This window comes from Macrotis lagotis, chromosome 1, assembly GCF_037893015.1.
Source record: "Macrotis lagotis isolate mMagLag1 chromosome 1, bilby.v1.9.chrom.fasta, whole genome shotgun sequence".
Lineage (NCBI taxonomy): Eukaryota > Metazoa > Chordata > Mammalia > Peramelemorphia > Peramelidae > Macrotis > Macrotis lagotis.
Genome location: NC_133658.1, coordinates 304,036,292 through 304,180,470, shown reverse-complemented (window position 1 = coordinate 304,180,470; position 144,179 = coordinate 304,036,292).

Genomic DNA, 144,179 nt, shown 5'->3' with positions numbered 1-144,179 from the left:
AAGAGAAAGGGAGAGAAGAAAAAAAAGAACGTAGAGAAGTAGATGGCAGAGGATCAGAAGAGGAAAAAAACAACAAATGCTAACACTCAAAAAGTTAGGAAGAAAAAGCAAAAGTTTGCAGAAGATCTAGAAAAATGGCACCTAACAGAACAGAACCTTCCCTGTTGGTTTTTTAACTTGGATTTTCCTATTTTTATTCCATTTGCTTCTCCAGAGATTCAATCTGCAGTTGAAACTGGTAGTAACAAGATGGATCATTACCCCCAGCCCAGAGGAAGGAAGGCTCAGCATGTTGCATATGAACCACTTGATTTCAAGTGGTGTTAAGAGGGTTTTTAATTACTCAGCTTTGGACTCAGGTAGCACCTTCCTTAGTTCTCTGACAAAACTCCCAGCACGGTAGAAACGGTCTTCTAATTGGATTAGATGACTTTCACCACCAAAAATCACATGACTAGGAGCCATTTTGCCCAAAAAGAGTTGCTTTAAATGAGCTCATTTGAGGTATCTGGGGAGAAGGGAAACTTAGAGTTTTACCAGACCTCAGGAAAGGAAAGTCTATAAATATCACAAGAAGTCAGGAGCTAAAATGAATACCTACTAAAATTCCTCCTCCTCCAAGAAGCCTTCTCCACCTAACTAGAAGGGAAATATGATACTCCCAATTCCCCTTCTGCTCAACTCTAGAGATAAGTGTATTCAGGGCAAGCCTAAGAAGTCTCAGACATGAAAATTTAAATATAAGTGGGTTCTCTTCTTTCTGTTCTCTACCTTAAGTATTGAATGTTTACATATTTTCAGTTATATCCCACCCTATCAGTGTTATTCATTTTAATATGAAAAACTATAGGAATAATAAAATCATAAGAATCAGAATTTCAGGGCTAGAAGAGAATCTAAGGAAGGAAAGGGTGACTGATCCCAAAGGTCCAAAGTGAGTCCAAACAAACCCCACTGAAATTATTAGACTTGTCTCTATTATCTTCTAAAAGTAGTCCTTTATCCTCTGCTTGAAAATGTCCAGAGAATGGGTGATCACTCACTGTCCTTCTGTTGGTCCTTTCTATTTTTGGACATTTCAAATGCTAGGGAGTTTTTTATTATAATGTGCTGGAATCTATTTCATTTCTGCCCGTGGAGCCCAGTTCTACCTTTGAAGGTCAAGTAAAACCAGCATATTCCTTCTTCCATAGGATGACCCTTCCAATTTCACAAGATTATTTTGAAGAAAATAAATCTATATAACTTTAAATGTTATGTAAGTATAAACAATTTGTACATATAAACCCTTTATAAATATAAACCCCTATACATATGTCATTATCATTGTTTCTAGAGAGCCCCCCAATAACATTGTTTTATCTAAAACTGTACTTTCCTAGAACAAAGATTTTAATCTGGGATACTCAGACCCTCCCAAGGAGTCTGTAGATAGATGTTGGGGGATTCATGAAGTTGGAACTTTTGACATTTTGAGAACTTTATTTCCACAAAATTTGTTTCTTTTGCAATCCTATGTATTACAGGAAGTCATATGGAATAATAGATGGAGAGTAGGACCTGGAATCAGAAGAACCTAAGTTCCAGTCTTATCTCAGACACTAGCTTTGGGACCCTGGGCAAGACACTTAACTTCTATTTGCCTTATCTGTAAAATCAGAATAAAAATAGCATCTACCTCTGAGAGTTGTTGTGAGGATCAAATGAAACAATATTTATAATCTGTTTTGGAAACCTTTAAGTATTATTTAAATGCAAGTCATTATTGTGTTTTATTTTATACATTTAAAAATATACTGAGGTGGAGTCATAGGCATCACCAGACTCCCAAAAGGGTCCACGATTTTTATTTTGATCAGGTTAAGAATTCCTGTACTAAAATCATTTACTAATTACCACACATGGTTATATAAAACACTGTATGGTTTATAAAATACTTTTCTCACAACACTTGGCAAATAGGTAGCAAAAATATTATTCTCAAATATAGATAAGAAAACTCCATGTGTCTGGTGACTTTTTCAAAGTCACAGAGCTAAGTGTTTGAGATACAGTCATAATTTCTCCTTCCCTAAGATGCCTCCCTCCATCCTCTTATATTTCACCATTACAGAAGCAACAGAGTATAACAGAAAGAATAATGGATTGGATTTTGGAGTCAGAGGAAGTATGTTCAAAACCGGCTCTGCTACGCGACCTTAGGCAAATCACCTAACTTCTCATGGACTGAGTCTGCTCATCCATAAAATGACCTGTGAGGTTCCTTCTAACTTCTAAATCTAGAATCCTGTGGTTTCCAATTCTAAATTCCAAACCTTTCACAATCTTCCACACTAACTGTATTAGTTTGGAGCATCCTATTATATTAGCTAAGTGTTATAGGAATTTATATATTCAGTACATTTATAGGAATTTAGGAAGAAGGGATTCTTTCTGTGGGTCAGAGAAATTGGGAAGATTTCATGAAGGAATCAGGACTGAAAAGAAGCCTTAAAATCAAACCCTCTGATCTTTCTGACCCATAGACTACTCCCTCCACTGTATCATGATACCTTCTGGGTTTTCTGCCACTTTCAATATTATTTTTATGTCACCTTCCTGGTTTTTCCACTCAAATTAAGAAACATTTATTGAGCATTTACTCATACTGTGTTTTAAGCATAGGGATAAAAATAAAGGTAAAACCAGTCCTTATTCTGATTTTCATGGGTAGATAGAAGGTAGTCTAAGAGGAAAAGACACTGGCTAGGTGGAGACTGAGAAAGACCTCTTGCAGGAGGTGATACTTGAACTGAGAATTGAAAGAAGCCAGGGATTCTAGGAGTTAGTGGTGAGAAGGTAGAGTATTCCAGACTTGAATGGTCTAGAGATGAGAGGTAGATCCTATTTTATGTGGAATGACAAATAACCTGGATTGTGGAGTTAGTGAAGAGAACTAATGCATAAGGAGAAAAGGAAAGGTAAGAAAGGACCAGAGTATGAAGAATTCAAAATGCCAAAGGAGTTTATTGTGATTTCTAAAGATAATAATAATAAACCACTGGGATATGGTAGAGGGAAATGGAGAAGTGATATAGGCAAGACTTATATCTTAGGAAAACAGCCTTTGTAGATCTATGAAAGATTGAGAAGGAAGAGCTTGAAGAAGGGAGACCAATTAGGAGGTTATTGCTCTAGTCTGGCACAGAAAGGTTGAAGATCCACATCTCTCTCTCTCTCTCTCTCTCTCTCTCTCTCTCTCTCTCTCTCTCTCTCTCTCTCTCTCTCTCTCTCTCCCGCCCTCCCTCCCTCCCTCCTCAGGAATCAGGAAATGTGATGCTTTCCATGGTTCTAAGAACATTCAATACAGTTTGGTAACACCTTCCTGAAAGGCAGATATTGGCTTTGGGGATAGAGGGCAATGACTTCATTTAGTGGGTCCATTAATCATAATTATGAAATAATGAAATGGCTGTCAATTAGCCTATACCCAAGAACACCTAGCTAATGAAAGGGTCTTTTTATTTTTCACAGTGGAAACGGACAGCAGGGGATTGTGTTTCTGGGGGATCATTACACGTTTTGGATGGCTGAAATGACTTGGCCAGTAGAAGTCACTCAGCCCTTGGCTTGGTGCCTCGGCAGCACTCTATGAGCCATGTCATAAACTCTCTGAAATGCACTGCTGGTCTTGTCTTATTGCTTAATTAATCTGCTTCTAATTGATGTGGCTATGTGTTACCATAGCTGCTCCCCTGCAGAGATCAACCATAAAATGATATTTGGTTTCCTTCACTGAACTTTTGCAACAATGTCAAGTCCATGAACTTTTAAATGATGTCAGTGACTTTGTCAAGAAATGCAAGCTTAATAATTTTGAACAAAGATTATTCCTACATCAAATAAAAATTATGTGTTTTCCTCCCTTTATCTTTGAAAATATTATCATATTTCAAAGGTTCTTTTTTCCATTTAAAAAATATGAAGGTGAAATGGGGATCAGCAATTACTTTGCATGCTACTACTTGGAGAAATAGTCCTATCACACATATTTTTTTAATTTCATCCTGCCAGATTTTTCTTAGTGTTCACCCAATTGGGTTTTATAAATATGAAATACCTAGTTGTTAGTGAGTATAAGTACAATGTGAAGCATGTAAAGATCAACTCCATGCTTTAGTAGCTTGTAAACCTGACCCTACAGCAAGTGTTCAATACTCAAATACAATAACAAATTCATTTATATAGATATTCCCTCTAATGATGCATGTGTTACTATTGGAGATCTACCTATCACACTGGAAGACTTCTTCAAGTTGGCATGCAAATATCAAAGTAAAATAATATTCATAATCATAATCATAATAATCTGAGACCAGCAATAGGTCATGTATGAATCAGAACCAGCCTGGATTAGGTGTAAAAGGCTTGTGTCTTGCGCTCACAGACCATCTAATAAAATCAAACAGGAATTACAATCTGAGAAGTGGAACAAATACATCAGAAAAATCAAGGATTCATGGAATCAGCTTACAATAATAGAGAAAATGCACCCCCCACCCCTAGAAAAAAGGAGGCAAAACAATGAAAAGAGAAAAATTTGGTCATAGTCTAGCAGATCAGAGTCCCATACTTCTGGATAGTACAACTATGAACCAAGAATCACTTTATCAATTTAAAAATCAGGTCTTAATTCTCCATCTTACATAAAAATGAAGAAGGTTGCCCCCTACTTCTATATAAGCTCTCCAATCTAAGTGTGCAGCACTGGAGAGCATCTCTAAACACAACTGTAGTACTTCATAGGAAAGCTGGCAGAGGGAAGGTCTCTAGACAGAAGGAAGATGGGTCAGCATTCCCCTCAAAGTGAAAGCCAATGATTGGCACCAAACTATTTCCTGAGCTATCAAGTCTCTGGTTTCACAGGCTTCTTAAGAGGCTCACAAAAGCCTGTGTTGACAGAGTCTTATATTTCACTTATATTTCAGTTCAGCCTTCTCACACTCTTCTTGTCTGTCTCCTTCACTAAACACCTACTCAAAACCCAAGTCAAGTTCATGTCCTTACTTTCCCCCTTTTGTGTTCCAAGATACTTCCTGAGAGATATTAATCATGCTGATTAAGCATGACCCCCCCCCTTTGTAAATTCATGTTGATATTACAAGACTATTATGTTTAAGGAACTTAAAATGAGGGCAGAAAGAGGCATGTGCAGATTTCAGTTAAAAAAAAGAATTAATATCCCATTTTGAATTGTTTGCCTATGGAAATCTGGACTTTGGGGGAGGTAAATAGCTATCAGCTATCATAAATTTTGATCCATTCTTGTGGATTCTGTGGACTCAATCTGAAACATGCACAAAGTTGTCCCTGAGCAAAATAATAAAGTAGTCTGTCTTCCTTTCCTTGTCCCCTAAACCTAGACCCTTGAATCATTCTTTGATTGTTCAAAATCCTCCACATTGACACCCACAAGTTCTCCCTGGATAGCATCTCAAGAACCTGAGCTTCCAATGCTCCCCAATCCTATCCTATCTCAGAAGGTATCTCAACTAATTATCAAGTAGGAAAGTTCTTTAATAAACGAATTCATGCTTGGAGACACAACTTCATTCAAAGAAGAAATACAGGAACTGGGACTACCAAAGTTAGTGAGAGAGTTAGCTTAGAAGGTTCCCTCAAATCACAGGACTTGTGCAATTTATTTTCCAAGTGTGTCCCATTAGAGTTTCAGCAAGACTTTGGAGTGTGGTGGAAATTTCTTGGAGGTGGATGCTATTATTATTTCCATTTTACAGATAAAGAAACGGATATGACCAAGGTGAAGTGAATTGTCCAAGGTCACACAATTAGAATGGAAATAAAGGTTGATTGGAACTCAGGCCTTCTTAGCTACCTAGTACTCTGTGTACTGTGGCACCACCTAGCAGCCGCTAATCCGATCTACTCTGAACATCATCTCAAAAACTTTGACATGATATTCAAGAAATACCCTTCTTAGAAATGTCAGTTCTCCAATACTAGTCTGATCTCTCCTCCTCCTTACCCCAAAGATCAAATGACTCCAGAGAAAACCCCCAAGAACAAAGTGTCAAACCTCTCACATTAGCTGCATAAAATGTAAGTGCAGTGCCACCTCAGTATTTGTTGTTAATTGGTTCCAGAATTCATGATGACTGTCGAAATTCATGAGTTCTGAGCAAATTTTTCCCATAAGAAGTAATAGCAATTTTTCAACTTCTTCCAAGGTCTGTGAATGTTGCTTACTCACAGAATTTACACTTTTAGCAATACTTGCTGCTTTAATCACTTCCTCATTTCTTACTATCATTGAGATTGTCTTTCTCAGCATCTGGAACATAAGAACACTCAGTCACACCTCCACCTTTCTCATACTTAGCTATGATAACTTTTTTCTTTTCAATTGTGGTTCTTATTAACTGCCTTTTAGATTTAATGGAATTACTCTTAACCTCTTTTGCAACCCATGATTAGCACTTAAAATGCACAAAAGTACAAGACAGTAATGACTAATATGTGGGGGTCCTGCACTGCTCCCAAGCAAGTGAGACTGTGAGACTGACATTTTGACCTCTGCTTCATTGTGAGAGAGGGCTCTTAAGTGGCAAGCAAACAGTGAGTGATGAAGCATTTTCCCTTGCAGGGTGGCTTTGTGACTTATACAAGTTCCTTTTTTTTTAGGTTTTTGCAAGGCAAACGGGGTTAAGTGGCTTGCCCAAGGCCACACAACTAGGTAATTAGTTAAGTGTCTGAGACCAGACTTGAACCCAGGTACTCCTGACTCCGAGGCCGGTGCTTTATCCACTGCACCACCTAGCCGCCCCAACTTATACAAGTTCTAACTTTAAATATCTTAGCTTTTAAAATTAAAACTTCCAAGCATGATTTTCACAGAAAGGGCTTGGAAAATATTTGAGGAACTATGATGTGAAGAGAGTTCTGCTTGATCCCAAGGGACAGAATCAGGAGCAATAAGGGGACATTAAAAAGTCAGATTGGTTTCAGTTCAAAGAAAATCTTTCTAATCATTAGAGCCACCCTGAAAGTGGAAGGATAGCCCCTAGAGGTGGTAGGTTCCCCTTCATTTGAGGCTCCAAGAAAACACAGAATGACAGTTGGTGAGTTATTATTATAGAAGGAATTCTTGTTGAAGTATAGGTCAGACCATATGGCCTCTGCCAACTCCAAAATTCTGTGAAAAATCTGTAGAGCCTACAGAGAAATTGCATATTTGACAGGGTCATCAGGCTATACTTCTGAGAGGTCGACATTCCTGGCATTAACATGTACCAAAAACTGCAATTGGTTGACAAATTGTACCAGGATTCCTTGACATAATGTACTAGCACACACCATCTGCCACTTTCAGCAGTCATAGGCAAACATGCTTGAAATACTTTTTAATCACTTTTGCTTAATGAGGAAGTTGATTCTGAGCTCCACATTGATTTGGGGGCATTTGTCACTGAAGGGGAACCATTGGAAGCCACATCTAGGTTGTCTTCCAAGGAATCTAGAGATGAGCAGACGTCACCCTACGTGGGTTGATCATATCAAAACCTGTTAAGAGTGTACACACTAGAATTCTCTAGAATAGTCAGAGGTCCTTTTATACATGTGAGACTGTTTTTTTTTTCTTTGAAGCCAAAACTACTCACAACTTTTGATTGAAATGATGATACTGACCTAGTTTGGGTTTTTTTTTGGGGGGGGTGGTAATATCTACTCTCCAAACTGACTCATTTCTCTAACATTTCATTTTCAGATGTCATTGATCTAAACATCAGTTTCCTAGGAAAGTTCATGGCAACATCAGCTTTCATCAAATCTATCCTATCACACATCATCATCATTATCAGAATAATTAACATTTAGTGCCTATTCTGTGCCAGACACTGTGCTAACCACTTTTACAAATATTACCACATCTTATACTTCCAAAAATCATGAGAGATAGATGCTATTATCATCTTTAATTTATATATGAGGAAACTGAGACAAAAATAATTTAAATTACTTGCCTAATCACAGAGCTAGATAAATATCTGAGGTTGAATTTGAACTCAGGTCTTTCCCACACCAATCCCATCTCTCAAGCCACTATGCCATCTGGCTGCTGGGAAATATATAACCAAATAGCTATTTTTAAATCTAATTTTTCTCCCTCCAGATACAAGCACTCAGTTCAACTATGTCTATTTTGTTGCATTGGTTATTATCATAACTGACACATTGGATGAGAAATTTTTCAAGTTGATAAGTGGGCTTTCATTGTATTAAAGAGATCCTGTATGGTTCATCTGGGACATGGTGAAATTCTGTTTTAGATCTCTCACTGATTTTGTGTTTTGTTGGGGTTTTTAAAAATTATTTTTGTTACTTACATGATTCACTATGCTTATAACTTTCCTTATGTTAAATAAATTTAATTTCTAAAATAAATCTAAATCAGTCATGATTAATCAACTTTGTAGTATGTCACTGTACTCTCTATACTAACATTTTCTTCAATATTTTTATATAATTCATTAGGGATTTTGGTTATCACTTCTTTCTCTGGTTTTGACTTTACCTGGTCAAGGTAACAAGACCATATTAGTATCATGAAAGGAACTTGGTAGAATAAATACTTTTCCTGCTTTGCAAACAATTATGTAATATTTAGATTAACGATTCTTAGAATTTATGACATAGTAGATGATTAACAGATGCTTGTTGATTAACAAATTGGATAGAAATCACTTGTGAATGAATCTATTTGGTCCCAAATCTTTTTTCTTCCCTCATTGAAGGGGAGATGTTCATTTATGTAAATTAACTTTTTAAAAAATTCTCTGTCTTTATATGTTAGCTTGGGTATTTCATATTTTGGTAAATATTCATCCATATAGTCATTTATTTTTGCCATGATATAATTGAGCAAAATAGTTACTATAGAATATTTGGGGGGGGGTAATATCCATTCTCCAAACTGACTCATTTCTCTAACATTTCATTTGCAGATGTCATTGATTAAACATCTGTTTCCTAGGAAAGTTCATGGCAAAATCAGCTTTCATCAAATCTATCCTGTCATCTGTTTTTTTTATTTTTACTTCATTACCTATGAATTTTAATTTTTCTACACTAATATTTTTCCTCTCTTTTCTAAGTCAGACTAACTAAATACTTATCTATTTTATTAGTTTTTCAAAGTCTCTAGCTTTATTTGTCAATTCATTGAATTATTTCTTTTAATTCATTAATCTCTTTATTTTTCAAATTTTCAAATTTACTTTTTGTTATGCATTTTAATGCCTCTCTAGTTGCTTTAGTAGCAGTAGTAGCAGTAATAATATTAGTTGTACCAGTAGTACTAGTAGCAGTAGCAGTAGTAGTAGTAGTAGTAGTAGTAGTAATAGCTGCCATGCTGCTGCTGCTGCTGCTGCTGCTGCCGCCTACCCATTTCATTGATCTTTCTCTTGTCTTTTCCATAAAAGAACTGCTTTAGCAGTTATTATCATTTTATCTGACAAAATTTTCTATTACTTTTATATTTATTTTTTAAAACCCAGACAGATTTATACATAAATCATTTATACTCCAGTTACTTTAATCCTTCATTCAAGACTTTTATTGAAAACATTTTTTGTAATTTTTTGGTAGCTTGGCATAAGAGAATAAAAGAGCTGCTTTCAGAGAAATGTGTAGGTTGAACATACAGTGATGTGTGACTCTGGGCACATCACAGCTCTGGTTTTAATCTCTACAACTATGAGTTCCAGAGAACACATAGTCATAGTCTTACATGCATTATTTGTTGGAGTTTCCTCATCTGGAGTTCTCTTTAACAATGAAATCACAGGTACAATAACTTTCACTATTGTGTGTGAGGTGCTAAGGATGAAAATTCAGTAGAAAAATTGTCCTGTCCTCAAGGAATTTTCAGTCTACTAACCTAAAAAGCTAACTGCTTGTTTAGTGACCAAGGACAATTCTAAAAAGATTTGTGATGGAAAATGCCATCCTCACCCAGAGAAAAAACTGTGGAGTCTAAATGTAGATCAAAGCCTATCATTTTCACTTTATAAAACTTGTTTTATGCTTTTTCCCATTTTTCTTATTCTTTTTTCCCCTTTGGATCTGATTCTTCTTTCACAACATGACTAATATGGAAATATGCTGAACATCATCAATTGTTCATGTATAACATATATCAAATTGGTCACTGTGATGAGGTGGGGGAAGGGAAGGGAAGGAGGGAAGTAGAAAATACGGAATTTAAAAGTTTACATGAAATTAAAAAAATAAAATAACACATCATTTGAAAAAGAAAAAAGTTCTTGATCAATAAAATGAAAAAAACTAGTGGAAAGAAAGAAGCTTGCTCAAAGCTTGACATAAAACCTAGTGTAGAACAGGAAATACCTGTTTTTGAGCTGCATATTTGTTTTACTGCCTTAATCACGCCCTTATTTTTCTGTCAGATAATATTTAAATAGTGCTTTGCTTTCATGGATGCAATTGACATTCTTTGACATTTGGCAGTCCTCTAGATTCAAAATGAGTTATCTACCATGTCTCACCTTGACCCAGGTTATAGTGCCATGACTAATGATATGAGACTAGTGACTTGGGAATAAAGTTAATGTGAACTTCAGGTCTTAATTTGAAAGCTGGATCTATAAGTTATCTCTATAATTAAGCTCATCTGCTGTATTCTCTTGGTACCCTGATTACACATACATGTGTTGTGGCTTTTGATTGAAGCAACCAATTGTTTCAGACAGGGACAAAGGTGTTCTTGTCAATTATAGATGCTATTACTACTAATTGTGCTTTAGAATTTCTACTACCAACAGCATTGGAGACCATAATTAATATATCACAGTTCATAAATGTATGATAGAACCAGAGGTGCCACTTATATCCATATATTAGGATACAATATGAATGGATTCAGGGTTAGAATTTCAATTATAATACAGAAAGTAAATTAAGATTTTTTAATCTCTTATTTTAATCGGACTATGGAAAAGTAGGCTTTGAAAGCACAGTTGTATTGGATTTGCATGAAACACCAAAAGATGGGACTATTGGCTTTTCAAGCCTTTTATAAATGGAGGGATCTCTAAGTGGTACCTGTTTTAGCAAAAGAATGCATCTAATTTCTTTTTTCTTTTTTAAAAATATTGACCTCATTATTGATTAGAGAAATGCACATTAAAACAACTCTGAGGTACCACAGATTGGCTAACATGACAGAAAAGGAAAATGATATATATGTTAGAGGGGATATGGGAAAACTAGGACACTAATTCATTGTTGGTGGAGTTGTGAACTGATTCAACAGTTTTAGAAAGCAATTTGGAATTATGCTGGGTATAGCAAAGAAATCACTAAAAGGAGGAAAGGACTCACATACACAAAATATTTATAGCAGTTATTTTTGTAGTTGCAAAAAAATCAGGAAATTGAGAGTATATCCTTTACTTGGAGAATGACTAAACAAGTTGTGGTATATGAATGTGATGAAATATTATTGTTCTGTAAGAAATCATGAGCAGGTAGAATTCAGAAAATCCTGGAAAGACCTACATAAACTGATGATGAGTAAAGTCAGCAAAACCGGATCATTGTACACCTTCACAACAACATTTTACAAAGATCAACATATTTCTTCTCAGCAAAACAAAGAACAAAGACAATTCTGAAAGACTTGTGATGGAAAATGTGTTCCATATCCAGAGAAAGAACTACGGAGCCTGAATAAAGATCAAAGCATACTATTTTCACCTTTTAAATTTGTTTTATTTTTTTCTTTCTTTTTTTTTGTTTGTTTTGTTTTGCAAAAGTGGCTTGCCCAAGGCCACACAGCTAGGTAATTATTAAGCGTCTGAGACCAGATTTGAACCCAGGTACTCCTGACTCCAGGGCCGGTGCTTTATCCACTACGCCACCTAGCCACCCCCCCCCAAAAAAAAAAAGAATTGTAACTATCAAAGAGAATATATTTAGCCAGAAGGGATGGACACTCTTGAGTTTTCTGTGACTCAGAATGATTTAAAAACAATAACTCCTTAAAAGTGAGGACAGTATGGAGATATGAGGATGGAGGAGACTGAATGGGGTAAATATCATTACATTAAGAGGTACAAAAGACGTATTGTAATAGAGGGGAACAAGGGAGAAGGTGAGAACCACTTGAATCTTCATCTCATCAAAACTGACTTAAAGTTAACTTACACACACTCAGTAAAGTTGAGAAACTTACCTTACCTTTCAAGTTGTAAAAGGGGAAAAGGAGAGGTGGAGAAAAGGGAGAACTAACAGAACGAAGGAAAGGAAGAAGGGGAAAGGGGAAAGAAAGAGGAGGGGGTTGATATAGGAAGGCAAACATGCTGAAGGTGGAGGTATTCGGAAACAAAATACTGGGGAATATGGATAAAGGGGAAAAAAGGGAAAAATACAAACAGAGGGAAGATAGCATGGAGGACAATAAAAAATTAGTAATGATAACTTTGAATGTGAATGGTATGAACTCTCCCTTAAAAACATAAGCAAATAGCAAATTAAAAAGCAGAATCCTACAACATGCTGTTTACAAGAAACTCATCTGAAGTAGAGATACATACAGAGTAAAGGTAAAAGGTTGGAGCAACATATATTTTGCTTCAGCTGAAGTGAAAAAAGCAGGGGTATCAATCCTTATCTCAGTCAAAGCAGCTGCAAAAATAGAGATCATTAAAAGAGATAAGGAAAGAAACTATATCCTCCTCAAAGGTACCATAGACAATAAAGTAATTTCAATACTAAATATGTATGCACCCAATGGTATAGCATCCAAATTCTTAGAGGAAAAACTTGAAAGAGTTACAGGAAGACAGATAACAAAACTGTACTAGTGGGAGACCTCAACCTCCCACTCTCAGATTTAGATAAATCTAATCATAAAATAAACAAGAAAGAGGTTAAATAGATTGTTAGAAAATCTAGATATGATAGACCCATGGAGGAAATTGAATGGGGATAGAATGGAATATACTTTTTTTCCTGCAGTATATGGCACTTTCACAAAAATTGACCATGTACCAGGGCATCAAAACCTACTGATCAATTGCAGAAAGGCAGAAATAGTGAATACATCTTTCTCAGATCATAATGCAATAAAAATCATGTGCAATATTGGATCAGAGAGATATAGACCCAGAACTAATTGGAGACTAAATAACCTCATTTTAAGGAATGAGTGGATCAAAAAACAAATTATAGAAAGAATTAACTATTTCATCCTAGATAATGACAATAATGAAACAACATACCAAAACCTATGGGTTACACTCAAGGCTGCTGTCAAGGGATATATTATATCTTTAAAAGCTTACGTGAATAAATTAGAAAAAGAGGAAATCAATGAACTAAATATGCAACTAAAAAATTAGAGAAAGAACAAATTAAAACCCCCCAATTAAATATCAAATTAGAAATTCTAAAAATTGAAGGAAAAATTAATAAAATCAAAAGCAAGAAAACTATTTAACTAATAAAACCAAGTGCTGGTTTTATGAAAAAAAAACACAAAAATCAATAAACCTCTGGTCAATTTGATTTAAAAAAACACCAAACTGCTAGTATCATGAATGAAAAATGGAAACTCACCACCAATGAGAAGGAAATTAAAGTAATAATTCAGAATTATTTTACCCACTCTATGCCAAGAAATATGACAATCAAAGTGAAATGGATGAATATTTACAAAAATATAAGTTGCCCAGATTAAATGAAGAGGAAATTAAATACCTAAATAACCCTATCTCAGAAAAAGAAATTTAACAAGCCATTATTGAACTCCCTAGGGAAAAAATCTCTAAGGCCAGATGGATTCACAAGTAAATGATATCAAACATTTAAGGAACAATTGTTTCCAATCCTATATAAACTCTTGGGAAAAAATAGGTGAAGACAGAACTCTGCCTAACCCTTCTATGACACCAATATGGTGCTGATACCTAAACCAGGAAGAATTAAAACAGAGAACAAAAATTATAAACCTATCTCCCTGATGAATATAGATGCAAACATCTTAAATAAAATCTTAGCAAAACATTACAAGTTATCTCTAGGATAATACATTGTGATCAAGTAGGATTTATCCCAGGAATGCAGGATTGGTTAAATATTAGGAAAACTGTTAGTGTAATTAATTATATCAATAACAAACCTATCAGAAATCATATGATCATATCAATAGATGCTGAAAAAGCTTTTGACAAAATACAGCACCCATGCCTACCCAAAACACTAGAGAATGTAGGAATAAACGGACTATTCCTTAGAATAATAAGCAGTATCTATCTGAAACCATCAACAAGCATTATATGCAATGGGCTTAGGCTAGAGGCATTCCCAATAAGATCAGGGGTGAAAGAAGGATGCCCATTATCACTACTACTATTCCATATTGTATTAGAATTGTTAGCTTCAGCAATAAGCGAAGATAAAGATATTGAAAGAATTAGAATAGGGAAGGAGGAGACAAAACTCTCACTCTTTTCAGATGACATGATAGCATACCTAGAGAATCCCAAAAAGTCATCTAAAAAACTACTAGAAATAATTAGCAACTTTAGCAAAGTTGCAGGATGTAAAATAAACCCTCATAAATCCTCAACATTTCTATATATGACTAGCAAGATACAGCAGAAATAACTAGAAAGAGAAATCCCATTCACAGTAACCTCAGATAATATAAAATACCTGAAAGTCTACCTGCCAAGGCAGACACAAAAACTTTTTTTTGCAAGGGAAATGGGGCTAAGTGGCTGTCCAAGGCCACACAGCTAGGTAATTATTAAGTGTCTGTGGCCAAATTTGAACTCAGGTACTCCTGACTCTAGGGCCAGTGTTCTATCCACTGCACTAGCTGCCCCTTAAAAACTTTTTGAAAACAATTGCAAAACACTTCTCACACAAATAAAATCAGATTTAAATAAATGGGCAAACATCAACCAACTACTATTCATGGATAAGTTGAGTTAATATAATAAAAATGACAATTCTACCAAAACTAAAACTGTTTAGTGCCATACCAACCAAGATTTCTAAAAATTACTTTAATGAGTTAGAAAGAATTGTAAGTAAATTCATATGGAGAAATAAAAGTCAAGAATTTCCAGGGATTCAATGAAAAAAAGTACAAAAGAAAGGGGCTTAGCCCTACCAAATCTAAAATTATATTATAAAGCATCAGTCATCAAAACTGTCTGGCACTGGCTAAGAAATAGAGTGGTGGATCAGTGGAATAGCCTAGGTGCAAAAGAGATAGCAGGAAATGATTATAGTAATATGCTGTTTGATATACCCCAAAAGTCCAGCTATTGGAATAAAAACTCCCTCTTTAATTAAAAACCATTTGGAAAATTGGAAGTTAGTATGGAAGAAACTTGGATTAGACCAACATCTCATACCCTATACCAAGATAAGATCAAAATAGATACAGGATTTAGACATAAAAAAAATATTATAAGCAAATTAGAAAATCCAGGAGTGGTTTACCTGTCAGATCTATGGAAAGGGAAGCAGTTCATGATCTAGGAAAAGATGGAGAACATCACTAAAAACAAACTAGATAATTTTGATTACACTGAATTAAAAAGGTTTTGCACAAATCAATAACAAACAAAAACAATTTTTCAAAACCACTCTAACCAAGATCAAAAGAAATATAGTAAATTGGGAAACAATTTTTTTCAACTTTTATTTCTGATAAAGGACTCATTTCTAAAATATATTGAGAACTGGGTCATATTTATAAAAAAAAAAAAACAAGCCATTCCTGAATTCACAGTCAAAGGGTATGCAGAGGAAATTTACATATGAGTAAAGCAAAGCAATCCACAGTCATATTAAAACTTGCTCTCAATCGTTGCTGGTTAAAGAAATACAAATTAAAGCATCTCTGAGGTACCACCTCACACCTCTCAGATTGGTTGATATGATCAGAAAGGACAATGATAAATGTTGAAAGGGATTTGGGAAATCTGGGCCACTAATACATTGTTGGTGAAGCTGTGAACTGATCCAGCCTTTCTGGAGAGTAATTTGGAATTATTCCCAAAGGGCAATAAAAATGCATATATACCCTTTGATCCAGCAATACCGTTACTAGTTCTATTTCCTGAAGAGCTCATGAGAAAGAGTAAAAGCATCGCTTGTACAAAAATATTCATAGCAGTTATTTATGATAGCAAACAATTTGAAATTGAGTGAATGTCCATCAATTGAGGAATGGCTGAACAAATTGTGATATATGTACATTATGTAACTCTATTGTTCTATTAGAAACCAGGAGGGATGGGAATTCAGAGAAGCCTGGAAAGATTTGCATGAATTGATGCTGAACGAGATGAGCAAAACCAGAAGAACAAAAACAATTTTTCAAAACCACTCTAACCAAGATCAAAAGAAATATAGTAAATTGGGAAACAATTTTTTTCAACTTTTATTTCTGATAAAGGACTCATTTCTAAAATATATTGAGAACTGGGTCATATTTATAAAAAAAAACAACAAGCCATTGCACACCGTAACAGCAATATAGGGATGATGATCAACCTTAATGGATTTGCTCATTTCCTCAGTGCAATAATCAGGGACAATTATAGGATTTCTGTGATAGAAAATACCATCTGTATCCAGAGAAAGAACTGTGGAGTTTAAACAAAGACCAAAAGACTATTACCTTCAATTTTTTTTTAAAGTTTTTTAAAGTTTTAAAGTTTTTTAAAGTTTTAAAAAGTTTTTTAAAAGTTTTTTTAAAAGTTTTAAAAGTTATCTTATGTATTGCTACCTCTTATATTTTATTTTTTCCTTAAGTATATGATTTTTCTCTCAATACATTCAGTTTTGATAAATTTATAGCATGGAAACAATGTAAAAACTGTCAGGCTGCTTTTTGTGGGGGGATGGGGAAGGGAAGTGAGGTTGGGGGAAAACTGTAAATTTCAAAACATTACAAAAACTGATAGGAAGAACTACTATTGCATATAATTGAAAAACAAAATATTTATATTTTTTAAAAAAGAAATAAGACAAAGAAATTAGAAAGCAAGATGTGGGAAAAGACAAAAAAAAGTTCCTATCTGGAGAAGGATAAAGTGATATGAATAATTTGCCAAAGGTTTCTGAGATTAGATATTATTAGAATATTCTGCTTTAGATGCAAGAGCCCAACAAATATTCTTAAAGTATCAAGGGAATGGTTTCAATCCAAATTTTCTTAGTCAATCAACTCACTTCACCTTTGGTTATTGATTAATTCAAAACATATTTATGAAGATCCAAGACAATCCTAAAAGACTCATAATAATGAAAAACTCTATCAACCTCAAGAGAAAGAATTAATGACATCTAAATACAGGCTAAGCATATTATTTTTCTCTCCTTTTCCTGTTTCTTACTTTCTTTGTTTCATTCTTCCTTTCTTTTCTTCTTTATTCCTTCCTTTCATTCTTGCTTCCTTCCATTCTTTCTTTCCTTTTCTTTCTTTCAAGGTTGAATTTTCTGCCACAAAATGACTAATATAGAAACGTTTTACTTGATTGAACATGTATAACCCATATCAGATAGCTTGACATTTCAGGAAGATGGGGGGAAAGAGAGAAGGAGAGAATTTAGAACTAAAAACTTTAAAACAAATGTAAGATTTTTTTTACATATAATTCGGGAAAACAAAATATTCTTTTTAAAAAAAACATGATTGTGGTTTTAGCAATATCAATTGTCAGCTAATAAATGGAATAGTTTTAAGTCCAGGAGGTTTATCCTATGATATTATTTATAAGCAAACACAGGCCATGTAACTAATACTACTAAAAGAGAGACCTGGGACTTGTCGGTGGTTATGTGTTTACTTATCATGTGTCCAGAGCAGTGAAAGAATTTTAAGAGGTAAAATGTCTCAATAAACATAGGTCTGTTTCTTCAACAATACCAGGGGCTTTGCTAGCAAGATTATTACATTTTGCCAATTCTTAATCATCCATTACTCCTATACCTTCAAACCACACACACACACACACACACACACACACACACACACACACACACACACAAACCCCTCAGAGGGGGAGCAATGGCAGAATTGGAATCCAGGTCTTGTCACTCTAATAATAGCACAGATGCTTGGACCACTAGTTTAGGGGATGCTGCCAAGTGAAACAGGCATCTCATTTGATCTCAGCTTGTGATCAGAATTAAGTAATTCATGAGTCATTAACCATCTGCTCTCCCACCCCCAAAAAGCACTTGAAGAGCTAAGCAGGGACTTGTGTGAGGTGTTTGTCATTGAACGACCCCTTGGCATGTGGCCGCCATCTTGGTGGTGACATCCCTATTAGCAAGAGCTGGTCCTTGCATAATCGACCATTTATGTTTTAGAGATTGTTCCACACGTGCCCAGAGCTGCTGGCCACCTCTGTGCACAACAAATAACAGGGCAGCCGCAGCTCTGCCCACAACTCCTTTCTGTCTCATTAAATATCAGCCAGAAATTCAGAGTTATAGCTTATGATACAGCTCTTCTGTAGGCTCTGCATATCAATGTTAACAACACATGCTGGAGATTCACTGTTGCTGCTTCTGAGGCGGGGGAGAAGGAATTGAAAAAAGAAAAGAAATTTAATTTGGAGCTTTAATAACCTCCCAATTAAGTAGTTTGTGTTTATATTAATATTTAATAGTGGCATTACTGTGACTATTTTAGAACCAAACTGAAATTAAGTAAAAAAAAAAGTTTGGCTATAAATAATTTCATTATTAAAGATAATTTTTGTTATATATGTTCATGTGCTTATCTTTTATTAAGTTTACTTTTCATGTTGACATTTTTAGGGACTTAATTGTATGCTTTTATTCTTGCTAATATTGTTATCATATATTAATTATAGCATCGTGCCAAGAACATTAGCTATAAAATCTTCATGCTTTCCAGTGAAAAATCTATCTTTTCCCATTTTATCTTTTCCCCCCTTATCAAAGAGATGATAAGTTTGTGACTCCATATTTATTTTCTGAAATATATTCTCTCTAGTCAGACCTTCCATTTGTCTTATTTCCTCAGTTTCCTGTTTAGTTGCCTTTACTTTACAACTTGACCTTAGAAGCAGTAATAAATCAAATCAGAACCTTTAAGACATGGATATGGTATTGAGCATTAGAATCATCTTCATCAGCTCTGGGAAATCACGTATCTCACAAATAGAGTGATAGATAAGTTTAAGAGAAAATATGGGAGTCTGACTACATCCTACAGGATGACTAAAGGCAGATTTTCCCATCACCCTAGTGCTTGTCAATTGGTGAATGTCCAACCTGATCATCTAAATGGCAGGTTTTCTGTTAGCAAAATAATGGTAGGAACATTTCACTATATTTTGACATGGAAAATATTTATTAAGTGCTCATTGAGGATGTAGAGGAGTGATGTGAAGCAATGGGTATAGTGCTGGGTGTGAAATCAGGAATACTGGAACCTTCCTGAGTTCAAATCCCCACTCAGACACCTCCTAAATGTGTGACTTTGGGCAGGTGACAATCCTGTTTGCCTCAGTTTCCTCATCTCTAAAATTAACTGGAGATGGAAATGGGAAATCACTCCAGTATCTCTGCCAAGAATACTCCAAATGGATCAGAAAGAGTCAGAAACAATTGAAAATAACATGTGCCAAGCATCTCCATGGAGAAGATGGCATTGGAGCTAAGCCTAAAAAAGAGAAGGACTTAAGCAATCGAATAAGAACAGTGCTTACTATGTGCCTGGACTATGTTAATCACTTTACAATTTTTTCATTCGATCTTCACAATAACCTGGGAGGCAGGTGTTATTAAACCCATTTGGAAACTGAGGCATATAGAAATTGACTAACCCAGAGTCACATAGTTAATAAGCACCAGAATTTTAGATTTGAACTCAGTTCTTCCTCTGTCAAGACCCAGCACTCTTTCTACTGAGTGACCAAGCTACCTCCCTAAGAGAATCTGAAGTTAATTTCTAAGAAAGTAATCAGTGACCTAACCTGTTAACAGACCCAGGCCAGAGACAGCATTGAAACAACTGAGACAAAAAGGAATAGTAACAAATAATATCAGCACATATGGGTACAGGGCCTTGTGGTTTAAATAAAGGCTCTGTATAACTGGCATGGGAATTGGGGAGAGAGTACATAGTCTGCCCCTGCCATTGTTTGCTACTGACCCGGCCACACTCAGACCCAATACAACAACTGACTTTGCTTCCCTCCTAGAGACAGAGATGCTGCAGAATGGAAGAGAACTGGACCTGGAGTTAAGATAGACCTGAATTCAAATCCAGTCTCAGACACCTGCTAGATGTGCAATCTTGACTAAATCACTTCACCTCTGCCTGCCTCAGGTTCCTCATCTGTAAAATGAGGATCACCTACCTTTCAGGGTGGATGTAGGGATTAAATGAGATAATAATTATAAAACCCGCAGTGCTTAATAGATGTTTGTTTCCAGGCTTCAGATACTGCTTGTCAATCCAATTCATCCTTCTAAGACATGTCTCCCTCCTCATGACCCAGTAGCCTCAGGAACTACTGGTCACAAAATGAAAAAGAAATTTCAATTAGGTATAGGTCTACAAAGACAACTGGTCAATTAGATCAATCACTCAAATAACTTGTTTCAGTAGGGAAATAGAATCTGTCGAACTAGATTTTTTTTTCAGAATTGACAGGTTGGTATTGTTAAGAGATCTTTTAAATATGACATTGCCAATCATAGAAGAGTCGAAGAAAATGTTATAAGAACATTTTTTAATGTGTAAAAAACAAAATTTAAAGATAAATATTTTAGAAAACTCTTTCATAAGAAAAAAGACTGGAAAGTACACTGAAAAATATATTTCTAATTTCATTAAAAAAATCATTCAGAGAATCCCAGAATTGACCTGGACCTCAGAGAACATCTTATCCACCAGAAAATGAACAGGAAAGGAATCCTTTGTTACTAAATGGCACAAGTGTACAAGATACTTCCTCTAGATGTATGACACTAGGCAAGTCATTTAAACCTCAGCCTCAGTTTCTCTACTTTGAAATGGAGATGATAATAGCACCTAATTTTCAAAGTTGTTGTGAGGATCCATTGAGATGATATTTGTTTACAAAGCGTTTTGCACAGTGCCTAATACATAATTGGTGATAAGTTTCTATCTTTTCAGGAGGACGATAAACTTAAAGGAGCCCTTAAAGTCACAACAGTTTCTATTTCCAACAAAGCTATTTCATATATTCCTTCATTCATTCTGTCACTCATTCAGCAAATATCAAGATGAACAAGTCACATAGTTTCCCTATCTTTTACAACATACCTGTCAAATGATCATTTAATTTTAACTAAAAGGAGGAGTGGAACAATAGACAGCACTGGGCTTAGAACCAAGAAGTCCTGGGTTAACATTCTAACTCAAATGTGTGAACCTGAGTAAATCATTTAACTTCTCTGGTCTTCAGTTTCCTCTTCTATAAAACGAAGAGTTGAACTCAATGACCTCTAAAGTCCCTTCTAGTTCAAAATCTATGATCCTAAAATCTCCTGTTATAAGGGCCCTTCTACCTCTCCAGACAACGCATTCTATCCCGTAGCAAAGCTAATTTAAGTTTCTATCCATGGAGTCAAAATCTGTCTCCTTATAACTTCCACCTGTTATTTACTTCTACCCTAGGACAGCCTTCTCTTCCACATGTCAAATCCTGAATAAACATAGACAATTCATTATTGTACCACAGTCTAACACAAACCTCCCCATCTAAAATGTTAGGAGCAGTGCATGGTAGAGAATACCTTAGGCAGAAATTGGAGAAAATGGGTATTATTAGATTATAAACTCTTGGAAGCAAGTATTTATGCTTATTTCCTCTCTCTGTACAATACTCAATGAAGTGTTCTTCTCAACTCTGCATTTTTATCAAACTGACGATTCCAATGATCAGGAAGAGGAAAAGGGAATCAGACTATTGCCCTCCCTATTCCATCCTCACACACTCCAAAATCCTCTCTTATACATTGGGGAGAGGGGAAGAAATGAGGAAGCAAAAGAACTAGGAAAAAAATCAGAAGAAAGTATGACTCACTCATGTCATTAAGAAAAACTGTAAATTCCTATCTTTTCAGGAGCATGATAAATTTTAGAGGAACTCTTAAATTTTAGAGGAATTCACAACAGTTTCCATTTCCAACAAAGCTATTTCATTTATTCCTTCATTCATTCTCTCATTCACTCAGCAAAGATCATGATGAACAAGTCACAAGGTTTCCATTTCCACCAAAGCTATTTCATTTATTGCTTCATTCATTATTGCACTCATTCAGTAAGGATCATAATGAACAAGTCACATAGTTTCCATTTCCAATAAAGCTATTTCATTTAATCCTTCATTCATTCTTTCACCCATTCAACAAAAATCATAGTGCACAGTGCTGAAGGAGATATCAGATTTTGTTAACACTATCCCTGCCCTTATGGAACTTAGTCTGTAACCAGGAATTTCGTATTTTTTTTGATATTTTTTGGTCCAGACTTCTGATTTCAACAGAGGTGAAAAACTCAGTGAAATTTTCTGCAAAAATGCAACAAGATGATGTGTCCATTAGTTACAGCTTTAGAAAATTGATTGGGGGCCCTTGAAAGGTTAAACAACAAAAAGCTCATAGTCACTCTTCCAGTACATTTCAAAAGGCAAGTCTTATCCCCACCAAGAGACTCAAGCCTGGCCCTCTATCCTAAGCAACATGCTGCCTTTCTTTTTTTGCAAGCAATAGGGCTAAGTGACTTGCCCTAAGTCACACAGCTAAGTAATTATTAAGTGTCTAAACCCAGATTTGAACTCAGGTCCTACTGACTCCAGGGCTGGTGCTCTATCCAACCTAGCTGCCCCAACATGTTGCCTTTCAAGACACAAAATATGATATACAATAGTACATGATAAAAGCATTAAATACACAGGATGCATACATGGCATTCCATTATATGAATGAAGCTAGATGGCACAGCAAATAGTGTACAGAGCCTGGAGTCAGGAAGAGCTGAGTTCAAACCTACCTCAGATAAATAATCTAATTGCTATCTGCCTCAGTTTCCTCATCTGCAAAATGGAAATAATATTAGCAACTACCTCCCAGGATTTTTGTGAAAATAAAATAGATAATATTTTCAAATTGCTTTAGAAACCTTAGTTCTATTCAAGTGATAGCTATCCCTATTGTTATGACTATGAATAATAATATTAACAACAACATATAAAGGCATATAAAAATGCTACATGAGGTGAGAGAGAGAGGAAGTGACTGCCAACAGAAGAGATCATAAAAGGCTTCATGGAGGAAGAGGAATATGATTTGGATTTTAGATGATGGGTAAAAATACTATAGAGGAAGAGGGAAAAGGAAGCTACTGTAGATAGCAGAAATGCCTGAAGCAGTTTTCCCATTTTAGGATAAAATGATCCCCTGAGATCCTTTAGTTGTTATGAGGGGTAAAAAAAATGATCTTTCACAAAAGTCTATAACTTCCCTGGAGAGACTGGGCCTTCTCTTCACTCTTCAGTGCCATAGCATACTGTCCAATAAGCTTGACCGCATAATACCCAATAGACTATTTTTCTACTTAGGTGCAGTTTCCCTTTTAACCAACATTAAAGTTGGTCAGAAAGGGGAATCTTCTTCAGTCGTGCTCAGACCAAGATGACTACCACTGACTCCCATCTTTTATTTTGTCTGAGCTCTGATATACTTCTTTACAAGCACAATAGTAAGCTTTTCATTGTATTTTCATTGACTTTTGTCTTATATTTATGATCACACTTTCCATTTCTCCTCTAATTTCAAGAGCAAGTGAGGCTGGAGAGACACAATGGGCAGCTGCTCAGTGGACTGTCTCCTGTCACTTCTTGATTGGTTCTTGCCTTTCATTCATCACAACTTCAATTTCTTCTTTGTGTAGTATGACCAAAGCCCAAAGGTGAACAAAGAGAACACGGGAAAAACTATTTCTGCTTAACCTCTTTCTTTGGGCTTGGGGACTCACGGGTAGATAATGCCACATGGATATATATTTTTTTAATTGTACCACAAGGAAAAAAAATGAGTTCTTTCTTTGCCTTAAGGGGAGTGATCGACAGACTCAAAAACTAAAGAGAAGGGGAAAGGGAATAAGTTGTCCCAAATCTCATTTGGCTTAAAAAAAAAAACAGAATTATTGTGAGCTGTTGCTTCAATGACCTGGATCAATTCCTTTAAAAATTTTGCTCTACATTTTCTAACATTGATCTGGCTGGATATAAAGGCACAGATTCCTTATAATTGGGTTTACCTCCATGATTATCTAAGAGGGGAGGGGGAAAGAGTCACAAATCGAATTGGAAATTGGGAGGAAGACTACTTTTAATTTAAATGGGGCAATAAGAAGAATGCTGTAAGCCCAAATTTCCTTACCATTCAACTCTGCTTACTTCCATTCCTACTACTTCAAAGGATATTTTGCATGGCCTACAACCAGAATTATAAAAAGCAACACTGATTCTTGAAGGAGAGAGGAGGAAGTACCATGACTGGATGGAAAAGAAGGATTTAAGATAGGACCACTTTTGCATTTTGGTTGTGGTTGAATGAGGACTTGGATCAGTTGACAATCTAGATGACCAGAGTGTTGAGAGGGAGCAGTGATGGAGACAGAATAGAAGACTATGAACCAGTCATTGAATTTACCTAATGAGAATGTGAAAAAAAACATAAAAACACAAAAGAAGAGGTGATTGTGAAATGGTGGTGGCAGAGGGAGCATGTAGAAGTGATGGTAGGGATCAAGGAGGATGGCATATCCTTTTTCTGACCTCCCATGTCATTGGAAATGAGATAATCCAGTCTTAGAAAGTCTTCTAAGAGATGTGGTATATTCAAGAGAAAGATGAGTCTCAAGAAACCCCAGAATATGAAAACAAGATAAGAACAAGATATGTAGGATTATAGGATCATATAGCTAAGAGGGACAGTAGAGGTCATCTAATCCATCCTCCTCAATTTATAGATGAGAAAATTGAGACACAGAGAAGATAAATATGTCCATGTATCATGCAAATAGTGAGATAGAATTTGAATTCAGGGGTGAATCTTATCCTGATATGTTAAAATCTGAGACATTCCTCCACTTGCCCTGGGTCAGAGCCACTTCTGCCTACAACTCTTCAAACTAATAAAAGACAAATTCTGACATAATTTATCTTATCTGGGAGGCAATATTAGGGATGATTCAAAAAAATAACTGGTTCAAAATAAAAAAAACAAGAAATGTTAATGCCAGAGAGAACTTCAGAATCATCAAGTCTATTCAACCCTAAATTGTCTTTTACGAATGAAATTATTCTTCCCTAGGGGATTTTGAAACTCATGGCCCTTCAAACTCACTCAAGACTTTCAAGGAAGAACTAGAAACATATAGGTTTAGATGAAGCTCATAAAAAGTAGCAGTAGAAATAACAGCAATTACTACTACTCCCTTCTATCTTGGGTTCTAGAATGGTCAAATAGTTTGAAACATCTGTGCGCGCACACACACACACACACACACACACACACACACACACACACACACACACAATCTACAGCAGCTTTGATACTGAAAGCATTGCCTTAAGTTCTCTCTATAATATTGGAGGGTCTTTTTGGATGGCTCTAAGGCTGATGACATCAGTGAAAACTGCAATTAGGATTGCCTACAACCCTATTACATCACTGCAGACCAAGTCTGTACATCTCTTCCCACATTTCTCCAAATTATGGCATCATTTGGTTTATCTTTCTGATCCTCATGTTATTATATTTTTATGTCAACTATGTCATCCCTCTACAATAATCTTCAATGTTCTCTTCTACTTCCAGTTTAATTCAATGAATATTTTTGTGTCTACTATATATATGAGAAATCACTCTCAAAAGAAGGAAGGAGGGAAGGAAGGAGGGAAGGAAGGAGGGAAGGAAGGAGGGAAGGAAGGAAGGAAGGAAGGAAGGAAGGAAGGAAGGAAGGAAGGAAGGAAGGAAGGAAGGAAGGAAGGAAGGAAGGAAAAAAGAAAAAAACAAGATTGAATATGTCCTATCTTTCCAATTAGACTGTTGGAACAACAGGAACAAAAGATTGTGTCTAAGGCTTCTTTAGATCCTTGTGCTTACCAATAAAACCACCTATGTTAGGTACCCAATAAATGTTTGATGTAGCTGTGAGTGACCTGAGAGGTGGTCTTGTTGGTGATGATTCACAGTGAAGCATAAATTAATTATAATTCAGGTGGAAGGCTCCTGGCTACTTTAGCTTATAATTGTATTTAGGGAACCTTTCAAAGGACCTATAACTCCTCTGGTTCTTAGATACATTGCACCTATCATGCAATTAGAGAAAATATAATTTTGCCAAGACCCATTTTCTTCACCAAAAAGCACATTCCACAGGAGTACTATTTGCTACATTAAGAAACTCCTGTACTTGAATCCATGTGCCAGACCTTTTACTAAGAGAAAATATGGACATTTTTCTCTTAATAATGCCACAGAGAAATAATGAAATGGTAACATTACGAAAATATAATTAGGTCTTCAAAAAAATCCCCGCTGGAGCCCTATAAAAAGACCACAGGTGTTCGTCATTATTTTTTATTTAGCAGACAGTTTTAGCCATTGTTTGGTTTTTTCCACATTTATTAAGTCCTGGTATTTTAAGATGATTTGTGTATAATAATGACAATAATTTCCTGTTTGCTTGTCAGTCGAGAGCCTCTTTAATTACAGATATTCATTTTCACAAGTTAACTTGGTAAACATGTCCATTCATTATGTTCCCTGTTCATTAAATCAGTTAGCACAGCTAGTAACCATGTTAAGTATTTTCCTGTCGGGTTTCAGCAATGTATCTTCATCGTTTTCCAATTCAATTTCTAGTAGAGACATAGAGGAGGCTGCCTGGAGTGTTACTTGTTTGTACTTCCTAGGAGGGGGGGAGCAGTGCCAATAATGGTGGTACAATGCAGGAGCCTTCAAGAACCAGGAAATATGAGGAGGATGGTTCTTGGGATCACATGTTATAGACTTAAATTCATAGAAGACCGTGGAGGTCAGCTAGTGCAACCCCTCTTTCTTACAGGTCAGGAAAATGAAGTACAGAGAGGGAAAAGACTTATTTTTGGCTACACAGACTTTAAGTGGCAGGACTGGGATTTCAACCCACATCCTCAAGTTCTAAATCCAGTGCTCTTTTTACTATAACACATTGGTTGCTATTGACCTTGTCTCTGATCAATTCAGTTCCACAGGACCACAGGTTCTCCCAGTGGATATGTTTAAATGGCAGGTATACTGTAATACCTCACTGACACAGCCTAACTGGAGACTTGAGTATGTTGGATCCTTTTAATTAGTCCTACAACATACATACACCACAGTTTTACCCACCTTCCCAATTCAATTCAATTCAATTCAACAAACTAAAAACATCTATTGTAAACAAAATGGGCAGGTAAGTAGTACAATGGATTAAGTTCCTGGCTCTTCATAAATTCAGATTTGGTCTCAAACTCTTCCTAGTTATGTGACCCTAGGCAAATCACTTAACTCTCTTTTTCTCATTTCCTCATCTGGAAGAATTGGAGAAGGAAATGGAAAACCATTCTAGTATCTTTGCCAAGAAAATCCCAAATGGGATCATGGAGAGTCAGACATGACTGAAATGACCAAAGAGCAACAATAACAATATACAAAACACTGGAAATAAAAAGACAAAAACAAACAGTTCTAATCCTAAGGAGTTCATATTTTACTGGGATGAAGTGGGTCCTCACATAGGGAGAGAAAATAATAAAAGTAAATTCAAAAAGAAAGAAAACTAACTAGGGAATATCAGGAAATATTTTGTCTAGAAAGGAGATGGTACCTGAGCTGTCAGTCTGATTGGATGTTAAAGACTAACCCCCCCCCAAAAAAAAGAATGAATGCAAAAGCCAGTCATCACTGACTATTAACTGCTTTAATTCATCCAGTGCTCAAGAAGACATTGTCCCTGCATTACAGAAGACAAGACACTATTCAAAAGTCAATGGCTATCCAGCATGCACTCATCTAAAATTAATCAAGAATGATTATTTGAGAAGACCCACAGGGCCATACCCTATAACTTTTTGCAAGTGCTCACTGTGTTTCTAATTTAGACCATATTTAGTACTACAAGTTCCTACATGATTAGACAGTCAATGCACAATCAGCATAATAGAACTCAGAACAAAAAAAAAAGAAACAGGCAAAATGTCACTCAATGAATAAATGAATGAGAATTTGATTGCTCATTATATTCTATATTCTAGACATTGTTCTAAGCACTGGTCATACAAAGACAATCAAGTAAAGTAGTCCCTGTCCCTAAGAAGCTTACATTCTACTAGAGAAGAGTAACACATAGAGCTAGAGTTGGAAAGTGTTGGAGTAAGAAATGACACAAAAAGCCCATAAAAATGGTTAGAAATGGAACAGTGAGCTTGACATAAGTAATAGATACAATAAGTTTATCTTTCAGAGTTCAGAGTGGTAGTCCAAGTTACCCCTGGAGGCAGAACCACAACTACAGGTAGTATGATGTGAAAATGACCCAAAAAAACCAAAAAATTTCACAACAAAAATACATTCCAAGTCAACAAGCTGTATATACTTTATCCTGATGTCATTCTTTTTTAATTATTATTTCATGATTAAGATTTTCTATCAAGTTCTAAGGGGATTAAAAAGTCAAGAGTGGATCCTATCTCCAATTTGGAAAAAACTTATAGTCTGAAGACACAGTAGACTTAACCACCATGAAACAAAAGGATAATTCTCAAGCAATGTGCAAGTGATTGTGAGTTTATAGGCTATACCTTTAGGTTCTAAGAGAATTCATTGAAAGGAATGGTAAAATAGTCAGGGGGAAAACTCCAAGGAGATTAGCCTTTAACCTTATTTGTGAAAAATCTGATCCCACATATAGGACATTTAAAGTGTGATTATGAACATCAGAGAAAAGATTCATTAGAGATGTTTCTTGAAAAGCAAGTTCTCTTAAATGCATTTAAAAATAGGACTCCATTTATAGGAGACATAGCAAAGGGTGCAGGGTAGAGAACTGACCATGGAGTCAGGAAAACCTAGGATCAAGTAATACCTCTGGCTGTAAATGGACTGATCTCAGATCTGAACTTCAGTGATCTAAGCAACTCTCTAACATAAGTGGCAAAGCAAGAACCCCAATCTGCACTGGTAAAGGAAGTTTCATAACTGGACATTCCTACTCATATGTAATATATAATATATAATTATTATAAACAAAAAGAATAGTGTAATTATATGTCAAGTGCATTTGCTCACAACTTTTATAGATAATGTGATGTAGTTAAAGGATCCCTGGGTCATAGGATCTGGGTTTAAATTTAGACTCTACTGCTTATTAATAACTTTTTTTTAGGTTTTTGGGAGGCAACTGGGGTTAAGTGGCTTGCCCAAGGCCACACAGCTAGGTAATTATTAAGTGTCTAAGGTCAGATTTGGACTCAGGTACTCCTGACTCCAGGGCCTGTGCTCTATCCACTGCGCCACCTAGCCGCCCCCATTATTAATAACTTTTGATCCTACCTGTGGGATATTGGACACTTAACCTCTCTATGCCTTCAGTTTCTTCAACTGTAAGTTCCCTTCTAAGGTCCCTTTCAGATCTAAAGCTTAAAATCTTCTTTCTATTACCTAAATCAGAATGTACCTGCAGTCTGCCAGCCCAAAGTCCAGTCTTTGGGAAATCCCTCAGTCTGTTGTAATGGAACTGGGCCTGCAACTGTGTTAAGCAAATAAAGCTGTTAAGTCCTCGGGCTTCCTGCCAGGTCCATCAACACTCTGAGGTCTGAATAACACAAGGGATTCTTGTTTCAGGAGGCAGAGGTCACTCTGACAGGCTGCAATCCATTAGGCAGTAATGGCTGCCTCTTGGCACAGCCAAGTGGACAAGGCCCAGGAAATGTGGACAGTGAACTCAATAAAATTAAAATGCTATGAGGGAAGTGGTGTGATGGCAACAAGGATAACCTTCTTGGTGTCTTTTCCTGCGCTAATGGATATGTCCATGGCACAGATGGTGGTTTTCAAAAGTCATTTTTTTTTTCCTCTAACAAATTCATGACTAAACTAAAAAGGCCACTATCAACTTCAATATGCTTTCCAATTGACTTGGTTTAAGGATTATTCTTTTATTATAGCTCTTAAACTTCTATTTCTTTCTTAAAGTGTTTCCTTTAAAATCACTTTTTTGCAAGAGTCATTTACAAATAACATTATTCAGTGCTTATATTAATGGCAAATTAACTGTCATAGGCTGACAGACATAGCCACTGGAGCGGTCATTTCTTAGGCAATGTGCCGTAGTGAACAGAGGGTTGTATTCAGATATAGGAACAATGGAGTTCAAGTCTCACCTTTGATTCTAACTCCTTTTGTGACTTCGTACTTTTCTCTTAATCTTTCTGAATCCCATTAGTGGCAACCCCAAAGTCAGAGATTTGGCTATTGTTATCTAGTAGAATGTAAGTATCTTGAGGGTGCATTCATTATATGCTTTATATGCTCAGTTTTATATATGGATAGAGAACTGACCTTGGAGTCAGGAAAACCTAGGGTCGGGTACTACTTTTGATTGTTACTAGACTTGTCTCATATCTGAATTTCAGTGTCCCAGGAAACTCTCTAAAATAAGTGGCAAAGTAAATACCAATCTGCACTGGTAAAGAAAACTTCATATTATAATTCACGTAATAATATATAATTATTCTAGGCAAAAAGGACAGTGTAATGACAGGTCAAGTTCATTTACACTGCTCCTCAGTGCACACAGTTCTTTGCAGAGAATAGACATCCAACAAATGCATTTGGATTAGTCAGAAAACAATGTATATAAAGAACTTTGCAAACCTTAAAGTGCTATATAAACATTGTTATAGATGCTGTTGTCATTATTATTAGTTGTGCAAGCCATAGAAAACAGATCCAGTTTCCAAATAAAAAGGAAAATATACTTTCCTTAGAGTCTCTATGTTAATGCTTGATACACACGGATCCCTCTCCCTGGCACTGGAGACCTTAAACAATCTGACTTTAATCTTGCCCAGCTTGATTTGATTTTATTTTTAGACTACTTCCCCTCATGTAGTCTATGTGCCATACAACCTAGTCTATTCTCTATTACACACTGTGGTCCTGCCCTCTCCTCTCCTGTTTTGGTGCCTTGGTTCATGTCTCCCAGGTTAGATTTAATCTCTCCCTCTTTTTGGATTTGTCATGACTTTGGTTTGGCCTTGCTTTTTTCACTTACCTTAGCCACCCTTGTTTCAGAATTATTTTTGTGTTTTCCTGAGAAAATGAAGCTATTTTCATATGTACGAGGCCATCCATAGTACCTACTCACAGTGGGTGCTTGATTAATATTTATCAAACCTAGTAACATTGTTCATTTAAGGGAACATGGAGATTATAAGTAAATATGCCATAGAAGGGACTTTAGTAAAGAATATGCTTGTTATTACTGATAGCACTGAACACATCATATAATGCTATTCCTGCATCCTTGAATCCTCCCCTCATTTCATTATTCCATTTTCCCCACAGTATCTGTTCTCATTTTTGACACATGTACTTTTCTACCAAGTTTAAATGTCCTTTCCCACTTCTGCATTCCTCGATGTGATATCTCTCCAAGTCTCTGGCTATGAACTGGTCCTGCCGCCAACCGCAACTACTCTGCTCACATCTCTCACTTCTGTTTACACTCACCTCCTCTACAATTCAAAAGGGCTCCTATCTTCCCATCTACAGCCATAATCCTTTCTTAGTCAATAATAAGGCAATACAGACAACATTCACCTAGTACCACATTATTGTTTCATAAAGATTCTCCAGGGACCTGTCTATTCTTTCTAGTGTATCCAATGAGTTTTTCATTTGGCCAGCAGATGACGCCTAATAATAGCTCCTGTTTACAGAACATTTCATGGTTTACAAAAGACTTTTGCTCAAAACCACCTTCAGAAGAATATTATTAACCCAGATTTATAGATTCACAAAATGAAGTTGAGAAAATTCCAGTGACTTACCCAAAGTCACATAATAAATTTTAAAACTGGGAATTGTGGGTGATAACAGATAACTCTAAGAGGAAAATATTGCCTTCCAGCACTTGTTCATAATCAATAATTATCTCTTTGGAGTACAATTTAGAGTACATCCAGGTGTCTTCCTTATCTGGTAATTGACTTTGAATTAGTTTGGCATGCGCTGACCCCTGGTTGCAATTGTGAAGGAGAGTGGTATGATTAATAAATAGTGAAGTAAAACTAAGTAAAGGAGAAGTAAGAACAGAAAGTAAAGATGAGTTATTGTATGTGTCCACATATGGAGTGGTGATAAATATTGGAAAGAAGTATAAGAAAGGAAAATTCTCCAAGTCCCAGCCCTTAGAGACAATTTTGTGTCCAAAGCAATCTGAAACAAACACCACTACCTGTGGAGCTGACTAGAGAAGTTATAGATAAAACTAACAAATTGTGCTGTTATCAGGACTTTGACCCAAAAAACTGCCATCTTAAAAGATATGGTTTCTCCCTATGCTAACCATCTCTTCATTTTACCTCATGGCCTTCCAACATGCCTATACCTCCGTGTCATAAATGATCCCAGGCCACCATTCTCAGTATCTCAGCACCATACTACTTCTCTTCCAGATCTTCTTTTCCAACCAACCCCATGAGGATAGAAACTGGTTGGACTTTCTGGGAGGTGGTCCACTCTACCTCCTAGTGCAATTGTGCCCATGGTTATTCTGTCCTCTATGGCACCACCATTTTTCCCAAGGTGCAATAATTCCTAGTTGTGGCCAAGTTGGAGGCCTTGGGCCCTATACCAACCTCACAGAGAGATATCTTTTTGCAATAGGATTGCAATGATAAAATTCCAGTAGATATATACATCTCATTAGTGTTGTTTTGAGCCCCAGTAGTTTCCATATGAAAAAAAGAGAGAGGTACTGGGGCAGCTAAGTGGCGCAGTGGATAAAGCACCGGTCCTGGAGTCAGGAGTACCTGGGTTCAAATCTGGTCTCAGACACTTAATAATTACCTAGCTGTGTGGCCTTGGGCAAGCCATTTAACCCCATTTGCCTTGCAAAAACCTTAAAAAAAGAGAGGTACTGAGGAGAAAGCAAGGACCCAAAGCATGAAGATGAACATAATTAATGGCAGGTGTACAGTGCTTATGAATTTGGAGTGGGAGAGGGTGGTACAGTTCTCAAACAGAAGAGATATATAACAGCAAAAATTGCCCATTATATTCAAATACAGGTTCTATGACTCCAGGCCTACAGCTCTTTCTCCTATAACAGGATTTGTAGTCAGTTCCACAAAATAGTTTGCAAATCCCAACTTTGGTAGGCACAGGCATCAAAGTCAAACTCAGACTTCTAGTACTTTGTATGATAAGACAAGAGGGTATCATTAGTGAACTAATGAGAATTATTTTAAAAATACAATTTAAATTACCTTAGAGGACTCCTTAGAGTTGTTCCTGATATGTTTGCAAAATTTCTATACTGTTACTTAGTACATTCAGAAAAAAAAATCTAGTTTAATTAAAACAACTATAGCAAACTGTATTTTTCATTAGAAAAGAGCACCAGACTTGGGCCTAAACAACTTAGGTTCAAAACAAGACTCTGTTGCTTGCTACTTGGAGTCAACTAAGTACATGTAATTTTAGGGGGACTCAGGTTCCTCATCTATAGAATGAAGGAATTGACCTGAAGGGTTTCCAAAATACCTTCTAGCTTTAAATCCTATGCTTCTATGGATTGTTTCATTATCATGTACCACAAGGCCCTAAACTAGTCTGACTTGATGCTGAATAAATATAAAAGGTCACCTCCCCATCCCTGATGAACCAGCCAAAAAAAAGGTTAGGGTACATGTAGTAGACCAACATGGATTCCAAAGCTTTCCTTGCCATGTTCTTGCCATGTCCTCCATCAACAGGGAGCTTGGTGGGGTTTGTGTAAGTGAAAGCAGTTGTGAATAACTTGCATCCTTGACTATATGAGAGAACCAGCCCATCATCCTCAGCAGTATTTCATTGTGACATGGAGTGTGCCCATTGCAGCTGTTCATGCCATATGGCGACATGACACAGCAGCCTGCAATCTCTGGCAACAAGACCTCGGGCAAAATTTTCTTTTGTTTGTTTGCTTAAACGGATCCCACTCTGCAAAATGTGCCACAGTGAAGCATTTGTGAGCAATTAGAATGGCTTTTCAAAGACAGGTTGAGTTGTTTGAGAGAATCATTTTGAAAAGACATTTTTCCCTTTTTGGAAATGGATAGCAATTATTTTTGATTCAACCTGTCTTTAATTTCTTAGCTCTTGTGGGAAAAAAGGATAGTGATCACTGGGCACAGAGATTTTAATGACAGTAAAAATGGCTTCATGATTGATCATTACAGATCATGCATTCCAGTGTGGGATCACACAAAATGCCAGCATGGGAGACCCTGTCATAGCAACATGAGGGCATCACTCAATGTCTTTGTGTAGAGAGGGCAAACCTTGAACAAAAGAAAAACAGGGACAAAGGGCCACAATTAGAGGTGCCTTTTGAAATAAGGGAATAAAGACTCAGAAAGTGGTATATTTAAACACTTTTGAATGTGTTTGAAACTTTCATATCATTTTTCAAAACCTAGCTTTTAATGAGGGACACTGAAGATAAAGAGATACCAAAAAGAAGAAAAAATCTGAATGAACAATCAGGAGAGTTCTTGAAATTCAGGAACTTTAGAGAGGGGCTTTAGTATTTTTAAAAAGGTATTTAATTCAATTTTTTGGTAGTAACAATTACAAACAAAGCTTTTACACACAACACTGAGCAGTCAGAAGGAAAGGGTCATCTGTCTCAGTTCATTGGATACTCAATGCATTGTTAAAGAAAAGGAAACGAACATGGGTCTCACCTGAATCCCTCCATATTAGCCTTGCTATCACTGTCTCATCTTCTCTAAAATAGTAATTGAGGTAGGCTGGAATATTCTAGGTCTTTTGCTTTTATCCCTTTCTTGTGAGTGGGTGAAAAGTCTCTCCAAGACTCTTCATTCTCTTCCTCCTATTTTGATACTTCCCCCTTTCTCACCATCTCTTCCTTTCCTTTTTTGCCTATTCTCCTCTAAGGAAATAGCGATATAATGAATAAGAAAAGACAAACTATGTTAATAACTCATACTCTATTGTACTTATAATGGACAAAATACTACAGCCCTATTATCTTCATTGTACTAATATGAGGTTCAAAGGAAGTGAAACTGACTTGTCTGCCCAGTCACATGGTTAGTAAGTGGGAGAGTAGAACTTGAATCCAGATCTTCTAACTCCATGTTGAAGACCCAGTGATGAAGATCAGAACCAGCCTTGAAAAACTAATGGAATAGGAAAAAGATTTAATTCTCCTCTTTCCCCTTAAAGGCTTATCTCTAAGATCCTGGGCTCTCTCAAAAAGTCATTTGATGATCTTCCCACCTACCCAGAAAGAAAAGCTTTTAAATTCTTGTTAAATGAAGAATCTGGTTTCTCAATCCGCATTTAACCATATGACTTCTTATAGATACACAGATGAGGAGACTACAGGGTGAAAATAAAGCTCATCCTCTCTCTTAATGGACCAACATGGTATCTATCTTCACTTTAAGTGAAAACAAACAATATTTTAATAAAAAATTGAAATTAAGTCCCTTTCTCTATATTCCTATTTTCTAGTCATATGTAGGATATTTTTTTTATTTCTATGAATTTGAAAATATAAGGAAGACAACAATTGATACATATGTAGAAATGAATGCAAAGGTCATCAGTTCCACCCCACCCCTCCAGTTTGCTAGCTGAAATAATCACCAGAGTGATAGGAGTCAAGAATAAAATAGAATTTTTTTATTTTTAAGGGTTTTTTTTTTTTTTGCAAGGCAATGGGGTTGGTTAAGTGGCTTGCCCAAGGCCACAAAACTAGGTAATTATTAAGTGTCTGAGACTAGATTTGAACTCAGGTACTCCTGACTCAAGGGCTGGTGTTATATCCACTGCACCACCTAGCCACCCTTAGAATAAAAATAGAACTTCAAGGAATTTATTAAATATCAAGCAGACACAAGGAAACTCCTCCCTGAGAGGGTTTGGAGAAAAAGGTTGCGGGGTGGGAGAGCAGAGATAGCGATAAGGATAAGAAATCTCTCAAAAGAATAATAACATTTCTTTTTAGAAAGATGCAGCTCAGCAACAGAGGGCAGCAGCAAAAGCAGCCTAACCAAAGAGGACATTAGTAGTCCAATGGAGGAACATGAAATTGCAACTTCCAAGTAGGAACAGAGCAACAGGAAAGAACTATAGCATTGGTCATCCATACTAAAACAGGAGTTCTACCTACTATAATTCAACCCTAGCAGGTTGAGCTCTCTGGGATTCTACTTGTAAAGATCATTAAATACCTAATCAAGCAGTTGATATTTGATCCTAGAAGTAATAGGGAGCCAATGAAGTTTATTAAGCATATGAGTGACATGGTCAGACTTGTACATTTTACTTCGACCTCTGTGTGGTGGATGTATTAGAGAGAGAGAGAAAGGTTTTGAGATAGGAGAAACTATTACAATAGGATGGATATGTGAGTGGAGAGAAGGAAACTAAAGTGAGATTGTAGAGACAGAACTAACAAGATTTGGCAACTAATTATGTGGGATGAGGGAAAGGAAGGAGTCACAGATGACATCAAGATTTTGAATCTGGATAACTAGAAGGGTGAAAGGGATGCTCTCTATTTGGAAATTAGGTGAACTTTTATATCTCATAGTCTATGGAAGAAACTTTGAGCTTTCCTTTATAAAAATATAAATTCATATTTTATTATCTAAAAACAAACTTTTACTAAGGAAGAAATAAGAAGAAAGGCTCTTAAGGAATGTGAGAAGTTACTGATCGACCTTATCAATCATGATACAGATTAGGTCTTGGAGCAAATGATAGCAAGAATTACAATTTGCCAGATGGGAGGATATGGTGATTCCCATTTTTTTAGCTTGGAAAAGAGGCTTGGAAAATATCCTGGGAAGAAAGGATTCCTCAAAGTTATCAGATCTATATAGGAGCAATTGTTAAAAAGTACAGCAGTCCTAGGGGTCTCTCATAGCTGGAAATGACCAATTTCCCCCTGAGTTCAGCAGGAATTGTCCAAGACATTCATTTCCTAGGAGAGCACTTTGTTTTGGGCCAGTCAGCATGAATTGTGACTGCAGAGGAGACATTTCATCATTCTGCTTAGATTGCTTAAAAAAAGGTTAATGTAGATTTTAAATGGTATACACACAATTCCATAGAGAGTTTGTCCAAAGATCTGTGTGGAGAGTTGGTCTAGATCATTATCTTCAGTCCTGGCTAGGAGGACAAAAGCAAGCAGAGGATGGAAATCCTATAATTGAGTCAACACCACCTATCTACAATGTCCTCAGCAACAGCACATTCTTATGTGGATACATTTTTACATTATCCTTATTTTAATCAGAAAATATAGAACCTAATTTAACCTTTCCTTGACTCAAGCTTACACTTAAGAACATTAATTACCATCTCCAAGTGTAATACAGCAATGCTTTATGTAATTATAAAGATATTTAATAACAATAACAATCTGTTTACTCTACTAATAAGTGGTCCCAAATGTCTATAATTTTAGAATTTGTATTTCTCCTTCTACTGTCAGAGTTGTCACTCTCTGTGCAGGACTCAGAGAATGATGCAAGCTCATGTCACAGGTCTGCTACTTCCTGACTATATGATCTTGGGCAAAATCACTCCCCCTCTCAAGAAGACAGTTTCTTCAATGTTAAATTAACAAGGACATTGGGAGAAGAACAGGGAAGAATAGCAGAACTAGATGATCTCCCAGGTCATTTAAAGATCTGAAATTCAATACTTCTACGCCTCAGGGATATGAGTATGTCCAGTTTCCTTATTTTACACACATTTGTAGGTTATGGACCTGAGAATGGCATAAAATGATAAATATGCTAAGCAATATCTATTTTCCCAAAAGCAAAGAAGTCCATTTTCCCTTCTAGGTTTCCAGGTCTGTTTTGGACATTTAAAGTTGTCAGAAATCTGATCTCCTTATAAATGGGAATTTCTTCACCAAATTTTAGATACCATAAACTCTCAGCCTTAAAATAATGCCATTTATAAGAAAAGGACATTTTTGAGAGCCTTTGGTTTGGACTATAGACTATCTTATTTTGATAATATTTTGTGCAAAGTAGTATACCCTTGCCATTCCCTTGTTTAGGGTTAAAAAGTAAGTTGCTTAAATCTCTGGTCTATGACTGAGAATCTAATTTCAAATACTTGTTCTTTCTGAACTCAATGGGTATGGGCCCATAGATCCACAACCAAGAACAGGCACATCTGGGAACAAACTTTCAATTCAATAATACACACAGGCCCAAAGAGTAATACATTAAATATTCTATTAAGAGCTATTGTTCTTCTGACACTACCAGATATAGTAAGAAAAGAGTTAAATATTTACTTCTATAACAGTGAGAGCATTGTTATGATCAGCAATTTTTAAAATAAATATTAGATTTAACTCAGTGACTCACTACAAGATTTATCCTAAAGAGATAATTTATAATATAATGATAATTGATATTCTTATATTCCACTTGAGTACTCTGGCTCCAAAATTCCTTACTACTTTTCTCAGGTTCAGTTTTGTTTTTATTGGGTGTTTAATTATGCAAATAAGGACCTAAGCCCCCACCATAAAAAAACATCTACTGAGAGATCATGCAAGGGCCTTAAATTTAATAGCAAAGTATTTGACACCAAAACAAGGTAGAAATAGATAATGAATCATTCTTAGCTCCTTCTATGACTTTTACTTCCAAAGAATTAGATGTAATAAAACAAACTCCAAGCAAAAAAAGAGTGTAGGGAAACTATCTTTCCTGTACATGGGCATGAGGGTGAAGAAAAAGGTCTTTTGAAATTCCATCATCCCTCAGAATATGCTACATGAATAGCATGGATACTTACTTGAGAATCGGTTCATCTTGGTTCCAGGACTAGGTTGTCAGGTAAGTTGATCTCCTGGATTCTGATTCCAGAATGCAGAAGTTATTACTGCCAAAAATAATCTGCATTTTTTCTTCTGTGGATTGGACTCCCCATAATCTGATTATTCCAGTCTAGCTCTCTGTTCACAGTAGTTTCAGAAAGTCCTAGAACTCGCCATTTCATCAAGATCCCTGAGTGCTATTTACATCTTATTTTTGAAGATTCTGCCTCCTGATAGCATTTAATCACGTCTCATGGATTCTAATGTACTGAGCTATACTCCAATGAGCACTTGATGATATACTAGAGAACTTTATTATACACAGAAGCACTCCTTATCCTTACTACAAAGTCTCTCCAGTTTAATTATATGTGTGTATTGTCCATGCCATCACACCATATATTATATTATATAATGTATCACAAAAAACATATCATAAACTTGCACTAGTTTGAGTATTAACAGTCAGACAACAGTCCTAAACATATAAGTTAATGAAGATATATATTAATAATTATGATATCAGCAATATTTAGGTTAATAATTGTAACCCCACTCAAAGTCCTACCCATCATGCATTTGTAGAGCAAAAGGAGAAATATATAGTAAAGAAAGGAAATGTAAGTGAGGACACTGTGTGGCCTGAGATGATTACAATAGTCATGAAGGCTTGGAAGGAACCCTGAGATATTGACCAGTTGGGCTCTGGTGATATCATTTATTGGGTCAACATTTCAGTCTAATGATTAAACTATTTGTGTGTGTGTGTGTGTGTGTGTGTGTGTGTGTGTGTATACACATATATATGTGTGTGTGTGTGTGTGTGTGTATGATGAGTGAGATAACATAGCACTGCACATTGGCGCTCTTGAATAATATCATGATAATCACTTGACATGGAGTGTCAAGAGACTAATAATGTCATTCTTTCATGAAGCAGTACACATGAAGCTAAGATACATTAGAACAAGTTGGAAATAATGATATCTCATCTTTTAGAAATGCTTTAGTATGGGGCGGCTAGGTGGCACAGTGGATAGAGCACCAGCCCTGGAGTCAGGAGTACCTGAGTTCAAATGCGGCCTCAGACACTTAATAATTATTTAGCTGTGTGGCCTTGGGCAAGTCACTTAACCCCATTTGTCTTGCAAAAAACCCTAAAAAATATACTTTAGTACCGATCAAACTACTACAACAATCAGACAATTATTACTCACAAAATGGACTAAAGGCATAAATACTTTCATTATGTCCTAATACCATAGCATAAAAAAATTGAAAACATATTATTAGTAACAGACAGTATTCTTTGACAATGGTACACTCAGTTCTAAATTGTTCACCAAGACAATACAATCACAAAAAAATGACTATATCCTTAAGTCTACATTAGATGAAAAAAGAGATGAAATTGAAGAGTTACTAAAATCTGAGGAGAACTTGATGACTCATTCTCCTTTCTGCACTTTCAGTGTCTTCAGACCCTCTTCAATAGTCTTAATCTTAGACCTATAGATGAATTCTAGATTCTTAATTAGAGATGGCTTCCATTCACATGGTCCCTCTTCAACCAGAGTATTTAACACTGATTCATTCATCAGTTCTTTGGTCAGAGGAGTCATGTCAGGCTTTTTGATCCTAAAAAGAGTTTCAATATATAACACTGAATCATCATTCAGACTCTGAACGTAGTTCATTATCTGACATCTAATGACCATTTGCAACTAATGTACAGACCCTTTCTGGAACCCACTTTCTCAACTTTCCATCAAACTTGCCCTTTTTATCCTCCAGAACTACAATTAATCCTTTATAGTCAGCATATAGTTGCAGTCTTTTTTTTTTTTTGGCAGGATTTGAACCAATTCCAATAACATTTTGTAGCCTGAAATTCTTAACTACTTTGTAGAATATGACTCTTGCCTGGGCCACCATCTTCTGATTCTCTGGACTTCATGCTTTCATAGCAGAACTCTAACTTTTGACTGGAATTACTCCTTCAATAGAGGTCCCAATGCCACTGATTGCAAGCCTCCACATTTTCTCCATCTTCTGACACTCCAAAGCACAAATCTAAAGGCTCTTTCTCTAATGTCAACAAGTACGAAATGAAGCTATCAGGGTTATTCTTAGTGACATGATATTTATGAAGTAAGAAGTCTATATGCTGACTAGCCTATATGAAAGGGAAACACTGGTTTTAGACTTCCTTGAGGATGGTGATGTATAGTTCCAGACTTTCTTGACTAATTGTAAGGACTAGAACTTTATTAACTAGCTTGTTTTCAAAAATCTCAACTTTGTTTAAAATGGAGCCTAGAAAGAAAACCAAGGAATACTTTACCCTCAAATTGGCTTTTATAGGAGTATTCTTGTTGAAGAAATCTAAATATATACAAAATAAAATAATGCATCTGTTTTTGACATTTGTTATCTTCTCTTCTTATCACCTTACAGAGATTAAAAAAACTAAATGGGGGGGCGGAGCCAAGATGGCAACAGGACAGGACCATCTCTTAGTTACTCTGGAGCAAAACTTATAAACCAAGGACTCTAACTACATTTTCGAGAGACTGAACCCAAAGAGGGATACAGTGAGGTAATTCTCCAACCCAAGGTAACCTGGAAAATAGCAGAAAGGCTTGGCTCCATGGGTCTGAGGGGTGGCCCACCAGAGGGGTGGTCCGCCAGAGCAAAGGAACTTCAGCCTCCCAGAGGCAGCCCCAGGGCACTGGGAGCCACAGCTCACAGCAGTGGTGGCAGTTTCCTGATTTACACCCCAGGGAGCACCAGGCACAACTTGGGGGAACAGCGGGGGGACCTCTGCCAGAGTGAGCTTAAGAAGCCCAGCCCTCAGGGTAGACAGCAAGCAGCTTGGCCAGGGAAACCCAGATCCAGGAACCACAGGCAGGTGGAGCCAGTAAGCAGGAGCCACCAGGGCATGAGCCCATTGAACCTAGGGAAGAGAGTGAAGAGAGAGACTACCAAGCTTTGTCCTCTGCCCCTGGAACAGGACTCTGACCACATTCAGATCCTGATCACAGTCTAGGCCCCCCATAGAACAGCAGCCCCCCCAGCTCCATGGCAGAGGGGTACACTTGTGGTCATTCACAGACCAGGAGGGAAGACAGAGACTCACACATGGGGATCCTTGTGGGGGTATCCCACTAATACTCAGAAGCTCAGGAAGCACCCCACTACCAGGCACAGGCTGGGGAAATAAGTAAGTAGAGAAAAAAGAGGAACACCATCGAGAAATACTTTGCCTGTGATCCCAAGAAGGATCAAAACACTCAATCTAAAGCTGGGGAAATACAAGCTCCTGCATCTAAAGACTCCAAGAAAAACAGAAATTGGGCTCAGGCCATGACAGAGCTCAAAAAAGACTTTGAAAATCAAGTGAGGGAGATAGAGGAAAAATTGGGAAAAGAAATGAGAGGGATGCAGGAAAAACATGAAAATGAAGTCAGCAGCTTAGTCAAGGATATCCAAAAAAATGCTAAAGAAAATAACATGTTAAAAACCAGCATAGGTCACATGGATAAAACAGTTCAAAAAGTTATTGAGGAGAAGAATGCTTTAAAAAGCAGAATTGGCCAGATGGAAAAGGAGATAAGAAAGCTCTCTGAGGAAAACAAATCCTTCAGACAAAGAATAGAACTCAGGGAGATTGCTGATTTTACAAGAAATCAGTACTCAATACTTCAAAACCAAAAGAATGAAAAATTAGAAGAAAATGTGAAACATCTCATTGAAAAAACAACAAATATGGAAAACAGATTTTAGGAAAGATAATTTAAAAATTTTTGTAATACCTGAAAGTCATGACCAGGAAAAGAGCCTTGACATCATTTTTAAAGAATTACTACAGGAAAATTGCCCTGATATCCTAGAAGCAGAGGGCAAAATAGAAATGGAGAGAATCCACCAATCTCCCCGAGAAAGAGATCCAAAAAAAAAAACCCAGGAATATTATAGCCAAGCTCCAGAACTCCCAAGTCAAAGAGAAAATATTACAAGCAGCCATAAGAATACAATTCAAATATCATGGAGCTGCAGTCAGGCTCACACAGGACTTAGCAGCAACTACATTAAAAGCTCATAGGGTTTGGAATATAATATTCCAGAAGGCAAAAGAGCTTAGAATGCAACCAAGAATCGACTACCCAGCAAAACTGAACATCCTCTTCCAGGGAAAAAGATGGACTTTCAATGAACCAGGGGAATTTCAAATGTTCCTGTTGGAATGGCCAGAGCTGAACAAAAGGTTTGATCTTCAAATACGGGACTCAGGTGAAGCATAGAGAGTGGAGGAGAAGAGGAAAATATGAGCGACTTAATGATGATGAACTACATGCATTCCTGTATAGAAAAATGATACTGATAATACTCATATGAACCTTCTCACTTAATAGAGCAGGTAGAAGGAGCTTTTATAGATGAAGCACAGGAGAAAACTGAATTTGAAGATATATTGTGGTGTAAAAATGGAGTCAATAGATAAAAGGGAAATGTAATGGGAGAAAGAAAAAGGAGAGGAGGAATAGGCTAAGATATTTCCTATAATAAGATTTTTCTTTATTACAATGAGCTATTGCAACAAGATGGAAGAGGAGAAGGTGGGGGGGTGGAATGAGGGAATCTTTGCTCTCATCAGAGGTGGCTAGGAGAGGAAACAGCATATATACTCAATGGGGTATAGACATCTGGATTAAGAAGGAGAAAGGGGGGACAGGGGAAAGGGGGGGGAATGTGAGTGATGGAGGAGAGGGTGGACCATGGTGGGGAGAGTGATTAGATATAACGCATTTTCTTTTTTACTTCTTGCAAGGGGCTGGGATTAGATGGCCTGCCTGGGACCATAGGGCCAGGTGCATGGGTAAGGGGTGGTATGGGGCCAGGGATCTGTCTTCTGTGACACTCAGTTGCCCTACAGGAGAGACAGGGTGAAAGGAGAAAGAAAATATACTACATGTTAGTGGAGAAGTACGAATGGAGGGAGTTGCGATTAGCAATGGAAATGGTGGAAAAATATGGAAGTAACTTTTGTGATGGACTTATCCTAAAGAATGTGATCCACCCATGACAGAGCTGATGGTGTTGGAACACAGACTGAAGCACATTTTTTATCATTATTATTTTCTTAGGGGTGTTGCAGGGCAAGTGGGACTGGGTGGCCTGCCTGGGGCTGCATAGCTGGATGATTGTTGGGTGTCTGAGGCCGGATTTGGACCTTGGTGCTCCTGGATCAAGGGCCAGTGATCTGTCTGCCACCCAGCCACCCCTACTATTATTATTATTGCTATTTTATTTTATTTTTGGTCTTTTTTTTTGGTTTTTGTAGGGCAATGGGGTTGGGGTGGCTTGCATGGGGTCACACAGGTGGGTGACTGTTGGGAGTGTGGGCCCAAATTTGGGCTCAGGTGCTCCTGGTTCCAGGGCTTGTGCTTCATCCACTGCACCACCTGGCCATACTTACAATTATTATTGTTGTTATTATTACTATTATTATTTTTAATTTTAATTTTTTCTCTCCCCTTTACTTTATCATTTATGTGGGTCTATATTTTCTTGGGGGGAGGGGGTATTATATTTACTCTTAAACAAGAATATTTTAGTAATGTGTATAAAAAACATTATTTGTACAAAATAAGAATAAATAAATAAATAAGTGGGGGAAAAAACTAAATAGCCTAGCTTTAATGATTTACTTTCCAGGTAAGTATTGAAGGTTAAGCATCAAAAATTCCTTTGAGTATACCAAACACTGGTCTCTCACCAGATCTCAGCAGACATAGGCAAACATTCCTTGACCTCAAGAAGCTTAAATTCTAATGGAAGGTTCAATGTGCACTTGTATAGATATATAGAGAATACAAAACACAATAAGGTAACTTTAGGAGTTGATGAGTATGCACTAGTAGTGATGGGATCAAGAAAACTCTTTTATATAAAGTGACATGAAATTAGTCCTGAATGAAACCAAATATTCCAAGAGACAGAGGTGAAGAGGGAGTGTGGGCATAAAAGGCAATCAATATAAAAGCACAGAAAAAAAGATGGAACATCTTATGGGAGGAACAACAAGATGGCAAGTATAACTTTTGGATACATATATTGATTCCATGCCAGATCCAAAATTCTCTTGTAACTAAACTGTTCAAAATCATCATGGGTATTTTCATGGCATTAGTATGACTCTGGGAACCAATAATTGCCTTAATATACTACTATGGTCAATCAGTTATGGTCTAATATATGACTTAATTACATAGATTCAACTTATACCACTGTCTTAATGTCAAAGTGCCTGCTGCAAAGTGAATATTGAGACTCTATGAGTCATCCTCCCCCATTTATTGGCCTGTATCATTCATTTCTCATTGACCTTTGTCCTTCTCTTTCTTTCACTGTCAATCATCCAAAAATAATCAAATCATAGAAAAGTCCTTTTGCATTATAATATTTATTTCAAATGATGCACAATCTTGGCAGGGAACTCTCACCCTAAATTTTAGCTCTGCCTTCTCAGGTTAGCTGCCAGGTTCCCTCCCCATCCCAAATCACCTTCAACTTTTCTATAGGGATCATCAAGGTTTCCTGATAATGAGGTCTATGAGATAAGATATATGCTTCCATATTGGTCTTATCCAATAATGTACTGAATCATAGCTGACCAGGGCTGCTGTCAGTTTTCAGTTCAGCACTTGACAGAATATATAAGCAGATTGTTGTCCATAGTTCCATACATATGGTCTAGGAATTTATGAGTAATATCCTACTTCAAAGCTAAGACTTCAGATTTGTGGGTTGGATAACACTACAGAGAGTCCTACATGGGCATGTGTAGCAGACTTCTGGTAGGTATCAGTCTCCTAGTATACAACTCTTCTGAAACTCAATATACTGATATATCCAAAGGTTTGCTTGAATCTGCAAAAGCTAATAGTAGTATTCATGCAAGGCAGTTAACAAAATCCTCAAAGGATTGTTTATTTCTTTGAATGGTGAACCATTCATTCTCTGAATGGTGCCAGAAGGTTTGAGTCAGTCTGCCCCTTTTTTTTTGCTCTTCTGTTTTTGGTCCTCCTCAGGCATGTACTCTCACTAGTGAGATTATTTTTTTTATTTTTAATGACTTTAATTTCTCCTATTTATGTGCAAAGATTTTTTTTAAGCATTCATCCTTTTTTCAAGTTTTTTTTCAAGGCAAAATGGGGTTAAGTGATTTGCCCAAGACCACACAACTAGGTAATTATTAAGTGTCTGAGGCAGGATTTGAACTCAGGTACTCCTGACTCCAGGGCCAGTGCTCTATCCACTGTGTCACCTAGTCTCCCCAGCATTCATCCTTTTGTAAGTTTTTGAGTTCTGTATTTTTCTGCTACCCTCCCTTCCCACCCTCCTCCCCATGGTAATGAACAATCCCATATAAGTTGTACATATACAATAGTATTTAACATATTTCCATATTAATGTTGTTAAACAAGAATTAGAACTAAGGAGAAAAACATGAGAAAGAAAGACAAAACACAAAAGAATTTTTAAAAATTGAACATAGTATGCTTTGCTCAACATGCAAACTCTAGATGTGGATGGCATTTTCCATAATAGGTCTCAGGGGCGGCTAGGTGACGTAGTGGATAAAGCACCGGCCCTGGAGTCAGGAGCACCTGGGTTCAAATCTGGTCTCAGACACTTAATAATTACCTAGCTGTGTGGCCTTGGGCAAGCCACTTAAGCCTGTTTGCCTTGCAAAAAACTAAAAAAAAAAAACATATTAGGTCTCTCAGGACTGTCCTTCATCACTGAACTGCTGAGAGGAGCTGCATCCATCATAGTTGATCATCTCATAACATTGTTGTTAGTGTTTATAATATTCTCCCGGTTCTGCCCACTACTCAACATCAGTTCCAGGTTTTTCTGAAGTCTGGAAGCTCATGATTTCTTACAGAACAATAGTACCCTATCACATTCCCTCAATTTCCAATTCTTTGCCTTACTAGTGACATTGTCAAGAGGTCTTGAAATAAAGGTACAAATTCCCTCTTGGGGAAACAGACCCTAAAACAGGATTATAAGTTTGGACAACAGTTTAGGCACTTGGGAATGGGGAGGTAATCACCATAGCAGGGATGCTTGATCCTCTAATGAGCTCAAATGTTATTCCCTGAGGAGCAGAAAAGAGAATTTATCTCATCTTTTTTTTCTGTTACTTTTGGTTTGTTTGTTTTGTTTTTTTGTTTTTTGGGGGGTGAAGAGAATGGGAAGAGGATTTGGCCTAAACTCTCACCTGTGTTTAATCAGCACATTTATAAGCACCAAGGCAAATGGGAGCCCAGAAATCTTATGCAGCTATATGTTTGGGGTGTCAAGACCAAGGATCCATGGTTATGGAATATCTGGACCCTCACAAAGGATGGATAATTTAGGGAGTGCCAAATAGCTAGGTTGCACAGTGGATAGAGCACCAGGCCAGCAGTCAGGAAAACTCATCTTCCTAAACTTAAATCTGACTTCATCTACTTATTAGCTATGGGTCCTTGGGCAAATCATTTACCCCTTTTTTCCTTGGTTTCCTCATACGTAAAATAATTGGAGAAGGAAATGGAAAATTCCTCCACCAAGAAAACCCCAAATGGGGTGATAATCAAAAAAGACTGAAATGACTAAACAACAATAATAATAGCTAACATTGAAATTGAACTTTAAGGTTTGCAAAGCACTTTATACATGTTATCTCATTTTATCCTCAGAACAACCATGGGAGTTAAGTGCTGATCCTTTACAGATGAAGAAAGAGATGCTTAGAAGTTAAGTGATTTTCCCAGGAACATATATATATATGTATATACATATATATATATATATATTTGACTGGATTAAAACTTAAGTCTTTCTGAAAAATTCAGTGCTCCATGCATTCTGCAAACTTGATTCAATTTTTGAGAGTTCTGAGAATCTTGTATTTTATTGTACCATGGCATGAAGCAAATATTCAATTCAGCTTTATTGTCTTATTTTCTGAATACATTTTCCAATATCATTGTTGGTGGTGGTGGTGAATGATTTCCAATAATTTTTTCATGATTCCATTTGAGATTTTCTTGGCAAAAACACTGGAGTGGTTTGCCATTTCCTTCTCCAGCTCATTTTTACAGTTGTTAAACTGAGGCAACCAGGATTAAATGACTTAACCAGGATCATACAACTAGGAAGTGACTGAGGTTGGATTTGAACTCAAGTCCTCCAAACTTCAGGGTTGGTATTCTAGCCACTTACCTTTCTACAAAGGGTCCCCAACAGTGGATAAACTCCTTTCTATGGTACACTTGTCAATTCCTTGGAAGCTAGGCAATAAAGCAAAAGAATTAAGATTTACATTATTTTTTTAGAAATTTTATAATCCCAATAATAGATGTGGAACAGGAAGAACCTTCAAAGGTCATTTAGTTCAGAGTGGCTAGGTGGTACAGTGGATAGAACACCGGCCCTGGAGTCAGGAGTACCTGAGTTCAAATCTGGCCTCAGACACTTAATAATTACCTAGCTGTGTGGCCTTGGGCAAGCCACTTAACCCCACTGCCTTGTAAAAATAAACCCTAAAAAAAGTCATTTAGTCCAAGTTCTTCCTTTTAAAGTTGAGGACCTGAGAAATCAGAGAGCTTAAGTGACTTATCTAATGTCACACAGTTCATAAATATCACAGATAGGATTTGAACCCATGTCTTCTGATTCCGGACTCAGGACCCTTTACACTACAATATATAAGAATCTGAGGCTCAAATTGTTTTTTTTTTTTTTGCAAGGCAAATGGGGTTAAGTGGCTTGCCCAAGGCCCAAGGTAATTATTAAGTTATCTGAGGCCGGATTTGGACTCAGGTACTCCTGACTCCAGGGCCGGTGCTCTATCCACTGCGCCACCTAGCCACCCCCTGAGGCTCAGATTCTTGAAGGTCACTACCACCAAGGGTTCAATGTTGAACAGGTGAAGAATGGACTATACTATACTGTTCAAATGAAATGTCAGAAAAAAAGGAGATCAATTTATTCAAAATGGAACAGAAGGAAAGAAGCAGTCACCCAGTTAACAAAAATAAGTTATACAAAATAGCAACTTAATCAAGCTCTGTCTCCTGATTCACACAAAAGAAATAAACCAAACACACTTCACAAAAAAAAAAACGTGGCATAGTAACTCAAAGAAGACTTCTAGCTCACATGATTACAGCATATGGTATTTCACACACAAAAGGTAATTAAGAACTGTTTTCCAAAAGCACATCAGAAGCCACCCCATCAGTGACCCAGCAGGCTGGTTTGTCTCAGTTACTACTCATTACTGTCAGAGCAACAAAACATGATATGACTAATGTAACCCAGGACAATGAATTGCATCATGGTGCATTACCTCAAGAGTAAATGAAGAAGACAAAAACTTTATCTCCAGCAAAAATTTTAAACCACCTCACCCAGGCAAGGGATGGACCTAGTTTCACAGAGGATGTTAGCACCAGGGAGTCAATGTGATGGGTGGAAACAAGCCAGGAATAAAAAAAAAAAAACACCTGGCCTCTTATCCTGACTTTACTGCTCACTGGGTGGCCTTGAGTAAGGATGTGTTGGAAAGCAGATTTCTATTTTCAGTGTGAATATTTATGCCTCAGAAGTGTTGAAGAGGTGATAGAGAATAGTCCAAGGACTTAGGACTTGGAGTTATTGTATAGATTTAAAGATCAATGGAACCTTCAAGGTCACCTAGTCCAACTCTCTTGTTTGATAGGTGAGAAAACTGAGATCCAAAGGGATTAAACATTTTTCTCAGGATCACAAGAGGTCATTATTGGCAAAAGTGAAATTGAGTCAAGGTCCTCAAACAGAGTATGGATAGCATGGTGGCATGGCAGCTAAAGCATAGACTCTGACATTAGGAAGACCTGAGTTCAAATTCTAATTCAGACACATATTAGCATTGTGACCCTGGGCAAATCATTTAACACTCTTTGCCTTAGTTTCCTCATCTGCAAAATGAGCCAGGGAAAGAAATGGCAAACCATTCCAGTAACTCTGCCAAGAAAAGTCCAAATGGGATCAGGAAGAACCAAGATCAAGCAATAGCAAATTGTGGGTGGAGACCCTCAATTCAGGTCCCAGATCTCTTGTCCCTGTGGATAAGGGATTTACTTAACCTCTCTATGGCTCAGTTTCCTTCTCTGTAAAATAAGAGGGTTGGACTAGACTCATGTATTAGAATAGGTGTCCTATGGAGCAGGGATTAGACACTTATTCTGCTTTGTCTGGGAGAGTTGAACAAGGAACAATAGGTCTAAAGTTGCTTAGCAGTCAATTTAAGTTTGGTCTAAGGAAGAAATCCTTAATAATTTAGAGGGATTCTAAGGTAGAACAGCCTATCTCAGGAGCAGCAGTTTCACCCTCACTGTAGGCCTCCATAAAAAAGACTGGATGGGAACTATTAGGTAGATAATAGAGGGTTCTTGTCCAGGTAAGATGGTCTCTGTGGTCTCGTCTAATTCTACTTTATGATTCCAGGATCCCGAGGGTCTAGCTCTAAATTTTCTGCTTTTGTAATATTTTATATCCATCTAATTGATAAAATGAGGATCAGATGTATAAAAGTACTAAGCAATTAATAAAAAGTCACTAGAATAATGATAACTGCCAACCTCTCACCCCTGGAGACTGGTGGTGGGATCCAAGCCTTGTCTTGGCTTACAAATTGAGATGAGTTTGATCTTAGGCCAAGCCAAATCAGTAAGTATGGTTGTTCATTCTGGGGAAGGTCTGAAAAGAACAATAAGTCAAGTGTTACAGGTTGGGCTCACAAGTGGGGATCTTGTGGGAGGCAGGTTGCCTGGTGTAACAAGGAGGTCCTTCTTTTACGAAGCTCTACGAATAGAATACAACATCTGAGCAGTTCTTAACATGAAAGGTGGAGGGGGGGAAGAAAGAAGAATTCTGTAGAAGGAGGAAAGAAGGGAAAGATGCTGGAAAGAACCAAAAAAACAGCATAGAAGAATACACACACACACACACACACACACACACACACACACACACACACCACATCTCAAATATCCAGTTTACCATATGGTATAGTGTAAGAATTTTGTCTCCTGGTTAATAGGCAATGGGTGAAAGGCAACACCATCTTGAAGAAAAATGTTTAAGTTGCACATCAACATAAGGTCTTATTATTCTCACCTTTTGGTCTCTTATTCTGATGATATACAGGACCATGTCAACCAAAATGCCTAGAATTATAGTACACAATTCTATTCAGCTTGTAGTACAAATTCACTGGCACAGCTGATTTTTATTTTAATTATTTTTATAGAGTGGAAAGGAACAGTCTGATTTATTACTGAGCTGGACTCCAATGGCAATATTATTATAGTTGCAACAGATGAATAAACCAATATATTTCTTAAAGTCATAAAACAACCAGCAACATGTCATAGAAAATTGTTCTCAAAAACCACTGCAAAAAAAAATTCCAAGGGGGAGCCAAGGAGGAATAGTGACCCTCTGTACCCTCCAGCAGACAGTCAAAGAAAATAGGACTTCTGAAGTCCAGAGGAAAAAATCCAGGTAGACAAAGCTAAATTTCCATCTCCCTGATGAAATTAAAAGCCCGTTGAAATAATAATTTATTATATTGTCTCTGACTGTGACATGTTTATTCCACCTGAATGTGCTTTCCTTAAAAAATGGTGACCAAAAAGAGATTCTTGTTCTCCCATTTTCCAAAGTTTGACATATTGATGCAGCCTTCTGCTCCAAGTTGCAGGATTAAGTTGATCAAAACTATGTGTTCCAGTGACATTTTAATGCTTGATCAGAAGAGAACTGTGTTTTGCAATTTTCTTTGAAGGAGGGAATAAGGAAAGAGGGGTAAAAAAATAAGGTGATTTTTACATTACATCTCTGCTTATCTATAGCATGCATACCATCCTTGCCTAAGACCATTACAATGAAAAACTGACCTCCTCCAGTAGGTAAAAGTCAAGTGAGGAGTTAAAGGCTTTCGAATGGAAAAGCTGAAATGGATTAGATGAACTTCACCTGTAGATACTGCCATCCTTCAGATTAATTCTAACTTCTCGTGCCCATGTTATCCACAGAGATGATGATGTTGATTTTATGAGATTTTTAAAAATTTATCTCCCTTTCAAATAATGCTGCTAGGTTGTTCACATACCTCAAAATAGATAGCTAACCTCCTGTGAAAATTGAATGAATAGATTCAAGGACATAAGGATGGGCCTATGCCTATGGGACCTAACAATATTAACAATCACTTGAAAGCCACAATTGACAGGTCATACCACTTGACAATTCATTTTGCCTTTCTCAGGTTGGGGGTGCCTTTCTCAGGAGAGAGACTTAGTTTCCTACTGGTTCTTCTCCAATCCAATTCAATCTGGCCTCAGGAACTTAATATATGACCTAAGCAAGTCACTTAACTTCTGCTTGCCTCATTCCTTTTGTTTCTCACCATAAAATGAGGATAATAATAGCAAGATTGTCACAAGGATGAAATGTGACTACCACATAGTAGGCATTATTTAAACACTGGAGGTTGTGGTGATGATGATGATTTGGTGGTGGTAGTGATGTTTTTGGTGATGGTGGTGGTGGTAATGGTAGTTTTGGTGATGGCAGTGGAGGTTGTTGTTGGTGATGGTGGTTACCCACATACAGGAAGCCAGACACTATCATTTGCCTCCTCACAATTATGTTCAAAGTCCTTGAAATGGTCTTTCTAAATGTGTAATCTGAAGGAAGAACTGGGTTGGAATCTGACTCAGATAATTGCTCACTGGATGATCTTGGCAATTCTCTTAACCTCTCATTTCTTTAGTTTCTTCATCTGTAAAATGACCTTTAGGTCCTTTCCAACAATTCTATGATTTTAGGAACTTGCAAGTCCTCCTTGATGTCTCCAGGTATTTTCAAAGTGACCCTGGGTTCCTGAAGGATTTGCCAGCAGATTGTACATTCTGGCTTGTCCTTCCCCAGGCTGGAAAGACTTCAAATACAGTACCAGCTATATGAGGATTAGTTCAACTAATAGGGAGAGGCTCATCACCAGAAAGTTGGCTGCTAAAGGGATGAGGTTTTTTGGCCACAGTACCCCCTGTCATTGTGTTATATGTAAGAGATGAAGAAAAAACTGAAATTATTCTTTGTTATACAGTGTCTGATATCAGTGCTCTGGGACTAAAATTCCTAGCATGTCCAGTTATCCTCACCAGGGTCATCAGTATAAACAGGCTCTTATTCTCAGGGTCAGAGTAACAGCAATAAGTCAGATCAACTATAAAGACCAGCAAAACTGAGTTAACTAAGGGAAGCTTTGTCTTAGTCTTTGGTGTCCTAAATCATTCCCTTTAGACACTCTCCAAAGTACCACAGGGAAACCTCCTATAGCTATTACATTCTACTTCCATGACATCTCTGGGTCAAAACTGGTTTCCTTTTCCATTTGCTTATCTCTCTCAAACTCCCTTTTTCCTTTTGATGAAACAGAACTTTCTCCTCCAGCTCATTCTCCAAATTCATATTCTCTCAGATATCATGCAGAAAGATTTACAGACAGGGATATTATGAGACTCAAATGAGCTAATGGATGTAAGTTTAGTCATGAGTCCAATTAGGATTTTCTTTGCAAAGATACTGGGGTAGTTTGTCAATTCCTTCTTCAATAAATTAAGGCAAACAGAGGTTTTGACATGCCCAGGGTTACACACCTAGTAAGTGTCAGGTTGGATTTGAATTCAGGTCTATCCACTGATAACATCTAGCTGCTTCCAATAGATGTAAAGCATTTTGCAAATCTTAAAGTCCTATATATTATTATTATTATTATTAATTGAAGTAATAATAATAATAACAATAATTTGCCCAGGCCTCTAAACTGATTATGACAATTTCATGAGCCTTCTACTATATTTCTGCCAAGAAGAAGAAATGTCTTTAAAGGAATACAAAGGTGACCTAGTAAATGTTTAACAACCAGACAGGACATGGGGATTGGAATAAGACACACAAGTTTAATCTGTATTATTAACACTTTCTCAAGTTTATACAATCAATAAAATAATAAATCAAGTCCCAATATATAGTGATTACCAATTTTTGAGGTGTAAATTCTCACACTTCAGTATCCTCCAGAAATTCAGGTTTCATTTGCTTCTCTGAGGTCTCTCAAATAAACCCACACCCTATTTAAAGATTTTTCAAGTACTGGGAAATAGGCAAGCATTAAAATACAAAACAAAATATAGATTTATGAAGTTACAAGTCTTGAAAGTACAAATAGTCCAGAGTAGCTCAAGTATTATTAACATATGAATGAAGCTTGGCTGGATCTTCTTAATATATCTCTTTTCTCTGTTCCTCTCTGGGTTCTTGTATCTGCAATACTTGGGTCCCAAACTTTCCTGACAGTGAAAGGTCTCTAGACACTATGAGAGCCTTTCACTTCTTAGGCTCATTGCCTCTACCTAAAGGGTCTGGGAATATCTATATCTGCACTGTCCTGTAAGGATAACCTCTATTCCCCTTATTAATGTAAAAGCTCACACAACTCAAAATATGAACTAGAACATATATAAATTAATAGAAATTTAATTTATATAATTAATAATTAATTAATAATTATGAAAATAAAATAATTTAATTAACTAATACAAATTAATAGTACATTTGCACCTAAGGAAAGTAATACTTTCCTCCTCCACCACCAACTCAAACACTCCCACAGGTACCTGTAGAGATTTCATTATTTATAGGACTTTTCTGAGTTAGGAATAATCTGGATTTGATCCCTACATCAGTGACCCCATACAGAGATTCAGATCCAGTTCTGTACTTACTAGTTGTGTGAAACTGGGCAAATCACTTAACTTCTTTAATTCAGTCCCCTCATCTATGAAATGGGAATAATAATATCCAGAGTTGTTATGAGGATTAAATTAGATAATGTTTGTATAGTGTCTTGAAGATCTCAAAGTTCTCCATTAATAATTGTTGTGGTGATGGTGATGGTGGTAGTGGAGGTGGGTGTGGTGATTGTGGAGTTGGTGGTGGTGGTGGTGGTGGTGATAGAGGTGGTGGTGGAGGTGGAGGTGATGGTGGTAGAGGTGGTGGTGGTGGAGGTGGTGGTCCTGGTTTAGTTTCTCTTTCTATTCCATGTTGCTTAACTCTTGCAGCTCTCTTAAGCTCCCAAAAGGTGGCATGCATGAGCATTCCACTCCTATCCACCAAAGGTGCTGATTCTCTGCAAGCTACTGCTTTTTTGCATGTCAGTTATTGCATTGAATTGATGTTTTCTTCTGACCAGCTTCCTTGAGGAGATGGCCCTTGCCCCCTTTACCACATGACTGAATTTCTCAATTGAGCCATACAGGACAAGTCGCCTAAAATGGTTTCTAATTTACAAAAAAAAATAATCCTATACCACCATTCTTAAGTCTCATCGTCAAGATACCCCAGACCTCATAATATAGATTCATTGGGAGGGAAGGGAGGGAAAGAAGGGACAGATGGAAAGGAAATATGGGAACTTCTCTTTCTTTCTCTGCTCATATGAGTCTTCCTCTTAAATCTCATTTGGATTTATTGTGATTCAAAAATACTTAATGCCTCCCTCCACCAAGTGCTTTATTCACAGTACCCTTGCTGCTGGTCTTAGAATCCATTGGAATACTCCCCTTCATTCTCTCTCCCTGACCTATCCATCCTGTCTCTTCCCTTGTGACAGCTGAACCATATTCTTCAAATGATGCAAGGTTGCTACTAGGAGGGAGGAGAAAGAGCACCAGCTCTGCCCAATGTGGTGATTAAGATGATAGAAAAAGGCAGAGATTTGTAGCCCCTGCTACATAAAATATCTCACATATCAGTAGTGCTTTAAGATTTACAAAGCACTTTTCTTACTACACTATGATGGTCTTTTATTTTTAAGGAGCAAGAAACAAGGGTTTCGAAAAATGAAATAATGGCTCATTGGTCACACAGCAAGTGAACATCAAAGCTGGGAGTCTGGCCCTTCCTGAAATTTCTAAGTGTACTTTTTATTCTCAAGAATGATACTCCAAAATTTCCTCCTTTCTTTCAAGCATCAAGTGGAAGAAAATAACCTGTAGATCAGAGACAGTTAGGGTTAGTTTCTCACCTAAAAGATGTAAAATTTCTGAAAGAATGTCTCCATACTCCAAGATCTTAGGAAGAATGAAATATTCCTTTAAAAACTGGAAGATCTCCAATGTGATGAGGATACAAAAATGTCACACAGAGAAATAAAGGAAAGAGAATCACCAAATGTTTTACTATTATTTCTTAACAATTCCCAGCCTGTCACCAAAGATGGGAAAGTAGAATGTTCCGAGAAAGAAGCAACTGCTTGTACCCTCAAGGAATGACAAAGAAGACTCACAGAATCTCTTAGGTAAGAGCTTATCCAGGACCAAGAGAAGCAAGAAGCAATAGTAGCTAGTGACTCCCTGCGTTGTGATCTGAGATCTGATAAAATTTTGTTCAATAGCCATATATATGTAAATTTCTTTTTTAAAAGAAATTATATGAAGCAGAAGTTTACAGTTTCTTATAAAATGTGCTTTTTTGTTCTTTGTACAAAGAAATACTTGGTAGGTTGATTACTTAATTCACAATAAGGAGAAAATTTAATTTAAAAACTTAAACTTTTAACTTACTGGAACATCTAAATGGAATATAATAAATAACCTCCCAAGACTTGTGAAAATAGATGACTGTCACCCTCTTCTGGTGATTCACAGGGGTTTTGGTGACACTGACAGATGATACCTAGAAATAATTACAAAGAACAAAAAGTCTTGGGCAAGAAAGTGAAGACCCTGGATACAAACTTTAATTTGAAGAAAGTAGAAAAGGAAATGATGGGATAAAAAGTGCTACATATTAAGAAAATACACTTATGTGAGGAAATACAAGACACAGAGATGGGAAATATGGTATAGAACATTTGGGTGAAGATCAAAGCAGTGAGGGAAATCTCAATATAGGGAGAAATGGAAAGGATGTTCTACTACTCACAACTTCAACAGAAAGAAGAAATAGCCCAGAGGTATGATATAGAAGTGATAGGAGATTTCAATTATACAGGCATCTACTGAAACTCTCTGTCTCTGTCAAAAAAAGTAGAGCAATTTCTTGACTTGCCTTAAAGATAATTTAATCCTTCAAAAGTTGGAAAAACTGATAAGTAGATAATTCTGGATCAGATTCTCAACAACACACAAGGAACTGACTGCTGGGGTAGAAATGTTGGGAACTTAAGGGGAAGGTAACACTACTTCCTAGAGTTTGTGATAGAGGAAAAAAGAGAAAGGGAAAACAGAATACTGTCTGACATACACCCTGTATTTTAAGAGAATATGTTTCAAAACATTTGAAAGAAGGATTGGTAGGAATTGGTGTACAGAAATTCTACAGGAAAATCAGATGAGGAAAAATCAGAAACTCAGGACTAAAATTCTGAAGCCACATATTATAGGCATTGAGAATGGATAGGGCTACTGAAGCTGATAATTCATAGACACAAGCATTCTACTCTCAAACCTAAGAAGGAATTGGGCACTCTCACATTTTTTGAGCCAGATGATAGAGATGAGTCATATCCCAGAGTTCTAAAAAAATGCACAATCTGAGAGGGTTAAATTAAGAGAAAGTAGAAGGGACTGAAATAACTGAGAAGCAACAATGAGGTTGGCCTCCCCATCCCCACATAGTGGTTAAAGAGCTGCTCCAAAAAGAATCAGCACTGGGGCAGCTAGGTGGCAGGGTGGATAGAGCACCAGCCCTGGAGTCAGGAGTACCTGAGTTCAAATCCAGCCTCAGACACAATGATTACCTAGTTGTGTGGCCTTGGGCAAGCCACTTAACCCCATTTGCCTTGCAAATTAAAAAAAAAAAGAATCAGCACTGCAGAGGCAATAAGAAATAGGAAACATACAAAGTAAAACAGAGATTAATGCAAAGAAAGGATAAGTCTAGTAGGGCTATTTGCCTTATAGAACAAAAGACTTGGGCTGAAGCTATCAATTTTACCCAGATCTTCAAGGATTGAGGAAAATTCTAGATGGAAAAAAAAAGAACCTTCCTACAATTTCTAGTACCTATCATTATTAAAAGACTATTGAATCATCTGCTTATTTCCTTAGCTAAACATTTCCAATAACCTGGATTTTTGCCTCAAACATAAAGAGGTTAGGGGATAGCTAGAGATAAATATTAATTTAATTTAAATTAGAGTAATATGTCTGCCTAAATTTTAAGAATTTTCCTAACTAGGGCTATGAGCAATTGTGATTATACTCCTAACTTTACACTTAATAAAAAAAAACTCCATAAAGCAGCAAAGGAGGGAATCACAAAGACCAGAAGAGACATAAAATTGCTCATGGCTAAAAAACAAAACAACAGCAACAAAAACTAAGTTAATTAATATTACAGGGAGTAGTTTATTACATCCATAGAAACAAAGGGGGTAGAGTGGAAAGGGTAACTATTACTGTTCACCACATGCTTCTCAGTTACACTGGGGATCCACTAAATCTACTAGTGTAACACACATTACAAAAGAAATCATTTCAATCAGGTGAAAAAATGGTAACTGAAGAAAACTATGTGGAGGCACAGAGAATTAACCAACCAACTTATATTTTTAAAGTATATGTATAAAAAAATGAAGTGAGGGGATAATGTTTGTCCTTCAATATTGAAGAAAACCAAGACCCCAAGGAGGTAATACCATGATAAGCACATGAATTGAATTTGAGTGAGGGGGTGCTGTACTAAGTTATAGTCATCTGGGTCCAGAGGCCAGATATGCAGGATGACTGAAGATGGTCCTAGATGGGAGGCAATCATGGTGACTTGCTCAAGGTCACTCAGTGTCAAGCATCTGAGGCTGGATTCGAACTCCTGTCCTCCTGACTCCAAGGCCAGTGCTCTTTAACACTGCACCACAATACAAAAGCACATGGCATGATTCTATAAGAACTATGTCAACAGTCTTAATGCTCAAAATAAACTGATATTGGTAAGGAAAAGTAAGGACAACAGAAAGAGGGATTTTTTTTTGGTTTGTTTGTGTTGCTATCAGGGAAAAGACAATAATCAATCAAAGATTAGTATCATTGCTTGGGCTAGATAGAGGTGGATGTACTACTCCTAAACATTAGGAGTACTGACTTCTTAGTAAATTAAGTTTAATGATGGGATAATAATGAATGGGGGATGGAGTAGATGATAATGAATAACAGAGAGAATCGAAACTATTTCTTACCTTGACTATTTGGGGACTGGAAAGAACAGAACAAAATGGCTAATGTGAAGTTGATATAGAAAATAAGTTCAGATTTATATGAAGAGACTTTAAATGCCCTTGATGAATTCAAGTCACCTATCCAATCTACCTTCATATGTGCTGAAAGAATTAAAGGATATATTCTATTTATCAGATCTATGGAAAAGGGATAAATTTATGACCAAACAATTAAAATACATTATAAACTACAAAATGAATGATTTTGACTATATTAAATTAAAAAGATTTTGCACTAATAAAATCAATGTGGCCAAAAGGGAAAAGGGAAAGGGAAAGCAGAAAGCTGGGAAAAAATCTTCACAACTAGGAATTCTGATAAAGGACTCATTTTCAAAATATAGAGAGAGCTGCATTACTGCATCAAATTTATAAAGTTACAAGTCATTCCTGAATTGATAAATGGTCAAAGATATGACTAGACAGTTCTCAAATGAAGAAATTAGAGCTACATATATATATATATATATATAATACATATATATGTATATATATATCATATATGTATTTTATATATGTAATATATGAAAAAATGCTCCAAAATCATTATTGATTAGAGAATTGAAAATTAAAACAACAATGAGGTATCACCTCACACCTATCAGATTGGCCAAGATGAGAAAAAGGGAAAATGATCAACGTTGGAGAGGTTGTGGGAGGAAAGGGACTTTGATGCCTTGCTGGTGGAGTTGTGAATGGATCCAATCTTTCTGGAGAGCAATATGGAACTATGCCCAAAGAGCAATAAAAATGTTCTTTCACTTTGACCCAGCAATTCCAATTCTAGGTCTATTTCCAGAAGAAATCATTAAAAAATGGGAAAAGTCCCACATGTTCTAAAATATTCATAGCAGTTCTTTTTTGTAGTAGCAAAGAATTGGAAGTTGAGGGGATGCCCATCAATTAGGGAATGATCAAACAAGTTATGGTACATGAATACTATGTAATATTATTGTTCTATAAGAAACCATAAAGGTCAGACTCTAGAGAAGCATGGAATTACTTACAAGATCTGATGGTGAGAGAAGGGAACAGAACCAAAAGAATAATGTTCACATTAACACCAACATTGTGAGTTGATCAACCTTGACAGAAGCAGCTCCTTTCAGGAGTTCAGAGAGCTAGGACAACAGTATTAGACCAGCTATGGACAATGTTATCCCCATCCAGAGGAAGAAAAACAAAAATTCAGAATCTGATGAACACTTTACAAAAATTATCTCTTATGTATCTCTTTCCCTTAATCCTATTTCCTCATACTAAAAATGTATCTGTAAGCATGTTTATCAAAAATATATATGAGGGCGGCTAGGTGGCGTAGTGGATAAAGCACCAGCCCTGGAGTCAGGAGTACCTGGGTTCAAATCCGGTCTCAGACACTTAATAATTACCTAGCTGTGTGGCCTTGGGCAAGCCACTTAACCCCATTTGCCTTACAAAAAAGAAAAAAACTTAAAAAAAATATATGTACAATGATAACCTGATTGCTGCTGAAGAGGGGGGTGGAAGGAAATTTTGTAACATATATATATGCCCATATGGAAAAATAAATAAATAATTTTTAAAAAGAATTGAAGGATATAATTGTTGAATAATTATCAATGATGCTTCATAGATCATAGAAAACGGCACTATAAGACAGGATAGGATAAATGTTGCCCCAATTTTTTAAAAAAGAAAGAGAATCTGAAAAATTCTAGGTCAGTAATCTCAACTTGAATTCCTGGAAAAAATCTAAAATACCTTTTTTAATGATTAATGAAATTATAGATAAAGAAATGGTGCTCACAAAGAATCAGAATGGTTTCAACAAGAACAGGCCATATCAAACAAATCATATTTCTTTTTTATAGGATTATTAAAACGGTAAATTAGGAGAGTCTAAAAGATATGGTTTGTCCATATTTTACCAAAATGTTCAATAATATATAACATGGAAAAGATGAAAAGACATGACTAGATAATAAAAGAATTAAACAGATTCAGAGCTTGTTGAATGACTAGACTTAAGTAGTCATTAATGATTCAAATTTGATGTTACTACTACTCAAATGTCTCCAGCTGAGTAACCCAGTAATGTATTATTGGCCCTATGCTCTCTAAAATGTTTGCCAATGACCTGTAAAAAGTCATAGAGGGCATGTTTATCAAAATGCAATAAAGAATAGCTAACACACTTGAATAATAGAGGAAAGGTTCAAAAATATCATGACAAACTAGAAAATTGCACTAAATCTATGAAAGAAATTTAATGGGATGAATTATGCTTAGGTTCAAGAAATTGACTTCACAAATACAAAATGGTGGAAGCAATACTGGTCATCTGTTTATCTGAAAAGATATAGGGGTTTTAATAATCTGTTTGGTTGGTTGGTTCCTGTCCTTCCTTATCAAAGAAGACCAAAATGACACTACTATGTTAGATATGAGTTACAGTGTTTCTAACTGTGGCTGATCAGACCTATATGAACTCAGAATATTCCACCACAGTTCAGAAATAAATGTCCATGTGAACACCTGGGCTAGTTACTCTAAACTTATACATCACATTTCCTTTGAGCTGCTTCAATTCTGCCTTCCTCAAGGAGTGCAGCACCCTCACTGATGAGGGCACACTATGCTGGGCAGTCCTATGCTACTGTCTCCCATGCTGCACAATCAATTCTAAAGTTCTTCCTCAGGGTATTCTGGTATAATTTCTTCTGACCCTTATGAGTGCTTGCCCTGAGTGAATTCTCTTTAAAATTGTCTAGTTTACACCTGGCATTTGAACAGCTTGGGCAGCCTGCCCATTGTAGTTGTGTTCTCTGATGTTTGCAATTTAGCTCGAGAAAGGACCTCATTGTCTGGTGTTTTATCCTGCCAGATCTTATCTGATCTTCAGAATAGTACTAAGATAATTTAAATGGAAGGGATTCAGTTTCCTGGCATAAGGCTGCTGGGTTTCATAGGCATACAACAATGAGGTGAACACAATGACTGTGTAGACCTTCAGTTTAGTAGTCAGTCTAAAAATTTCTTCTCTCCCACCCTTTCTTTTGGAGCCTCCCAAATACTGAGATAGCTCTGACAATGTGTGTGTCAACATCATTATTAATGTGTACCTCCTTGGAAAGTACACTACCAAGGTAAGTGATATAATGTGGTAATGAAAACTTCATTTGCTATAATCGATGGTTCCACATATGGATGGTGTAGTGCTAGCTGATGGAGCCACCTGTGTTTTCTTGTTGCTAATTAGTCAAAGTTAGCACAAGGACCAGAGAATTGATTCATACTTTGCTGTAACAACTTTAGAAGCTGTCTTGAGTCACAATCATTCGCAAACAGAAAATCATGCACCAAGACTCCCTTCACTTTGATCCTGGCTTATATCCTTTTCAAGTTGAAGAATTTACCGTCAGTGCAATAGCTGATCTTGATGCTGGGTTCATCCTCAGAGAAGGCATTTGATAACAGGACTGAAAACATCATGATAAAAAGTATGAGAACAAGGACACAGCCTTGATCCATTCCACTGGTGACTTGGAAATCTCAAGAGCATTATCCACTATCCAGACCTGGGCATGCAATGCATCATGAAACTGCCATACAATGTTGATGAACTTCTCTGAGCTACTAAATTTTGAACTAATTTTCCATAATCCATCATAATGGACAGTATCAAAGGCCTTGGTAAGCTCTACAAACACTGTATGCAACCCTCTGTTCTGCTCCTGGAATTTTTCCTGGAGTTGTGGGGCAGCAAACACCATATTGGTTGTTCCTCAACCCTTTCTGAAGCTACACTGGCTCTCAGGGAAGTGGCCATCTTCCAGATGAAGGATCAGCCTATTTAGGAGGACTTTGAGAAAGATATAGGGGCTTTAATAATCTACAACCAAAATGGATTAATATGGTAATCAAAAAACTAATAGGATTTGGAATTATTTAGAAATTTGACATTTGAATTGAGAGGTATAGGAGGATTTAGGAGTAGAGAGGTGCTAGTCTCATTGTACTCTGCTCTAGTCAAGCTACATCTAGAAGATAATATTCAATTAACATAGAAAAGAGAAAAGGATCGGGGCGACTAGGTGGCATAGTGGATAAAGCACCGGCCCTGGAGTCAGGAGTACCTGGGTTCAAATCCAGTCTCAGACACTTAATAATTACCTAGCTGTGTGGCCTTGGACAAGCCACTTAACCCCATTCGCCTTGCAAAAACCTAAAAAAAAAGAGAGAAAAGGTGACCACTGGTATCATGAATGGCCTTGAGTTCATGCCATGCAAGCTTCAGTTGAAGGGATAGGAGATGTTAAACCCAGAGAAGAGAAGGTTTATGAGAGACAAAATAGCAATATTCAAATATATGAAAGGCTGTCATTAGGGAAATGGGATTAGTCTTATTCTATTTGTTCTCAGAAAGCTGAAAAATTTAAGTTTGCTGCAAATACACAAATAAATAAACTTCCATATAATCAAAACTATCCAAAAAGTGGAATGATCTGCCTTGAGAGATGGTGGGTCTTCTTTCACTGGAAGCTTGGGTGACTACTACTTGGGGGTGTTCTAATGGGGATTCTATTTTATGTATGCATTGGACTAAACAGATATAGATACAATAGCTAGAAAATGATAAAACGATAGATGGAGAGAAAGATGGATAGACAGACAATATTTATTAAGTATTTACTATGTACCAGCATTGCACTGAGTACACATGCAAGTAAATCAAAACAGTTCTTATACTCAAGGAGTTTACATTCTACTAGGGAAGACAGCACATAAAAATCAACTAAAAAATGGAGAAGGAAATCTCCCAGTCACTAGGGAGGTCCACAAGTAGAGGCATCTTCAAGGAAAGGAAGTTGATGAAGGGTCATCCAACTTTAAAATTCTATGATTCTTTGAGGACAAGGCCAGAAGAGACATGGTCAACATGAATCTTGTCCTTCACCCTCCTCTTTTCTAAGTCCCAGTGTTCTTTTTGAAAATTCCTGCTTCTTCACAATTATCTATGCAGAGTGATGTCATTGAAGAATATAAGAATCAGTGTCTTGATTAAACTGCAGTTAGTAACTGAACCAGTTACTGAACTAGAACAAACTCAGGTCTCTTGAACCCAACTATGTTTTCTTTTCACTATACCACATTTCTAAAAATAAGTTCTTTATTGATGAGTTTTTTTACATCATCATAATTATCCCTAGTATCTCTTTCCTTCCTCCCACAAAGAACCATCCCATATAACAAATAATATTTTAAGATCATTAAAAAATACAAAAGAGAAAGAGAATTCAACAAAATTTGTTGGAAAAGTCCAAAAAAAGTACCACCTTTTAGATGCCCTGCTTTCTTGAAAAGAAACATTAGCAGTATTTTTTGCATATATGGCTGTTCTTGCCATTTATTATATAGTTTCCTTGGCTCTACTTACTTTTCTCTATATTATTTCATGTAGATCTCCATATTCTTCAATGACATCACTTTTTATGATGTAGTGATATTCCAAGATATTTATGTACCACAATTTATAGGCAACTTTGAGTTTTCAATCCTTTGTTCTCACAAAGAGTACAGTGACAAATATTTTGGTGTATAGAAGGACTTTGTTTTTATCTATACCTTCCTTGATATATATATGCTCTAGTTCATAGGTTGACATTTTGGTCACTTTATTTGCATAATTCCAAGTAATTTTCTAAAGTTGTCATACCATTTCATAGCTCCCCCCAACAATGTATTAGTATGTCTCATTCCACAACCCCTCAACGTTGACTATTACCACTTTTTATCATCTTTTCAAACTTTCAGAAAATGAGATAAAAGCTCAAGATTGTTTCAATTTATATTCTTTCATTATTATGATTTAGAACATTCTTTCATGTTTGCAAATTCTTTGCAATTCTTTGGAAAAATTTTTGCTCATTTCCTTTGACCACTAATTTATTGAAGAAATGGCTATATACCTCGTACACTTAATAATTACCTAGCTGTGTGGCCTTGGGCAAGCCACTTAACCCCATTGCCCTAGAAAATCTAAAAAAAAAAAAAAAAGAAATGGCTATATACATATATATATATCTCCAAGATATACAAAATTACATAATACATATACATACATATACATAATTTTGTATATCTTGGATATATAAATCTTGAATTACAAACCTTTACCAGAGAAATTTGAAAAAAGATTTTTCCCCTTTTGACCATTTCCCTTCTTATCCTAGGTGTATTAATTGTCTCTGTAGAAACCTTTAGTTTCATGTGATTAGAGATATCTATTTTATCTTTTGTAATTGCCTTTATCTGTTGTTCGGTTAATATAACTAGGATTGTAAAATGTGACCTGCTTCTCTTCTGATTTTTTCAATAAAATGATCTTTAATATTAAAGTCATGGGCCCATTTAGAACATAGTGTAGAACATGGTATAAAGTATTGGTCGAAGCCTAATTTGTGCCATATTTCTTTCCAGTTGACTCAGCAATATCAAATAATGAGCTTTTTTCCCCAAGTCATTTATTGATGAAGAAACTGAGGCATTGAAAGATTCAGTGCCTTAATCAAACTGCACAGTGAATAACTGAATAAGGATACAAACTCAGGTCTTTTGAGCTCTGATAGGTTTTCTCTTCATTATACCACATTTTTAAAAATAAGTCTTTTACTGATGAGTATTTTTAATTTACCCAAACTGGATTCTTGAATTCAATTGTTTCTGCTTCTCCTTTGTTCAGTTTAGTCTCTTCCACCTGATTTGTCTATTGATTATCCAATATCAAATGGTTTTGATGACTATTAGATAATAAATTAGAGATTTGAAAATGCTATTCTCTATCATCCTTTCCTCTTGTCATGTTGTTGATCTTTTGTCTTTTCCAATGAATTTTGTTATCATATTATCAAGTTCTATAAACTTGGTAATTTGGTTGACATGACATAAAAGGTATAATTAACTTTGTCAGAATTGGCATTTTTATTCTGTTACCCTGGCCCAACCATAAGCCCTGAATATTCCTGTAAGTATTTAAGTTGTTTCCTTAAGGAACATTTGTTAAGCAATTAACTGCTGTAATTTGCTGATTCCCTAGAATTTTTCAAGCTTACCATCATATCATTGGTAAATTATCTATATATCTTTAATTTTCTTTCTCTTGTCATTACTATTTATAGCATTTCAAATATTATGAGGAAAAAAGGGAATTCTTGCTTCACTTTGTTTTTTACTGGAAAAAGTGTATCTTCATTATTTTTTTTATGTTTGCTTTAGGTTTTTAGATTCATGCTTTTTGTTATTTTAAGAACAGTTATATTTGTTATATTAAGAACAGAAGTACTGGGGCAGCTAGGTGGCACAGCAGATAGAGCACTGTCCCTGGAGTCAGGAGTGCCTGAGTTCAAATCCGACCTCAGATACTTAAAGATTAACTAGCTGTGTGTCCTTGGGCAAGCCACTTAACCCCATTGTCTTGCAAAAACTAAAAAAAAACAAACACAAAACCAGAAGTACCTAAACTTTGTAAAGATCTTAGCATAACTGAATGCTGTACTTGGTCAAAAGATTTTTCTGCATATATTGAGATAATTATGTAGTTTGGAATGTTTTGATTTTTAATATGATTAATTATGTTGATTGATTTCTTAATATTGAACCATCTTGCACCCCTGATATAATTCCTATTTGATTATAATTAATTGGAGTTCTTGGATAATTAATTGCAGTGTTACAAGATTTTTTTTTCTCAGAATTTTTAATCAGTATTCATTAGTTACAATGAGCTATATTTGTCCTGTGTTTCATCTTTGTGTAGTACAGGTTCAAATTGAACTTCAAAAGTTTAATAGAATTCTCTGGTGAATTCACCTTACTATAAATCTAGGAGCAGGCTTTTTTTGGTAGTACCTTTACAGCTAGAATTATTCCCTTTTCTGATATTGGTTTATTTAAGATCCCTATCCAATTTTGGATAATTTGGATGTTTTATATTTTTTAAATATATTCTTCTCTTACTTTTGTGTTTTCAGTTTTGCTAGCAGATAGCTGTGCAGAATATGTTCTGCTCTAATTATTCTTTTTTATTTCTTCTGAGGTTGTTGTTATTTCATCTTGCTCATTTGCTATTTTGCTGATTTAATTTTCTGCTTTCTTCTTTTTAATTAGATTAGCTAATAATTTGCCAATTTTATTATTCTTTTGAAAGAATGAGCTTTTATTTTTAATTATCATTTCTATAGTTTTGTTTTCAATTTATTTATTTCTAATTTTTAATATCTCCTCTTTTGTGCTAATTTTAGGTTGTTTCTTTATGGACTGATTTTTAAAAGGATTTTCAATTAATTATCTCTTTTTTTCTATTTTGCTAAAACATGTTTTTATGAATATAGTTTTTCCCCTGAGGACTGCTTTAATTGAACTCCAGAAATTTTGGTATGCTGTTTCATTATTAACAGTTTCACATAATTATTGTTTCTATGATTTACTTTTTGACCTATTCATTATTTAGAATTTCATTGTTAAATCTCCATTTGATTCTGCCTTTTGCTTCTGATCCCTTAGACAAAGACATTTTTATTGTGCTATGATCTGTAAATATGTATGCATGTATAATCATGTTTTAGAAATAGTCGATTTTTTGTAAAAGTTCCATATAGTGTATGTTTATTCTTTTGATGTCACATTTAGAAAATGTCATGAATTTTTTACCTCTAGTTTTTTTTAGCAGTTTGTTCAATTCCACATTTCCGCTTTTGTTTGTCTTTCTATTAGATTTATCCAAAACTGAGGAAGGGATACTGAAGTCTCCTGTCACTATTGTATTGTGTCTATGTCTTCTTATAACCCGGTTAATGAATTTGGAGACCAAGGCATTTGATTTGTATAAGCTTATTATTGATCTTGGCTTGTTGTCTATGGTTCCTTTCAGCATAATGTAGTTTCTTTGTTTACCATTTTTTATTTTGTGTATGTTTGCTTTTGTTTTATGGATTGTAATTTTTTCCATCTCCTATTTTATTTTGATAATGTCTTTGTTTTTTAAATGTATTTCCTATAAGCAGTAGACTTTTGTTTTCTTTGTTACTTTTCATTTTATTAGATTGTTTAATCCATTCATCTTTAAAGTTGGGACATTAGGTTTATATTTTCCTCCATTTTTCTTTAATGGTTTTTTTCAAATTATGATTTTTCCCTCTTCCAGTATAAATATAGTACTGTATCTCTTCATTTATTTTAGCTTACTTTTTTAATGTATCCCTATTTCTATTGGTTTTCTTGTCCACATCCCTATTCCCACTTCCATTTGTTATCTTTTCCTTTTTGTTGATTTGCTTATTCCTTCCTCTTTCTTTCTTTTGTCTGGTTATTAATTCTTTTTTAAATACTGTTAATTCTTACCCTCTTTTTTTCCTCCTGGTCAAAAAAAAAATCACCCTTCTTTTCCTCCCCTTCAACTAGTTCTATTCATTAAAGTTTTTTTTAATTCCTTTTTTGTGCTCTTTTCCAGAAAGGATTTCTCTCTCTCTCTCTCTCTCTCTCTCTCTCTCTCTCTCTCTCTCTCTCTCTCTCTCTCTCTCTGTCTTCATCATTTATTCTCTCTTTTTTGCCTACTCTAGATTCTCATTCTTTGATTTAAAATCTGTATAATTAATGCCCCTCTATTCTCTGCATTCCTCATGAAATCAAAATTTCCAAGATATTCATTCTGGACTCTTCCCCCTAGGCACTTTCTGCCACTCCCTTATAGAGCTTGCCTCATAGATTTCCCCTTTTTCATTATGCATAACTTCCAGAACAAACATAATTCTTTCAAGTGTCAGAAAGGATACAGCCCCAAGGTAAGACATACACATACACACACACACACACACATACACACACACACACACACACACACACACACACACACACACACACTCCAGATTTTGCAGCTCACTACTGATCTAAATCCTCCCTTTTATTTATTACATTATCTCCCCATTTGTTTCAAAAGCTCCTTCCTTTTAATAAGCTCACATTTCCAGGTAATCCAGTTGAATTTTAACAAGGGTCATCTAGAAACAATATTTGACTTAGAGGAACAATTTTAGTATAACTGAATCATGTAATATATCATTTATCATTTTAACAAATATATTTACATATGTGTGTATGTGTGCATGTGTGCATGTGTGTTTATGGAGCAGTCATATTATACAAGGCCATTATAGAATACAAAACTGTAAGAATAATCATTGTAACTAACATTTAATATCAATTTAAAGTTCACCATGTACCACATATACTTCAGTTCACTTGAAGTACATAACAATTGTATGAGGCGGGTAATACAAGCATTACTATCCCCATATGGCAGATGAGAAAGAGTGGTTAAGTGATTTGCCTGTGCTCAAACAGGATGAGGAAGGATAAGATGTGAACTTGGGGCTTTCTGACTACAAACCCTTTGCTCTGTCCATTATCCCTGTCACTATACAAAGCATTGCTCTTGTCCCTCAAGAAGTCTTATTAAAGAGCATGAGGCACTTGGTTTTCAGGTTAATTAATTTTTGTAGTATTAGAATTGAAATTGGCACAAGATGGCAGAGTGGAGAGGGCACTAGACTTTGAGTCAAGAAGACCTGAATTCAAATCCAAACTCAGACACTAACTAGTTGTGTGACTCTAGAGAGGGCACTTGGCCCCTGTCTGCCTCAGTTTCCTCAACTGTAAAATAGGAATAATAATAATAGCACCTAAGGATTTCTGTGAGGACAAATATTTATAAAATTCCAGTGCCTGGAATGCTCATAATAAGCAACTAATAAATTTTCATTTCCTTCCTTTCTTCATTTAATTTAGTTCAAGCCCTAATCACCTCTTAACTGGTCTATTGCAATAGTCTCCCTGATTCTGTTCTCTCCCCTTACCATCCATCCTCCATACAGTTGACAAATAATATTTCTGAAATACATATCTGATCATTTTACCCCTTCTCAAAAATCTTCAGTAGCTCATTATTGCTTCTAGAATATAATACAAAAATCCAAGACTGTTATTTAAAACCCTTCACAATGCACTCCCCCCCAGCTACCTTCCAAAATTATTTCATATGACTCTATTTCACGTACCCTCCATTTCAGTGAAACCATCCTATTGGTTATTCCCCATCCTTACCATCACCTCTAAACTTTCTCACAACTCTCTCATCTGTGCTATTACAAAAACTTCTCTCAACCTCAAGACTGACCACATTCTAATCCATCATCTTTACAGCTACTAAAGTGATTTTTATGAAGCACAGATCGACTCCACACAGTCTAGTATCTACTCAAGAATCAAATATGAAATCTGTTTTTATAATAGTTTGCAATTTAAAGTCCTTCACAGTCTTATTACACAACTCTCCTTCATGCATTCTATGGTTAGTCAAACTGACCTTCACACTGTTCCTCAGACATTGCAATTTATTGTGCCTTTTCATTGAGTGCACCCTGGCTTCAAATACTCTCCCTCCTCTTCTGATAAAATCATGTCTTTTTCTGAGATTACTAATTTGATGGAATCAAGGAACTTGGTGGAAAGAACTTTGTTTTTTGAATCTTCAGTAGCTAAATCTGTACCTCTATAGAGCAGATACAAAGCTAAATCTCCATAGGGTTTTCTTCCCAGGGTGATGATGGCTGTGGGCACAAAGATGGAAATATAATTGTTATGCCCAAAGCTCTTCATGATCCTGGGCTGTCTCCAGGATATGAAGGGAGATGGTGGTCAAGTCAATGGTACCTCCTGTCTGTCCTTCAGAGTACCTTGGCACTTCACTTATGTTGGTCTGCCTATGATGGCACTTGGTTAACAATTGTTAGAGATGATTGATTACTTCTCCATTAGAGTTGTTTCCCCAGATGATGCAATGAGGCCTGGGCTTGAAACACCACTGGTAATCTTGGGGTGCTGCTACTCTCAAGGCACTGTGTTTTTATCTACTTTTTGGTAACAGTTGATTCACAGTTGGTACTGATGGTAATGAGGAAATCTTTTCCACAATAATTTCTCCTCTTAGTGATCAGTCAGGGGCTTAGATAGAAGTAGGTCTGGGTGTTTGGAAGGATGGGAAGGGGAGTTAACTGGCTTTTAAGTTCAGGGCTTTAGGATATCTCCATCAGAATCTGAGAGGCAATGATAGTCAAGTTAGTGGCAATGGTTTGACTTGGCTGGCAGATGCTACCTCTCATCTCTCCCTCAAGGTGCACTGCTACTTTTACTAGGTTGGCACTTCTGCACTGTGGGTGGCAATTAATTGGTTGGCAGTTGATGGGGACCCTGGATGATGTGGATGCTTAATAAAGGTTTATTAATTAACCTCTCCCACCTTTATGCCGAAACCTCATGCTTGGAATATATTCCCCTTCCTCCTCCCTCTTTAAGATTCTCTTGCTTCCTTCAGGGTTTGGCTTAGGCTTCCTTTACAGGAAGTCTTTCTTGATTCCAGTTGCCAATGAGTCATCCCTTCTAAAAGGATTTTGTCTTTACTTGATAATAGACTTTGTATTTATTTCTTTTTGATTTATCTGTGTGTATCTGTGGTTTTCCCAAGGGCATGCCACAAGATTTAGTAGGTGTGCCACAAAATTTTAGATGGTATGTTAGATAAAATTTATAAAGGCTATAAATTTTATCTACTCAGCATATATAATATAATAATATTCACAAAATAAATAAAATTTGACTATTACATATGTATACATATATACACATACATTTATATAAATATATATGTATATACATATAAATTTCAAAACAAGTCAGACCTTTACTTTCACAAAAAACCTCAACAAAAATGTCTAATTTTATTGAAAGGAAACTGCATATATTTAAGTTTTCCAATCATGGTATAGTGTTGCTTACTTAAAGGTTTGACCTGTCTCAAGTCCTCATTGAAAAAATGCAATGTCATAAACAAAATAAGATAAAGTAAAAATTATATACATAGTGAACCCTTTCTTCATGTAGAAAGTATGTTATTTAGCTTATTGAGGGCAGGGACTGTTCCACTTTTGTTTTTATATCTCTCATTGCTTAGCATAGTGCTTTACACTCATAATTAGTGCTAACTAAACACTTGCTGAATTTAACTAAATGAAGAACAACTTCAAAGGAAAATCTCTCTTAAAGGTCAGACTTGTTCTTTTCTCTAAATACTCATCTTCCCTTGACAATGGAGAATCAATTCACTTCCAATAAAAATTTCCTCCCAATCCAGTCTGAAGGTCTTATTGCAAGTTCTAATAGGATGATTTCTAAAATTTGCCCCAAGCATTCAAAAATATATGTATTCAAGCCTTCCTCATTTGTGAAAGGATAGTATTCATATTTATTTATTCATTCTTTTAAAAAGCGGAACCTTTTAGTTTCTTAGTATAAAAGACTCCATGGTTCCTTTAGGCCAATGCCATGATTCCAGGCAATACATCACTGGAGTGATAACATGCTGATGATGTGTTACACTAATACATCCTTACATTGGTAATGCTCTAATGATCTGTCAGGCTCCTAAAGCACCAGAGAGCTGTCACTCTGATGATGTGTTACTCAGAGATATGGCTCTGATCTAAGGAAAGCAGCCAGGAACTCAACAATGGGAGAATTATATTTTTAAACTACAGAATTTTTTCGGCATAAAAAATAACCCCTTTCACATAAAATGGAAAACTCAGTCTAGAATCTAGAGAAGACAAAAGACAGTGCCTTTTGTACCAGTCTCTCTCGTGCTTTGAATAAGCCAAAGATATAATAATAAACATACATTAGTGGAAATCCCAGTCGGTGGAGTAAAGCATATCAATGATAAGTAAATTAGCTTTTAAGCATCAATTGAGTAGATTGAATCAGTTCATGAAATGTAATCAGTTGGGTATTTATGAATCTGCTCCTTACAAGTATGGATATTATCTATGTCCATAATGTTGATGAGCACTAGGCAAGTCTTACAGTAGGTAGAATGTGGCATATGCACAGAGGAGTACTACAGTTAAATATGGTTATTCAAAACCTATCCTGAAGAATTTGACTTTTGAGTGTTATATTGCCCCAATCAAAACCAGGGTCCCATTTCAGATTATTTAAAAGTATACTGAAAACATATAGTCTCTATTCTTTGATGCTACAGAAATAGCTGGTTGATAGTTTTCCAAATGAAAATAGTTAGACTGTGAAGACAATACCAAGAAAAGTATTTTACATAATGTTAAAATCATTTTCTCAAAGTACTTGTGACCAGAGGGGGAAAACATTTTCAAAAGCCTGGACTACATTGCCAAAACTAACCAGAAGATTCTTTCAAAGAAGCTTGTCTTTGTCTAATTTAACTACATAATACAAATTATCAGCAATTATGTATTAAGTGCTTATGGTATATGAAAACTACTGGGAGCTAACAGGCATTCAATAAAATAACGCTTAGTTACTCTAGAGAATAGAGACAGGACAAATAAGAAGATTTATTTTAAACTTTCTAAATCATAGACTTTTTTTGCTGAGAAGCTCATGGTCTCACTGAGTAGACAAGATATATACAAGAAATAATTAGAGAAATCCACAAGCTAATCTATAGTCACACTAGAGGCAATATGCATGATTTTTAAATGTCAGCCCTTAGTCTTACTGCCTGTGTTAACTTGAGCAAGTCACTCTGTCCCTATTTGTAACTCCATTGATCGTTATCCAAATGATTCTTCCCCTAATGCTCCTCTAGTTTCTAGATTTCCTCATCTTCTGAATGTATGATGTTGTCTCTGCACATTTTTCCCTATATGATTTCTTTTGAATGAGATATCTACTTCCAGAGACTATTCTAGGCATGGTTCTCATCCCATCAAACCTCAGTAATTACCTATAAGGTCAGATTTGTCTATTTGAATTAGTTCATGTTTACTTCTTAAACATGATTTGTAAATTTGTGCATAGACATCTGAGGAGACATTTTTTTAACTGCTGGCTCCTTTATTAAATATTTATTTCCTGTGAATTTTCTAGATTTCTCAACTACTATATTCTTCTTAAATTCTAATTACTGTCCCAATGACATCAAGTTTGAAATAGATAGATAGATAGATGATAGATGATAGAGAGAGAGAGAGAGAGAGAGAGAGAGAGAGAGAGGCAATTCTCTTCCTTTCCTTTCCTTTTTAATTTAAAGACCATTAGAAAAGTTATGCACCACTCTAGCAAACATCTTCTTACTATCCATCATCAATATATTTCTTCTCTCGTCATAAGAAATTCTGGACCAGAAATTCAAATCCTATTCTGAGACCTCATTTTTTTATCTAGTTGTTTATTTCCCAATTCTGACTCTCTCTCTTCTGAATCTTTCTATCCCATGGGAAACAGCAATGAAAACATCCCCCATAAACTTAGATTTCTTGCCCAAGTCTTCATAATCTTTAGCAATGCTTTCTAGATTCCTTTTGACAGTATCATTTGTCCCCACGTAAATCACCAGAAGAAGGTAGTAGTCGTCTGGTCTGACAAATGTTGTTCTCTTTCACACTTGGATATGTATCCTGGAAAGACAGCAGAACTCTCCAGTGGTGTCATGCGGTGAACAAATGGCTCCCTCGGTAACCTTCAGCAGGGAGTCATCAACCACCATTACTCATCTCTTCTTCCCTCTGACCCTTACTGAATTATCTCTCACCTGACAGCACCCACAGATTCACAACATCTCTTGGAGGATGACTGCCTGCTTCTTCTTCAGCTGAGTCTTGAAGGACAGGTAGAATTTTCATTTCCTGAGATCAAAAGTGAGTTTTACATTAGTATTAACTATGTATAAGACCATTTCTCCCCAAGAGTTAATTACATACATTTTACCTTAGAAAACAATATTTCTTCAATAAAACAATCAACTATTTTCAAGTACTAGGAGATTTGTTTTATAATCAGGGATAAGATATTCTGTTGCAAAACCAACATCTTCAAAACCTCTCTAGACCAGAAATGTCAATCTTTTTGAATATGACAATCTCTTTTGAATATCAAAACATTTCAAGAACACCAGAGTGATGCCAGAGTACTACTGGTATCTACTGAATTAAAAAATACAAAACTGAAAATTATGTTGCCTGGTGCTTATTTGAATTTATTGACCTCTTGCAATAATTCCCTTGCCCTCCCATCCAGGGTTCTCAGTCCACAAGAAACCATTGTTCTGAATAGAGCCAGTCTGCAAGAATCAACTCAATTTTTTTTTTATTTACTTGGTCAACCAGATTTCCTTTTTTAGAGGTGTGAAAAGTTGAAACACTTCCCACACCAATTCCCTTCCCCAAGGCTATCATTCTATATTTTGACTCAAGCAGCAAAAAATAAATATGGTATCCTTTCTTCTATTCATCTACTGATATGTTGTATTTCCCTAGGTTAATGTAGGCTCCCTGAGGTCAAGAAGTGTCTCAATCTTCTACTTATATCCTCAGTTTCTACCATAAGGTCTGGCATTTAGTCAATATTGAATAAATGTTTGTTAATTAATTGACAGATATCAGGCCACATTCCAGAAATTAAATCTAAAAATGTTTCCTATAAAACAGGATTTTCTGTAAGGTGGGATCATCTTAGACTCCAGCCAAGAGAAGATAATTACTAAAAAAGTGCCAAAATAATAATGGAGTACTCATTTAACACCTTACATTTACCTTTAATTCTCATAACAGTTCTGTAAATCAGGTTGTATATATCCACTCCAATTTTCCAAATAAAGAGAGAGAGAGAGAGAGAGAGAGAGAGAGAGAGAGAGAGAGAGAGTCAGAAATTCCAAGTGACCCATCTAGTTATCCATCTAGTAAATGGCAAGATCCAGCACTAAAACCCAATCTTATTCCTATATGCCCAGTGAACTTTCCATTATGCTACCTTGCCTCCTAAATGAGCTAGTTTTCCCTCAGGAAGTAGTCCAACAGCATGAACCATTAAGGATAGTATTAAAGGTAAGCTGCAATGTACTTGAAACTTTATAAGAAAGGTCTTTCATCTCATCTAATTTCCAAGCCAAAGTAATTAGAGAAAAAGCCATTTCTGGAAGTAGAAAACCTGGATGAAATTCAAAACTCATTATGGATTCCTCACCATGGTATGCTCTTTTTTGCCTGGTGCACATCAAAATAAAATGATATTCAAGCTACTTACTTTTCTCCAAGAATCATCAAACTAGCTGCCCTTGCTTTCCAACATTGTGGTTTTCCATTAACATTAATTCTATTTACAAAGACTTCTCCCCATGGATTGTGAAAAGTATTGGTATTTTTATTGCTCCCACAAACACACTCATTCTTGATAACTTCTAGTCAATACCTAATGAGGAGGAAAAAGACAATGTTGTCTTCTAGTTCTGACTGTACTATTAATATATGTGACCTTAGAAAAGTAACAGAGGCCTCAGTTTCCTTAACTGAAATTGAGGGGGGTGGACTAGATGAAAGCAAAACTCATTTTGTAGATCAAAAATTTTGTAAGTTACATGTAGCAAGCATAAGAGGGAATATGAAAGACGGCCGTCAAGCCATTTTATCAATGCAAAACATTTTCCATTGAAACATTTGAGATTACAACATTCCTGATTTTAAAAAGGAGAGAGAGAGAGAGAGCAAGAGAGAGCAAGAAAGCAAGCAAGCAAGCAAGAAAGCAAGAAAGCAGGAAGGAAGGAAGGAAGGAAGGAAGGAAGGAAGGAAGGAAGGAAGGAAGGAAGGAAGGAAGGAAGGAAGGAAGGAAGGAAGGAAGGAAGGAAAGGAAGGGAGGGAGGGAGAGAGATAAGGAGGGGGGAGAAGGAGGGAGGGAGAAAGGAAGGGAGGAAAGGAAAGAAATTAAAGAAGTAAGAAAAGAAAGAGAAGAACAATCTTAGGCAATGCATGAAGTTTAGAGTTCAAGTATTATAAAAAATTCTATGATTTGTGCATTGTAGATGGCCCTAAACTTATGCTCTGAAATCAATACAACACCCATGAGTAGGCTTTTGAGTCCCAAAGCAGACTGAATTGAAATGCTAAACAGAAACTGAAAGTGTGAAACCCTAGAACCACACAGGAGTATTTCCATTCATTTTGGCAAACAGTTGATTAAGAATTTACCATGTACAAAGTGTCATGGGATAGTTGAAAGAGCTGGACTCAAACCAGGAAGACCTAAGCTCAATTGCAACCTCTGGCACACTAGTTATGAGACATTGGGTATCTGACCTCACCTCTCAATGCTCTGGTAACTTCCAAGAATATAAACTGAAGGGAAGATATTGACTTGCACTGGCAGAAGGAATTTCTTTTCATGGAAGTTCTTGAATAAAATCATGAAACTGATGAAATCACAGGTCTAATCCCCATCATAGTTTCTAGGTTTTAGAAACAAAGGTTAAAAAGATGAAATAGTCCCTGCAAACAATACTCCAAGAATTAAGAAAATGCTTAGCATTTGAGTATAAGGCAAGGTAAGATGCAATCAAGGCAAAAGGATATTTACAGACTATGTGCTCTAGGAAACTAGGAAACTGGAGGAAAAAGGGAACACCTTCAGAAAAGGGAATCAAGAAAAACTTCACAAAGACTCTGTGGAATCTGATCTTGGAGGAAAAGAAGGATTCTAAAAGGTGGAAATGAGGAGCAGGTAAATTCCCAATATGGAATTTTCTCTGTGAATCCAAGGAGGGGGAAGATGACATATAAAGCTTAAAAAATATCTGGACATCCAGTTTGACTATAAAACAGAGGACCTGAAGGGGATCAAAGAATGAAACGATCCCTACTCTCATGAAGTTCAGATATCCAAACAAGTTATATGCATTTTGCACATTGGAAATAATCAACAGAGCATTAAGGGTGAATCAGGAAAGGTTTCCTGGGGAGGTTGGAATTTTAATTGAGACTTGAAGGAAGCCAGAAAAGCCATGAGGAGGAGAGAAAATATTCCTAGCCCAAAGGAAAGTCAGTGAAAATGCTCAGAATTAAGAGATGGAGTATCCTGTGTAAGGACAGAACAGTAAAAACTCCCATTGCTCTGGGGGCCCCTGTTATTGGATTACAGGGCTCAGAGAAACATTAGAAATATATGGAGTAACTAGGTGGTGCTTTAGGTAGAGTTCCAGGCTTGGAGTAGGAAGACTTGAGGTCAATTCTAGCCTCAGACACTACCTGAGTTATTCTTAGCAAGCCATTACAACCTATTTGCCTTAGTTTCTCATCTGAACTAGAGAAGGAAATGGCAAACTACTCCAGTATCTCTGCCAAGAAAACCCCAAATGGGATCATGAAGAGTGGGACACAAGTGAAAAATAACTGAACAACAACAAAAAGAAAAATTATGTTAAAGCTATTTTTTTATTTTGTTTTTGCAAGGCAATGGGGTTAAGTGACTTGCCCAAGGTCACACAGGTAATTATTAAGTGTCTGAGTTCAAATTTGGACTAAGGTCCTCCTGACTCCAGGGCTAATTCTGTAAGTAACCCTAAAGGTCATCCAATCCAAGCACTTCATTTTACAACTGAGGAAACTGAGGTTCAAAGAAAGAAAGAGACTTACCCAGTCTCACAGCTGGTTAGGACTAGAATAAACAAATTTCATGAATATCAATTATTGATCTTTTCTATCATTTAGCTTAGGGTTCAGCAGACCTGAGTTCAAATTCTTGCTCAGCCACTTACTACTTTGCCATCCTGGACAGATTTCCCCCTTTGTAAATTGAGGATAAAAATGCTGGTGTACTACCTCTTGATAAGGGTATTGTGAGGAAAGCTCTTTGTCCATCTTTTCTTTTCTTCTTTTTTTAGGTTTTTGCAAGGCAAATGGGGTTAAGTGGCTTGCCCAAGGCCACACAGCTAGGTAATTATTAAATGTCTGAGGTCAGATTTGAACTCAAGTACTCCTGACTCCAGGGCCAGTGCTCTATCCACTGTACCACCTAGCTGCCCCCCATCTCACTGTCAATCTAAAAGCCACTATAGAAATATGAGTTATTGGTATCTTTTGATTGATTCATTGATTTGGTCACAGCTGAAGAAAATAAAAGATATAGAAGTCAAAGATTGTATTGAGTTTTTCCAATGTGTCCCTTTTGAAAAATTTTAATATCTTTTAGTGATACTAAAGTAAAAATAACAATTTTTATTTTCAAGATTCTTAGCTCCAAAACTAAATTATTTTGATCAGATTTTTACAAAGAATCCTCAAGCCTGGCAAAATAGCTCTTTAAATACAAAATGACCTATAGCCCCAGGCTCCACATGTCCCTTGCCACCAGTGTTTGTATTGTTCATTAATCAACAGTCTGCAGGGTTTATTTGACAAAGAGTATGTTGCTTTCACATCTAATAGCTGGGTAGAACTGACATGATACCAAACAAAATGCCTTTCAGTTCAGGAGAATTTATACTCAAGGAACGTTTTTCCCAGAAGCCTCCATTTATCCATCATGATGATGAGTAGCAAGGCAGCAGTGACATAAGGAATTTTTTCTTCTTATTCAATCTGTTTGGAGTTATATCTTGAAAAACATACCTATAAATGGAAGGTATGGTAGAGACTCTCCCAGGACCTCTGACTTCTGTTTATTTCTGAAGGAGAAATATTAAGGCTATATCTACACAGGTTCTTACTGAGAAAGCAACCTCTTAGGCTAAGCACACTGTTAGCCAGAAATAGTTTCAGGATCAAGCAAATTCCGAACTTACTTTGGTGACAATAATGATGCAGCTTCAATTGGCAAATGTTTCCAAAGCTATTCCATCCATTACTTACAATGGGAAAGGAGTGAGTGCCCCCTGGTGAAAATGTGGAAAACATTTCTATCCTGTGCTTTTACTGATAAGAAAATGCAGATGTCTTTCTCCATAAGAACTTAATACTATTCATAGAACCTTAAGATGAAAAAGGCCTTAGAGATGATGGTTTAGTCTCTAAACTGCCCTTGGCTTACAGATAAGGAAACTGAGACCGAGGTATTCCAAAGAGCACCAGGGGAGCACCAGACTTCTGGGACTACAACCCAATTCTCATGATTCCAAGGCTAGGGTGCTCTTCTCTACCGTGCACTGAATTGAGTCTTTCTATAATGTAAATTTCCAACTCAAATTAGATATTTTCAGTTTTTTTAAATGTTTCTTCATTAAGAGCTTTGGGTTCTAAATACATAGAATTATAAAGAGATACAAATAAAGGGGATGGGGATTGCAGAATGTAAGCTCCTTGAGAGGAAGGGATAGAATTTTTTTGTATGCTTTATCCTTATATCTCTAGTATATGCACCTAAGAGGGGCTTAATAAACACTGATTTGATTGAATTGAAGTAAAATAGAATTATCAAGATAATTAAGAACATACACACACACACAAAAAGATAGAAAGAATGACCAAGTCACATTAACCCATTTCTTAGTTTCCTATTCTGTGCAACCCCAAGTTTCTGAACCTGTTCATCAGAACATATTAAGGTATCACAGACAAGGAGTGGAAGAGGAAAATCAGGAAAAGACTGAAGTCAGGAAGACAGTAGCACTTCCAGGACTCCCATGACAACATATGGGGGATCCTCCTCAAAACTGCATTTTGGCCACTATCATTGCTTCAGCAAGAACCAATTCTTTTTTTTTTAATTTATTTAAGGCAATGGAGTTAAGTGGCTTGCCCAAGGTCACACAGCTAAACAATTATTAAGTATCTGAAGCTGTATTTGAACTCAGTTCCTCCTAACTAGCCTCAGGGCCAGTACATGAACCAAATTCTTTGGTCTAGAGCAGAGATTCATGAAAATGAAGGCATTTCTGAGGACTAGAATGGAGAACTAGAATCTCTACTCCCAAATGCTATATGTACATGAACTTCCAAGGTCATGTGTGTGTTTGGGAGGAGGGGATCACTCTGAATGGAGCAGGAGAGGGACCAGCATTACATATTGCCAGGAATTCTCCCGGAATCATTCTTTCAACGAATATTTATTAAGCATCTGCTGGGGGGAGGGGGCACCATGCCAGGATCCAGCTGCTTCCCCCGTATCTCCAACAAGATCCTCATCTTGTCATTCTCAAAACTACCTAGTTGCTGGTAAGCTTGAATTCTTTCTATAGCTTGGCCATTCTCTGCTTAGATAATAAGCTGGAAAAAATTATCCTGATGAGATCTTGCTGCCTATCAGTTCCTTCAAATTACCTTCCTATGAGGTGAACTGTCCTTTCTTATTCTTCCCCTCTTTGTACCCCTTTCCTCTATTCTGTTCTTCCTTTCTTTTTTCCCCACCCTATTCGAGCCTCAGTTGTTTAGCATGCTCTCATCTATTCAGGTCCCATTGAAAACATTTTATCGCATCCCAGCACTGTGGATAGGAAAGTAGAGGATTCTACATACACATGTTTCTCACCCCCTTCATAAAGACAGAAGGGAGAACAAGTTGTCATACCATAAGGAATTAAAAAGAATTGAATAAACATGAGAGATGAGTTTTATCGGCTGTGGGCTGAGGAAGCTAAAAGCTTTATGCTCTAAAATAATATAAAAACTGCCTTACTGGAACAGATCACTAGTCCACCCAGTTCAGTATCCTTTTTCTAACAGGTGCATTAAAAGACCTACATTTTCCAGATTCCCAAACAACCTCACTTCCCTAACCAATCCAATAAAGTCCTGTCATTCAATAAACTGATTCAATTAAACAACTAGCTTCAGTTAAATTGCATCATAGATAACACTAGGTCTGGTGTCTGGTTAGACTTGAATTCAAATCCAACATCAGATACTTAGTAGCTGGCTAAGTCACTTAACCTCTGTTTGCCTCAATTTCTTTAACATGAGAATAATAGCACCTACCTTGCAGGATTATTGTGAGGATTAAAGAAAATAATAATTACAATGCACTTAGAATGCTAACTGGAACCTAATAGGCACTACATGAATGTTTATTCCAACTCCTTCCTTTTGTGCATTGTAGTGACTGGGGCTTCATACAGAGGTTTATAAAGTGCATGCAATCTAACAAGAGAAATACATGTGGGGGCAGCTAGGTGGCACAGTGGATAGAGCACCGGCCCTGGAGTCAAGAGTACCTGAGTTCAAATCCGGCCTCAGACACTTAATAATTACCTAGCTTGTGTGGCCTTGGGCAAGCCACTTAACCCCATTGCCTTGAAAAAACTAAAAAAAAGAGAGAGAGAGAGAGAAATACAGCTGAACAATTGCTAGAATGTGTAAAAGGGTGAGAGAACTACAAAGCAGAAATCTAGATAAAGTGGTAGGAGAAATATAAGGGGGGGAAAGGCATTCTGTCTTCCTGAGGTATAGGTCAAGGAAAGTTCTATGGAGGATAATACAATCAAATGGATATACAAATTTATCTCAATTTTTTTTAAAGTTTTTGATTCCTTTGGGGAAATAATAAGTTTCATTAGAGGTGGTGAGGCATATGCATTGAATGTTTGACTTAAACTCAGGGAGACCTGGAAATCCTTCCTATAACTCCCAGAAGTATAACCACAAAAAAGTGACTTCACTGCTCTATTCTTTAGTTTCTTTATCTGTAAAATAGAATCAATGCCTCACAGATGTGATTTGAGATCAAGATAATATAATGCCCTTAAATGTATAAACCTTTTAGTATGATAATAAATGTATTATTTATTCTTAATACTGCTGAATGTGCAAAGCAGCACTTCCTCTATTTGTTCAAAACTTATATCTTTCAAGCTTCATGGACTTCCCTGCTGTTATCATGTTCTCTGTAAATAAGTCTGGGTTCACCCTCCCCATTTCCTTCATGATTTTATATGCTTTGATCATATCACTTCTCAGACTCTTTTTCTAGACTTGAGTCTCAATCTCTGTAGTTATCCTTTCATTCCTTTCATCCCACTAATCAATCCCGCTGCCTTTTTTTCTGGACCTTCTCTAGGTCCATTATGTCTTTCTTGAAATTTGGTAATTTGAACTGCAATGAGCAAAATTGCTTAGAAAAACCAAAGAGACAATTCTGCTGCATCATTAAAAGCTTTGCAAAGCCCTCATCTTTGCCTGGACTTTGTAGTAGCAGAAGCAATGGATTTAACCTGATATGTGATATAGTAGCAAAATAGGAGTCCACAGTTAGAAGAGGAGGGGGAAAGATTATTTGAAACTTTGGGTAGACCCTATCGCTGGCATGCCAGTAGGGATTATTAAAAAATTGGAATCAGTTTTAATTAAAATGGATTACATAATTATTTATGGTGTAATGTTTTTGGACTGGGTAGGTAATTGGCTGAAAGTATAGATAGGCTGCAGTTGATGTGTTATTAAATTCCATTAAAGTAACATTCTGAACAGGATACCACCTGGTGAAAGATTCTAAAACTCCTTACTCAGGAATCTTCATGCATCTATCATGCTGACCAATTTCAGTGAGGCTTTGTCTCAGAGAGGATACAATATCATCTGAGCTATAATGGTTGCAAGATGTGGCAAAAACAAAAGCAGTGCTTCAGACTTTCTTGAAAGGATTATTTAATTTTTCCTTCTATCTAATTGACTTTTTTTCCACATCACTATATTCCATCCTCCAAAGGTCCATTCAGGAGTTGAGTACAAAGGCATCCATCAGAACTAAGGATAGAAGATTAGACTGAGGAATCTTCTGTTTCCCAACACAAACCCTTGCAGAAATAGATGATTTTCTTTGCCACAAAATAAACCAAATTTTATTTAGATAACTAGAATCAAACTCAAATAGAAATGGGGCTACTAAATCATATGTGTCCTGCAGAATAGCATAATGACAGTATTATAATGTTATTTATGTTTAATTATACTTTTACATTTTGTTAAATATTTCCAATTACATTTTAATCTAGTTCAGGCTGTACTCAGGGATGCTGAAGGATGGTGCCGTATGATTGATACTTCTGACCTAAACAATACTTTGGTACTAGAAAGATGAATTAAACTTCTGGGCAGAGCCAAGATGGGATAGAGAAGCCAAGAACTTCCCTAAGCTCTCTTGGGCTTCCCTCAGAAACAAGATTAATCAAACCTCTAAACAGATTCTGGAATGGCAGTACCTACAAAAGAAGTGGAGCATTTTCCAGCTTAAGATATCTGGGAAGGATTTCAGAAAAGGGGGAGCACAACCAGTACAGGGAGCAGAGATCAGAGCAGGGAGCACAGACAACTGCAGCATGGGCATGGCAGGGTGCAGAGAGAGCCAGCCAGAGACTTTCAGCCACAGCAGAGATCTGCAGTCAAGGCTCTTGGAGCCAATGACACAGCTGGCCAGCTGGAAATGCTCCAGTACAGGTGTCCCAGACCCCAGTACAGACAGCATGGCTGATCTGGATGACTGCAGTACAGTGAGCAAGTCACTAATTCTCCCAACATACAAAGTCTGCAAGTGGGCCCCTCACTCACTCAAAAAACTTAAGACAGTGGCCCAGGAGCAGAGCTCAAAATGAGTAAGAAAAGCCAGAGAAAAACCATGACAATAGAAAGTTACTATGGAGCTAAGGATGATCACCATACCATCTCAGAAGAGGACTGCATATGAAGCCCTAGGGGGAATATGAATTGGGCCACAACCCGAAAATCCCTTTTGGAAGACCTCAAAAAAAATTTTTAAAATCAAGTACAAAAATTGGGAAAAGAAATACATTGAAATTCAACATTTTATAAAAGGAGTCAAAAATAGACTGAAGAAAACAACTTTTAAAATATAACTGGGGAGGGAGGTGGTTAGGTGGTGCAGTGGGTAGAGCACCAGCCCTGGAGTCAAGAGTACCTGAGTTCAAATCCTGCCTCAGACACTTAATAATTACCTAGCTTTGTGGCCTTGGGCAAACCACTTAACCCCACTGCCTTGCAAAAACTAAAAAAATAACAATAAAAAATAAAATAAAAAATGCACCTGGGAGTAGGGCAGAGCCAAGATGGTGGAGCAAAGGCAGGAACTCACCAGAGCTCTCTCCCCAAACCATTCCAAATACCTTTAAATAATATCTCTAACTAAATTCTAGAGTGGTAGAACCCACAAACAGAAAGAGTGAATTAATTATTCAGCTCAACAACTTGGAAGCTCCAATGGAAGGGTCTGCTGCTCCAAGGTGAGAGACAGGAGCATAAGAACACCACAAACTATGTCAGAACAAATGGGCCCCAGCAATCCAGGATCAGTCCATAGAGCAACTGGGTCATTGACAACAGTCTGTTTCCAAATTCTCAGGCTAGAGATTGCCAACTTTGAAGGTCAGGAGGAAAAATCTGCCACATTTAAGCATACTCCATCACAGACCTCAGCAGTGCAAACCCAACCCTAACAGATCAGAAACAGGCCTCAGGAGGCACTGAATCAGCAGTAGCAACTGCTTCTGGTATTCTCAGTCTAAATATGATAAGGGAGTCAGAAGGAGATTATAGAGGTCTCTGCTATCACTAAGGTGGCAGGATACTGTTTATTCATATTCAGATCTGGGTCACAGTCTGGAACCCCAGTCCCAAGAAGAGGAGCAGAAGTACAAGAATTGACTACTGCAGTGGAACAGGGACCCTCCTCACAGTTCCAGGATAGAAAGGAATGTTTGTGATCACCCGCAGACAAGAGCAAAGACCAGGAGATAATTTCTCCTTAGATCATAAGACCTGAAAACTTGCAGGTCTCTAGAAGTATCTCTGAAAACAACCACAAAAATCCTCAAAAGCTTGAAACAAAATGTCCACCACCCAGGAATCAGAGTCCCACCTTAAAATCAAGTCATAGGTTGGAGAAATGAAAAAACAGAAGGAAAAAAATCTGATCTTAGACAGTTATGGTCATGAGGAAGCTCAAAATATACACTCAGAAGAAGATAAAAAAGTCAAAGCTTCTACATGCAAAGCCTCAAAGAAAAATATCAATTGATCTTGGGTCATAGAAGAGCTCAAAACTTTTTTTTTGAAAATCAAGTAAGGGAAGTAGAGAAAAAAATTGGGGAAAAGAAATTAATAGTATGGGAAATCATGAAAACTGAGCCAGCAGCTTGGTGAAGGAAATTTTTAAAATACTGAAGGAAATTACAGCTAAAAAACCAGACTGGGCCAATTGGGAAATAAAAAGTCAATGAGGAGACTACATCCTTTAAAAAAGTAGAATTCTTCATATGAAAAGGAGATTCAAAAGCTTGCTGAATATAGAATGGAGCAAAGGGAGACATCAAAAATCAATCAATAAAAAAATACATGAAAAAATAGAGGAAAATATAAAACATTTAATAGGGGAAAAAAGAACTGACTTGGAAACCTATCCAGGAGGGATAATTTAAGAATTATTCAACTACCATAAATCAAAACATAATCAAAAAAAGAGCCTAGACAGCATCATTCAAGAAATCATCAAGGAGGGCTGGCTAGGTGGTGCAGTGGATAGAGCATTGGCCCTGTAGTCAGGAGTACCAAAGTTCAAATCTAGCCTCAGACACTTAATAATTACCTAGCTGTGTGGCCTTGGGCAAGCCACTTAACCCCATTGCCTTGTAAACAAAAAGAAAAAGAAAAGAAATCATCAAGGAAATCTGCCCTAATATCCAAGATACAGATGGGAAAAGTCATTGAAAAAATCCACCAACCTTCAGAAAATAAAAACTCCAAGGAATATTAAACTCAAATTACAGAATTATCAGGGCAAGAAGAAAATACTGCAGACAACCATAAGGAAACAATTCAAATACCAAGGAGTCACCATCAGGATTGTACAGGACTTGGCAGCATCAACATTAAAGAAGCAAAGAATCTGAAATATTTTATTCCAGAGAGCAAAGGAGGGTAAAGGAGTTTAGAATGCTACCAAGAATCAACTACCTAGCAAAATTGAGCCTATTCTTCCAGGGGAAAAAATTGGATATTTAATGAATTAGATGACTTTCAAATTTTCCTGATGAAAAGACCAGAAAATTCAATCTTCAAACAAGAGACTGAAGATATACATTAAAAAGGTAAACAAGGGAAAATAAAAAGAATGATATTCAATTAGATTACTCCTACATGGGAGGATGATATTTATAACTCTTGAGAACTGTTTCTCTATTAGAAGGCAAGGGCATAAGTTGATGGGATGATAAAAAAAATTAAGACATTAAAAAATGGGATTGTATTGGAACAGGAGGAAGGGGGAGCCAGAAGGAGGAAAATTATATCATGTTAAAGGCACCAAAAATAAATTACAGAAAAGGCTAAGCGGGGGGGGGGGGGGGGGGGGGGGGAGGGGAGGTGATAATTGCCTGAATGTTACCTGCATTGAATTCGGTCCAAAGAGGGAATAATATATACACTCAGCTGAGTTTAGAAATTTATCTTACCTACTAGAAATTGGGAGGGGGATGGGAAGGAGTGTCTGATAAAAGAGAGATAGAAGGGAAGGGAAGAGTAGGAGTGAAAGGGGAAAGAAAAGGGAAGGGAACAGATATAAAGGAGGGAGATTGAGGGAAGCAGAAGGCAGAAGTCATTGGTGAAGAGGGATGATGTGAAAGGAGAAAAAAAGTATAGAGGGAAGATAGGATAGAGATAATACAGAGTTAGTAATCATAACTGTGAGTGTGAATGGGCTGAACTCTTCCATTAAATGGAAGCAGATAGCAGAATGAATTAAAAAACTAGAATCTTACAAAATGTTATTTACAAGATATATATTTGAAGCACAGAGATACATACATAATAAAAGTAAAAGACTGAAGCAAAATATATTGTGTTGCAGCAGGTGGGGAAAAAAAGCAGAGGTAGCAATACTTAGACAAAGCAAAGGCAAAAAATAGATTAAATTAAAAGGATTAAGGAAGGAAACTACATTTTCCTAAAAGGCAACAAAGTATTATCAATATTAAACAATATTCACCAAGTGGCATAACATCCAAATTCTTAGAAGAGAAGCTAAATGAGTTACAGGAAGGCAGAGACAACAAAACTATATTAGTGGGGGATCTTAACATCCTTCTCTCAGAATTAGATAAATCCAACCACAAAATAAAAAAAAAGAAAATTAAGGAGATGAATAGAATTTTAGAAAAGTTAGATATGCTATGCCTAAAGAAAACTGAATAAAGATAGAAAAGAATATATCTTCTTCTTTGTGGTACATGACACCTACATAAAAATTGGCCAAGTATTATGGCATAAAAATCTCACAATCAAATACAAAAAGGCAGAAATATTAAATGCATCCTTTTCAAATCATGGTGCAATGAAAATCATGTTTAATAAAAGGCCATGGAAAAATCAAATAAAAATTGATTGGAAACTAGATGAGCTAATTTTGTTTTGCTTTGTTTTGCAAGGCAATCAGGTTAAGTGACTTGCCCAAAGTTACACAGCAATGTGAGGCCGGATTTGAACTCAGGTTCTCCTGACTCCAGAGCTGGTGGTCTATCCACTGTGCAATCTAACTGTCCCTAAATGAGCTAATTTTAAAGAATGACTAGATCAAACAATTAATCATAGAAATAATCAATAATTTCATCCAAGACAATGACAATAATGAGACAAAAATATTAAAACTTGTGGGATACAGTCAAAGTTGTTGTTAGGGGAAAGTTTATATCTCTAAATGTTTACTTGAATAAAACAGAGGAAATAGGAAATCAATGAATTGGGCATGCAACTAAAATATTAGAAAATAAACAAATTAAAAGTCCCAAATAAATACCAAAGTAAAAATTCTGAAAATCAAAGGAAAGACTAATGAAATTAAAATAAGAAAACTACTGAACTAAGAAAACTAAAAATTGGTTTTATGAAAAAAAAATAAAATAAACATTTGACTAATCTGATTTTGAAAGAAAAGAAGGAGGAAAACCAAATGATCAGTATCAAAAATGAAAAGGTGAATTCACCATCAATGAGGAAGAGGTAATAATAATTCAGAGCTATTTTGCCCAACTATAGGCCAGAAATCTGACAATCTCAATGAAATGGATAAATGTTCCTTTATCAAATTCAAAAGTTTAAATTGCTCAAATTAACAGAAGAGGAAATAAAATACTTAAATGACTCCATTTCAGAAAAAGAAATTGAACAAGCCCTCAATGAACTCATTAAGAAAAAATTCTCCAGGGCTAAATGGATTTACAAGTGATTTCTACCAAACATTTAAAGAACGATTAATTCCAATTCCATATAAACCATTTGAAAAAATAGGCAACAAAAGTGTTCTGCCAGATTCCTTCTATGAAATCAACATGGTGCTATTGTGGTACCTAAACCAATAAGAGTCAAAACACAGAAAGAAAATAACAACTCAATTTCCCCAATGAATATTGATGCAAAATTTTAAATAAAATATTAGCAAAAGTATTACAAGATATCACTAGGGCAACACACTGTGATCACATAGGATTTATACCAAGAATGCAAGTTTGGTTCAATATTAGGGCGGCTAGGTGGCACAGTGGATAGAGTGGATAGTGGATAGTGTATAGAGCACCAGCACCAGCCCTGGAGTCAGGAATAACTGACAAATCCAGTCTCAGACACTTAATAATAACCTAGCTGTGTGGCCTTGGGCAAGTCATTTAACCCCATTTGCATTGCAAAAAAAATTAGGAACACTATCAACATAATTAACCATATCAATAACAAAACTAACATTGAATTATTATTTCAATAGATATTGAAAAAGAACTAGAAATGGGGGAATGTTTGAACAAATAGTGGTTTATGAATATGACAGAGTACTATTGTTCTATAAGAAATCATGAACTGGCAGACTTCAAAAGTTCTGGAAAGACACATGAACTGATGCTGAGTGAAGCATGCAGAACCAAGAAAATATTGTAAATATTAATAGCAATATTTTTGAGGTTTTTTTTTTTTTTTTTTGCAAGGCAATGGGGTTAAGTGGCTTGCCCAAGGCCACACAGCTAGGTAATTATTAAGTGTCTGAGGCCGGATTTGAACTCAGGTATTCCTGACTCCAGGGCTGGTACTCTATTCATTGAGCCACCTAGCTGCCCCCATTAACAGCAATATTAAGTGATGATGGACTATAATAGACTTTGCTTTCCTTGGTAGTACAATATCAAAGAAAATTCTAAAGGACTTGTGATGGAAAATATTATCCACATCCATAGAAAAAAACTAAAAGAATATGAATGCAGACCAAAATATGCCATTTTCCCATCTTTAAAATTGGTTGCATAAAACCAATTTTAAAGATGGGAAAATGGCATATTTTTATTTTTCCCCTCTTATGGTTTCTTTCCCTCTTGTTCTAACTCTTTTTTTTACAACATGACAAATATGGAAATATCCTTAACATAACTATACATTAAAATGTATAATAGATTACTCACTATCAAGGAGAGGGGTAAGGAAAAGAGGGAGGGAGAAAAATGTGGGACTCAAAATATTACCAAAAAAATTAATGTTTAAAACTATCTTTGCATATAGTTGGAAAAATAAATAAACATTTTAAAAAAAAAAACATAAGCTAGGGGGCAACTAGGTGGTGCAGTGGATAGAGCACTGGTCCTGGAGTCAGAAGTACCTGAGTTCAAATCCAGCCTCAGACACTTAATAATTACCTAGATTTATGGCCTTGGGCAATCTACTTAACCCCATTGACTTGCAAAAACCTAAAAAAAACCCCAAAACTATAAGCTAAACTACTGATGACTTTGTCTCAACCCCTAGTAACCGTGAAACATATAGTCATATCTTTACGGTCTCATTCTGAAATGCTATAGCAAAGTGAGAGCGGTCACCCCTTCCTCCCTCCCTTAAAGAATCTCAGGTATGGGGCAGCTAGTTGGCACAATGGATAAAGCATTTGGCCTGGAGTGTGGAGATTCTAGCTCAAATTCAACCTTAAACACTTCTAGTTGTGTGCCCTGGACAAGTCACTTAACCCTGTTTACCTGGGAGAGGGGTGAAGAATAACAGGTATGTTTCATTTTACAAAGAAGATATTCTGAGAAGCTGCAATAATAAAGTGAAAAGTATATCATATGAAGTGTATCAAGGGAGCAGCTACATGGCACATAGGATAATGTCTCTACCCTGGAGTCAAGGGCACCTCAATTAAAATCTAGCATTGGACACTACTAGCTATGTAACACTGGATAAATAACTTAACTCTTGTTTGTCTCAGTTTCCTCACCTAGAATATGAGCTGGAGAAAGAAATAGCAAACCATTCCAATATCTTTGTCAAAAAAACCCCAAATGGGGCCAGAAAGTGTTGGACACAACAGGAAACCTACTGAAAGAAGTATATCAAAGGAATTGCCTATTTAATTATTTTTCATAGAATCACTGATTTAGTCCTAGAAGAGACCTTAGATGTTATCTAGTCCAACTCTCATTTTACAGGTGAGAAACTAAGTCCCAGAGAGTTTGAGGGGCTTGCCCATGGCTACATGGCTAGCAAGTGACCCGAGCAGAATCTGAAGCAACGTCCTCTGTCAATATATATACATATATATGTATGTATATATATATATATATATATATCCAACTGTACAAAATTACTTTTTAAAAAGATTTTTTAAAGCAAAGAATAATTCTGTTTTGTGAAAAATCAATTTCTAATTTAACTGTTGCTTGTGTCTGATTCAGATGCTAACTCTCAAGTTAGAAGACATGAATTCACTCTATCATTTACTGCCTGTATGACTGAATCAAACTGAACCTCCCTGGGTTCCAGTTTACTCAACTGCAAATCAAAAAGATTGGACGATTTGGCCATTAAGGTCCCTTCTAACTCTAATTCATTATATAGCCCTATCCTTTTTCTTATATCTTCTTTACTTGAAGCAAGGAATATTAGTTGAGTACTATATACTGATCAGTACTTTTCCAAAAAAAAAAGTGCCTGCTGAAGAAATGAAAGCTATCTATAGTCATATGAAACAAAATGTTCTAAATCATTATTAATTGAAGAAATGCAAATTAAAACAACTCTGGGGTATCACCTCATATCTATCAAATTGACCAATAAAACTAAAAAGGATATTGGAGGGGATATGGGAAAACTGGGACATTAATGGATTTGTTGGTGGGGTTGTGAATTGATCCAACATTTCTGGAGAGTAATTTGGAATTAAGCCCAAAGAGTAATAAAACTGTGCATACCCTTAGATCCAGACTCTATTCCAAAGAGATCACAAAAACGGGTAAAAAAAAAATCCATGTGCACAAAAATATTTATAGCAGTTCTTTTCATAGTGGCAAATAATTGGAAATTGAGGGGATGCCCATCATTTGGGAATGGCTAAACAATGGTATATGAATGTGATTGTTCTATAAGAAATCCTGAGGGATGGGACTTTAGAATAGCCTGGAAATACTTATATGAACCACTGCCAAGTAAGTGAGCAGTACTAGAACATTGTACACACTAATAGCAACATTGGGTGATGATCAACTATGATGTACTTGCTCATTTCAGCAGTACAATAATCAAAGACGATTTTAAAAAACTTGTGATGGAAAAATATCATCCATATCCAGAGAAGGAATTATGGAGTTTAAATGCAGTCCAAAGCTTACTATCTTCAATTTTTAAAAGTTGTCTTATGTATTATTTTTCCCCATTTTGATTTGATTCTTCTTTCACAGCATGATTAATATGGATTTATGTTTAGCACAGCTATACATATATAGCCTATATTAGATTGCTTTCTGTCAGGGGAGGGGAGAGGGAAGGGAAATAAGAAAATGTGAAACTCAAAACTTTGCAAAAAATGATTGTTGAAAATAGATAAAATATTTAAAATAAAAATGATGTCTGCTAAAGGCTTTTTGGATATGCCTTCCATGTCCTTGTATAACTTCGTCAGTCATTGAATATGAATTTCCTTTATCTTGCTTTAAGAAATCCATGAGACCAAATTACCTGCCAATAACATCACTAAAAAATATGTCTTCTATCCAAACCCACAAAAAAATGCAAAAGAGGGTCCCCTTGGGCAATATTTTGATCTCTGATAAGAAAAATAATCAGTCTATAGAGTCACTCAGTGTGACTCTAGTTTGTTCCTCATTGCCTCTTGCATTTTCTCCCATACAGGCAGAAGCTCATAAATAATTAACTCCCAACTAACCAGTGAATTTATCTTCAGCAAGAATTTAGTTGAAGTGAGTCTTATATTACAAATTTATTGTTTAAATTGCTCTTTAAAATTTTCTAATAATGCTTTTTAGAAATCATTATTATGAAAAATGATAATAACTCACATCCCCATGATGTTTCATTGAATTAGCATAAAGATCATAAATTTTTGCAGATGAGGAAACTAAGGCTCAGAAGTAGGCATTTAATAAATATTTATTGAATTGAACTGAATTTGAATCCTGTTCTCTCTAACTCCAGAATTTTTGTTCTCTCCCCTGGGGTTGATCAGTCAACTTTGAGCTGAATGAGAGTTTACAAGGTACTTATGAGTATGTATGTGTCCATCCATATCTATCATTTCTAATTCTATATTTCTAGCTTCTAGGCTATATCACAAGTGATGAAAAAAAAACAAATTCATACACACACAAACACACACAGAATCACCCCATCCCAAGAAGTTCAATCTTCATGCCATGAATGGGAATGGACAACTTGTCTGTTGGCAACCAGCCTCTTTTATTTATGAAATAATTTAAGGATAGGGATAGGAACCAGATTTGGGATTTCCCTTATCTAGGCAATTCCCAGATAAGGAAGTTCTCTCTGAAAGCTGCCACTCTTTCTCTGTAAATTAGAGTCGTAAAGAGTCTCTCTATCTATCAACTTCCCAAAGCTTGACCTTCCACAAACCCCAGAAAGTGCTCTCTACTTCCTCAAATTTCTCATACAGCTTTGCTAAAATCCCACTTTTGTACTTGTCACCTAATTATGCATTTACTTGACCTTGGCCCCTCACTATATTGCAAGTTCTTTGTGGATAGGACATATTTAATCTCTTCATCTCTACATTACCTATCATACAGCAGGTAATTAATGTTTGTTTAATTGCTAACTGGTCTCCTTTGGCTATCAGAAAAACTGATGCATTCTACACATATTAGTAAACAGTGTCATTACATTATGTGCTGAATTCTTGTGCCATAAAAGTAGCATTAGATTTAGAGTTGAGAGGATCTTTCAAGCTTATGTAAACTAAACTGCCTAAATTTACAGAAAAGGAAACAAAGACCCAGAGAAAGATGCTCAGCCAGGGATACAAAGCTCTTAAGTGACAGAGCTGGGACTTGAATCCTGCTCTTTTGACTAGAAATCTAGTTTTCTCCAATAGATCATTCAATGCTTTCCACTCCACCATTTTCTCCCTTCTCAAAAGAGAAATCTCTTTAGATTCTAGATAATAGTAGAACCTTAAAATCATGTTCTTGGAAGAAAAAAAAACTGGAATAGAAAGGAATTTTTGAGGCAAATTTGAAGGTCTATATTACACATAATGGAACCCAGAAACAAATCATGACATGCAGTGAAATCTCCTTCATTCTTTTCAAACTAGATTACAGAAAAATAAACAATTATAAAAAGAAAAATAAACCAATATAAGAAGAAATCAGAGAGGGATTAGCAGAAGGGAGGGAGGGGCAGCTAGGTGATGCAGTGGATAGAGCACCCCCCTGGAGTCAGAAGTACCTGAGTTCAAATCTAACCTCAGACACTTAATTATTACCTAGCTGTGTGGCCTTGCACAAGCCACTTAACCCCATTGCCTTGCAAAAAATAAAAAAATAAAAAAATAAAGAAGAAGAAGAAGAAGAAGAAGAAGAAGAAGAAGAAGAAGAAGAAGAAGAAGAAGAAGAAGAAGGGAGGGCAAAGAATAGACTTCATAGTTAATAGATGATCTTAAAAGCCAGGATCAAAACCTGGGTCTCCATTCTAAATGTTGAGTCCTAGTTTAAAATTAAAAGACATTGTATTTAGCATAAGATGTTTCTCTTAACTCTTTGTTGAGTGAATTGTAAAGTGAACGAACAGAATGTTGGGAAATGAGTCAAAGAATCTGATATCATTTTCCCTTCTCTCCACCTCCCGCCCCCATTATTTAGTAGCATTTGAAGTAGAGGGTAGGATTCAGCTTCAAGCTTGCACTTTGGGAAAAGGACAATAGCTTGTATTCAAGGTAAAATTTAAAAAAAGCCAAATTTCTTGTTTAACTGAATGCTTACTTGTTATCTTTTTCATTTCCAAGACATAAACTCCTAGAGTCAGAAAGCAAACAATGGGGACCTGAGAAATGCTAGGGTTTTGCCTGGTAGCTATATGGCCTTTCAATTCTCTTGCACAATTAGTATTGGGATGATACAGAAGAGGAAAAATAAACGAAGATTTTGCTTCTGATACTGCTAACTAAGGACCTTCCACAAATACTTGAATTGGGTGGGGAGAATGAAGAAGGGGAAAGCTGATTCTTTTGTTTGGTTTTATTGTGCATGACTAAATGTATTAGACATGTTAGATCACAGAGAATGTGTGCTGGTGAATCATAGCCCTGCTGAATCTGTATGTGTGATGCCTGCTAATGTCATTTAGCCCTTCAATGGCACTTTTCATCTTCAAAGTGCTTTCCAAACCAATATCATCTCAGAGATGCTTTAACAAAATTAGAGACATAGTTTGCTACACAATTCATCCTTAAGGAACAAGAGAGTCTTCCAAAGACTACCCTATGATAAGTAGTGATTTTTTTTAAACAGCAAAAGAAAAAGAGATAGAGGTGGGGAGGAAGGAGTCCAGCTCTGGGAGGGATTGATTAGTGATCGTAGATTTTAGAAACTACTCCCTCCTAGGCTCTAGCAAACTGCAAGTAAAAACAAATCTCTGAGGTCGTGCTACAGTTGAACTCTGACAAGTTATTAAGACTTAGAACAGATCATTCTTTGATGTATGTAGGTTGTTTTCTAGTCTTTTGTAGATAAAGTACAAATAAAGTATTGCACCAGGTTACTACTAAACACCAGGGGGGAAAATTCAAGCATCAAAAGGTTTTCATCAGCTTTATTGTCATTCCTTGGGAAAGAAAAATGAGATTTACTTAATCTCAGAAGTATGACAAATTCTTTCTCTAAAACTTAAAATGTTTTTCATTGAAGATTTTCAATTGAGCAAGATTATTTTTTCAGGAGGGAAATTAAAAAGGGGAGGGGGGGAGAGAATCTTTTAAAAATGTTTTTGCTCCATGTTGGCAAATCCTCCTGTGAAAGGATTACTACTCACTGTCTTGCTTGCATTAGGAAGCAAAAGTACCCTGAGGTTTGAAGCAAATATACCATGGTCAAGGAGGAAGAACCTTGCAGAACTGTAAGTCAAGAGACCTGAGTCCTCCTCCTGATTCTGATGCTAATAGATTGATAATCAGACAAGTAACTGTTCTGTGCCTCAGTTTCTCTATTTGAAAACTGAAGGATTCAGATTGGATGATATCTCAATGTCCTATTAAACTCTAAAAATGTTTCTTTCTTTTATGAATTTCATTTCTTCCAAATCTTGGAGCATTTCTAACAATTTTTTGTGATAACTAATTGTTTCTGCTCTTATTAAAGAGCTTTTGTCTACCCTTTAATTGAAGAAATTTTCAGTGCTGGATAACTGAAGTACAAATTTCATCCTCTACTTGCACCACTTAATTTAAGGTCTCATCTTTCCATTTTGAAGTTCAAAGGTGGGGGGGGGAGAACTGGGAGGGCTCTGTACAATGAAGACCATGGGAAACCATCCCCCCCTTGCAGCTGCAGTCTAGGCAGATTCTGCATTGTGATGCAGATGTGCTCAAAGTGCATCTGCTACAAGACCATTTCCATAGGTCTTTACTGTATTTCTTCTATTATTCATAGAACACAATGTAAATGAAGCCATAAATTTTACCCCCCACACTCAATGTAGAAAGGAGATAATGGAAAGTGTGAATTATGAATGAATCACTGTTATTGTAATTCCTCAAGGATTCTGATGGAAATGATTAAATTCCTACAAAGATACAGATTCTAAACTTTCATATCCTAGTCTGAAAATTTCACAAATGAAACATACAATTCCTGTTTGAATTTTACCTGCCAAATAGTCCTAACCTGCCAAAACCTGGCTGATAGCCATAACTTGAGTTGTGAAATAAAAACTTTGGATGAATTTGGCTAACAGGACAGAGAGGGAAATATAGGTATTAAAATATCTGGATTTTTCAGTAATCCAGAAATATTACTGGGCATCCAAAGGGGTTATAGCAAAACTGTAGAATTTTTTTTTATGTAAGCTTCTTTAAATCCTCAATCTGAATCCATTGCATTTGTTCTGTCTTTAGGAAAAAGAGGGTGCCCCATGGAGGGAGGGGGAGGGCAGAACATTGGGGTGGAGAGGAAGAAATGTTGAATGAATCAGTAGGCAGTCTTTCATTTGAAAAGATGAACCAAGAGTCTAATGAAGTCAAGATGTAGAGTTTTTTCCCCTTCTTCTAAATTTGTTTTGATAACAAGGGATTCTGGTCAGCAATTATCCTCTCAACCATGATAAGCAATTCTTCTAACTAAATGATAGTAGAGTTTGAGATGCATAAGCTATTCTGGTTTTGATAATGATAGAAAGTGATTAGAATTACTTCACTGATCCAAGATAAAGCCCCTGGAAAATTTTAGCCTTAATCCACTTTAGTTTCATGCCAGACTTTTTAGAGAGTTGAAGCCCCCAAAATAAGATTCAAGCTGATATTTAACAGTCCATGCATCATTCCCAGAAAAATTTCTCCTTTACAGAACCCCAAAATAAATTTGACATTTTTAAACTCCAGAATATGTATGTGGAGATAAAGATATCAATACATAGACACTTGCAGACTTTTGGACAGTAACTGCCTTATACTCTCAAATACCTTGGGTTAATTTTAAATTAGAACATATAATATAGGAATAGGGATATATGGCATGAGGCTATATCAAAACCATGCCAAAATAGACTAAGGAGTAACATGGATAAAGTAATAACAGGGAAAATAAATTGAGATTTCTATTTTATATTGAGATACATAATAGATGCTAGAATTACTAAGCTATCAAAATATATAATACAAGTTGCTTTAGTTTCCATTACTATTTCTGATAATATAAAAAATGGTTAAGGTAGAAATATCTATTTGAATCAAATAATTGATGGAACAGGGAATATTTTCAAGATTGTGCTGGAGCCAGCTCTAGCTGGCAGAAGAGAGCTGGTAATGTTAAGTTTCAATGTGAGCATTTATGACTCTGAAATAAGCAAATATTACTAATCAGGGTTAGGTATGTTGTTTTATTGATCATCTAGAATTTTAAACAATGAGGGAGAAATGATAAATAATGCAAATTAACTAAAAGTGTATCATGAATATGTCCCTCCCTGCCACCAAAAGCTATTTGTTAAACATTCACCAACACATCCTTCTCTGAGGTTAGGGAAGTATAGAGTAATCAAACTAAAAATTAGCTCATAGGATCATAGGATCTGCTGAAAAGCATTTTAGAGTTCAAATTGTTCAACTTCCTCATATTATAGGTAAGGAAATAGACTCAGAAGCATGAAGCTTGTCTATTATCATATAGACAAAAAATGACAAAGCTGGAATTTGTATCTAGATTTTCTCCCTCCAAATCCATTTCTCTTTTCTCTAAACCAGTCATTTCTCCTAAACAAAAGAAAGTTGCCCAATGGGGTGTGATGAAAAGAATGATGAAATGAAAGTTGGCAAACTTTGAATATGGACTTTATTACAAAAAGTATGGATTTAGGCATTTTCATCCTTGAACAAGTCACACCAAGAATTCAGAAAGCACACTGGATTTGGACTCAAGTCCAAGATTTGAATCCCAGCTCTACCACTTACCATATTTCCCCATTTTTAAGATACACTCTTTTCGAAAAATTTGGGATCTAAAAACTAGGAGCGTTTTATACAGAGGTTGTAGAATTTTTATTTGCATTTCCCACTTTTTCAATTCAAGTGTCTTCACACTCATTGTTTCACATTTATTACCCATATATTAGGTTCCATTTTGCCATGTTCTGCCCAGAAATGACTCAGAAAAGATTTTCGTACAGTATTGAATTCAAGTTCAAAGTAATCCAGTTTACTCTGGTTTCTTCTCAGATCATATAACTCTTTCCCCAAAGTAATCCAGTTTAAAAAAGTGAATAGAAATCATGCTGCTGAACAACAGTTTGGATCTCCTCCAACTGATAAAACAATCCAAGACTGGCCAAGAAAGAAGAAATGCTCCTGAAAACACCACGGCATATGAAGGCCATAAGAGGTAGATCAGTCACATGGTCTAAGTTAGAGAAGGAATTGAAGAGATGAATTGAAGAGCAATGGGCCAATGGAATTCCTGTGCCCACAAAGATGGTTCAGCAGGAGACAAGAACTGCTGATGAAAAAGAAGTGGCTGATTTCAAAGGAGAAGATAATTGGTGCTTTGAATTCATGAAATGGAATGGACACACCAGACTTGCCCAAAAGTTATTCATCATTTTATGATGAATAAAACTTGAGGTCTATAACTTAATACATTTTTTTCAAATTTTGGGTCCCTAAATTAAGGTGTGTTTAATACATGGGAGTGTCTTATACATGAGGAAATACATGGGGAAGTGACTTTGGGTCATTTTACTGACTCCTTTGTCCAATGAGGGAGTTAGACTGGACTCCAAAAACCCCTCCAAGTTACAAATCCTATAATTCAATTAAAAAGGAAGTTTCATTGAATATTTAACTCTTAACTCTTCCCCAAGAGTGTGAACAATATAGGATTTTTTTTCATAAAATGTAAAGGAAAGAATTTTCCCCTCTATGTTTTTAATTCTTATATTTGGACCACTGGCCAAGATGGTTGCCTGTATCAGAAGCAGTCCACCTAGCTCCCACAGATATGTCAGTCTGGTCTGATTCTTTGCGGCCTTATTTGGGATTTTCTTGGCAAAGATCCTGGAGTTATTTGACAGTTCTTCTCCAGTCCATTTTACAGATGAGGCAAACAAGTGTTAAGTAACTTACCCAGAGGGGCAGCTAGATGGCGCTGTGGATAAAGCACCAGCCCTGGAGTCAGGAGTTCCAGAGTTCAAATCCAGCCTCAGACACTTAATAATTACCTAGCCGTGTGACCTTGGGTAAGCAACTTAACCCCATTGCCTTGCAAAAACCTAAAAAAAAAAAAAATTACTTACCCAGAGTGACAAAGCTAGTAAATGTCTAAAGACAGATTTGAACTCAAGGCTCCCAGACTCCAGATCCTAATGCCCTATCCACTGCCCCCATATTTGCCCTGAAGTTCACATCAGAGCCAATAATGATCAAGAAGTTTAATAAGAAACAATAATAAGTGACTTCTTTCATTCCAGAACATCACAAAAGTCATGCAGATGTTCACAGGCAATAGAAAAGGGAGCCTCTGGCATCAAAGCAATCACCAGTGCAGAGTAGCTTCTTATGGTGACCAAATATGGGACATGGGTAACTTGCAAGGCTTTATGGTTTGGGGCAAAAAAATTCTCCTGAGAAATTTCCAGGGTGGTCAGAAAGGCTCAGGAGGAACCTTGGAAGTTCTATGGGAAATAGTGGTCAATAACCAATGATTAGTGTGGTGTCACAGTGCTCAGACCCAGACACCCCAGGCTTGGGGTTATTGGGTCCTTCATAATCTATCCTGAAATGTCAGAATGCATCCTGAATATCCAGCACAATCACCCTTAAAGATCCAGGGAACCATTTTAATGATAGAAAATATAAGTAAGCCCAGGAATCTAAAGACTTAGAAAATATCCAGTTCAAGAACAAATAAATGCTTGAAAAAGATGAGCAAATCCAGGATAACACTGACTGAATTTAGTAATCATTGGAAATTTAGAGTTCTTCACAAAAGGAGCAGGTAATTTCACAATAATTGCAAGCAGAAAATCAAAGAGAAGGAGGAGGCATTGCTTTTTCCACAAGGACAACAGGAATATCTAGAAGTAAAGCAAAAGATTTTTTAAAAATTTCATCAGTAAATCAATAAACCTCTATTAAGGGCCTAATATGTGGCATATACTGCTACATTTAATGGCAAATATCTCTACAATGTGTGGTTTTTAGGGGTAAATCAGGACCCATGCTAGGAAGAGAACACATACACTAAATTTATATATCCAAATTAGATTTACTAAAAGACAGTTCCAGCTTATAAAGGTCTCAAGAGGATTGGAGATGAGAGATATTGCAGGTTTGAGGATGCATGTCTCTAGAATCCATTAGCTATCCAGGCTTCCCATGTTATCATATCAGTTGGGGCAAGGAAGAGTACATTCAAGGTGGCTTCCCAGATTTCTCATTTATATACATAAAAAGTCTAATTTCTGAGATGTCAGTGGTATCTTCCACAACTTTCCTACTTCACAGGACTTCTAGAATCTTGATTAAGTGTGAACTAAGGTACTATCTCTGCTGTCATTATCTATCCTCTGTGATCTTTATGCATCACTGAAGGAGGACAAAAAAGGAAAGGAGAGAAAGGTTGGGTTGTTTTATGATTGACTTATTGGTCCTGTTCTTATGGCCCTGGTTGGTCTCCCAAAGTCCAGGGGTTCAACCCTTACTACACAGGTGGCCATTAACCTATAATAGGATCAAAAGTGTCACCACATTTGTGGTTGACCTGAATTACTGAATTAACTTGATTCTACTGAATCAGTGTCTGGACTCTAAAATATATAATATGTCCATAAAACAGGTTACTAATCATTCAAGACCTTTTGTTCAACATTCCATGAATTTGGGCATCTTGCCTTTGTGAGATGGAGCATATATAAGTTCAAACCCAGCTTCAAATATTTAATCACTTGGTTACTTAGACAAGTCAGCTAACTTCTCAATTCCTTCAATTCCTTTAATTATAATGTGGGAATATAATAACAATTACCTCCTAAGGTGACTCTGAGGAGAAGATGAGAAAATATTTTTAAGGTATTTTGCAAGTCTTAAAATGCTGGTGGTTGTTCTTGTTCTTCTTCTTGTTATTATCATTATTGTTATTATTTTCTGAAACACTTAGGAATCTGAGACATAGAACAGGTAAGTAATGTATACAGGTCACACATATACTAAGGTTAAATTTGAATTCAGGGCTTCCTGACTCCAGGCCCAGTACAACATTTACTGCAATATCTTGGATCCTGTCTCAATTCTCTTTTTCAGATTTTATACACTCTGATTAGAGGGCAGAGCCATGAACTGCTTGACCTCTATTTAAGGAGAGGGGACAGGAAAGGATCTCTTCAGACATCACAGTGTCCACCCAACTGCCCTCATTTTGTACTTCAATGATTCCTCCACTCCTTACTATAATGGTTTTAGCTATTTTCCATATTAGCTTCAACCCAACAGTACCCATATATCAAAAAAAAAAAAAAAAAGATTCAGGAAAACAAGTTGAACCTATTTTGAGTTGCACAAAAGACACCAAAAACTATCCCTTCAAATTGTTTCACTTTCAAATTTTGTCACATTCTCATAATTAGAGATTTGTTATTTAGGAGTATGTCTAAAAAAAAGAATTTCTACTCTTCCACCAGTTAAACTATTGCCCCTGAATGATCAATGATGACTCTTCTTTAGAGCAAACTGTGAATAGATTTAGGTGATGGTGATTATAATGTGAAAGATTTGGAAACAAACGATGTGAATTTATAACCCAGCTTTCCCATCTGTGTGACCTTCAGCAAGCTACTTAATTGTACTTGACCTCAGTTTCCTCATCTATAAAATTAGTGAATTGCAGTAAATGATTCAAGTCCCTTCCAGCTCTATAACTAATGCCCAGGAAAAGGAAGCTGATCCATGTTTCCAGAAAATATGGTTTTTTTTAATAATAACAAAAAGTCTTTTTATAAAAGAAATTAGTTAACTTTAGTTGTCAAATAAATAGATCAACCAAGAAAATCCAAGCCAAAATGAAAGGAAAAAATCTAAATATGAAAAAGTTAGTTGGCACAATAATTAGAGCTCTGGGCCTCTAGTCAGGAAGGCCTGAATTCAAATTTGACTTCAGATACTTACCCAGTTGGTCACTTACTCTTGTTTGCTTTGGTTTCTTCATCAATAAAGTAGAGATAATAATAGCACCTACTCCCACGGTTGTTATTAGGACCAGATGAGACAATTTTTAGGTGCTATATAATGCTCATTATTATTAATTATTACTATTATTAAAAAGCTTTGCTACATCTTTTTATTTGCCTCTGGTGATTCTGCATTGACCCTCCCTGTCTCAGTTTAATCTTATGTATTACAAGTACTGTCCCAGTATTTTCATAACATATTTAAAAAATACTAGTCACTAAGGGATGCTATGTTTTTAACTCTCTTAATCTGTTTGATTTTGTCATTTTTTCCCTTGATTCTCAGATCAACCAATTATACCCATCCTTTCTAGAGTCTCTTCATCTGGAACAATTTGTAATAATTCTTTTTTTCTTTCTGAATGGCCCCTGGGACTCTCAACTATTTTTAATTGCCTTTTAGCCCCTTATCCTAATGAATAACTACAGAATCATGCAGCAACCTGGCTCTTTAAAAAGATCATAATCATTCAGCAATCTGACTTTTTGAATCTCACTAAGGTGGCAAGAAGCCTACCCTGTCAAAGATGCCCACTATCCCAAACTGGAAGATTTCACAGGCTGGATTTTGTAGATCAATCTTTGTGCTAGACCAAAGAAGTTACAGCACATCCATCAAAGAACTCTTCTTTAATGGGAGGGAGGGAGGATGGAAATCGATGTTTTCAGAGAGTATTAACTCCACAGTGAATAATCCTGAAGTTGACCATGACTTATGATAGGATGTATAATTAAAGTATAAACTGTACTCCATTTCAATTCCTCTGAATTGAAAATATTTTGTTGGCATGGACTTGAGAAATTATAAATAATATGACTTAAAAATAAACTTGCTGGGCTAGTATATTAATTTTATTAAAATAAACATAGAGTAGTCCTTTGGAGGAGGTGGTCCACTAGATAACTGGTGACCTAGGACACTTGTCATAGGAAGAAGATGGGTTGATGTGCATTCATAGAAGGTAAAATGAGTCTCCCAGATCTTTCAGAGCCATTGAGCTTTCAGAGAATCCAAAGTACTGAAAGATACTCAAGAATCAAATTATCTGCTGCCCCAGCCTTGCAATGACTGTATCAAAGTCTAGCTGTTAAGGGTATTCACATCGTACTGACTATGCAATCTGTTAAATCAATCTTAGAAATTCTGAGGACCCAGTAGAAGCAAGAACAGATATAAAATTTCTTAAAAGAGAAAATTTTTAATATTTTTTCTTCATGTTAAAACAATTTTTAACTTTTGAGGGTTTTTAAGTTGTAAGTTGTATATAATATTCTACTCTCCCCCTCCCTACAACAGTAAGTCAATATAGGTTATACATGTGTAAGCATGTAAAACATTACCATATTATTCATTTTGTACAAGAAGACTAAAAGGAAAGAAAAGAAAGACTAAAAGGAAAAATAGCATGCTTCAGTTCAAACATCAGTTCTTTCTCTGATCCTGAGGCAGATAGAAAGTTTCATCATGAGTCCTTTGGGACAAGATCATTGAATAACTACATCATTCACAGTTCTTCAGCACACCATGTTGCTGTAAGTATGTAGAATGTTTTTCTGGTTGTGCTTACTTCATTTTGCACCAGTTCATATTAATCTTTCTAGGTTTTTCTGAAATCATCCTGCTTATCATTTCTTATAGAACAATAATATTCCATCACAACAATATATCACAACTTGTTCAGTCATTCCTCAATTGAGGGGCATGCCCTCAATTTCCAAATAAAAGAGAAAATTTTAAATGATAAATATTATGAGTCAGAGGATATGGGTTCAAATCTCACCTCTACCATTTTTTCTATCTGTGTGACCTTAGACAAGTGACTTAACCTCTCTGGTTCTCAGTTCCTCATCTCAGAATTAGGGGGTTGAATCTCTTTTTTTTTTTAGGCTTTTTGCAAGGCAAATGGAGTTAAGTGGCTTGCCCAAGGCCACACAGCTAGGTAATTATTAAGTGTCTGAGACTGGATTTGAACCCAGGTACTCCTGACTCCAGGGCCGGTGCTTTATCCACTGTGCCACCTAGCCACCCCTGGGGTTGAATCTCTAAAGTCTCTACCAGGACATGGTTTTGTCCTGGTTCTTTCCACTCACTGAAAGAAGGACCCGGAAGAAGAGTAGTTGTCTCGGGCTCTTAGATCCCAGCTAAGTTTGGGGGAAAAAGAATGACAAACTATTCCAATATTTTCATCAAGAAAACCTCAAATTGGGTCATGAAGAGTCAGATATGATTAAAATAACTTAACAACAACAAAAAACAGAAGGTTTGGTAGGACCATGAAAAAATCCTTAAAATGTCTTTTCAATGGCCTACAAGGACATGGTTAAAATTTGGATGCCCTTTTAGCCTGGACCTGTTAAACATTCTGGCTAGCACTCAGATAGTGCTTGACAGTATTCATGGCACTTGACATACATCTTTCTCTCATTGGATCCAAGTGACAACCTAGCAAAGTAGGTAGGACAGGAAGTATCACTCCCATTTTACAAAGGAGGATACTGAGGCTCAGCGAAATGATATGACGTATTCATGGTCCCTCAGCTAGTAAATGGCAAAGGTAAGATTTGAATCCAGTCTTTTGACTCCAAATCTATATCATTGAACTAATACTCCCAAAATATCTATACCTGGGAGTTATTCCACATAAGAGAAATATGGAACACTAAAGGCAATACAATTTCTTTTCCTCTTTAACCAGATCTGTGATTTCACTGGCATAGGGAAGTCTCATTAATGAAATTCCTCTACCAGCAAAGAATGGCATCTACTATGTAATTTTCAGTCTTAGAGAATTGTCTGGAAACCAAGAGTGTAAGTGACTTGCCAAGTTACTTTGTGAGACTTGAACTCAAATCTCTCTGACTCTAGGACCATCTCTCCTTGTGGACCCACCAAAGTTAATGTTATTTCAAAGCACTTATTTCCTGGCCAAAGGCAAGCCCTCAAAACAATATAAACTGATTAAAAAGACTAAAAGTTCACTGTAACCCTGATTTAATTATGTAAATAGTTATTCTTAGAGTTCCTTGCCTTTATAATATATGCCCTTTCTTCCTAAGAGCTCAAAAGACTTATGTCTTCTTTTTTCAATTATCTCATGCTTATGAAATAAAGTCAGAGATTATTCCACCCTACTTCTATGTTATAGAAGGGAAAATTAAGACCCAGAGAGGCTAGCACACACAAGCAATTTCCCTCAGGATACATTGTGAGAGCCAGGCACTAGGAACAAGTTCTCCTGCCTCCCAGACCAATGCTTTTTTTCCCTCATGCCAAAAGATGATACTAATATAAGCTAGCATCCATGGAAAACCACTTCACCTAGACTGGTGCCATATAGCCTTTGGGCAACCAATAAGTATTCACTGTCAATTTAAAAATGTTTTGCTAAGTGCTTCCAAAAAAAGAGACTCATTTTGCTAAATGTCTCATTTCTAGTCATTTTACAGCTGGTTACTGCTAATATTCATCTGTTAGGTTGGGAATCAGAATGTCTGTCCATCTGCATTGCTCCTCATTGGGCTTCCGTATGCTACTTGTCCTCGCTTTGCCTGTTGACAGCCGTCTCCCTCCTCACTACTCCTTCTCCTGAACCAGTTCTTGTTGCTAAGGGTTTTGAGCTTAGCAGCTACTAAAGATTTCACATTTTTTCCATATGACTCTGAAATGTCCATAATGAAAACTTCACTAGGATGAGTTACACTGACTCTTTAAGTGGAACCATTTTTAGATACTTGGTTTGTTTTTTTTTCAGCACTAACCTCAATCTAGTAGTACCCACATCCTAAAAAGGATTCAGAAAAAAACACATAGAGAAGCACCTTTAGAATTGGACAAAGGTAGGGACAAGTAGAGACAAATAATTTCCATTTCCAAAGCCTCTAGGGTCTCTTTCCCAAGAAGCTTTATGAGGTGGGCAATGGTTAAAAAAGGAGTGTCTTTTTTTTAGGTTTTTGCAAGGCAATGGGGTTAAGTGACTTGCTCAAGGCTACATAGCTAGGTGATTATTAGGTGTCTGGGGTTGAATTTGAACTCAGGTCTTCCTGACTCCAGGGCCAGTGCTCTATTCAATGTGCCACCTAGCTTTCCCTAAAGGAGTGTCTTTATGAGTGACTCCTCTCCCCCATCCCCATCCCCAGTCTCACATCCTACTATATCCCAGGCCCTTGACCTCCCATCATATGATTATTCTTTTCTTTGTTCCCTCTTTCTTTGTTCTTTTCTTTCCTCTCTGCCTTACTTCACACTCCCTTTTCCCTCAACCATTCTTTCTCCTTTTAAGTCTATCACCTTCCTTTAAATCACCCAAGGATATTTTATGACCATTACTTGATCCCAGTGACCAGAGAGTCCAAGTTTTCAGATTCTAAATCCAGTGCACTTTCCACCATATCATGCTACCTCCATGACTTAGAGTTAACTTGAGATTCCCCCCACCTTCAAGCACATATTCTTGCACAACACGATTTAACACAAAATGGTAATTCTTTTGCAAGTATTTCAGGCAACAGGTCAAATTAGCAAGGAGAATTTGATTTTGTTGAGAGGAGGGGTTAACTCTTATTGGTGCTTTCCAAATAATGGTTTTTGAATATCTTCTTACTCTTCCCATAAAGAAAAACAATATTTTTCTAAGCCACTGTACTCTTCTCTAAACATCTGAGATTAAATGAGATTAAGGATTTGATGTTCCAAATGGCTTTTAACTGGCAATTGGAAGAGCAAAAACTTGTCATGTCAAATTATGTTGTCATGTAAGATACAATGAATTGAAAGTCAAGAAGTCTGGCTTCTAGTCTGAATTCTGCCACTGACTATCAAGTCTCCCCCCCCATAGTGATGCCATTGTGGTCCTTTTCGAGAACAAAGGACAACAACCAACCACCATAAAATAACAATAATAAAAGCATTTACATATTGCCTTCCATGTGCAAGTCTCTATAGTCACTAAATTTGAAACCATTTTTGACCTTCAATTATCTTATTAAATGGTCTCCAAACTAATATCTTCCAGCTTAATCATTTCATGGTTCATGTGCTTCTAGTCCTAACACTCTGTTTAAGGTCCCTATACCTCTGCTATCATAGAATGCTTTGATATTAGATATGTATATCACAGTAGGCTTGTAAAAGAAACTTTCACAGTTGGGATTTTTTTCAAAGACGAATAACTATTCCCTTCCTGGGTAAAGTGACCCATAAGAATAAGGGGTCTTTTGTACAATTCTAAACTTAGAAGAACCTTCAGAAGCTATCTAGTTCATCTTCCCCATTTTATGGAAGAACTAAGGCCTAGAGAAGATAAATAACTTGCTCAGGGCCAACCAGGAAAGAAGCATCAGAACAAGGAACTGAACCCAGGTCTCCAAATAGACTATTTTCTATCTATCATACCACACTGTCTCCCTTCTCCTTCCTTTCTGGATCATGCCCACACTGAGTCGTAATGCTGCACTTTATATCCAACATCTAAGCAAGGTTTTAGGTGAATTAGAATGGACACATGTGGCAGCCCTGAAGGATGGTAGGGAAGTCTTATTGTATTAGTCATTTTCCCTGTCATCTTGGATTAGCGTCATATTAGCCTAATGCACCACTAACATGATATAGAAATGTTAGCATATTACAGACTACTCAGTGTGTCAAGTAAGAACTTTATCATATTACTCTGTGGCTGATATTTCAAAGAAGGAGAAAACAGAAAATGTGTGGGTACCCATATGGGAGCACCAGAGGAAGCAGCCAACAGGCTTTGGCACTAGAGAAATGCCTGGGCCCTTTCAAGCTCTCAGAAAGGCCTAGGAGACTTCCATCTTCTGAGGGCTCAGAACAAAATAATGATGATGATGATGACTATGATTTTTGTTGTTGTTATTGTTGTCAAATTAAGATGCATAAAAATCAGGGCACTATAAAAAATGAGATATAACTTTAATTCTTTTTAATTTTGACAAATGCTCTTCCAGCTTTTTTATTTAAAAATGCAGTAATTCTACAAAAATGCAGTATTGATCAAAGAAAACTCTCACTTTCAGATATAAGTGATTTTTAAACAAATCAAACCTGACCATTCACATATTCTTAAAGAGTTACATAATTTAATAGTGGTAGAACCATAGCCACTAAATTTGAAATCCCTTTTGACCTTCAAGTACAAACTCCCACTTAATCTTTGTCTTCCCCCTGACTTTTGATTTGCTTAGAATCATCAGTTATGGGCTTTAAATAGAGTGGAGTCCCTCCGAATATCAAATCCATGAACTTTTGCAGTACAAATGTTCAATAAATAGAGGTAGTATGTGTAGTGATATAGCAGTGAACTTAGATTCAAATGAACAGAGTTCAAGTCTTAATTTTGCCACTTACTAGCCAGGTGGTTGTAGGCAATAAGATACTTGTCTCTCCAAGTCTTGATTTCTTCATTTATAATGCTGGCCTGCACTTACATAAGAATTTTAAGGTTGGCAAAGCACTTGGCATATATCATCTCCTTTTAGCCTCAATACAGTCTCATGAGGTAGGTACTATTAATATTTTCATTTTACAAATGAAGATACTAATGTTCAAAGAGGTTAAGTGGAAACACAGCTGCTAGGCATCTAAAGCAAGATTTAAATCTGAATCTTCCCTATATGCCAAACCCAATCTATTCACTGAGCCATATTGATTCTATAAATTCCTTTAGTCAATCTCTGGTCTTATTGGTATGGATAATCCCTCAACAGTTTCAGATATATATTTCATCTTGTGTGATTTTTGTTCATGTCTTTCCATAAACCCTTTATAGAGAACCTTACAAAAAAATGAACTACAGATCCTAATCCACGACCTCAAAAAATTTAACTGAGACTTGATGAGATAAGTCCCATGACTGGGAGATAATTCTGGATGGTTTTACCTTATTCGGTAGAAATAGTGGGTCTGGCAGCATTAGCGATTAGGAAGGATATTCAGAAACCAAAATGGGAAACCATGGTAGAGAATATTTGGAGAAAGATCAGTATGGTAAAAACAGAAATGACTTTGGAATTGGAGTATATTATAGAAGACCTGAATATATAGAGGAAATAGATAAGGAGAAAATCATAAGTTTTTTTGGTTTTGTTTTTTTTTTTGTTGGGGGGGGGTTGCAAGGCAAATTGGGTTAAATGGCTTGCCCAAGGCCACACAGCTAGGAAATTATTAAGTGTCTGAGACCAGATTTGAACCCAAGTACTCCTGACTCCAGGGCCAGTGCTTTATCCACTGTGCCACCTAGCCGCCCCCAAAATCATAAGTTTTGAATAAAGACATGATATAGTATTGATGAAAGACTTTAATTATTCAGGTACCTAAGTAGTACAGTGAATAGAGTACAAGACCTGGAAACAGGAAGACCTAAGATCTAATTCATCTGGTATTAATTAGCTTTGAGATCCTAGGCAAGTCACTTAACCTCTATTTTCCTCATCTTTACTTTCCTCTTCTGGAGAAGGGGGGCAATAAAGCCCCTATGTCCCATGGTTGTTTTCAGGATAAAATGAGATGATATTTGTAAAGAACTTTGCAAACTTTCAAATATTATATAATTAACAATAATAGCTAATATTTATATAGCACTTACGATGTATTGAAGTACAGAGCTAAGTACTTTGCAACGATTATAAATGCAAGTTATTGTTATTATTATCATCTGCAGGAGTTCACTCTCTCTGCCAAAAACAGAGCTTCTAATAACTTTTTGCCTTAATGATCATTTCATCCTTCAGAAGGCAGAGAAACAAATAAAGGGCAATCCTATTTTGGATCTGATTCTCACCAATTGAATCAGGGCAGAACCATTTGCCAGGTTGGAAATAATGGGAACCTTGGGGAAGTTACTACTCCCTCCTAGAGTTTTTGTTTTTGTTTTTAGGGTTTGGTTTTGTTTTTTTTTTTTGCAAGGCAATGAGATTAAGTGGCTTGCCCAAGGCCACGCAGCTAGGTAATTATTAACTGTCTGAGGTTGGATTTGAACACAGGTTCTCCTGACTCCAGTGTCAGTGCTATATCCACTGCGCCACCTAGCTGCCCCCCCTAGAGTTTTTAATAGAGAAGAGGAGAGTTGAACATCATCATGCTCAGTATGTACAGATTTCAAGGGATTCTAGGAAAGATAGGGAGGATGCCAAATCCTATAGATCATCTGTGTCATGCTACCTATCTCTGTCACCACGCTGAGTCAGGTTTTCTCATCTCTCACCTGGACTATTGTAATAAATTCTTTGTTGGTCTCCTTACCTCCAGTCTCTCCCTTCTCCAAACCCTACATATAATAACTGCCAAATTACTATTCATAAAACCCAGTTCTATCCATGTCACCCCCATATTCATGAACTTCTGTGGCTCTCTATTGCCTATAAGACAAAATAAAGTCTCCTCTGACATTCTAAATCTTTCCTATTGTCTCTGACCAATCTTTTCAGGTTATTCGTAGGTCACTTTCCTTCATGTCCTCTATTTTCAGCCAGCTTAGGCTGGAAATACTTACTGTTTCATGCATAATATTCCACCTCTCTATTTTTGCACAGTCTCCCTTATCTGGAATACTTTCCTTTTTCACTTCCACCTTGAACAGTCCTTTGTTTCCTTAATGTTTCAACTGGGGCACTACCTTGTAAAACAGGTTTTTCTTAATTTTTCCCTCTCTCCCCACCCCCTACCCCCATTGTCAATATTGTCTCCTTTTTGTTTTGGAGGCAATTTGGGTTGTGACTTGCTCAGGAGCACAATAAATGTCTAAGGTCACTTTTGAACTCAGGTCCTCTTGACTTCAAAGCCAGTGCTTAATCCTCTCTAGCTCCTAGCTGCCACCATTGCTGTCTTCTTATGCACAATCCAAAATTACTTTGTTTTTGCTCAATCATATCTGTAAAGATATTGGTTCCTTCCAAGAGAACATAAACTCTTTGAGGACAGAGAATGTTTCATTTTTGTTCCCAGTATCTAACACAGGGAGAACATATCATAGATGTTTTATTGAATTTAATACATTTAAATTCTCCAGAAGTCATCATATCAGGAGTAAGAAATTCTCGGGGGGCAGAGCCAAGATGGAGACAAGAAGGGATCCAGTCTTAGGAGCTCTCTGATAAAACTCATAAGCTAAGGACTCTAACTAAACTTTCGAGAGACAGAACCCACAAAGGGACCTGGCGAGGCAGTTCTCCTACTCAAGGTAACCTGGAAAAGAGCAGAAAGGCTCGGCTCCCCGGGATTGGAGGGGCAGCCCGCAAGAGCGAAAGAACTTCAGCCTCCCAGAGGCAGCCCCAGGGTGCTGGGAGCCGCGGCTCACAGCAGCAGGGGAGTCTCCTGAGCTGCACCCCGGGAGCAACGGGCACAAAGTGGGGGAACAGCGGGGGACCTCTGCCAGCATGAGCACATGGAGCCCAGCCCTCAGAGCACACAGCCAGCAGCTTGGTCTTTCAGCAGCCCAGACCAGGAAACAGAAGCAGGCGGAGCAGGTAAGCAGGAGCCCCCAGGGCATGAGCCCATTGAGCTGAGGGAGGGGAGAGAAGAGAGACTGATGAACTCTGTCCTCTGCCCCTGGAACAGGACTTTGGGGCTCTGACCACATTCAGATCCTGATCACAGTCTAGGCCCCCAAATAGAACAGCAGGGCCCCCCCACCTCAGCCCTGTGGGAGAGGGGGGCGCTTATGGTCATTCACAGACCAGGAGAGAGGACAGAGCCTCACACACTGAGACCCTTGTAGGAGTGTCCCAAAAGCTCAGGAAGCACCCCAAAACCAGGCCCAGGCTGGGAAAATGAGCAAGCAGAGAAATAAGAGGAAGACTATTGAGAAATATTTTGCAAATGAGCCCAAGAAGGATCAAAATACTCAGTCTGAAGATGAGGAAGCACAAGCTCCTGCATCTAAAGACTCCAGGAAAAACAGAAATTGGGCTCAGGCTATGACAGAGCTCAAAAAAGACTTTGAAAATCAAATGAGGGAGTTGGAAGAAAAACTGGGAAAAGAAAGGAGAGAGATGCAGGAAAAACATGAAAATGAAGTCAGCAGCTTAATCAAGGAAATCCAAAAAAATGCTGAAGAAAATAGCATGCTAAAAAACAGCTTAGGTCAAATGGATAAAACACTTCAAAAAGTTATTGAGGAGAAGAATGCTTTAAAAAGCAAAATTGGCCAGATGGAAAAAGAGATAAGAAAACTCTCTGAGGAGAACAAATCCTTCAGACAAAGAATAGAATTCAGGGAAATTGATGAATTTAGCAGAAATCAGGAATCAATACTTCAAAACCAAAAAAATGAAAAATTAGAAGAAAATGTGAAATATCTCACTGAAAAAAACAACTGGTATGGAAAACAGACTTAGGAAAGATAATTTAAAAATTATTGGAATACCTGAAAGTCATGATCAGGAAAAGAGCCTTGACATCATTTTCAAAGAATTACTACAGGAAAATTGCCCTGATATTCTAGAAGCAGAGGGCAAAATAGAAATGGAGAGAATCCCCCCATCCCCCCAAGCAAGAGGAATATTATAGCCAAGTTCCAGAACTCCCAAGTCAAAGAGAAAATATTACAAGCAGCCAGAAAGACACAGTTCAAATATCATGGAGCTGAAGTCAGGATCACACAGGACTTAGCAGCAACTACATTGGAAGCTCATAGCGCTTGGAATATAATATACCGGAAGGCAAAAGAGCTTAGAATACAGCCAAGAATGAACTACCCAGCAAGGCTGAATGTCCTCTTCCAGGGAAAAAGATGGACTTTCAATGAACCAGGGGAATTTCAAGTGTTCCTTTTGGAATGGCCAGAGCTGAACAGAAGGTTTGATCTTCAGATGAAGGACTCAGGTGAAGCATGGAGATTGGAGGAGAGGGGGGAAATATGAGGGACTTAATGAGGATGAACTGCATGTATAGAAAAATGATACTGTTAATATTCATATGAACCTTCTCAGTTAATAGAGCAGGTAGAGGGAGCTTTTATAGTTGAAGCACAGGAGAAAGCTGAATTCGAAGATAAAATATGGTGTAAAAATGGAGTCAACAGAAAAAAAGGGAAATGGAATGGGAGAAAGAAAAAGGAGAGGGGGATAGTCCAAGATATTTCACATAATAAGATTTTTTTTTATTACAATGAGCTATTGCAAAGATATGGAAGGGGGGAGGCAAGGGGGAATGAGGGAACCTTTGCTCTCATCAGAGAGGGCTAGGAGAGGAAACAGCAAATATACTCAATGGGGTATAGATATCTGGAGTAAGAAGGAGGGGGGAGCAGGGGGAAGGGGTGGGGATGTGAATAAAGGAGGAGAGCATGGACCATGGGGGGACAGTGGTCAGATATAACACATTTTCTTTTTTACTTCTTGCAAGGGGCTGGGATTGGAAGGCCTGCCCAGGATCGTAGGGCCAGGTGGATTCTGGGCCTAAGGGGTGGTATGGGGGCTCAGGGCTTCTTGGCCCCAGGACCAGGGATCTGTCTGCTGCGCCACTCAGCGACCCTACAGCAGAGTCAGAGTGAAAGGAGAGAGAAAATATAGTACATGGTAATGGAGAAATAAGAAAGGAGGGAGTTGCGATCAGCAATGGCAAGGTTGGACAAAATGGAAGTAACTTTTGTGATGGACTTATCATAAAGAATGTGATCCACCTGTGACAGAGTTGTTGGTGTTGGAGCAAAGACTGAAGCACATTTTTTATTGTTATTGTTTAGGGGAGGGTGCAGGGCAAGTGGGGCTGGGTGGCCTACCTGGGGCCACATAGCAGGGTGATTTTTGGGTGTCTGGGGCTGGATTTGGACCCAGGTGCTCCTGGCTCAAGGACCAATGCTCTGTCTGCCACCCAGCCACCCCTACTATTATTACTATTTTATTTTATTTTATATTGGGTCTTTTTTTTTCTTCTTTTTGGTTTTTGCAGGGCAGTGGGGATCGGGTGGCTTGCATGTCACATGGCTGGGTGATTGTTGGGTTTATGAGGCTGGATATGGACTCGGGTGCTCGTGGCTCCAGAGCTGGTGCTTTGTCCATTGTGCCACCTGTCCATACCTACAATTATTACTATTATTTTTTTTAATTTTAATTTTTTTTCTCTCCCCTTTACTTTTTTCACCCAAGCAAGTCTATCTATATTCATGGGGGAGTGGTATTTTGTTTACCTGTAAACAAGAATATTTTATTAATGTAAAAAAACATTTGTACAAAATGAGAATAAAAAATAAATTTAAAAAAAATTCTCGGAAGTGATATTCTGAAGACAAAGAGGAAAACAATTCTAATTAAAAAGAAGAAATAGGAGTTACCTTAAGAGACTAATGTAAATGTACAAAGAACTCTGCAGTCAATCTTGATTTTAATGTGATAACTACAGAAGATGAAAGGAAGACAGGTAACAGAATGACTACATGTGGTACAGTAGTGTAAGAATAATATCTGGAGTATAAAAAGCTCAAAATGAATTAAGGCTGGAAATGTAAATAAAATGAAAATGGATTTCCTGCTTTGTTTTAGCTATACTGCAAAGAGTTAGATAAAGGAAGATATGAAACCACACTTTGAGGTTGATGGGATGGTGGTGAAAGACAACACAGAAAAGGCAGAGTTACTCAATCCTTTTATTTCTTTTGTTTTCTCTGCCAAAAGAATGAATGACCTTTTTACTTAAAAGGACAAAATGAAAAAGACTGAGGGGTTTGATACCCAGTATGAGTAAGGATATAGCAGGGGAGTCTTTAGTTGCTTTTGATGAATGCAAGGCAACTGGCATAGATGTACACCATTACAGGTTAGGAAAAAACTGGTAGATGTGAGTGCTAAAGCACTATCAGTGACATTTGAAAGATCATGGAAAAGAGGAGGAGGACTGCAGGACTGGAAAATGTCACAGGTTGTCCTGATCTTTAAAAAAGGTAGAGGGGGAGGGAGGTTTGAATGTCAGACAAGAGAATCTGCAAGTTGTAGAACAGTGAATTTGACTTCAACTTCTGACAAAATATTGAATGTTTTGTTGAAGAGATGGGTAGTAAACATCTCGAAAAGGAAGCAGTAATCATCAAGAACAATGATGGCTTTATGAAGAAAAAGTCATAGAAGGCTAACCATATTTCCTGTTTTTGTCAGTTTACTTACCTGGTAGACAAGAGGAATACTTTAGATATAACTCTTAGATTTTACTGCTATTATTATAGAATATATGGAAATATATATGCTTGACAATAGTAAAATTAACTGGATTCAGAACTGATTGAATAGTCAGACTCAAAGAGTCAACATTTATGGTTCAGTGTCATCTTAGCAGTTTGTCTCCAGTGGAAGGCACTAGAGATCCAGGTTGACCCTACTGTTCTAACATTTTTAGTAAAATACATATGATATCCTTATCAAATTTTCATTTGGAATAAATATGAGAGACAACAAACATAATGGAGGTTGAAGTTAATGATCCAAAAGAGATTCTGGAACCTAGAACACTGAATTGAAGTTAGTAAAATGAGATTCAATAAGTATAAAAAGTAAAATCTTACATATGGCTCAAGAAATCAGTTTCACAAATGAAAATGGCAAAGATTTCATTAACTGCATTTTAATGAAGATCATGAGGCATTGTAAAGTGAAACCTCAATATTGTTAGGCAAGAGTGAATTGACAGTCCAAATCTTGGTTTTAAGCTATGTTGAGAAGCAAAGTTTCCAGGAATAAGGAGGAGACGGTCTTGCTTTTACTCCTTCAAGAATAGAGAACATATGAAGTGCTGTGTTCGATAATAGATCCTACATTTCAAAAAGGACAACTGGAAAACTCCAGCAGAGGAAATCATATTGAGGTAGACCCTCAATACCCTGAGGATTAGTTGAAGAAATTAGGAATATTAAGCCTAGAGAAAAGATAACTTTATGGGTGGAGCCAAAATGGAATATGAGACTCTGGGAATACTATTAACATTGAAGAGAAATTAGATCTTTTTTTTTTTTGCTTAGTCCCTTAGAGCAAAACTAGGAGTAATGAGTTTAAATCTTCAGAAAGGTAAATTTAAAATCAGTGAAAGGAAAACCTTTATAACAATTAGAAGGAATTATCCAAAATTATAATGAACTGCCTTGGGAGTTAGAGGATTCTCCTTCCCTGGGGGTCTCCAAGCTTAGGTTTTGAATGAGCATTTTTCCTGGGATATGGCAGTGGGGATTCTTTTTCAGGTATGAGATAGACCAGCTAGGCCATTGGATTCTCTTCCAAATCTGAAATTCTGTGATTCTACAGTCTACCCAAATTGTTAGAGGTCTTATTGCTTTAAATAGTTCATCAGTGAGGCCCATAAGCTACTCATCAGTTCTCCCTCATTCTAATGATAATAATGATGACTGCCCATTCTTCTTTTCTATAAAATATAGACATATTTGTATTGTCCACCTCGCAGAATCACAGTGTAGAAAATGCTATGTAGTACTGTAACGCACTCTAAAAATGTAAATGTCATACATCAAAAGAGGGCTCGGAAATAAGTCCTTGGCTGACATGATGAAATGAGAAGGGACTGGTTAATCTTTTGAACTTCTTGTTCCTTGCCTAATGAAGGAAAAACAACATACATATTGAAAGATCCTGCAAATCAATGAATACAAAGGAGGCAGATTTGTTTTCTCTCATAGAGTCCCAAATTTTGCATGTACGGATAAATCTCATTGCAGACCAAATGGTGCTTCTATTAAATAAATTGTGTTGTAGTTTTCTTCCCCTTCTAGACTGGAAGCTCTGCAAGGGTGGAAACAGCATCCCCAAGGGGTTAGTGCAGTGTTCTGCACACAAATATTTAACAATGGTTTATTGAAGAAAGGAGGGATGGAAGGAAAGAAGGAAGAAAGGAAGGATGGATGTAGGTAAGAAAGGAAAGAGGAAAGAGAGGACAGGTCATAATATAGCAGGAAAAAGTCCTGGCTTGGTCAAGAACTCAGCTGAATCTTTATATTATTCTTGTATGTATATATACAGTGTGTCCTTCTAGTAGAATGCAAACTCCTTAAGGTCAAGTATTATTTCTTTTTTGTCTTCCTATGTTCCTAGTGTCTTGTACATAATAGCCATTTATCCAATATTTGCTGAATTTTCTTTTCCACTGACTTAGGCAGTATAGTCTTGGGCAGATTATTTAACTTTGATGAATCTGAGTTTCTTTGTCTGTAAAATGAATATCATACTACCTGCATTGCTTGCTCTACTTACCTCATAAGATTATTTGTGAAGAACAAATAAGATGATGAATTTGAAAGACCCTTGAGAAGTATAAAGCACCATCTACCTACCTACTAATCTATCTTTCTATCCATTCATCCATCTATCTGTCTGACTGGCTATTTAATATTATTAGAAGAAGCAGCTTCTGACTTCTTTATAAAATCTCAGTTGTTTTCAGATGAGAAAGTTTAAAGCAATGTTCACTGACAGCCCCCTTCCCAAACCAAGGTATATACTGAGAGCTAGATTTTTTATTCAGGTCTCAGATAGCAACCAAATAGCCACTGTTTTCTATTTATAGGATCACTGATGTAGAACTGGAAAGGACCTGAAAAAACCATGGAGTCTAACCCCCTTATTTTTATAGCTAAGGAATCTAAAATCTATGGAGATTAGATAGCATTTCCACATCATACAGGTAGCACACATCAGGGATAGATTACAAATCCAAGTAGTCTGATTCCACAGTCATTTTTTTATTGATTGATTGATTCATTCAACATTTATTATGTACCTAATATGTGCAGGAAACTATTTGAAGGTTAAGAGAGATACAAAGCTTAGAGGAGACCTGTGTGCTGCCCTCAAAGTTTATGGTCAAGTAGGAAAATAAAATATAGACATAGACACCTAAATAGATAATAAGTGCATCAGAGAGGTAAAAACAAACTTCTATGTAAGATCAGAAGGCAAAGTTGTTACCAACAAGGAGAGCCATCAAGGGCTTCAGGGAATAGGTGGTATTTGAGATAGGCTTTAAAAGATGGATAGGAGTTTAACAGGAAGGAAAGGAGCCTCCAAGGACCCTAAAATTTCCATCTGTCTGGTCCCTGGTGTAAGTCAGAAAACCAACTTAGAATTATTATTGACTCTGGCCAAAGAAACTGAGTTAATTTCTGTATTTCAAGCCATGGCTCAGTGACTGAATCAGGGACAAAACACAAAGCAATACAGCTCTAGTATAAATGTGTCAGTTCCCCTTAATTAAAAATCTATTAGCAAATTTCCTGATAGGCTGAGAGTATTTGCAAATATAAACTAATAGCTATTTATTAGAATGTTTATTCTAAGTCCTGAAAATGAGTTTTTTCTTGTAGTGCGATAATTGTTCAGATGGCTTCCTGCTGTTTTAATTACTTCAATTAACAAGGATTCTAGGAGATGAGCTTTACTTGGCTTTGGTTCTTCTATGCTTCTAGTATCTGGGTCTCATTCTATGTAGCCCAAGGGCAGAGTAATCTTTGTGCCACACACAACTGAAAACTATTGTCAGAGTCTTCCATTCAAGAGATAAAGTCAGTTTTGTAGATAAACAACCAAGCTTCCCTATACAGTCCCCTCAGTCCTGAATAAATGCCATCCTTAGTAGACAAAGAAGATACTACCAATCTCCTATCAATAAAATATGGGTGCCTTTGGTGTGAAAGTATTTGTAAAATAATGGGAATGATTTACACTGAGTCATCCCCACTCTCTCACCAAATTCCTCCTTTTTGACAATTTTACCTACTAAGAAAAGCAATATTGTAGTATTGTGTATAGAGGGGCCACATTGAAATCAGGAAGACCCGGGTTCAAGTCCTATCCCTGATACATACTCTCTATATGATCCTGGGCATTTCATCATCTCTCATCAACCTTAAGCAACTCTCCAAGACTGTAAGTTATAAATAAGTTGCCAAATCTGCATCAGTGAAGGTAGTTTCCATACCAAGGATAAAGTCACAGGCCCACAAATTCTTTAAAAATTTATTGACCATATAGTAAATTTCCTGATAGGCTGATAAGTATGTGACTTTGAAATATACCAAAGCAAATACTCCATGTGCTAATTCAACCTCTAACTTTGGCATAGCCCATTTTTCATATTGGACATATAATAATTTGTTGCATGACTTCAATAGGATCAGATAAACAAACACTTAACAAAGTATTCAATGTCAACAAGTAATGAGACAGATGGATTATTGCAAAAACACAGGGATAAATCACAAGTTTGGGGCTTCTGGACCTGGTCCTTATATTAACTTGATGAATGACTCTGAGTTATCAGCTAACTTTGGGGGGGGGGGGTCTCATATTTTGATTATTTAGACTCTGGCTTTTTTTCAAGGTGTTCGGTCAAACATCCTAAATGAAGAGAATAGGAGGTAATCAAAGGGACTTAATGGTAAATGTCCTAGATATATTATGCTTGGTATCCGTGACAATACTTTCCTCTATATCTTATGAGGAGTCAAAGAAAGAAGCATTTTTTTAAGCATTTACTATATGAGTGCTTGAGCCGCTGAGTGAAAACTGGGACTATGAATACAAGCAAAAGAAAAGACATTCACTACCTCATGGAGTTTACATTCTAAGGGGGAAAGACAACACATAAAACACAGTTGAAAAGAGATAGAGAAGGGGAGAGGGAGAAAACAAAGGTTGGTGAAGAAAGTGTGGAGAGTCAGTTTCCATTCTTAGAAAATAATGATAACATGGAGGTCACTTTCCTTAAAATGGAGATTCTAAAACCCCAATTGCAGCATAAAAAGAACTTTTCCCAGGAGGAAATGGAACCTATTTCTGATACTCCTTCTGGGAGTCTAGTCCAGAGATGGACTCAAAGTTTGGTTCTTACCTTAAGTGGAGTTCTACTATAATTCTTTTTATCTTTATGGGGGGACAATAAGGGGGAAGTGAATTCAGATAAAATAGCGCTGAGATCTCCATCACATGAACATGCTCAAGCACTACCTTTTAAAATAAAGTTTTAAAGATCCAAATATGCCAGTAAACTCCTTCCCAAAATTATCATGTTTTTATTTAACATTGCATTTATTTCTATTTAGTTTTTAAAGCCCAACATATTATCCCAATCAATCATTTCCCCTCCATTGGCCTTCTCTCAGTTCCTCACATCTGGCACTTTTGTCTACAATTCTTTGTACTAGCTGCCCCACAAATCTGGAATATCTTCCCTCCTTACTTTTGCCTACTTGAATCCCTCTCTTCCCTCAAGAAACAGCTTAAAAATTGTCTTTTGCAACTGCATGTTATCTGATGTCCTAATTACTAGTGTACTCTCTCCCAAATTACCTTGCATTTAACTGATTCATTTATATTTGTGCATTTTTATTCTTTTCATATTTATTATATATTTATGTACATAACTTCCATTAGACTGTGAGCTCCTTGCAAATAGGGAATTTCATCCTTGTACTTCCATTCCCATTGCCTAGCACAAGGTTTTACACATAATAAGTATTTACAAAGTGATTGATTAATTGACACAGTCTGTTTATATTTATTTAGGTATAAGTCACCTCCTTTAAAAAGGAATGTAAGCTCTTTGAACACAGGAGTTGTTTCATTTTTGTCTTTGTATCTCCAGTTCCTAGCACATAGCACATAAATGCTTGTTGATTGGTGTTTTATAGGAGATAGATCTAGGAAAAAGGACAAAGATCTAGAGGATAACAAAAGGGAGGGATTGATGTTACTGGGTTAAATTAATGTTAAATAATGATTAGGATTAGCAGTTAGGAAGCAGAAAACTTAGGAAATTCTAAAGCAGCAGCTTTTTCCCAAAGTTGTCACAGTAGAAATAATGAATCATCCACAAAAATTCATTAAAATAAGTCTAAAAATAAGCAGGATGCGTGGGACATGTAGGGTTGAGATGAAATTAAGTGTGTTTTTTTCTAAAGACCCAGCTTGTCTTACCCTAACTCTTTTAGTTATAGATATTGTAGGTGAAAGTCCTTGAAAATGGAATGAACTAGATGACTCCTGAGCAAGTTATAACTTGAGTTGGTAACAGGGGCTTTACAAAACAGTATTGTAGAGGACTCTGGCAGCACTTGAAGTGCTTTATCAGTATGTAAACAACAAAGATTAGCAACTAGTTAGCAAGAATAATTAATTCAAATAGGAAGATACTAGATAGCAGGCTTAGAGGATTAGTTCTCCCACTTTGCTCTCCTACCTGAAGCTTTTTTCCCAAGAGATCTGCTCCTACTATCACTGTGTCTAGTTCTCCCTTCCACATGACAATGCACTGACCTCAACCAATGATCATAACACTTGCTTCAGTTGTGGTTCATGGTAGATATCTTGTGTGCAAAAATTCCTAGTTATAACTGCTTCTCAGATCCTTTTCCACCCCAAGAATCTATTGAAGATATCATCTTCCTTGGTAAGTCAAGTCAGGTCACCAGAACGGAATCTTTCTTAGAACCATAGAATTCCAGAGTTTGAAGAGTAATTCTACCTCATTTTAGAAAGGTTGAAGCACAGAGGTATAAAATATATTTTAGGTCAAGGAATTTAGGATTAGAAAGAACCTTAGAGATCAACTAGTTCAAATGCTCGTTTTACAAGTGAAGGTTCAGAGAGATTAACTTACTCAAGGTCATACACGCAGAAGTGACCAAGTCAATTCTTTGAAACCCTGGCCATTTGATTTGAGCCAGTTCTCCCTTCACCAGGGATTTTCCACTGTGGCAAATTTCTCCTCTTATTTTCTTGTCATTTCCCTCTTTCTCCTATAAGACAACTGAAATGAATTAGAGGTTCTGATTAAATGAGTACCAACTAATCAAGCTTGTCGTATATTTAGGATCAAATGGGAACCACTCCTGGGGAGAAAAACAATCACTGAACTCATCCACCTCAGCCTGAAGTACCTGGAGAGAATTTTTACCGGGCTTCCCAGGGTTTGAGCTAATACAAGATCCCCAGCACAACATGATTTTGCCGTAGAATGGATCGGATAATACTTGCCACTCGTGCAGACAAATGTCTCTGGCCTGTCTCCAACTCTCTGAAACAAAAAGGGAATCCAGAATCATGGACAATATTACTGTATTTTCATGGGCTGTTCAAACTCTAAGCATTAGATTTGATGAACAGCTTTATTGAATTTTTGGGATAAATATTTAATGCTTTCAGAAACCTGTGTAAATCACGCCCAGGCACACTCACTTGCTCAAAGCGCCATCTACTGGCATCCTTATTTTTGAACAAGTCAAAACAAAACAAAACAAAACCATTGGAATCAGGGTAGGGATGGGAAACCCTGCTGCCGGGGTCAGGATAACTTTAAATGCCCAACTTGGAACATTGCTCTTTTGTCAACAAACCCCAACTTATCAGCAGTCTTAAGCAAACCGAGACTGTAAAGTAGATTAAGATTTTTCAAAATGCAAAGTGGGGAGAGGAGAGTCAGGTAGAAAAAGATCAACAACTTGGTATCTAGGAGAAAATAGCACTGGAATTTAAGTCAGAAGACCTGATATGAAATTCTTTTGACCTTGAGAACTTCATTTAAGTTCCAAGTCTCAGTTTTATCTTCTGTTATTAGTTTTAGTGAGGGGTTCTTATATGGGTTTCATAGACCCCTTGGGGTTGACCAATAGATTTCAAGGACTCAAGAACTTGTAATGGGGAGAATTATATTTATATTTAACATAAGTGGTTTCCTTTGTAAATCCTTTATAGTTAATTTATGCATTTAAAGGCATTATTCAGAGAAGGGGTTCATAAGTTTTATCCGACTGCCTAAGGCATCCATGACACAAAAAAAAAGATTAAAAAACTTGTAATCTAGGTCATTTCTAAATACTATGAAAAGTAAAAGAAAACAGAATTTTCATAAAGTCTCAGAAATATAGACCTTTCAGAAGTCATCTGGTCCATCTTTTTAACATATGGTAGAAATATGCCCTAAGTAGCTTAGAGACATGGAATATATTAAAGCTGGGGAATTTTGTCAAAAATAAGAAAGAATTTGCTGTGAGTGAAGATTCTTAAGCCCTGAAATGTTATTCCAGAAAATTCTTCATCATGGGGACTCTAAGAGTATGATAATGTACTGAATATCGAGATACTCTGGGTAGTTTACAAGGATGAACTATATTATCTAATAAAGTCTTAGTCTGCATTGAGGAGGGAGGGTCACAAGGGAGGTGATATTAACTCTGTATTCTGCCATGATAAGACTATATCTGGAGGATCATGTTCAATTCTAGGTGTAAAATTTTAAAAAGGAAGTTGACAAACTGGAAAAGGTCCAAAGGGAACTGAAGGCCATGCCAAATGAGAATCGATTGAAGGAAGTGTAAATGTTTAGCCTACTGAAGAAAATACTTATCCAGGGGGAAGGGAGAGTATAGCATTGATATAATGCTTTAAGGATTGCAGAGCATGATATAAGATATTTTATTTGATTCTCACAAAATTACACTGTAGGTATTATTATTATTATCCTCTCTATGTCAGATGTGGAAATTGAGGCTGAGAGAGACAAAATAACTTGATCAGGTTCACATAAGTGTCTGCCATAGGATTTGAATTCAAGTTTTACCGGCCTCCAAGACTAACACTTTATCCACTCTGTCACCTAGCTACTCTAGTTTTTGATATGCTACTTTGTCAAAGAGGAATTGGGTTTGTTTTGCCATGCATCAAAGGGAAAAAACACTGAATCACTGAGTAGAATTTGTGAAGATAGATTTTAAACTCATTATCAGGGAAAACTTTCTAACAATTAAAGTTATCTAAAACTGGAAAGAGAAAGTTGTGACTTCCATTAATAAGAATTGAGTGACTGATCATACCTAAATTGAGTTCCATTTTGTCACATCAAAACAGCAGGAAATTTAATAAAAAAAAAAAAAACCAGCAAACAGAAAGAAAGTAAAAGAAAGCCTTGTGAGTCAAACATCATAAAAAGTCAAAGAAAAGAGACTGAAGAAATGAATCAAGAAAAAAAGAGGCCCCAATATGATGACTAGATACTGTGATCTTAAAGAAGTGATGAAAATCTCTAGAAATAAAGAATAATACTTCAAATAGCAAAAGAACTACCATTATTGCAATAACCCCCAGAGTGGTTCTCTTCTGAGAAAGAGCTTCAGGCTGGACTTAGAAAACAAATTCCTATAATTCACTGCATACAAGAAACATACTTAAAATATAAAGTCACAGAGAGGGACTAGAATAATATATCTTATTTAACCAAATTAAAAAGGCACCCTACAATACTCCTTTCTAAGGAATGAATATGGGCCAAACCAGCACAAGGTAAGGCAGAGAAAGAGAACTATAAATCAGTATCACTAATGAATAATGACATCTAAGTTATTCTAAAGATATTGTTATACCAATCAAATTACATAGGAGATATGTTAAAGAATTGGAAAAAAATAAAATTAACACAGGGAGGGGAGTCAAGCAACCAACAAATTTTAAGTTTCAAATATTGTGCTGGGTGCTATGGATATAAATACAAGAATAAGATAGTCCCTGAATTCAAGGAGCTTATATTCTCATATTCCCTATTTTCATAGGTAAACATGTTCAATTATAAGTATAGACAGAATATATAAGAGTCATGGTGATAGAGTGAAGGAAGGGGGGGACACTAAAAACTGAGAGAATTAAAAAAAACTCTTTTGAAATATGTAGCACTTGAACTGAGACTTGAAGGTCACTAGACATTCTAGGTGGTAGAGGGCAGAAGGAAAAGCATTCCTGAGAGGGGGAATCCACCAAAGGCACATAGTGTGGACATAAGCCATTTTTTTCAGGGAGTTGAGAAGAAAGTTTAATTGGATCCTGGGTTAGTAGGGGATGAGGGAGCAGAGTTGAAGGGAGTGCTGTATAATCCTCCTGGAAACATAAAATGAAGTCAAGTTATGAAAGTTGTGACTTTGAGTTTTTCCCTAGAAGCAATAGCCACAGAAGTTTCTAGAGCAAAATGACAAGGTCAGACCCACACTTTAGGAATATTACTTTAGCGTACTTGTGGAGTAAGAACTGAAGAAGGGAGAGAATATGCAGAACATTTAGGAAGCTGTTGTGATAATCCAGTTGAGAATTAAGGGACTGAACTAACATTTGTTGTATAAGTACAGGGAAGAGATGTTGAAAAGATGGAATGGACAAGGTTTGGCAACTGATTGGATAAGGGGGAGAGTGAGCAAGACAGAAGTAGAGGGTAAATTCTAGATAATGAACCTGGTCAGTAGAAGAGTATTGGTGCTGTTGGAAAAGGTAGAGAGAGTACAGAAATGAGGGGGGAAAAAACAGATGAGTTTGTTACAGACATTTTGAGACACTTATGAGATCCAGGATAAGATATCAAATCAGAGGTGGAGATTTGAGACTGCAACGCAGGAGAAATATGAGGAGCTGGATATATAGAATAAAGAGTTGTTTGCATAAAAAATTATAGCTGAATCCATAGGAGCAACAAGATCAATGATAGAAAGTGAAGAAGAGAAAGCCCAGGATGGAATGGTGTATCCATCCATAGAGGATGCAACATTGGTAATGAATCTTTAAGATAAAATGAAAATGATATAATATAATGGGAAAGAATCATAAAAGAATATTATCAGAAGGTGTCAAATGTTGAAAAGAGGTCAAGTATGATGAGAACTGAGAAGAGAACATTGGATTTAACAATTAAGAGAATAGAAATCTTGCAGAGAGCAGTTTCTGTGAAGTGGTGGAAACAGAAGTCAGACTGCAAGGTTGTGAGAGGTAAGAAAGTAAAGATAACCAAGGAGTAGAGACAGATTTTTTCTAGAAGGCTGAAAATGGGAGAAGGGGGAGAAGATAAGACGATATCCTGAAGTGAGAATGGGTAAAAGAAGGTGATTTGGTTTTGTTTTGTTTTATTTTAAGGATGGAAGAGATCTGGTGTGTATAAAGGTATGTGGGAAGAAAACAGTGTAAAAGTAGTTTAAAATTAGAGGCAAGGGGTGGCTAGGTGGCATAGTGGATAAAGCACCAGCCCTGGAGTCAGGAGTACCTGGGTTCAAATCTGGTCTCAGACATTAATTACCTAGCTGTGTGGCCTTGGGCAAGCCACTTAACCCCATTGCCTTACAAAAATATTTTTAAAAAGTCAAAAAAATTGTTCAAGAGCACTTAATTATCAGAGAAACAGAAATTTAAACAATTCTGAAATATGACAAAAATCATTGAGTTGGCAAAGATTATAAAAGATGCAAAAATTCAGTGCTGGAGAAGCTGGAAGAAAACAAGCAAACTATGTTACTGCTAATGTAGCTGTGAAATGGTCCAACCATTTTGGAAAATAATTTGAAATTATACAAGAAAAAATCACCAGATCATTTATACTCTTTGTCTCAAAAATCTAACTACTGGTTCTATACTTTACAAGGAGATTAATGATAGTAAGAAAAGATCCAGCTGTACAAAAATATTTATAGCTGCATTGTTTTAATAACAAAAATCCAGAAGCAAAACATATGCACAACAATTAGAAAATAAACAAGCAAACTATGTTATATGAATATTAGTAATATAATGATAAATTTGATTAATTTAGTGAGACTGGAAAATATATGAAATTTTACAAAATAAAGGGAAATATGTGAAATTTTACAAAGGAAAAAACAACAATTTTAATTAAGAAAAAATGGAAGACTAAACTCAGATAAAATATAACAGATAATTTTGATGATAAGTTATTAAACTGTAAAATATGCATCCTTCCTCTCTGTTCACAATGAATAAACCACAAAAGTGAAAAGTGACCTTTTATTATACATATAATCACATTTTTTAGTTACTTTGATTCTTTTTAAATAATGTTCTATGAATACCTGATAAGTTATGTCAATCATATCAAAAATTATCAATAAAATTTTGAAGGAATTTTTTAAGTGGAGTGGGCTTTCACAAGGGAAGATATCATTAGCAGTCTTCAAGGAAAAGCTGAGTAATGATTTCTCAGATATGTCATAGAAGGCATTCCTCATCAGCTAAAGACTGGACGACTGGACTAGACCAAGGGTTCTTAACCTGGGATCTACAACTTGAATAGACTCTAGAGCATCAATGAATTGGGGGGGGGGGGGAATTGCATCTTTATTTTTAGTAATTGCTATCTAAACTTTTAGTATTTCCACTATAGACAACAAACTATTCTTTGAAGGAGTTCATAAAGTTCACCAGACTACCAAAGGGGTCCATGACACAAAAAAGGTTAAAAGCTCTTAGATGAGATGATCTTTGAGGTCATTGCCAAGTCTGAGAGTCTGTAATATCTGGATGTCTTATACCTCACAGAATCTCCCCTGCTTGAAGAGTCAGCCAAGGATGCTGGATTAAAAACTCCTTAAGTCCACATTTTGCCCCATCTGCTAGCTTTGTTTCAATTGAATCACATACACAATCAGTAATTTAGGAAAGACATTTATTCTATTTTTTATTATACTTTCTGACCACATCTGGATTGTGATTTTAAGTAACAATGATCTTGTACATGGTCTGAGCAAACAGCTGACTGATATCTAACTCGTGATTCACAGACCACATATGGCCCTCATAGCCTATACTTTATTACATTTTATTATTATATTATTATATGAATTGGTAATGTGGGTTACATTGTATTCATAAACAAATATTAAATTCTATATGCAATCTTTGACAAGTTTTTGTTGGGTAATGTGGCCCGAAGAGATAAAATATCGTACATTTATGATACATAAGACATTAAATGATTTCAGAATGATAAGATCCCTAAATAAAAATAAATAAATAAAAGGGTCTTCCCCTTCCTGCTTCTTGATGAATTTCCACACTTCTGCCAGTCTATCAAGAAAAACATGATTGAAAAAATTCTGAAATCCTGCCCTTTGGAAGAGTTATTAAAGATTTGACTCTGTTTCATAGAAAAGGACATTTTAAATTCTTTTTTAAAGATGATGAACTGGCAAAATCTCATTCCATTACAGCTGTGTTTATATGTCTGTTTTAGTCATTAGCATCTCAGCTGAAAGCTTCCAGCCAGCCTCCTGAAGTCAACCTTCACAGTGACTACACAGTATTTATCACTGAGGGGAAGGAAAAAAAAAACTAACCCCTCTCTTCTTTCCCTGTCTCATTGTCTTTCTTGCCTTGGCATGACAGGCCCACAAAGTGTCAGTTTTAGAGATCCACTGAGATCATCTGATCCAACTACCTTATTTTAAAAATGAAGACACAATTCAAAAAAAAAAAGCGCTGTTTCCAAAATTCATAGGTTGAGCTGGAAGTTAACCTTAGAAATTAGATGGTTATTTTATAAATGAGAAAATGGGAAAAATGACTAACCTATAGTCACATAGATAACAAGCATCAGAATTTTGGCTTAACCCCAGTCCTCTGACTCCATGAATAGTCTTCTTTCCAGTAAAACTTGCTGTTAGATTGTGGAAAGTCTTGAATGATGGTCAGTTTATATTAGTAGGGAAAGGGCATCATGGCCTGAAACAAAGGTGACAACCTCTGAATAGCCTTGCTGGGTGATTGAAGTGATATGTGAAGGAGCAGATGCATCTCTCTGAAACTGCATCTTCACATGGGATCATTGCTCAGATACCTTCTTGAATGTGTTTTCCTTCCTTTCTTCTCAACTATGGGAGATGTGATTGTGGACACAAGAAGACATCCAGGGAAATAATCATGATATATGAGCTCCTGACTGCAGGAAGCATTCCCTCCTATGTTTCACAGACCATGCTTTGAACTAGAGATACAAACAAGACAAAAGACAGTCCCTGCTTTTAAGGATCTTAAAACCCAAGAGAGGAAACAACATAAAAACAATCCTAAAAACAAGGTATTATACAGATTATATTTAAGATAATCAACAGAAGGAAGAAGAACATTAAGTTAGAAGTCTTTTTAACTTCTTTTATTTTTTAGAATCTTGCAAGGCAAATGGGGTTAAGTGTCTTGCCCAAGGCCACACAGCTAGGTAATTATTAAGTGTCTGAGGTCACATTTGAACTCAGGTCCTCCTGACTCCAGGGCTGGTGCTCTATCCACTACACCACCTAGCTGCCCCTAAATTAGAAGTCTTAATTCTAAATACAGTATATGCTAAAATCCAGAAAGAGAAACTAATCCATCAGTCTTGCACAGATTAAGAACAAGACCAAATTAATCAAGGGTGTTAGTTCTTACTTCAGATAAGCAGTATAAACAAACAAAAAGGGAGGAGAAGGAAGCATGATATAAGCTCTGAAATCAGTAGTTATTGTTCAGTCATTTCAGTCTGGTCAGACTGTGACCCCATTTGGGATTTTCTTGGCAAGACACTAGAATGTTTGGGATTTCCTTTTCCAGATCATTTTACAGAAGAGGTAAATGAGGCAAACAAGGTTAAGTGACTTGCCCGGGGTCACACAAATAGTAAGTGCCTGAAGTCAGATTTTAACTCTCAAAAATAAGTCATCCTGTCTCCAGGTCCAGTACTCTTCATCCCACCACCTAGCTGCCCCAAAGTTATGACCTGAGCAAATTGTTTATCATTCCTGGACCTCAGTTTCCTCACCTATAAAATGACAAGTTTTAAGTAGATAGCCTCAAAAGTGCCTTCCAAATCTCAATCTATGACTCTATCATAGTATATGTCTAAAATCTTTTTGTCTAATGTCTAATGTCTTTTTGCCTTATTTCTAAAACCTGTTCTCTCCTTACTTTTCTACCATAACTTATTAAGTCCAAATAAATTTCACTCTTTTGTTTATTGTGCTCTGCATCCTAGAACCACAACCTGGGCTAAAATGTACTCAGAGGTCACCTAGCCCAGTTATCTCATTATATGTGCTTACATGAGCCAAAAGTCCTCTTTTTAAGGGTGCAGAAGTTTTGTTAGTTTAAATAACTTTATCTCACTCTGGAACGGGGTAATTCAGTTCTTTTTGTCAATAAGTACATCCATGTTCGAAAGACTTGGTTTTCATATAAAATGTTGCCACAGAGGACAGGACAACTGTTCTGTGAGATAAAAAGGAAGAAACAGTTGTCAATGTAACTTTTTCTCTGATGCTACCCGTAGACACTCAGAAAAAAACAAAGTTAGCCCCGATTTCCAAACCAGTCTTTCCTAACCTGATCCTTATACCACAGAAAGCATGAGATTCATATGATCATTTGGTGACAGAATGGTGGCACTCTGGGTTATACAAATACCTTTCCCTATGAGTTTGTGTTTGTGTTCCCCTATGTTGAACATATCCCCGGGACAAATCTCTTGCCAATCAGCTAGATAGCAATGGCATTGTCACAAAGTCAATAGCAACTGTGGTACCTTCTGAGTCTCTCTTTATTCTCTTGAGCATGCCTATGTTATGGGATCCTAGAGGTCAGTGATCAGGGACCCTGGTATTTGAGTCATGACATATATAGTTAACATAATATACATTTCTTTTTATTTTAGGGATTTTTCTTCAAGGCAATGGGATTAAGTGGCTTGCCCAAGGCCACACAGCTAGGTAATTATTAAGTGTCTGAGATCAGATTTCAACTCAGGTACTCCTGACTCCAGAGCCGATGCTCTATCCACTGTGCCACCTAGTTGCCCCTATAATATACATTTCTAAAATATGTTACGCAAATACAGAATTTTTTTCATAATTTTTCATTGTTTACCTGATAGTTTAGTTTCTTCCTGGTAGCTCAGCTAAAGTAGAGGCTAGGATCCTCAAAAAATATAGTCTCCTTCCCTTTTCATTAAATATTATATCCTTAGGACTTATTTCTAAAATATACAGAGAACTGAGTCAAATTTTTAAAAAAATCCCCAATTGACAAATGGTCAAAGGATATGCAAAGGCAATTTACAGATGAGGAGATCAAAGAGATTCAAATTCATATGAAAAATTGCTGTAAATTATTACTTACTGGAGAAATGCAAATTAAAGCATCTCTGAGGTACCACCTCACACCTCTCAGACTGGTCAATATGACCAGAAAGTACAATGATCATTGTTGGAAGGGTTGTGAGAAATCTGGGACACTAATACATTGCTGGTGGAGCTGTGAACTCATCCAACCTTTCTGGAGAGCAGCCTGAAACTATGCCCAAAGGGCAACAAAAATGTGCATATCCTTTGATCCAGCAGTACCACTACTGGGTCTATACCCTGAAGAGACTATGAAAAAGGGTAAAAACATCACTTGTACAAAAATATTCATAGCAGCCCTGTTTGTAGTGGCAAAGAATTGGAAATCAAGCAAATGTCCTTCAATTGGGGAATGGCTTAACAAACTGAGGTATATGTATGTCATGGAACACTATTGTTCTATTAGAAACTAGGAGGGATGGGAATTCAGGGAAGCCTGGAGGGATTTGCATGAAGTGATGCTGAGCTAGATGAGCAGAACCAGAAAAACACTGTACACCCTAACAGCAACATGGGGGCGATGTTCAACCTTGATGGACTTGCTCCTTCCATCAGTGCAACAATCAGGGAAAACTTGGGGCTCTCTGTGATGGAGAATACCATCTGTATCCAGAGAAAGAACTGTGGAGTTTGAACAAAGACCAAGGACTATTACCTTTAATTTAGAAAAACAAACTGATATCTTATTGTCTGATCTTGCTATCTCTTATACTTTATGTTTCTTCCTTAAGGATATGATTTCTCTCTCATCACATTCAATTTGGATCAATGTATACCATGGAAACAATGTAAAGACTAGCAAACTGCCTTCTGTGGGGGTGGGGGGAGGGAAGTAAGATTAGGGGAAAATGGTAAAACTCAAAATAAATTTTAAAAATCTTTAAAAAGAAAAAAATTGCTAATAAAGTAATTTTGGAGACTGAAAAAAGCTTATATCCTTAATTGTTCCTTCCCCCCTACAATCTATATTAGAGACAAGAAGGATTTTCTTCAAAAAGATAGTTTGTTGTAGTGACAAGACCCATGGATTTAGGATCAAAGAACTTAGGGTTACAATTACTGTGGGACCATGAGCAAGTCACTTCTCGTAGGTTCTGTTTCCTCATTTGAAAAATGGGAGGATTGGACTAGATAGTCTCTAAGGTCCCCTCCAATTCTAGAATCTATGATCCTATGATCTTATGACAACCCTGATACAATTTAGAGGACAATCTTCAAAAGATGTTATTCAATCATGTTAAACTCTTCATGACTCCATGAATCATAGAATCGGGCCTTTCTATCCTCTACTATTTCCCAAAGTCTGTCTAACTCATGTTCATTGCTTCCATGACACTATCCATCTCATCCTCTGTTATCCCCTTTTCCTTCAATCTTCATCAGGGTCTTCTCATTATATGGCTAAGTTTAAACTTAAGCTCCAGTATTTGTCCTTCCAAAGTTGCCATAGCCAAAAGAAAGGTATCATATTGGGGTGAGCTTGTTCAGATACAATTACTCTACTCCTTGGATGAAAGGCATAGGTCATCTAGGTGGTGCAATGTATAGAGCACTGACTCCAGAGTCAGGAGGACCTGAGTTCAAATTTTGCTTCCAATACCTACTACCTATGTTATCTTGGCAAGTCACTTAACCCCCAATGGCATTTAAAAAAAAAAGGAAGCTCTGTGTTCAGATGTGGCCTCTAATGCTTCTTGGCTGTATGACTATAAGCAAATCACTTGATTTCTATTTAGCCCAATTTCCTCAACTATAAAATGGGGTTAATTAGTGTACATACCTCCAGGATTATTGTGAGAATCAGATGAGATTCTATTTGGCTTTTGGGTTTTTTTTTTAGTCTTTGCAAGGCAATGGGGTTAAGTGGCTTGCCCAAGGCCACACAGCTAGGTAATTATTAAGTGTCTGTGGCCACATTTGAACTCAGGTACTCCTGACTCCAGGGGCAGTGCTCTATCCACTGCGCCACCTAGCTGCCCCTGGGATTCTATTTGTAAAAGTACTTAGCACATAGTAAGTGCTATATAAATGAGAGGTAAATGCTCATCACCAAGGCATGTATTTCAAACCTTTTTTTAGGTTGGTAGAATCTGCCAGAGTTTGTGATCTGCTTGTGTAACCTGTGGGAACCTGGGATCCTATAAACTCCAAGATGAGGTTTTAGGAAAAGATTTTAGACATAGACTGCTCAGAAAATTCATTAATGGACTTAGAAATTACAACCAATTAATTGGTTTAGTTATGCTAATAAGTCCCAATTTAAGCAAAATTGATATCAGTAATATTTAAATATTTAAAACACACACACACACACACAGAGGCACAAAGCTTATCTCCAAAAATAATCACTATGGTGTTCCCTCAAATAGCAAGCTTCTATAATACTTTTAATCTATTATCTGATTATAAAAATGTGACTTTCATCACTATGGCTTTTATGTAAAGCAAAGTAAACCCACTCACCAGAGAGGCAATCTACCATAATTGAAGGGACATTGGACTAGGTGAAGGAAAGATCTGAATTCAGAGTTCTCCCTCTTGATGCATCCTACCTGTGTGACCCAGAGTAACTCATTTAACTTCCCTGAGCCTCAGTTTCCTCATCTATAAAATGAGAATAACAATACCTATTATGGCTCCTAATATGAGGTTGTTATGAAGCCCAAATGAGGAAAAGTGTGTAAATGCTTCACAGAAAAAGGTGCAGTAAATTTGTCAGCTATTATTGTTAAAGCATAAAGATCAGCATCACTCTAGTCTGCATCTCCATTATTATTACTTGTGAATTGGTGGAAACTGAATGAATGAGGGATTGCTGAGTAGTTTTACTTCATAAACTAAGAATTAGAAAACCAAAGGGATCCTAAAGGTAGGATAAGTTCAGAGACTGCCATTCTGACATCATACACATAGAGATACCCAACTCACTTGCTTGGTCCTATCTCCATTTGAAGGAAAGCATATTTGATCAGGCCTGATAAGTCACTAGAAGGAATCATACCTCTGGTGTCATTTTTTTCCCAAATCCACTGTAACACATATATTCATCTTGTCAGATTGTTATATAAATAGATGAGGTAAAACAACATGGCATTCACTGTACTTCAATTACTTTCTTGTATAATGTCAAGAAGTAAAAGCTAACAAACCATAACTTTTCTTGACATTTCCTCCCTTAAGTGACCAATGATGGATTTGCCCTAAAAAAGCATTCATCATTTTAAGGAACAGTAGAGACACTGGATTTCTTTGTGTTGAATTTTTCCCTCCTCTTCTCCTTTTCTTTCAGTCAGTGGTTAAATTGAAAAGCCCAGCTCTCCTACAGATGAGAACCAAACCTGGCTGATAAGATTACATGTTTCTAATCCCGAGGGATGTTGAAGTCATCCAAGGAAAGAGGGCATTTGCTGTCTTAGATGGTCAAGAGATAGACCTGAATGCTCTTAAAGGCCCACAGGTTCCTAACCCCTCCCCCATCCACTACCCCTGTCATCTTCATTTAGCTGAATAATTGAGATTATATTTTTCTAAACTAATATTTTTACTCTTGCCTTAATTGACTAATTCTGCATCATATTCACTGTCTGTTCCCCAGCCCTGTCAAAACCTGAAAAAGAAGTAGGAGGAAAAGGAGAATGAAAGAGGGAAGATGAGAAACAAAAGTAGGAAGAGGATGAGGGAAAGAACAAAGAAAAGGAAAGGTAAAAGGAGAAAAGAAAGAAAATAAAGTATAAAAAAGGGAAATAGAAAAATATCATAATGACCCCATTAGACAAAGGCACAAGTCCATCTAATTTCTAAATTCTCAAAATGCATAAGATTGCAAAGGAAACAAAAAGTGAAAATAGAGATGGTTTCCCTCAGTAGTTTCATAGCCCCCACCCCCAAATCTGTTAATCCTTGCTCTAGGGCAGGAGTGAGAAAAATTGTTTTTTCTACCCAGAGCCAAAACTTAAAAATTAGCCTAATATATTTGGTCAAACATATAATTAATTAACCCCTAAAAAGCTCCTAGATTTAGTGAACTTTAAATCCTACCTGCAGTTGCCTTGACAGTTCCAGACCAAATATTTTCATGGTTCTTATTTGGTCTGCTCTAGGGTATTGGTAGGAAACAAAAACCTTGAGTCTTAGGTTAAAATAGCTAAAATATTTCTGCTTGAAATAACCTCTTTATGAGCCAAAATATTCAGTGGCATTCTTTGTGGTTACAATAAACTGGAAAGAAAGTGGGTGCGTATCAAATAGGAAATGGTAGATTTTAATATATGGATATAATGGAGCATCATTATGGTCTAAGAAGCAAAGGAATTTAGAGAAAAATGAAGTGATACAAGGCAAAGAAAAGCAGATCCAAAAGAACAATATATAATGAATTCAATAATGTGAATGAAAACACTAAAAGGTAGGGACATCCAGGTGGTTCAGGAAATAGAGTACCAGCCCTAGAGTCAGGAAGACCTGAGTTCAAATCCAGCCTCAGGCATTTAATAATTATCTAGCTGTGTGACTTGGGCAAGTTTCTTAGACTCATTGCCTTGAAAAAAATTTTTAAAAAACACCAAAAAAGTAGCTGAACTCAGATCAATTACCAGTCTTGGCTCTGAGAAATGTAGGATAAAACCTATGTGGTACAGTGGGAGTGTGGGAGGTGAGGGGTGGGGGAAGAACAGATGCTCTAGAGGTAGGACACCTAGTTCCCAAGCCACCTCTGAAACTTGACTACCTATGTTTGATTGTCTCCACACATGGCATGCTCTCCCTCCTCTTCTCTGGGCTTCCCTAGCTTGCTTCAAATTCCCTCTTCTACAGAAAACCTATCTTGATTCTCCTTAATTCTAGTGTTTTCCCTTTGTTGATCATTTACAACATATCCTATATATAACTCACATTTACACATTTATTTACATATTGTCTCCCACCCTCCACCCCTAATTAGGCTGCCTCTTACTTTGATTGTATTCCCAGAGATCAGTTATGTAGTACCTGGCAATTAGAAAGTGCTTAATAAATATTTTTTGACTGACTGACTGACTGACCTTGGGCAAGTCACTTAACCTCCTTAGGTGAGAGCTACAGGGATGGAATCTATACTCTATCGGACTTGACTGCTTTGCTATTTTTCTTTGCTTCAATGGAATGGAGGGAGTTAAGGATATTGATCGATAATTTAATGTTAAAATTTAAAACAAAAAAATAAAATACTTCTGTTTGTGTCACCACAAGAAATGTTTCTTGGATGTACAGTAGAGAAGGAAGAACAAAGAGCAGACAGTTTTACAAGTAAGGAGAGAGAGAGAAAACTAGACTAGAAAGGATGAGGTCATATATTCCCATCTCACTGATTCAGACCACTAGCTCAAACATGATATGGTAGAAAGAGCACCAGTCTAGGAGTCAAGACTCCTATGTTGTCAGCTCCACCAGTGACTTACTTTGTGATGTTAAGCAAGTAATAATCTCTGAATAGCAGTTCCCTCATTCTTTTGGGAATAACATTTCCGTCCCATCTACCTCATGGAAATTGTTTGTGAGTATCAAGGAAGTAATTGATGTGAACACTTAGGCATTATACAAATGCAAAGCCATATTGCATATTATTATTACTCTCCCTGGACAGCAAGGACTAATGCATCAAGACCTCATAGCCTTGAGTTGGACTCTGCCCAAAGGCTTGTAGGGAAGGTTATAATATGCAGGGACTTCCTCATGTGAGATTGGGGATTTGGGGAGTTAGTGTCAGGATAGACCCTGGATTACTGGACCAGATTGATAGATGCCAAAATAAAGAATGTTAGATGCTCTGCTTATGAAAAAGAATGGCCCCTACTCATATGGAAGCCATTTTATGTTGACCCAAAGTATCACAATTTTCCTCTGCTCCAAACTGACCATTATATCAAACCACTTTTCTCAGAGAGATGGTGGGGTAAAACAGTCCTTTAACCCAATGACTCCACTGCTTCAACCCCCAAAGCCTGTTCCTATGTCCCATCCTCCTGGGACTTTCCTCTGGGGGGGCCAATATACTGGCAGGAGCATGAAACTCAAGGCCTCACAGGGGATCCCTGCTCATTGGTTATTTTTCATTTTTTAATCATTTTGGTTTCTATCATTCCAAATAGAAACAGAATTACAGCACTTATCCAATAATGCTGTCTATATTGAGAAACAGGATGCTGGCAAGCATAAAAAAAAATTATGCTTTTTTTATTAGTATGTCCAGAACTAGAACGCAATAAAACACAGACCTTTCTGAGGAAGGGAAAAGAAGAAGAGGGGAAAAAAACTCTTACTATGAGGAAAGAGAGCCAGGAGGAGATTACTTACTGCTACAGAATCCAATATTGTAAAGGGTTGGGGTTTTTTTATTTTTTATTTTTTGCCTATGCCACATTTTTAATGTCTCAGTGAGCTCAGTGTGCTGTGACTATCAATCACAGGAAACTACTGACGTTATGAAACTGCTTTTAAGATATACGGAGTTTTCAGAGCCAAAGTTGTCTGAAGAATAAAAATCTTCAAAGCTCATATATTTTCAAAAATATCTATTTGATACACCAAGCTGAATAACAGCCAGCTGTCTCTACCCCATAACTGCTTGACAGAATGCATGAATATTGTTTTGTGAAGAAGAGCACTAAAATGGGGAACAAAAACTTTTGACATTGGCTCCTGCTGGTGCTATGGCCCACCTCTTCCATTTGTGGGCACCAGAGGTCACATTAAACTCTAGACGATGAGACTGGAGAGACTGGAAGTTGAATTAATTTGGGAGACAGAAAAATCCTACAGATATTTATTTAATCTACAGAAAAATCTTATGCTGATGTTGAATTTTCAAAAAAAAAAGTGGTGGGGGTGCTCAGCCAACACTAGGGGATGGGAGAGAGTAAGAAAGGGGGACAATGAGGGAAAATAACATTCTTTTACCTCTTGGGGTGGATTAATTCCAACTTTAGAGTCCAATGCATCAGAAAAAGGATTGATCTTAGAGCCATAGGATCTGAGTTCAAATCCTGACTCTGCTATTTACTATCTGTGTGACCTTGGCAAGTCATTTAGTATCTCTGTACCACAGTTTACTTATCTCTAAGATGAGCAAGTTGGTCTAAATAGCATCCAGGTTCCCTTTCAGTGCTAGTTTATGATCCTATAATCAGCGTGGAGCCCTTCATTTTTACTTTCCCCTTCATCCAACTCTTTTCTTCCTTCCCTCCTCCTTTTCCTATTTTTTCTTCTCCCCTTTGTTCTTTCACCTAACCCCCCAAAAAGGCTAAAGTGGTGAGGGAAATAGAAACCCATTATTGAAAGTTAAAGAAAACCACTTCAATTAATTTCTACCCAAGTCTAGAACTAATCTAAGAACAAAGCACTTCATGAATGAAACCTGTTTATTTCTTTGTTTTCATCTGAAACCCAACCTGATCTTTACCCAGAAAAGGCATCTAAGCAAGAACACTTAGACTAAGGGACAGAAGAGCTGGGTTCTAGTTCTGAAATACTGCTCCACTAGCTATTTGACTTTGGATATAACCACTTCTGAACCTCAGCTTCCTCAACTGTCAAATGGGAATAAACATATAACTCATCTTTTGGACCTGTTGTGATGATGAAGTGAGAGAGTGGCTATGAATGTAATCTGTAAACTTTGAAGTGATGCATATCTATAGCAGATTACAGTATTACTTCAGGAATCCTACAGAGAGGCAGCATGGTACCATAGAAATTGTGTGGAGACATTGAATTCTTGCTCTGCTACTTACTCCCAGTCACTCAGTCAAGGACTTTATGCTCCCTGGGTCTCAGTTTCTTCAGTCCCTAAAAGAGATGGTTAGATTAGATGAACTCTGAAATCCCTTCTAACTCTAAACTTATCATTTCATCAATTGGGGCTCTCCCTTAACTAATGCAAAATTTCAACCCCTGATGCTTCATCAGGAAGTTTTTTAAATTGCTATAATCATACACATATAATACATGCATATATGCACACACATACACACACACCCCACCCTGAAAAAAATAAAATCATTACCTGCTAACTGCACCTCTAGTAACATTGCCCCCAATACTTTTGTTAAGCTAGTCCTTGGATAATAGGAATTACCAGGCCATACTGGAAGTTTCTTCAGTTTGGTAGAAATGGTCAGAACCTACAATTCAATGACATGGCCAACATGAAACCAAGGTCACAATGAGTCATGGAGAGTTTTAGCAGATAATTTTTACTACTGTTCCTGTCTCCCCTCAAAAAAACATGGAGGTCTCTTCTTATTGGCTTTTCTGGAAGACCAGAGACCATTGAAAATCATTAACCAGACTCAGGCTCCTGGAAAGATGTCAATCACCAATTTCACCCATACTCAAAATTGAAAAGTTATGACTGCTCTTGTCTAGAGATTCAGAGAAGGAAACTGAGTCTCAGGGAGAAAGTCACTAATCCAAGGACACCCCAATTAGTTAGTTGATTGACCTTCTGTGTATTTACTCCAAACTCTGTGCTTTTTCCACTATGCATGCAGTATCTTGGACAGTAGTTCTTAACCTGGGGTTCATGGATCCCTAAAAGTTATGCTTAGATTTCAGAGGACCCATAAACTTGAATGGGAAAAAATTAACTCTTTATTTTCACCAGCCCATTAAATTTTGAACATCTTAAGGGCAAGAGTTATCTTCTGTTCCTTTTTGTAACATAGTAGGCACTTTAAAATATTTATTGATTGCTTGTCGGTCTGACTAACCTCTAATGAAATTTAGAATTTCCTTCAGTTATGAATGAAGACAACAAATATTTTTCTAAGAAAGGGTTCATAACCTCCACCAGACCACCAAAGGAAAATATGACTCAGAAAAGCCTAACTTTACAGATCGCATCTCTTTAATATAGGGCCTTCTAAAAAGTTATCCCAGGTTCAAGGTATTCTGTGAATTTCTCAATGTTATGCAAAGGTCACCATCAATTCAAAGTGAAAGCGTTACTGGCATAGCCTAGTTACCAACCTTGCAATACAGTATTTTCTCCCTAAACTTGGGACACACTCTGACACGAATATAGAGAAAACAACTATAAAGCACCTAGGAATGTATGTGTCAAGGACAAGCTAATGGAGAGGAATATAGAATAAAAGATATGGTGACCATGGCAGATGGGTTGAGGTACTCCACCATGAAAATGAGAGTTTGAGGGAAAAAAATAGGGAATGACAAACCAGCTTGAGTGCAAAGAGATCTCACCCTGTATCTCATTCCTTTGCTCAATATTTTTACCTTTATTATACAATTGGAACTGGCACAGGTCTCCTAGGCTTTAAGCCACTTTTCAGTACACTGTCAATTCCTCCTTCAGTTGGAGGAGGACCAGATTGGATTTTTTGTATTTGTGTGTGTGTGTGTGTGTGTGTGTGTGTGTGTGTGTATGTGTGTGTGTGGATAGATAGATAGATAGATAGATAGATAGATAGATAGATAGATAGATAGATAGATGATAGATGGAGAGACAGAAAGAGATTGATTCACATATGCTTTTTGTGCATATATTGTCTCTCTGTAATCCTTGAGGGCAGGATTGCTTCACTTTTATCTTTATATCCCACCCCCCTCCATCTAGCACAGGATCTGGTCCATAACAGATGCTTAAAAGCTTGTTGATAGGCTGCTCAATTGGTTTTCATGGAAGATTTTAGGAAATACCTGAATAAGATTTATACAAGATATAAAGCTAAGGAGAAATTGAGTTTTAAGAATGATAAAGTTCACATATACTTAAAAGGAAGTTAAAAACAAAACTGAGAACAACATAATTTTAGCTCCACATTTTAAAAAAAGCATCCTTCATGACCCAGAACTCTCCTTCCCTGATAAAAATGAGACTCTTTTAAGAACTCAGATAATGTTTATTAAAGCCCTCCATCCTCACAGATAGAGCCAATAATAATAATAATAATAATAATAATAATAATGTTCTAGAACTAGCAGTTCTTAGAAGTGATATTCTAAAGAAGTTAAGTGATTTTCTTACCCAATTATCCCCAGAGTTCTCTCAAGAAATAACACTTTCATTTTTCAGATATTCAGATAAGATGGCTCAACTCTGCTTAGAACTAACTCAAACATTAGATAAAAAGGAGAATGAGGAGCCTGAGAAGATTTTGTAACTTTCCCTGAAATCAATGGGCAGTTGGCAGTTTAGATACAATATTTATAATTGCATTATTTCATTTGAAACTCGTTTAAATTTGAAGAGTCTGGATTTAACTGACAAGGAAACATGTGAGAGGCAATGGAAATGTATTGTAAATGTCAGCATCATGTTTGATCATACCAAGGTGACCTTAAAATGCCATCTTATCCACTTTAATTTAACAAGGCTGATTTCCTAAAATATCAAATATTTGATATAACCAAGAATATATATTGAACTACTGGAACAAATAGCTAGAAGATATTTCGGTTGTCCTACTGGAAAAAGCAAGATGTAGGTAAACTTCTCTAATGTGGGCGCTCTTGCCTAAATGGAAAGTTTTAACTCTTCTCTTCATCAGAAATAGAATCAACCTTATACAGTTGCAGTACAGTAGCTGCCTATGTGTTATGATTTAAATGGTTCTAAGAGAGTCTCTGACCTCAAAATATTTTCCCCCTCCCCAATGTCAGACCTAATCATTAGCAATTCGCCCCCTTTTGATTAAAGACTTCTCCCTGGAGTTCTCTTTTTAAAAAGAAAAAAAAAACACCCTGAAGGCTATAACACACACTAAATCCCCTACTCCTTAGGCACAAAAAACAAGCCAAATATATGGGTGACTAGAAGAGATAGATGGATAAGATTAGAAAAGGAAGTGGTATAGTGTAAAGAGCTCTAAACTTAGACTGAGTCACAGTACCTGAGTTCAAATGGTTCAGCCCCTTACTACATTGATAATATACACTTTCCTCTTCAAAAAGAGCTGGATGTGAAGCAGTATGTGTATTATGTAGCAACAATGACATTCTTCTGGGAGCATGTGACCTAAGAGAAACTCAAAGCCCTGCATACATAGCAGGTGCTGCATATATATGTATATATATGCATATATATAGTATTATTAGATTGAATTAAGCTGAATTATCAGAGGAAACAGAAATATTGAAACAACACCTCTTTAAGCAGAAGAGTCCATAGCATCATAATGTAAGGATGAGGGGTTCCACCCTCACCCCAAATAGTATAATCACAGAAGATTCAAACCTTAATCAATTGGAGAGTCGTGAAGTACTTTATTCGTTGGATGAAAGTGAATAACAACACACAGGAAATATCTTATGACTGGCTAAAAAGAATCAATCATGCCTCTTAGGTCTACGAATAAAATAGCACCCTTGTCCAATAATGGTTGAATAAAGCAGTGAAAGAGTCTTGAGAAGGAACTATCCTTGAATGATAACGATCAAATTTCTCTCTTCCTATTCCCATTGATGGGAAGTTGTGTATGTCAAAAGATAAGATGAAGAGAATTTTCCACTCATATGGAAGCATTTACATTGGGAGCTGAGAAACCAGTAGAAAAGAAGCTTCAAGATCCACAAGGTTACCAACCTTCAGAGCCCAGGAAACAGTT